Raw genomic sequence first — 143,633 nt, 5'->3', positions numbered from 1 at the left:
GCCAGTGTTGCAGTCTTGTTGTCTGAGGTATTACCCAAGCTCTTTGTCTCACAACCAAGAACATTAAGGAGTGTGGACACCAAGGGTGAGGTTGGAGCAAAAGTTTAATAAGCAAAAGAGGAAAGCTCTCCACAGCAGGGGGCCCAGAAGCATTGCCATTTTTTTCAGTTGAATACAAAGGGTTTTATAAGAAACTTTCCCTATCTGTGTAGCTGTCTGTGTAACTGCCCTTATCTGTGCAGCTGCAGCATGTCTCAGGTAAGCCTCCCCCAACATGCAAGTTTCCACGGAGCCCACCATTTGCATGTTCATAGAAAGGGAGGAAACCTTTTCTTGGGAGCCTGTTGATCATACAAAGAACAAAGGCATTTCTTTATTGGGGCTTGCTCCCGTATCTGTGCAGCTGCAGCTTGATTTTTTTTTTTTTGAGACGGAGTCTCACTCTGCTGCCCAGGCTGGAGTGCAGTGGTGCAATCTCAGCTCACTGCAAGCTCTGCCTCCCAGGTTCACGCCATTCTCCTGCCTCAGCCTCCTGAGTAGCTGGGACTACAGGCGCCCGCCACCACACCTGGCTAATTTTTTTGTATTTTCAGTAGAGACAGGGTTTCACCATGCTAGCCAGGATGGTCTTGATCTCCTGACCTTGTGATCCGCCTGCCTTGGCCTCCCAAAGTGCTGGGATTCGCGCCTGGCCTGGAGCTTTATTTTTCAGGCTGTTTCTCTGTTTGAAAAAATTCTACTTAGTACCTGCCTTAACTATCAGCTCAACTGGGTTTTTTTCCTTTCTCCTCTCTCAGAGGGAGGCAAGGAAGTACCACAGTGTTGGACTGACATTGTAAGTAGTGGTGTAAATACACGAACACACACACACACACACACACACACACACACACACACACACACACACACAGAATTTCATAACTGCCTTCTGAAAGGGACCAGAAACAATCATTTAGTTGCATTGAGCATTGAGCACTCTTAATGCCCATAATTTAGAATTAAATTCCCTTAAGAGGAATCAGGAGACCAGGCGTGGTGGCTCACACCTGTAATCCCAGCACTTTGGGAGGCCAAGGCAGGTGGACCACGAGGTCAGGAGATCAAGACCATCCTGGCTAACATGGTGAAAACCTGTCTCTACTAAAAAAAATAAAAATAAAAAAAAATTAGCCGGGCGTGGTGGCGGGCACCTGTAGTCCCAGCTACTCGGGAGGCAGAGGCGTGAACCCGGGAGGTGGAGCTTGCAGTGAGCCAAGATCACGCCACTGCACTTCAGCCTGGGTGACAGAGCGAGACTCTGAAAAAAAAAAAAAAGAAAGAAAAAGCAGAGAGAGAGAGAAAGAAAAGAAAGGAAGGAAGGAGAAAGAAAAGAAAAAGAGAAAGAAAAGAGAAAGAAAAAGAAAGAAAGAGAAAGAGAAAGAAAGAAAGGGAAGTCAGGAACTCCTGAAGAAATGTCTGATTCCAGGGCTGGACAGGAAACCTAAAAGGTAAACAATGGAACATCTTGTGCCAGAAGAAAGTGCTTAAAAACTGATGGAGTTATGTCAAGAGAACACAGGAGCCAGCCTGAAGAGACTCACTCCTAGCTAAATTTAGGGCAATTTAAGCATTGCAACAAATAAAGATAGGAATATTTTATAGCTCATTAAAGAGTCTGTGAATCCATATTAGTAAATTTATTTTTTTATTTAACGTAAAGAGAGAAAGAAAATCTCTTCCTTACCAAAAAAAATTAACTAACAAATATAGATGGAATGATGGAAATATAAAACATCATTTTATAAACATCATTGTAGTAATTGATTTGGGTAACAATCATTATCAGATGCTAAATTTGTTGAAAATTGTTGGAGAACAGAATTTTTAAAAATATGTCAAACACCATTTAAGTTAAATAATCAAATTCAACTCCACCAGTCATGGGACAAACTGACTTCCTTGCCTCCTGATGTGATGCACTGAGAAGAGCACAACCCCACCTCTGTAGTAATTTTACCAAAATATTGAACTTTATTTAAATAATGAGAAAACAGTTAGACAAATCCTCTCCAAAGAAACCAATATACTAATTTTAGCATATTTTGGGCCTATTTTTGACTTTACATGCTTTTATGTTTGTGAGATCCAGTCATGCTGCTGTATAGATATTGAATACAGGGACATTCTGCAAAACAGCTGGCTCAGACTCCTCAAAAATGTCAACATTGTGAAAGAAAACAGAAGTCTAGAGAACTAGTCTAGATTACAGTGATCTTAAAATGCATGGCAACCATATACAAACAAAAGCCTTGATTGGGTTCTGCATTAGAAATAAAAGACTGTCAATGATTTTATTGGGATAATTAAGAAATATAGAATGTGCATTGCATAACAGCTGATTGTGTAATTCATAAACTTTCTGAGTATATTGTGATTATATAGGAGAATGCCTTTGTTCTTAGAAGATATATGTAGAAATATTTAGGGGTTCCAGGATTTCTCCAACTAACTTTCAAATGATTCAGAAAAAACATATGTATATCTATATGTACACACACACATACACAAACACACACGTGTGTATATAGAAAGAGAAATAGCAAATGTAGCAAAATGTTAACAATTGGTGATCCTGGTAAAAAGTATAAGGATTTTCATTATACCATTTTTATAACTTTTCTACAGGTTTAAGATTTTCAAAATAAAAATAAAAAATTGTATTTTTATTTGTATTTATTTATGTTTTCGAGACAGGGTCTTGTTGTGTTGCCTAGGCTAGAATGCAGTGGCGTGGTCACATCTCACTGCAGCCTTTACCTCCTAGCTCAAACAATCCTCCTGTCTCAGCCTTGTGAGTAGCTGAGACTATAGGTACACATCACCATGCCTGGCTAGATTTTTAAAAATTTTAGAGATGAGGGCTCAACCATCTTGCACAGGCTGGTCTCAAATTCCTGAGCTTTAGCTATCCTCCCATCTCAGCATCCCAAAGTGTAGGGATTACAAGTATAAGCCATTGCACCTGGTCTAAAAATTATTTTTAAAACTAAAAACAGAAAAACCATTACCAGCACCCCAGAAACCACTCTTGTGCCTCCTCCCATTTATAATCTCTCTCTCCTAAAGTAACCACTGTTCTAACTTCTAACACTATTTTTGAATTTTATGTATCTTTTTCCTCATATTATTTTTGTGATATCCAGCCATACTAATGTATGTAAGAATGGGTGACTCATTTTGTTTGCTGTATAGTATTCTACTATGCAAATGCATCATGACTTACTCACCTAACATCCTGTTGAAGAGTGTTTGGGTTGTTGCCAACTTGTGGCTATTAGGAATATTAAGGCTATTCATAGCAGCTATTAATGTGTTCATATGTGTCTTTGAGAAACACATGTACACATTTCTATTAAATATATGCCTAGTAGTAGAATTGCTGGATCATAGATATGCAATTGTTCTGTTTTGGTAGTTAATAAAATACAATTTTCCAAAGTGGTTGTGTGTACCAATTTATGGGCCATTTGGATATGATTTTTCTATTACAGTCTCATTTTTCTATTGGGTTTTCTGTCGTTTTTCTTAATGGCTTGTAGGTATTACCTTCATATTTGAATGTAAGTTTTCTCTTAATTATGTGCACTTCAAATATCTTTATTTATTTATTTACTGAGATGGAGTCTCACTCTGTCACCCAGGCTGGAGTACAGTGGCACAATCTCGGCTCACTGCAACCTCCACCTCCCGGGTTCAAGCGATTCTTCTGCATCAGCCTACTGAGTAGCTGGGACTACAGGCGTGTGCCACCATGCCTGGCTAATTTTTTGTATTTTTAGTAGAGACAAGGTTTCACCATGTTGGCCAGGCTGGTCTCGAACTCCTGACCTCGTGATCCGCCTGCCTCGGCCTCCCAAAGTGCTGGGATTACAGGCATGAGCCACCGCACCCAGCCCAAATATCTTCTCTTTGACCTTTAGCTTTCTGAGTGGTGTCCTTTAATGACCAGAATTCTTAATTATAATGGTCTCATGAATCAATCTTTTCATTTATGTTTAGTGTTTTTTGTGTTCTCTTTAGTAAATCTTTACCTTTACACCAGGACACAAGGATATTATTTTATGCTTTCTTCCAGGAGCACATTGTTTTATTTTTTATATTCAAGCTATAATCTATTAGGAATCAATTTTATTGTACAGAGTGAAAGTCTAAACCTTTTTTCTATACAGTTATCTAGCTAACTCTGCATCAGTGACTGGAAGAACCATTCCTTCTCTCCAAACTGCAGCACAAAGCTTGTTATAAATCAGGTGCCCACATAGGTGTGGGTCTGTGTCTGGACCTTTTCTTCTGTTCCACTGACCTATGTATTTACACAAGCACCAATGCCACACCAATTATTGTAGTCTTAATTACTATATAGAGTGTATCTAATAAACTCTTCCAACTTTGTTCTCCTCCTTCATGAGTGTGTTACTGTCCTTGGCCTTTGAAATGTCCATTAAAATTTTAGAATTAGCATGTCAATATCCACAAAAAGAATGTGATTTTGGTTGAAATCACTCTGAGTCTATAAAGATGAGGGAGCAACTGATATTGTTACCACACTTAGTCCATCATTCCACTAATTTAGTATATCCTATCATTTTTTTAAATAAAATATCATGTTCAATGACATTTTATAGTTTTCTGTGTAGAAATCTTGCACAACTTCACTTACATTCCTCTGTAGTGGACTTTTATGTTGTAAATAGAATTGTTTGAAATTTTTCTAACTTTCATATTTCTGTCATACAGAAATAGGACTAATTTTTGTGGCTTCATCTTGTATCTAATGACCTGCTATGTTCACTTATTAATTCTGATAGTTGATCTGTATATTATTTTGGATTTTCTGCATGCACAATATCATCTATGAATAATGACAATCATATTTCTTCTATTCTTATCATTCTTGCTTTACATTCCCTTTTGAATATAAATCGTAACCCCAGGTATCAGTTCCTTTTTCCCATTCTCAAAGAAAACCTTTCCAATATTTCCTCCTTGAATGTGGTACTTGCTATCGAAGTTTTATAACACCCTTTATCAGACTAATAATGTTGCCTTCAATGGTAGGCTGAGTAATGGCCCCAAAAAATATCAGGTCCTAATCTCTGGAACCTCTAACTGTCACCTTAACACAGATAACGGGTCTTTGCAAATGTGATTAAGTTAAAGATCTTGAGATGGGGAGATTATTCTAGGTTATTTGGATAGACCCTAAATGCAGTAAATCAAGAGTATCTGTATAAAAGACAGGCAAAGAGAGATTTACAGAGAAGGCGGCAATATGACCACAGAGGCTAAGATTGAAGGGATGTGAGCACAAGCCAAGAAATGCCAACAGCCACCAGAAGCTAAAAGAAGCAAAGAGTGGGCTTTCCCCTAGGGACTATGGTGGGAGTGCAGCCTGCTGACTTGATTTAGGCCTGGTGAAACTCGTTTTGGACTTCTGGCCTACAGAACCTGTAAAATAATAAATGTATACTTTTAAGCCACCTAGTCTGGTTATTTGTCACAGCAGCCATAGGAAACTACAACTTCTATCCACATTATGCTAATAGTTTTTACTCATAAACAGATGTTGAGTTTTTTAAATGCTGTTTGTGCATTGATTAAGATGATTTTGTGATTCTTCTCCTTTATTCTGTTAATGTAATGAATTATATTGATTTTCAAATGTTAACCTTTAATTCCTGGAATAAATCTGATCAGTCATAATGCTTTATCCTTTTAAATATTGTTAGATTCATCCATTAATATTTTGTTTAGGATATTTTCATCTAGTTCACAAGACAGATTTGCCTACAATTTTCTTCTCTTGTCTTTATCAGGTTTTAATATCAATGTATTTTGGCCTTATATAATATGTTAAGAAGTATGTCGTATGTTTCTAATTCCCTGAAAGGTTGTACATAAGATTAATATTAGTTCTTCCTTACATATTTAGAAGAATTCACCAGTGAAGCCATCTGAGAATCAAGTTTTCTTTCTGGGAAGGCTTTTAGTTAGAGAACTTATTTAACAGATATAAGTGAATTCAATTTTTTATTTCTTCTTGGTCAGTTTTAATAAATTATGTTGTTAGGAATTTGAAAATTCCTTGAAAATTACATCTATTTTTTCAGATGTATTGGCATCAACTTGTTCATAAAATCCCTCTTTTATCTCTTTGTTGTCTCCAGGATCTGAAGTGCTCTTCCATTTTATTATTACTGATATTGGCTATATGTGCCTTGTTTTTTTCTCTCTTTATCAGTCTTGCTAATGACTTATCAATTTTGTTAGTCTTTTTCACTGATGAACATTGGCTTTGTTGATTCTATCTATAAATGTTTTGTTTCTGTTCTTATTTTCATTATTTATTTACCTTCTAAATCTTTTTTACAGATATATAATAGTTGTACATATTTTGGGGTACATGTGATATTTTGACACCTATATATAATGTATAATGATCAAACCTGGGTAATTTCACTATCCATCGCCTCAAACACTTATCTTAGGAACATTACAATTCTTCTCTCATAGCTATTTTGAAATCTATAATAATTATTGTTTATTATAGTTTCCCTATTGTACTATCAGACACTAGATCTTATTCTTTTGATCTAAGTGTATTTTTATACTCCTTAACAAACTTCTCTTCAGCCTTCCCTTCCTTCATCCCTCCCTGGCCTCTGGTCAGCACCACCCTACTCTCTACCTCCATGAGATTCACTATTTTAGCTCCCACATATGAGTCAGAAGATGCAATATTTGTCTTTCTGTGCTTGGCTTATTTTACTTAACATAATGACCTCCAGTTCCATCCATCCTGCTGCAAATGATAGGATTTTATTCTTTTTTTATGGCTGAATAATAATTACGTTGTGTATATAGACCACATTTTCTTTATCCATTCATATGTTAATGGCCACTTAGGTTGATTCCATATCTTGGCTATTGTGAATTTTGCTGCAATAAAGATAAGAATGTGGGTATCTCTTCAATATACTGATATCCCTTCTTTTGGATATATATACAGAAGTGGGATTGCTGGATCATATGATAGTTCAATTTGTAAGTTTTAGAGGAATCTCCACACTGTTCTCCATAATGGCTATGCGGCTTCACACTCCCACCAATAGCGGATGAGGATTCCCCCTTCTCCACAGCCTTGCCAGAATTTTTTTGTTTTTTGTTTGTTTGTTTGTTTTTTGAGACGGAGTCTCGCTCTGTCACCAGGCTGGAGTGCAGTGGCATAGTCTCGGCTCACTGCAACCTCCACCTCCCGGGTTCAAGTGATTCTCCTGCCTCAGCCTCCTGAGTAGCTGGGACTACAGGCGCAGGCCACCATGCCCAACTAATTTTTGTATTTTTAGTAGAGACGGGATTTCACCATGTTGGCCAGGATGGTCTCAATCTCTTGACCTCGTGATCCGCCTGCCTCGGCCTCCCAAAGTGTTGGGATTACAGGCATGAGCCACCACGCCCAGCCCTTTTGTCTTTTTTATGATAGCCATTTTAACTGGGGTGAGATAATATTTTATTGTGCTTTTGAATTGCATTTTCCTAATTATTAGTGATGTTGAGCAGTTTTTCATATACCTTTGGCCATTTGTACCATTTTTATGTCTTCTTGTAAGAAATGTCTATTCAGGTCTTTTGCGTGATTTTTAGTTAGGTCATTTGGTTTTTTTGCTATTTTGTTTAAGGTTCTTATATATTCTGAGATTATATCTATATCTATATCTATATCTATATCTATATCTATAGTCAGATTGGTAGTTTGCAAATATTTTTTCCCATTCTGTATGTTGTTTCTTCACTTTGTTGATTGTTTCCTTTGCTGCGCAGAAGCTTTTTAGCTTGATGTAATCCCATTTATCTATTTTTCCTTTTGTTGCCCATGTTTTTGAGGTCTAACCCAAAAACATCTTTGCCCATACCAATGTCTTTGTAATGTTTCCCCAATGTTTGCTTTCAGTAGTTTCATAGTTTTTGGTCTTACGTTTAAGAATTTAATCCATTTTGATTTGACTTTTGCACATGGTGAAAGATGGGAATATATTTTCATTCTTCTGCATACGTATATACAGTTTTCCCAGCACCATGTATTAAAGAGACTATCCTTTCCTCAATGTATGTTTTGGTGCGTTTGTCTAAAATGAGTTGGCTGTAAATGCATGGATTTATTTCTGGGTTCTCTATTCTTTTCATTGGTTTATATGTCTGTTTTTATGCCAGTATCATGTTCAGGATCTTTTTTTGGTTCCACACAAATTATAGGATATTTTTGTTATTTATGTGAAAATGGCATTGGTATTTTGATGGGGATTGCATTGAATCTGTATATTGCTTTGGGTAGCATAGACATTTTAACAATATTGATTCTTCTAATTCATGAGTATGGGATTTCTTTTCATTTTTTGATGTCCTCTTCAATTGATTTCATCAGTGTTTTACAGTTTTCTTTGTTGAGGTCTTTTACTTCTTTGGTTAAATTGAGTTCCAAGTATTTTATTATTTTTGTAAGCTGTTGTAAATTGGACTGTTTTCTTGATTTATTTTTCAAATTGATTACTGTCAGTGCATAAAAATATTCCTGACTTTTGTATGTTGATTTTGTATTTTGCAACTGTACTGAATTTGTTCATCATTTCTAAGAGTTTTTAGTGGAGACTGTAGGTGTTTCTAAATGTAAGATTATATCATCTTCAAGAAAGGATAATTTGACTTCTTCCTTTCCAATTTTGATGCCCTTTCTTTCTTTATCTTCCTAACTTGCTATGCCTAGGACTTACAGTACTATGTTGAATAGAAGTAGAGAAAGTGGGCATCCTTGTCTTGTCCCAGATCTTAGTGGAAAGGCTCTCAACTTTTCACTATTAAGTATGACATTAGCTGTGTGTTTGTTACATATGGCCTCTATCATGTTGAGGTACGTTTCTCTATATCCAATAGATTTTATCATGAAGAGATGTTGAATTTTATTGAATGCTTTTCAACATCTATTGAAATTATCATATGGTTTTATCCCTAGTTTTGTTAATGCAATGTGTTACATTTATTCATTTACATATGTTGAACCATCCTTGCATCCCTGGTGAATGATTTTTTTAATGTGTTGTTGAATTCCATTTGCAAGTATTTTGTTGAGTGTTCTTGCATCTATGTTTATCAGTGATATTGGCCTATTGTTTTCTTTTGTTGTTGTTGTGACCTTGTCTGGTTTTGGTATCAGGGTAATGCTGGCCTCCTAGAATGAGTCTGGAAGCATTCTCACCTCTTAAATTTTGTTGAAATAGTTTGAGAATAATTGGTATTAGTTCTTCATTAAATTGTTGGTAGAGTTCAGCAGTGAATTCATCATGTCCTGGGATTTTCTTCAATTAAAGAGTTTTTACTACTGTTTTGATCTCATTACCTATTATTGGTATGGTCAGGTTCTTTTGTATCTTCATGGTTCAACTTTGGTAGTTGTATGTGCCCAGGAATTTATCCTTTTCTTCTAAGTTTTCCAATTTATTGGCATATATTTGTCCATAGTAGTCTCTAATGATCTTTTCTATTTCTGTGGTATCCCTTGTAATATTTTAATTTATTTATCTGGGTTTTCACTCTTCTTTTTGTAGTCTAGCTAAAGGTTTGTCAGTTTTATCTTTGCAAAAAAAAAAATAACTTTTTGTTTCATTGATTTTTTTAAATATTTCTTTTTAGTCTTAATATCATTTTTTTTGCTCTGATCTTTATTATTTCTTTCCTTCTACTACTTTGGGGTTTCCTCTTTTCTAGTTTCTTGAGGTGCACTGTTAGGTTGTTTATTTGAAGTCTTTCCATTTTTTAATGTAAGTGCTTATGGCTATAAACTTCACCCTCAATACTGCTTTTGCTGTATCCCATAGATTTTGGTATGTTGTATTTCCATTTTCATTTATTTCAAATTATTTAACAATTTCCTTCTTAGTTTCTTCATTGGCCCACTGGTCATTCAGGAGTATGTTGTGTAATTTCCATGTATCTGTACAGTTTACAAGGTGCCTCTTGTTATTGATTTCTAGTTTTATTCCATTGTGGTCAGAAGAAATACTTGATATGATCTTCACTGTTTTGAATTTGTTGAGATTTGTTGTGTGGCCTAACACATGGTCTATTCTGGAGAATGTCCTATGGACTGATGAGATAAATGTATTCTGCAGCAGTTGGTTTCAATGTTTTATAAATGTCTGTTAGGTCCACTTGGTCTACAGCAAAATTTAACTCCAATGTTTCTTTGTTGATTTTCTGCCTTGATTATATACCCATTGCCAAAAGAGGGGTGTTGAAGTCCCTTACTATTGTTGTATCACAGTCTGTCTCTCCCTTTAGATATTTTAATACTTGTTTTATATATCTGGGTGATCCGGTGTTGAGTGCATATGTATTTATTATGGGTATATCCTCCTGCTGAATTGATACCTTTATCATTATGTAATGACCATCCTTGTTTCTTCTTACAGTTTTTGATTTAAAGTCTATTATATCTGATACAAATATATGATATACACTTTAGTTACTCCTGCTCTTTTTTGTTTGTTTGTTTCCATGGAATATCTTTTTCCAACCCTTCACTTTCATTCTATCTGGGCTTTTATAGGTGAAGTAAATTTCTTGTAGGCAATATATACTTAAGTCTTGTTGTTAAATCTATTCAGCCACTCTCTGTCTTTTAATTGGAGAATTTAGTGCTTTTACTTTCAGTGTTATTATTAAGGACTTACTGCTGCTATTTTGTTACTTGTTTTCTAGTTGTTTTGTAACTCCTGTCTTCCTTTGTGGTTAAGTGATTTTCTCTAGTATTATGTTTTAATTTGTTGCTTTTTATTTATTTTATTTATTTATTTATTTATTTATTTATTTATTTATTGAGATGGAGTCTCGCTGTATTGCCCAGGCTGGAGTGCAGTGGCAGGATCTCGGCTCACTGCAAGCTCCACCTCCCGGGTTCATGCCATTCTCCTGCCTCAGCCTCCTGAGTAACTGGGACTACGGGCGCCTGCCACCATGCCTGGCTAATTTTTTTGTATTTTTAGTAGAGACGGGGTTTCACCATGTTAGCCAGGATGGCCTCAATCTCCTGACCTCGTGGTCCGCCCGCCTCAGCCTCCCAAAGTGCTGGGATTACAGGTGTGAGCCACCGCGCCTGGCCTGCTTTTTATTTTTAATGTGTCTAGTATACATTTTTGTTTTGTGATTACAATGAAGCTTACAAAAAATTCTATAGTTATAACAAGTTATTTAAAACTAATACCAGAATGGGGGTTGAAGTTGGCAGATAGGAGGTGAGACTAGCTTGCAGCTCCCACTAGGATGGACAGAGCAGCATGTGGAGAATCACCTTGTGAACTTTTGCTCCAAGAGCTACCACATAAACATACCAAGAAAGCCAAGATAATCCACAAGCCCACTGAAGGAACTGAATCAGTGCCGCAGACTCCCTGAGATGCCAAAAAACTGTGAGCACGCTTGCTTTCTCAACAGGGAGGCTTGTGTTCTGGGGAAAGTTCTCAGCCCTGGTCACTGGCTGCCTTGAAATAGGCTTGGTGCTATTGGGGGGCACGATGGGAGTGAGACTGACCTTTAGGACTGCAGGCTGCATGGGAGCAGGCGCAGGGTGAGGCCTGTGACTGCTGAGAGAATGCTGAGAGAATTTGCCATTACCAAGCCAGCACTAGAAGAACTGCTAAATGTAGCTCTAAATCTTAAAACAAAACCTCAAAATACACCAAAATATAACCTCTTAAAGCATAAATTTCCCAGGACTTATAAAACAATAGCACAATTTAAAAAAACCTAACAAGGTATTAAGGTAACTAATAGCACAATGAATAGAATAGTACCTCACATGTCAATACTAACATTGAATGTGAATGGCCAACATGCTCCACTTAAAAGATACAGAATGGCAGAATTGATCAAAATCCACCACTCAAGTTTCTGCTGTCTTTAGGAGACTCACCTGACACATAAAAACTCACATAAGGTAAAGGGGTGGAAAAAGATATTCCATGCAAATGGACACCAAATGCAATCAAGAGCAACTATTCTTAGACAAAACAAACTTTAAAGCAACAGCAGTTAAAAGAGACAAAGAGGGACATTATATAATGATAAAAGGACTAGTTCAACAGGAAAATATCACAACTCTAAATATATATGCACATAATGCTGGCACTCCTAAATTTATAAAAGAATTACTACTGGACTTAAGAAGTGAGATAGACAGCAACACAATAATAGTGCAGGACTTTGATACTCCAGTGACAGCACTAGATACGTCATCAAGACAGAAAATCAACAAACAATGGAGTTAATCTATACCCTACAACAAGTGGACTTAACAGATATTTACAAACCATTCTACTCAACAATTAAAGAATATACATTCTTTTCATCACCACATGGAACATTCTCCAAGATAGACCATATTATAGGCCACAAAACAAGTCTCATTAAATTTAAGAAAATTAAAATTATATCAAGTACTCTCTGAGACTACAGTGGAATAAAATTGGAAATCAACTCCACAAGAAACCTTCAAAACCATGCAAAAACATGGAAATTAAATAACCTGCACCTGAATTTGGGTCAACAATGAAATCAAGATGGAAATTTAAAAATTCTTTGAACTGAACAATAATAGTAACACAACCTATCAAAACCTCTGGGATACAGCAAAAGTGATGCTAAGAGGAAAGTTCATAGCATTAAATGCCTACATCAAAAAGTCTGAAGGAGCACACATAGACATCTAAGGTCACACCTCATGGAAATGGAGAAACAAGAACAATTCAAACCCAAACCCGGGAGAAGAAAAGAGATAACAAAGATCAGAGCAGAACTAAATGAAATTGAAACAACAGCAACAACAAAAATATAAAAGATAAATGAAACAAGAAGCTGGTTCTTTGGAAAGATAAATAAAATTGACAGTCCATTAGCAAGATTAACTAAGAAAAGAAGAAAGAAGATCTAAATAAGCTCAGTAGAAACAAAATGGGATATATTATAACTGATAGCACAGAAATACAAAGGATTATTCAAGGCTACTATGAACACCTTTACGTGCATAAACTAGAAAACCTTGAGGAGACAGATAAATTCCTGGAAATGTACAACCCTCCTAGATTAAACCAGGAAAATATAGAATCTCTGAGCAGACCAACAACAAGCAGCAAGATTGAAATGGTAATTTTAAAACTTGCCAACACAAAAAAAAGTCCAGAACCAGATGGATTCACATCAGAATTCTATCAGACATTCAGAGAATTGGTACTAATCCTATTGACACTATTCCAAAAGACAGAGAAAGAGGGACCCCCCCTCCCTAAATCATTCTATGAAGTCAGTATCACCCTAATACTAAAAAAAGGAAAGGACATAACAAGGAAAGGAAACAACCAATATCCTTGATGAACATAGATGCAAAAATCCTCAACAAAATACTAGCGAACCAAATCCAACAGCATACCAAAAAGATAATCCACCATGACCAAGTGGGTTTCATACCAGGGATGCAGGGATGGTTTAACATACATAAGTCAATAAATGTGATACACCACATAAGCAGAATAAAAAACAAAAATCACATGATCATCTCAATAGATGCAAAAACAAAGCATCTGATAAAATCCAGCATCCCTGTAGGATTAAAATGCTCAGCAAAATTGGCATAGATGGGACATAACTTAATGTAATTAAAGCCATCTATGACAAACCCACAGTCAACATTATACTAACAGGGAAAATCTGAAAGCATTCCCCCTGATAATTGGAACAAGACAAGGATGGCACTTTCACCAATTTTCTTCAACATAATACTGGAAGTCCTAGCCAGAGCAATCAGACAAGAGGAAGAAATAAAGGTCATCCAGATTGGTAAAGAATAAGTCAAACTGTTGCTGTTTGCTGATGATATATTTGTATACCTAGAAAACACTAAAGACTCATTCAAAAAGCTCCTAGAACTGGTAAGTGAATTCAGCAAAGTTTCAGGATACAAAATTAATGTACACAAATCAGTAGCTCTGCTATACACCAACAGCGACCAAGCTGAGAAACAAATCAAGAACTCAACTCCTTTCACCATAGCTGCAAAAAAATAAAATAAAATAAAGTACTTAGAAATACACCTAACCAAGGACGTGAAAGACCTCTGCAAGGAAAATTGCAAAACACTTCTGAAAGAAATAATAGACGACACAAACAAATGGAAACACATCTCATGCTCATAGATGGGTAGAATTAATATTGTGAAAATGACCACACTGACAAAAGCAACATAAAAATTCAACACAATTCCCAGCAAAATACTGCCACCATACTTCACAGAGCTAGAAAAAACCATCCTAAAATTCATATGGACCCCAAAAAGTGCCCGCATAGCCAAAGTAAGACTAAGCAAAAGGAACAAACCTGGAGGCATCACATTACCTGACTCCAAACTATACTATAAGGCCACATTCACCAAAACAGCATGGTACTGGTATAAAGGCATATAGACCAATGGAACAGAATAGAGAACCCAGAAATAAAGCCAAATACTTACAGCCAACTGATCTTCGACAAAGCAAACAAAACCGTAAAGTGGAACAAGGACACCCTTTTCAACAAATGGTGCTGGGATAATTGGCAAGCCACAGGTAGAAGAATGAAACTGGATCCTCATCTCTCACCTTATAAAAAAATCAACTCAAGATGGATCAAAGACTTAAATCTAAGACCTGAAACCATAAAGATTCTAGAAGATGACATTGGAAAAACCCTTTTACACATTGGCTTAGGCAAAGACTTTATGACCAACAACCCAAAAGCAAATGCAACAAAAACAAAAATAAATAGATGGGACTTAATTAAACTGAAAAGCTTCTGCACAGCAAAAGAAATAATCAGCAGAGTTAACAGACACCCCACAGAATGGGAAAAAACTCTTCACAATCTACACATCTGACAAAGGGCTATATCCAGAATCTACAAAGAACTCAAACAAATCAGCAAGAAAAAAAAAATACTCCCATCAGAAAATGGGCTAAGGCATGAATACACAATTCTCAAAAGAAGATATGCAAGTGGCCAACAAGCATATGGAAAAATGTTCAACATCACTAATTATCAGGGAAATGCAAATCAAAACCACAATGCAATACCACCTCACTCCTGTAAGAATGGCCACAATCAAAAAAAATAAAAGATGTTGGCATGAATGCAGTGAAAAGGGAACACTTTTACACTGTTGGTGGGAATGTAAACTAGTGCAACCACTCTGGAAAACATTGTGGAGATTCCTTAAAGAACTAAAAGTAGATCTACTGTTTGATCCAGCAATCCCACTACTAGGTATCTACTCAGAGGAAAAGAAGTCATTACACAAGAAAAAAAATACTTGCACACAGATATTTATAGCAGCACAATTTGCAATTGCAAAAATATGGAATCAGCCCAAATGTCCATCAATCAACAAGTAGATAAAGAAAATGTGGCATATGTATACCATAGAATACTACTCAGCCATAAAAAGGAAAAAATAATGGCATTTGCAGCAACCTGGATGGAATTGGAGACTATTATTCTAAGTGAAGCAATTCAGGAATGGAAAACCAAACATTGTATGTTCTCACTCATATGTGGGAGCTAAGCTATTAGGACACAAAAACATAAGAAGGAAACATTGGACTTTGGGGACTTGGGGGAAAGGGTGACAGGTGGTGATAGATAAAAAACTACACATTGGGTACAGTGTACACTGTTCAGGTGATGGGTACACTAAAAACTCAGAAATCACCACTAAAGATCTTATTCATGTAACCAAACACCACTATTCCCCCCAAAACCTATTGAAATATAAAAATTTAAAAATTTAAAAAATAAATTTAAAAAATAAAAATAAAATAAGTAAATAAATAAAACGTCTGAGATAAACTATTATCATCCTAGCATGTAGACATCTGGTTGTCTAACTTGATCCAGGACAGAATTTGGAAATCTGAAAAAACGAATGACATGAACCTTGAAAATTATGCTAAGTAAAAGAAGCCATTCACAAAGTAACACATATTACACAATTTCATTCACAGAAAATGTTCCAAATAGGCAAATCTATAGAGATAGAAAGTAGATTAGTGATTGTGTAGGACTGGGGGATTTGGGTAACATACGGTGATGGCTACAAGGTATGGGTTACTTTTGGGAGTAATGAAAATGTTCTAAAGTTGATTGTGGTGACCGATGCACAAGTCTGTGAATATACTAAAACCATTGTATACTTTAAGTGAGTGAATTGTAGGGTATGTGAATTTAATCTCAATAAAGACTTTTTTTTTAAAGTGAAAAAAAAATTAATACTCTATTAGTTCATTCTACCCAAGACTGGGTAATTTATTATAAAGAAAAGAGGTTTAATTGACTCACAGTTCTGCAGCTCTGGGGAGGCCTCAGGAAACACAATCATGGAGAAAGACACCTCTTCACAGGGTGGCAGGAGAGAGAATGAGTGCTAGCAGGGGAAATGCCAGACACTTATAAAACCATCAAATCTTGTGAGACTCAGCCATTATCATGAGAACAGCATGGGAGAAACTGCCCCCATGACTCAGTTACCTCCAACGGGGTCCCACCCTTGACATGTGAGTATTATGGGGATTACAATTCAAGGTGAGATTTCGGTAGGGAGAAAGAAGCAAAGTACATGAAATACCAACTTACCTTTTATAAAGAAAAAAAACTATACACATTAACTTTCTTCCTTCTTGCCCCACATTTTGAATTTGTGATGTCACAATTTGCCCTTTCATATTGCCTATTTCTCAACAACATGTAGTAGATACCTTTTTTTTTTTGAGACAGAGTCTCACTCTGTTGCCCAGGTTGGAGTGCAGTGGTGTGATCTCGGCTCACTGCAACCTCCACCTCCTGGGTTCAAGTGATTCTCCTGCTTCACCCTCCTGAGTAGCTGAGATTAGAGCCACCTGCTACCATGCCTGGCTAATTTTTGTATTTTTAGTAGAGACAAGTTTCACCATGTTGGCCAGGCTAGTCTTGAACTCCTGACCTCAGGGGATCTACCCACCTTGGCCTCCCAAAGTGCTGGGATTACAGGCATGAGCCACCATACCCAGCCTAGTAATTATTGTTTTTAATAGTTTTGTCTTTTAGTCTACTTAGTAAAGATATAAATGGTTTATACACCACAATTACAATATTAGTATAACAGTTACATTAGCATCCTTTCCTTTCAGTTTGAAGAACTTCCTTTAGCATTTCTTACAGGACAGTTCTGGTAATGATACATTTCCTCAGCTTTTGTTTGGGAAAGTATTTCTCTCTTCTTCATTTCTAAAGGACAGCATTCCTGGGTATAATATTCTTAGTTTGCAGCCTTTCTTCTTCAGCATTCTGAATATATCATTCCACCCCTTTCTGTCCTGTAAGTTTTCTGCTGAGAAGTGTGCTTCCATGCATACTGGATCTCCCTTACCTGTTATTGCTTCTTTTCTCTCACTACTTTCAGGATCTTCTCTTTGTCTTTGACCTTTGAGTGTTTGATTATAACAAGTCTTAGGATATTCTTATTTGGGTTGAATCTCACTGATGACCTTTGACCTTACTGTACCTGAGTATTTATATCATTCTCCAGGTTTGGAAAGTTTTCTGCTATTTCTTTGAATAACCTTTCTACACCTTTGTCTTTCTCAGTTTCCTCCTTAGCTTCAACAACCTGAATGCTTGCTCTTTTGATGTTGTCCCATGGGACCTGTCAGCTTTCTTCATTTTTTCAAACTTTTTGCTCCTCTGATGTGTACTTTCAAATAGTTGATCTTTGAGCTTGATTCTTTCTTCAGTTTCATCAGTTGTGTTATTGATGATCTCTATTGCATTTTTCATTTTATTCACTGTGTTTTTCAGCTCCAGGATTTCTGTTTGTTTTTTAAAATTATTTCAATCTCTGATAATTTTCTGAATTGGCTCTATGTGCTTTCTTAAAGTTCACTGAGCTTGTTTTAAATAGCTGGGGTTTTTTGTTGTTGTTGTTGTTTGTTTGTTTTTTAGATGAAGTCTCACTCTGTCGCCCAAGCTGGAGTGCAGTGGTGCAATCTCGGCTCACTGCAACCTCTGCCTCCCGGGTTCAAGCAATTCTCCTGCCTCAGCCTCCCAAGCAGCTGGGACTACAGGCACACACCACCATGCCCAGCTAATTTTTGTATTGTTAGTAGAGACAGGGTTTCACTATGTTGACCAGGCTGGTCTCAAATTCCTGACCTCGTGATCCGCCCGCCTCGGCCTCCCAAAGTGCTGGGATTACTGACGTGAGCCACTGCACCTGGCCTAAATAGCTGTTTTAAATTCTTTGGCTGAGAGATTACACATCTCCATCACTTTAGGGTCAGTCTCTGGCACCTTATTTTGTATGTTAGTAAGGTCATATTTCCCTGAATGTTCTTGATGCTTGTGCATGTGTGACAATGTCTTTGGATTGAGGGGTTAGGTATTTATTTTAGTCTTCACAGCCTGGCTTTGTTTGTGCCTGTCCTTCAGAAGTTCTTCCAGGGATTCTAAGAACGAACTATTGAATTTCCTTAGACTATGACCACTGCAGCCATCTCAGCAACAGAGGATACTCTAAACTCAGGCTTACCACAAGTCTCACAAGGACTTCTAGGTTGATGTGGCTTTCCAGGTCCGATAAACCTGGGTAAGATCCAGCATTCCTGGAATGCTGCTGGGAAGCAGCAGTGAGATGGGCTGAAGTTGAGACTGCCCCCCCGCTCAGGATCTGCTGTGGGACACAGGCTGGTCGGCCTGTCTCATTGGCTCAGGTAGGCATGCATCACCCAGCAGGTCCCTGCACAACCAGGGTTATTCCTTGACTACAACAGGAGGGACCAGAGCTGAGACTTGCTCCCCTCAGGATCTACAGTGGAACAGAGGCTATCACATTGGCTCATAGAGGCAGGCATCTCCCAGATGGTTTCTGTTACAAGCTCAAAGCCAAACGGAGCTGTAGCCAGGATCTCGGAGGACTGTCATTTCGGAGCTTGAACCCAAGAGCAAGTTTGATGAATCAGTCACCTGGGTATTAATCTGTACTCTCAAAATGACCCTCCAAGGTCTTGGACTCCACTGAAGTTTCACAAACACCTACCTGAATCCTGAGGCTCCCACAGACAGATTTCTGACTGTTGATGCATTTAGAATTGTTGTTGTTTTTGTTGTGGGGGTATATGAGCAGATTACCTTCTGTTCTGCCATCTTGGTAATGTCGCTCTGTTTTTGTCTTTATTATTTCATTTCTTCTGCATTGTTCAGGTTTAATTTGTTTCTTTTTCTAATTTTGTGGTATGGCTACATATACGGTTTTTTAGCCTTTTTTCCTAATATGTGAATTTAAGGATTTAAATTTCCCTCTAAGCATGGCTTGAGCTGTAACATGCAAACTTTACATATGTTCGATTTTCATTTTATCATTCTCTTCAAAGTATTTTCCAATTTCTATGAGTTATTTAGAAGCGTATTGTTTGATTTCCAAACATTTGAGGATTATCTCATCATGTTTTTGTTATGGATTTCAAGCTTATTCTACTGTGGCCAAGAATATAGTTTATTAGTTCAGTCTTCCAAAATTTGTTGAAGCTTGCTTGATGACCTAACATATGGTGAATTTTGGTAAATTTTCCATGTGCACTTAAATGAAAGTTTATTCTTCAATCATTGCATACTGTTTTATACTTGTAAAGTAGATCAAAATTTTTTATTTGAGACAGAGTCTTGCTATGTTGCCCGGGCTGTTCTCAGGCTCCTAAGCTCAAGTGATCCTCCCACCTCAGCCTCTGAAGTAGCTGGACTACAGGCATGTATCACTGTGCCCAGCTTAGAAAAAAATTATTAATTGAGATTTTTCAGGCCCCCCATCTTTTCTAATTTTCCCCACTTTTTCTATCAGTTACGGAAAGAGGTTATTGAAGTCACCCACTCTTCAGAACAATTGGCTTTGAATGTTTAATTTTAAAACAAATAAAATAAAATCACCCACTATGATTATATATTTAAACACTTTTTCTGTTAGTTCTCTTAATTATTGCTTTATCTATTTTGAGACTGTGATATTCTGTGCACTAAAATTTAAATTTGTTTTAATGTTTCTCATGAGTTGACCTTGGTATCATTATGAAATATCTCTATCTGTAGGAATGCTTCTTGTTTAAAATATAATTTGTGGACTATAACTTTACGTAGTTTCTTTTTGTTAGGTTTGCATGGTACATATTTTCCCTGTCATTTTATGTTACATATCTTCAGCTTCAAAGTATGGCTCTTATAATTTCATTGTTTGGAGATTATATTAATTCTAATTTTAGAAATTTTTTGTTTTTAATTACTTCATTTCACTTAATTACTGATATATTTGCTTTTATACGTTATTATTATTATTATTTGTTTTTTCATGGTCTCAACTCTTCTATATTCCTTTTTTCTCTACTTTTTAAAATCTTCTTTGCTAGCTATTGTAGTGAGCTAAATAGTGTTCCCCCAAAATTCATGTCCATCCAGAACCTCAGAATGTTACCTTATTTGGAAATACAGTTTTTATAGATGTAATTAAAGTAGAGCTTAGAGTGGGCTATAAGTCAAATGATGATAATGCCCTTATAAGAGACAGAAAAGGACACACAGACCGCACAGACACATAGGTAAGGCCATGTGAAGGCAAAGGCAGGGATTGGAGTGATGCAGCCACAAGCCAAGGAATGCCAGAAGCCACCAGAAGCTGGAAAAGGCAAGGAAGCACCCTCTCCAGAACCTTTGATGGGAGCGTGGCCCTGCTCCCAAAATGCCCTGATTTTGGTCTTCTGGCCTCCTGAGCCATAAGAGAGTAAATTTCTGTTGTTTTAAGCCAGCCAGTTTGTGGTAATCTGTTATAGTGTCCCTACAAAACTAACTAAGTTATATATTCTTTTACTATTCCTTCAGTGTTTTAGATGTTACAATACACAACCATGACTTATTAAAATCTTATTTAAGTTACTACTCTTAACGCTTCTTGGATGTTACAACATTTTAAGTCCATTTACTCTCTATCTTGCCTTTTCTATTATTATTATCATATTTTGAAAACCCAACATATAATTTAAAGATGAGACACATTATTATTATTATTATTAATTATTATTATTGCTTTACATAGTCAAAATTAATGCAGACTTACATGGATATTTACTTTTTTTGTTGCTCTTTATTCCTTTCTGCATTTACACCTTCTTTCATCTGACTCATCTTTCTTTTGCCTTAAAAAACACCCCCTCTTTATTTTCTTTAGTAAGGATATGCTGCTAACAAATTATCTGTTTTTGCTTTTTGGAAGTGTCTTTATTTTATGTTTGTGTTTGAAGGATACTTTTGTTGGGTATAGAATTGCAGATTGTCAGCTATTTTCTTTCAGTCGTTTCAAAGTGTCATTCTGTTGTCCTTTGGCTTCCATTTTTCTGTTGAAAGTTAGTGATAGGTCTTATTTATGTTATTTTGAAATGAATATGTCCTTTTTATCTGGCTACATATAATATTTCCTTTTGTCCTTCGGTTTTCAGTTGTTTGTCTGTGAGTCTAGGCCTAGTTTCCTTTTTCGTAAGTGAGGGATCTTTTTTTTTAATACACTACTTTTAAGAACAGTTTTAGGTTAACAGCAAAATTAAACAGAAGGTACAGAGAGTTCCCATGATAAACCATAGTATGTTTATCAGTTCATATCATTCCCTTTTTATTTATTCTAATTGGAATTTGTAACTCATGCAAGTTGCGCTTGTCTCATTTCATTTGTTTTCAAAAATTATTGGTCAATATCTCTTTATGTATTACTCCTACCTCTTTTCTCTTTCTCCTGTCTTTCTGGGTTTCCGATTATGCATATGTTAGGCCATTTCTCCATGTCCCATATTCTCTTTTAGATTTTATACATTTTTCACTATTTGTCTTGCTGTGCATCAGTCTGGATATTTTCTTCTGACCTGCATTCTGGTTTACTAATTCTTGCTTCAGCTGTGCCCACTGTGCTGTTAAACTCATCTACTAAGTTACTTATTTACATTATAGAATGACTGTTTGATTCTTTTTATCATATCTAATTCTCCATTGAAATTATCCATCAGGTCATTTATTAATCACATTTAAACTTATAAATAACAGTTAACCTAAAGTCTATGTCTGGTAACTTTACTATGTGGCTTTTTCATGAATTTGTATCTATCATCTGTGTTTCTCTTGATTCTCACTCAATTTTATCTTTTTGCATGTTTGGTTGTCTTTGATTGAGTGACAGATACTATATTTGAAAATGTAATATTTTGAGGTTGTACAAGATGTTCTCTTCTTTCAGAGAAATTTGCTTTTCCTCCTGTCAGGCCGTTAGAGTAGAAGCAGATTATCATAGATCAGTCTGGGAATGATATGATTCCAAATTGGATGTGAGTGTTTATGAAGCTGATCTAGCCCTGCAAGGGTCAAAGCTGAAAGGGTGGTGTGTTTATCAAGGCCTCTTTTCTCAACAATGAGAGCTCCAATTTGTCCTCTTGCTATCTCACCTGAACTTTTGTGCTCATCTCTTGGTATCAGCCACACTCCTTTTACAGCAACAAGTCATAAAACCTCAAGAGTAATCTTTCAAAATACCTAATTCTCCCTCCTCAGAATTTATCAGCTACTCTCCAATTCCTAAATCAGTGGTTTCCAAAGTGTTTTCTGTGGAAATTCTTCTAGAACTTCCAGTAGGGATGTGGAAGTGGTCAAGCTGCCAGGGGGCTTGTGAACTCCCCCTTCACACACACATACACACACACACACACACACACACACAGAGAGAGAGAGAGAGAGAGACAGAAAGAGAGAGAGACTCCCACAGGGCAGTTTCTCATTGATCCGATTTCTATATTGCACTTCTCAGATTTTTATTTGAAGAACGGGGCTTGGAGCTAAAATGATTTGATAGCACTTGACTTAGATAATAGCATCTAAATTATGTACATGAGGCTGGGTACAGTGGTTCACACCTGTAATCCTAACACTTTGGAAGGCCAAGACAGGTAGATTGCTTGAGCTCAGGAGTTCAAGACCAGCCTGAGCAACATGGCAAAAACCCATCTCCACCAACAAACAAAATTAGCCAGGTGTGGTGGCGTATACCTGTAGTCCCAGCTATTCAGGAAGCTGAGGCAAGAGGATTGCTTGAGCCCAGAAGGTTGAGGCTACAGTGAGCCGAGATCATGCCACTGCATTCCAGCCCAGGAGACAAAGTGAGACCCTGTCTCAAAAAAAAACATAAAAATTACAATAAATTATGAACATGATATACAGAACTACTTATAATCTCACCTCAGTCTTATTTCTCGCCTCTCATCCCTCACCCCATCCTATGGCCACCCACCATTCTAACCATACTGAATTTTCTTGTCATTCTCTATGCATGGTCCAATTCCCCCATATTTCAGACATTCTATTTCCTGTCTGGAATATTTCTTGACCCAAGTTTGCTTAGCAAACGTCTACTGATCCTTCTCTGTTCAGTTCAAGTTACCTGCTTTGAGAAGCGATCCCTGACTCCCAGACAAGACTTAGCACTCCTTATTCACTCTCCTGAATTTTGTTTTCACATCTATCCCCTGATTGTTGTTGATTTGCACATCCATCTCTGACTAGACAGTGAGCTCTTTGAGGCAAGGACTGCAGCCTTCATCTTTGTGCTGAACCCTGGACAGTTTTTGTTGAACAAAGGACTATGCATACTTGGACAATCATAATTTCACATATTCTCTTTTATTCAAATGAATGCATAAATTGGCCCATATTTTTCTATATTTGAGGTCCAAATTGCATCTCCCAGACTATCTCTTAGCACCAATAAATGACATAAAGATCTTTTGTTATACTAAAAACCGTGAGTTTTCTGTTTAGAAAATACTGTCACCTTGATTATATACGTTTCACATATATAATCTGGCTGAGGACCCAGTAAGTACTCAGTATAGACTTGTTGACTAATTTCTGCTGAGTGGGTTTTGTCCCTAGCCAAGCTCAAAAGGACTCAGTGTCCCTATAAAATATTCTTCATTTCATCTGGCTAGGCTTTGATGTGACAGGCTTCCCCCACTCTGAAAGCCATGAGGGACTATTGTGAGGTCCTCAAAAATTGACAACTCAAAGGTCAGACCTATAAAACTTCAAAATCTCTTGTAAATATGAGTCAGCATCTGAGTAATAAGCTTGTTTCTATTATAATTAATAATATTGCTGGGGTGGGCCATGTTCTGCACAGTAAGTACTCCTTGAGAAATCTACTTTTTGTACCTAGAACACTATTTTCAAAAGCTGTGGAGATTTTAGTTATGGGAGAATTCAATAACTTTAGTTATTAAAAATTTTTAATGAATCTAAAAACAAAACTCTGATGCTTGTTTCATATGTCTGGATTTTTCCATATTTCCATATTTGGAGTTTGCTCCAAATATGGAAGGGCCTCCTATATTCTTTTACCATCCACCTCACCTCCACTGGCGCAAGGTGACCTCACTCCTGCCCTGGAGAGCTCAGGTGCAGAGACTTGCACTCTGCTGAGGGCGTCTGGAATGCCCTGTTGTTCATTCCTGTCGCTCAAAGCTCTGACCCCAGAGAAGATGCCAGGGCCCTGGGATGGGTCACTCTCTAAGCTGTTGTCAGTCATAAACACCCTAGGTGTAGGCAGGTTTTAACATCACCATATCAGAATAACTGAGGCTATGGAAACTTCTAGAAAACTTGAAAGGCAATCATGGATGCCAGGGCACTGAAACTTCCTCCACACATCTGCCACTTGCCCACCTTGCCCCTGGCTTTCTAATGCCACATCAGGATCTTACCTCCAGGTTGGCAGAGGGTGATGCCATCATGGTGGAAACTCAGCAACACCTGAGATGCCTGGAGCTATGCTTCTCAGACGGAGGCACGGACCCCCTGAAAGGGAGGTCCAGGGTGAGGAGGGATGTGGGAGTGATACAGGAGGGAGGCAGGAAAGTGCTGGGTAGAGAAAGGCAGGGTCCCTGGCAAAGGCTCTACCCTCAGGCCTGTGCCCACTGACCTAGGTGAGGACAGGTATTTCTGTTTCTGTGGCCAAATGTTGCATTTCCAAGACCACCCTGGCCTGCCACACTCCCCATCCTGTGCCTTTAAACATCCTGAGACCCTAGTGGGCACGGACACAAGCAGCTGGACATCGAGAGGAACTCAACAGCAGAAGAACACACTGGCAGACACCAGCAGACGCCGGCAGGCCATCTATGACGGGACGACACGGAGTTCAGCAGAGGCCAGTCGGAGGAGGGCCCCGCCACTGGGTGGCCTGACTCCAGGGAAAGGCCACCTTCCCACTCCATCCTCCTTCTGGCCTCTCCATCCACCTCACTGAGAGCTGCCACCACTTAATAAAAAGCCTTGCACCCATCCCCCAAGCCCATGCGTGATCTAATTTTTCTGGCACACTTAGGCAAGAACCCCAGGATACAGAAAGCCCTCTGTCCTTGTGATAAGCCCCACAGCCTGCCTGCCTACATGCTCCCGCTAGAGGTTTGAGCAGCGGGGCACTGACAAAGTGAGCTGCAGCCCCCATCTCACACCCTGAGAGGCGGATGAGGGAATTGTTCCCATTTCAGGAGCAAGAGAGGGGTTTTGAAACATCAAATACATTTTTTACTCTGGTCAATAAATCAAAATAATCTTTTAAAATTAAAACAAGCACAGAAGTTTTATAAAGGAGACAAGATTTAATGGATTGTTAAAGTATGACAATTTATCACAACTTCTGGCTCACCAAGGGCCATTTCAGGCAGCGTCCAGACCCACAGGACATACATTCACTTTTCTCTGTACTCAAGGTCTCTGGTATAGAATATTTTTGAGGCACTGGCCTCCAGCCAGCCAACCCCAGAGGACTGTGAGTCTCCCAGCTCCCAGCAGAAGGAAAGGAGGTAGCTTCTCAGAGCCATGGCCCTGACCATCCGCATCTACAAATTTCACTGAGGGATTTGAGGCAGGAACTTGGCACTGGCTCCATGGGAGAGACTCCAGGGCCAGCTGCAAGTTCTCCAGCACTTCACCACATCTAACTGCTGCAGGATAACGCTCAATGTGAGAGCACTCAGACAATGTAAGGGAAGTTAAGCTCGAGCAGACACCACCTGGAGCCCAAGGATGCCTGCTGCAATGCCTGGCCAACTTTCACCATGCCTTTGTATCTGTCAGGATAGGCTAGGTTAAACTGTGGAACAAGCAACCCCCAAACCATGTTACAACAAAAAGTTTCATGTTCATGCTGTAAGTAGCTCATCATGGGATGGCTGGGGAGTCTACTCAATGTCCCCTGCCTCCAGGATGCAGGCAAATACAGCACCCACCTCCTCAAATATTGCTGGGTTACCATAGTAGAGGGAAAGAAAAAACATCAGCCAGAACTTGTCACATGGTCCAACCCAGCCAGAAGAAACCAGGAAGTGCCATCCAGCCATGTTCTTCAAGAGAAACCAGCTGGAAATATTTAGTGGGCAGCAATGATTACCACAGTCTTTTTGAAAACCCCAAGCCTGAACTTTTAGGCTGTGTGCCTGGTCCCAGGGGAAAAGCTCAGGCCTAAGGGAGCAGCTGGAAAAATAGAGGTCCACCTGTTCTGCTGTACCTGCTGGAGTATAGGAAGCACTCATAGGGGTGCATGGGTCCATAGCCCCTACATCTACACAGTCTACATGCAGTCTGAACCACACACTTCCTGCCTCCCTGACACCTTGAGTTGACATGTGGTCTCATGTTCTCTAGCCCTTCCAGGCTCCTTCTGGGTGTGTTGAAAATGCTTTATGATTTTTCTTCTAGGAATACTCAGCAGGAAGGTGGAGACTGTAGGGGCTGCAGAAGTATTAGAGCAGAGGAGGGGGATGATTCTTTGGACCACAGTTGATCACACCACACAGAGCAATCAATTAAGACTTGTACTAAATCATTATTTTATGTTGCCTAAACCTGCCCAGTATTAGGCACTGCAGGAGAGACAAGAGAAATAAGACATAGTCCCTGCTCTCAGGGAACTTATAATCCAAGAGGTGAGTTAGGAACTACTACCTTGTATTGTAATTTTTTTCTCAGTGCCAAATGAATGGCACCGAGAATAAAAATTATTAGAGTTGGGACAATGCAGAGCTTGCTGCAGGTGTGATTGGCATGGAGAGACTTAATTGGAAGAATTAGGGCATATGCTGGTCTGGAAAAGGTGTGAGAACTTCAGGTGGGCAAGAGGAGAGGGGAAAAGCATGAGGAAAGGCACAGGAGTGGAAACTCTCATGCCTGCTTTTGACACCTGTGCCCAAAATGGAGGGAAAGGCTTTGGAAGCCTCATATATCAATCCAAGGAGGTTTATCTTCGTTCTTTTTACAAATAGAGGCTGGAAAACCAGCACCAGAGATGCTCTGCAATAGATGCCTGTCTTCAGTGGAGGACAGAGCAAGTCATCATTACCCTAACTTGGCTGTCTGCAGAGCCCCAGCTTCATCCTTACCTCGACCCCTACAAGGAACTTGTTAAAAAGAGACCTTCTTTTAAAATAAGTTTTCTCCACATTACTCAGGACCCATCCCAAAGACATTTTGATTCAGTAGATATGAGATGGGATCCAGAAATCCATATCCTTCACAAGCTTCCCCAGAGACTGATGCAGCTGCTCTGAGAGCCAGGCTTGGAAATTACTACCTAGAGATGACCCTGGCATATCCGACTCAGCCTGTCAAAAGGGAACTTTTTAAATTGCACACTAAAAATGTCTCTTATTTCTAATGCACTGTATTTCTGTCACCCAGGCTGGAGTGCAGTGGTGTGATCTCCACTCACTGCAACCTCTGCCTCCCGGGTTCAAGCGATTCTCGTACCTCAGCCTCCCCAGTAGTTGGGATTACAGGTGTGTGCCACCACGCCTCGCTAATTTTTTCTATTTTTAGTAGAGACGGGGTTTTGTCATGTTGCTCAGGCTGGTATCAAACTCCTGAGCTCAGGCAATCCACCCATCTTGGCCTCCCAAAGTGTTAGAATTACGGGCGTGAGCCACTGCGCCCGGCCCTAAAATGCTTTATATCTTCCTACATCAATTTTTTTTTTGGGCTGTCATCCAGCTCACACCTCTACTACCACCCTCTGGTCTGAAATGCTCTCTGCCTATCAATATTTTGCCAGTTCTTCAAGATCCAGCTCAAATTTTATCTATTCTGTAAGGTCTGCCTTCTTTGAAAAAGATTACAGATCTCTCACATATTTTCTTATCAGTGTGTTCTAGGCAGTTGGCTAGTTAGTCTTGGGGAATACACAGATGAGCAAGTCGTGTTCCTGAAAGGCAATGAGCCTCTGAAACTACGTGGGGGCCCGTCCAAGGCGCCCTCCTTCCCCTGCTCTGGTTGGCCTGAGAACATTTAAATTTTTATTTTTCTCTCCTTGTTTGAAAATACTATCCTTGTCATGGAAAAATAAAAACATGAATTGGAAAAAATTAGAAAAGGCATAAAAACGGCCCGTGGTCTATTAAAGGAATAGACCTTTAATAGAACTACTGAGGCCACGTTGATATACATGCTTCCAAACTTTTCAAAACTGTAATTATACATGTACACAGTATATAACGCTACATATGTCCTTTATTGTTTTAAAATGTTATTTTTAAAACAAAGACAGGATCGTCCTGGACAGGCTTTTTCTCTTAAAACATCATGAACATCTGTCCCTACCAAGACCTTCACCGAAATAATTTTAAATGATGGCATTGCGTCCCATTGCTCATGCCATTAAAAAAATGTACTGTAATAAACCCATTACAGAAAATGCTAAGTGGTTGCCTACCGGGGTTTACCGAACTATATTCCTGTTGTTGGAAGTATTTATTCCATTTCAAACACAGGTGGGCATGAGTTACATCTGTCCTCCCCAAAATAGCCTAAACCTCCAGACCCAGGACCTCGGGCAGCAGAAGTGCCCGTGGGGCGGGGGAAGGGGAGCCGGGCATCCCAGGGCGAGGGGGCCGCCCTGGCCGCGGTCACCCGGGGGACGCCCTGCCCGGAAGCCCGTGCTCGCCCGCGGGCGCGGCCAGGCGGGTCCCATGAGGGGGACCCTTTCAATTACCGAGTCCTCGGGCTGGGCCGCGGGGCCAGCGCAGTGACTCCCCCCGCGCTCGGCAGTCCGGCCGGGGTCGCGGGGTCGGCCCGGGGTCGCTAGGTCCTCCCGTCGGGCCCCGCGGGCGGGGCTGGGCGGGGCCGCGGGCAGGCGGGCGCAGCGCCTGCCGTTCGCCTCTCAGGCTGCAGGTGGGGCTGTGCGGCCGCGCTGCCTCCAGGAAGCCTCACGGGCCTTCGTCTGCCGGGCCGCGGCGCCGGCTCCCAGGATGCAGTGTGGACCGGCCGGGCGCTGACGGAGGCGGCGCGACTGCGGGCGGCGCGGCGCAGGGGCAGCCAGCGAGGAGCGGCGGCAGAGGAAAGGCCAGGCAGGCGCCGCCTGCGGAGAGCACCGGGCGGCCGGGCCTGCGTGGTGCCGCGCGCGGCGGCGGCGGCGACGACTTCCTCCGGGCCGGGCGGGACAGCGCAGGGCCATGGCCGAGGCGGTCGCGGCTCCGGTAAGGGCGACCCGCGCGCGCAGGGACTCGCGGCCTGGGGGCCCCAGGCGGCCCGGCCCCGGCACACGGCGCCGCAGGCCCTGGGGAGGGGTTCCGGGGTCCGGGCCGGACCACCGGGCCTGGGGCTCCCGCGAATGGGGCGCGGGGTCCGCCGGGGCCTACTGCGCCCGTCGGCCGGGCCCCCACTCCGAGCCGAAGCCGAGCGCTGGCGGAACGGTTGTCCCCGCGCCGGGGCCGCCCCACGCCAAGTTCTTTGGGCCCTCCGGGGCTTCCTGCCCCCGCCCCAGCCGCTGTCCCCTCCTTCTGGGTGCCCCCCAACCCGCGGCTCCTTTCTCTGCCTGGCGCTCGGCCTGTAGGTCCCTCTCCATCTCCCCCGCAGCGGCCTGGTGGCACCTGGGAGGTGTCCGGCTTCGAATCCGCATACACCGACACCCACTACGTGCCCAGCTTCCCGGGGTCGGCGCGGAAGGGAATATAGAGCCACGCACTTCAACAAGCCCTGTTGAGGCGTTAGTCTGTCTTCACAGCAAGCCTGTGGGATGGGTACTGGTGTTAATCTCTGTCATACAAAAGAAAAACCCGGGGCCTAGAGAACTTAACTTGCCCAGGCTTACCCAGCTGGAAAGTGTGAAAAGACACACAGTGGCTGTGTGTTCAAGGACCAGGCAGACAGGTACGCGGGCAATAATCGTGCAAAACAGAAAGGGGTGAGTGCTGGCGCCCAGGTGGAAGTTTGCGGTGGGCTCCGGGGGAAGGAGTGTCAGGGGGCCTCTTGGTACCGCTGTCCACCCCTCCTGGCCTGATGCTCTGCGCCTCTGTGATTTGAGCCGGGCTTTTAGGGAAGGCTAGGATTTCAGGCCCAGCTAGACCGGTGGTGCTTTCAGGGAGGGAGGAGTGCCTGGGCAAAGGCGCAGAGAGACGGGACAGTGCAGGGCGTGTGCAGGCACAGAAAGGAGTCCATGAGCCTGGAGAAGATGGTTTTGGTTTGGAGGCAGTGGGGAAGGAGTCTGCAGAGAGAGACTAAGAAGGGGTTTGCATGCCAGGACTTCATCCTGCGGGTGGGCAGTGGGTGAGGGATCCGGCTCCTCTTACCATCAGCTCCTCTCAAGCAAAGAGTTTCAGCTCCCCTGGCAGGAGTCCAAGGACAGCCCCACATATTCCAGCCGCTTGTCAGTAAGAAGCTGGGCTGGAGTGAGCAGCGCACAGTCGACACCTCCCACCACATAGTGTGAAGACCTTACACAGGGTTTCCTGGCCCCATCAGAACTGTAAGAAAACCATGCACCTTGTTGTCCATGAGTAAAAGACTAATATTTTCTTAATAAAGTAGTTTAGCAGAGGTCCCTTTCATGCCACACAAAGCCCATAATAATGCACGTGGAGGATGGGTAGGATTTCAGTGGATGGGGAGCTGGTGACCAGTTGAAAGGAAGCTTCTGGAGTAAACTCTTGGCGTCTGGGATCACGTGGCAGGGATTGATCTGAGAAAGGAGAGGTGAGGGAACAGTGGCCTTAGGTGGAGGGTGGACTCAAACCCAGAACCACGCTGGCCCACCCAGGTGCTGTAGGACCACCTACTTCTTGAGAGCAAGACTCCCACCCGCATTGGGGTTTTCGCTAGAAACAGTTCAGCTTGTCCAGAACCTCCCAGCCTTGAAGACCCCTTAGAGTCCTACCTTCTTTGGGTCCTGCTTCCTTCCAAATAGACAGTATCTTAAGCACTGTCCTAGACAAGTTTGTTTCTCCCTCTGCTCAAACTCTCCTTTTGTCTCTATTTTTTGAGCTGTCCATCCGCATTCTAGTTCTCAGTGACTTTCTCTAAGTGAATCCACACTGGTTTCTAGTAGCTACTTCTTCATTTTGGAAATAATCACCAACCTTTTGTTGAGGAATTATTTTGCAGAATGTTGTAAGGAGGCGTTGATCCTCAGGTCCCGATACCAGGAGCTCCTCTGTGCCCTGTAGGTCCCACATTCAGATGTGGGTGGCTCAAACAGTCCAGCTCCCTGCCCACCGCAAAATGTGCCCATTCTTCCTTGTCCCAGCTGCCGGTCACTGATACGCCATGTGAACATTTACAATGACAGGGAAGGCCCCCGTCTCTAATTAAGATGGTTGCTGCCCATATACAAGTCTAACTGTGGCATATATGTACTTTCCTCACCAGACTGCAGGGTATGTCACTGCTCCTGGTACAGCTACAAAAATGTCGGAGGCCGTCATTTTTACCTTGAGGGGGTGGGAATTGGGAAAGAGAAAGAATCTTGTAGGGCTCAGGCAGTGTCAAAAAGCCTAACTCTGGACTGATGGAGATTTGCAGTCATGGGGATTTTAGCTTGTGGGGGAGGGGCAGATGGGAAGGTGACAAAATGAGACTGTCCTGGGGGAAGAGGAACTGGCCATTAGATTTTTATGTTTGTTAAAAGGGGACATGAGATGCTTTAAAAAAAAAAAAAAGAAAAAAGAAATTGAGCAATACTCTTGTTTGTGCCGTTTCAGTGAACCAGCTGTTTTTTTTGCTGGGTCATCATCAGTAGACAGTTCCTGTGTAATCATGAGGGGAGGTGCAGGCTGGGCTCTAGTAAATCTGCAGTTTACCATTTCTCCACTAAAATGCCCAGCAATGCTAAGTCACTGTTTACGTAGCAAAATTGCACTGGGTACCTGCCATGTGTCAAGGACAGTGGTATGAAAAGATGCAATACCATGTTCAGGGAGCCCACAGTGTAGGTGTGGGTAGGAAATTATTGTGTAGGGTGATAAGCACCGTGATAAGGGTCTGCATTGTGCTGCAGAGGCCTGGAGTAAAGGCACCCACCCAGACATAGACCTAACATACCCAAGCAGGTGATTGCCAACCTGAGATCTGGCATGTGGTGCAGGATAGCCCCACTTGTCCACACATATGGACTCCCAGCCCAACTCCCCCGTGCCTAGGGAGAGAGGGGCTCAATGAAGACAGTGGATGGAATGAGTGATGCCAGTTTCTCTTTTGTTTCTGAAAGATTTCTCCGTGGACAATGGCAGCCACGATTCAGGCCATGGAGAGGAAGATTGAATCGCAGGCTGCTCGCCTGCTTTCCCTAGAAGGTCGAACCGGGATGGCCGAGAAGAAGCTGGCTGATTGCGAGAAGACAGCCGTGGAGTTCGGGAACCAGCTGGAGGGCAAGTGGGCCGTGCTGGGGACCCTGCTGCAAGAGTACGGGCTGCTGCAGAGGCGGCTGGAGAACGTGGAGAACCTGCTGCGCAACAGGAACTTCTGGATCCTGCGGCTGCCCCCGGGCAGCAAGGGGGAGTCCCCTAAGGTAGCCCTGGGACGCCTTGGGGTGTGGGAGCCCAAGCGGCCAAACCCGTGAGCGTGTGGGTGAGCGAGTGTGACACTTGTGGTTCCAGGTGCCCGTGACCTTTGATGATGTGGCCGTGTATTTCTCCGAGCAGGAGTGGGGCAAGCTGGAGGACTGGCAGAAGGAGCTCTACAAGCACGTGATGAGGGGCAACTACGAGACGCTGGTCTCCCTGGGTAAGGCCTGACACTCATTTCTCTGTTAAATGGGATTTTGCAAGTCCTCAGAGTTCTCCCTCCACATAGTTGTTTTCATGTCAGTGTTATATAAATCACCAGAAACATTGTTGACCTTGCAAGTTGTGAAGGATGAGCCCTGGGTGATGGAGTTAAAAGCTCCCTTCTCCCTGTGTTGAGTTTCCCAGAATGCCAGTCTGGGAACGGTGGTGGCTTCTCTCCTACGCAGGCCCGGGATGTGGACCTTTCTGTTCTTGCTGACTTGGAGCGGGGAAGGCCCCATCTGCTCTCAGATCCAGTATGTAATTGACTCACATTTGAGAAAGACTCTTTCCTTCAGCCTTCTCCTACAAACATGCGTGGCCCTTACGGCAACGTGCCTCGAGGTCAGTGGAGAACATGGGCAGACGGTGCTGCTTGCAGCAGACATTTTCTTCATGCCTCAAAACTTTGCTTCCCTCAGCCCCTGGGGCTACTGCTCTTCTCCTTGTTTAATCCTGCCCAGGAAGGGCCTGGACTCTGTTTCTTCCTGGGCTGGTTTCCTCTTCCTAATGGTCTCTGTGTGACCCCGGAGCCGAGGGCAGTGAGACCTGTTAGAGAGGGCAGGAGCAGGTGCAGACGTGAGGTTGTTTCATCAGCACAAGTGCACTGCTGTTTAACGTGCACGTTCTGTGGCAGTTTGTTCACCCCGGCACTGTGGACATTTGGGACCAGGTGATTCTGTGTGTCGGGGGCATCCTCTGCATCGTAGTATGTTGAGCAGCAGCCCTGGCCTCTCAGGGCATCTCCAGATGCCAGTCACCTCTCCCCCAGCCCTGGGCATGACAACCAGAATTGTCTCCAGACTTTGCCAAATGTCCCCGGGGAGCAAAATTGCCTGTGGTTGAGAGCTACTGCTTTGTGACAATCAAGAGATTTCGTTTCTAGACCATTGTTGGTTTTCCGGGATGACTGTCCCCAGCTTTGACTGGAACATGGCAAAAACTAACCTTCTGTCTTTCCTCAGACTACGCCATCTCCAAGCCCGAGGTCCTCTCCCAGATTGAACAAGGGAAGGAGCCCTGCAACTGGCGCCGCCCTGGCCCCAAGATTCCAGATGTTCCTGTGGACCCCAGTCCAGGTAAGGGCTGGGAGAAGGCCAGGGAGGCATCGGGTATTGTGCGGGAAACAGAGACGGAAAGGCCAGGAAGGATGTGATCTTTCCAGAGAGAGTCGAGGAGAAACATGAAACTTACAGGTTTTATGTCTTGAGTTTTTTATAGTTGAGTTTTAATCTCTAACTTAGTCAGCTAATGCTCCAGAAATGAACACTTTCTATCGGGGAAACAGGTGGCAAACCTAATCTTTTAGGAAGAGACAAAGGCAGGGCACAGGTTGAGGGGAGGGAGAGGAGGACACTGAGAGGGAAGGCAGGAGCATAGTTGACCCTTAACGCAGGGGCCAGGGGCACCAGCCCCCAGTCCCACGCAGCCAAAAATCTATGTATAACTTTTGACTCTCTAAAAAGTTAACTGCTAGTAGTCTCCTATTAACCAGAAGCCTTATTGATACTATGAACAGTCAATAACACATATTTTGTATGTTCTGTGTGTTACATAGTGATACTTACAATAAGTTAGGGAAAAGAAAATGTTACTAGGAAAATCATAAGGAAGAGAAAATATATTTATTACTCATTAAGTGGAAGTGGAGCATCATAAAGGTCATCCTCCTCATTTTCTTCTTCAGATTGAGCAGGCTGAGGAGAAAGAGGAGGGGTTGGTCTACCTGTCTCAGGGGTGACAGAAGCAGAAGAAAATCCATTTATAAGTGGGCCTGCATAGTTCAAACCCATGTTGTTCAAGGTCAGCTGTAGATTGACAACAAAATTAATCCAAAGCTTTGCAAAGAGTCAGCCTTGCCTCCAAGAACCAATCTTAATTTAAACCAGTAGCAGTTGTAGAGCTACTTTGGTCTACATTGGTCAGCCTTATGGTTTGGTATTATTAGAAGCACACATTTATTTAAGGTGAATCTTGTTACCAGATAACAGCATCTCAGATTTCCCTGGAGCCAGTCAGCACCTTTGAAAGTTAAGGGAAGGACAGGTGGACACAGGAGAAAAACCAAATTCCTAAAGTGAAGACCTGCTGGGTCATTTGACTAGGGAGACCACATCTCTGCAAGGCTCGACCCCTGATTCCTCCAGAAGACCCGCCCTTGACCGTCCCACCTGCCTTGGTTTTCCCTTTCGTCTGACACTGAGAAAGGTGGTGTTCCGCAGAGGCCCTCCTGTGCGCCACTTGTGTGAAATTAAATGCATCCCCCATGTTCGTCATCTCATCTCAGTCAGGTTTGCACTTCCCTAAGGGCAGAAGCATGTTCCGGGCTGGCCGCTTTGCCAGTCGTCATCGGGACATTGACAGTTTAGCTCTACAGATGCATTTTTAAGAATCTAGGTGTCAAGGACAGTGCTGAACACTAGAGGACAGAAAGATGGCTGAGAACAGATACTATTGGGCTGGAAAAGAGGGTTACAACCCGTGCGCGTCCCCAGCTTCCTAGCCTGGGTGGGAGGTTCTGGGTGGGTGGGTTTCGTTGTATTTACACCATGTGTGGAGGCTTCCCTCACTTCCACAGCATCATTCAATGAGTAAAGAGGGGCTGGAAATACGCTGGTTGCTGGTAAGACCCTGTAACACTCTCTAGCTGCACCGTATGATGTTCAGCAGCATCCGTGGCCTCTACCCACCAGTAGACAAGATGAGTAGACACAAACTCCACTGTCCATCCTGAGCCTGTTGGCAGGGATCTGTGTGGCGTTTATCCCTGTCCCCTTTGTCTGAGAAGGCAGGACTCCCAGCTCATCCCTTGCCGCATTTGGCCTGACCCATCCCCTTGTGAGACCTCACCTTCCCTTCTCCTCACCTCCTGCACATCCCTCCACTGAGCCTTGTGGGACTCGGCTCAGCAGACCCGCCAGGTCCTGAGTGTTCCCTGCTCGGACTGAGCTCCATGGGCCTGCAGCCCTCTTGAGTGCTTGTCATCCTCTTCCCTGCCTCCGTCTTGAGCCCAGGCCCACTGGGGACAGGGTCCTCACCCCTCAGATTGTGCCTCTGCCAGCCTCAATCCCTCTCTAGAGACCCTGCCTTTGGGTCTCAGGCCTTGTCTTTTTGCTACTTCTGCAGACCTTCCCTCTCTTCTCATCACTCTTCCTGCCCTCAGTCGTGGCCATGGCAGCCTCCTTGTTGATTGTCCTATGCCCCCCCACCCATCCCACAGCCATCCGTGACTGTGACGACAGTGACTTTACCATACCCACCATCTCCATCTCCAGCACACCACTCCCTGGCCGCCTCCTACCGTCCCTTCAATTCCGTCTGGTGTCCTGATTCCAGCAGTTTTCCAGTCCTTCAAGACCTGCAAGCCATCGACCCTGCTGCCTTTTCACTGCCCTGACTCATCCTCATTTCCCTCCATGCCCACCATTGTGGTCCCCCCTTACACACACCCTCAGCACTCTTGCCCCTGTTTTGCTCATTGTATCCACTTAGTGAAATCCATCGGTGTTCTGCACCTGCAGCCAAGCAGCTGCACCATCCCTGGTGCTGTTCCCTCCGCCCTGTGCCAGGGCCTTCGCAGTGCCCTCTACTGGGAGTCCTCCTCAGGCAGGTCCCACCTGCAGGCCTTTCGTGTCATCAGCACTGCAGGCCCTCCCCACCCAGGACTCCAGGCCTACTTTCCTGCTTTGGGTCTTCCGTGTTAGACAGTGTCACATAATATATATGTTTCCTATTTATAGATTCATCGTATGTCAGGTCTCCTCCATTAGAATGTCAATTTCAAAAGTATAAAAATTTTTACCTGTTTAATCATTTTAGGAACCTAGAGTATTGCCTAGTACAGAGTAGGAATTCAATAACTATTTGCTGAATGTATGCTGTTTCAAAATTTAAAACGTGTGTGTGTGTGTGTGTGTGAAATAATGTATTTCTGATAGCATTTAAATCCCTTTTTAGGTCTCCCAGGCCTCCCTAGGAATTTTCTGTTTATTCTTTCTATCCACATTTTAAAATGTCTGCTGTGTACTTTGGTAGCTGTAAACAATATATAATACGGTTTTTTGTGTTCTGAAAAATTACATAGATGTCATTATATTTATCACTCATTATTCTGTATTTCAGACCTATCCGTGTTGATACATGTAGATCAAGTTCATTTCTTTTAACAGATGCTTAATATTCCAGAAGCAACTATATTGTAATTTATTTTCCATTCTTCCACTGATTGGCACTTAAGCTTTTTCTGATTGTTCACTCTCACAAGCAATACTGTAGTGAGCGTTCTTGCGCCTGTTTTTTTGTGGCCCTGTGGGGATGCTGCTCCAGGGAGTAGACCCAGCGGTGGCCTCACCACGTCGTAGGCTTGATTTCATCTCTTCCGTTACTGTATGGCCCTCCCCAGGGGTACCCAGTGCCAGCGGGTGCTCCTAGAACTTGCTTCCTAACGTCTGCCCAGTTTCCATAATTACATTTTTGCCGACCTGATGGGGGTGAGATGGCCTCTCGTTTCAATTTGTATTTTCCCTACTGTTAGTGAAGTTGCATGCCCTTTTCATACGATTATTTGGCTGCTTCTCCAGTGAGTTGTCTTCTGTTTTTCTATTGAGATATTCTTCATTTTCTTCTTGATTCAGGGCTTCTTTGTATGTGTTCTAGATACAAATCCTTTGTCTATTATTTGCATTACAAACATTTTCTCCGTGTCGGTGGCAGGTCTTTAACATTGTAGTTCTTGTATGGAAGTTTTCACTGTTGAAAGAGTCAAACATGTCAGTCTTTTCCTTTATGATCTATGCTTTTTCTGTAGTGAGATATCCTTGCTTACCTCACTCAAGGTCAGAAAGATACTCTTCTCTATTTTTTTTATAAATTTTTTAAAGTTTTGCTTTTCAAATTTAAGTCTTTAATTTATCTCGAATTAAAATTTGTGTAGCTTGCAAGGGAGGGTTTCGGTTTTTTCTCCCACAACGATGGTCTGATTTTCCAACAAAGTTTGCTGAATGTGTTAGCTTTTCTCCACTGATTTGTGATGCGATTCTGTCCTGAGCTGGTTTCTGCATGTGCACAAGTCTGTTTCTGGGTGCTTGCTTCTGTGTCACTGGTCTCTTTGTCAGTCTCTGCACCAACAGCTTGCTCTTTTAGCTTCATAATAAGCCTTGATATCTAGTAGACTAATCCTTCTCTGCTTGTTCTTCAAAAAATTGTCTTGGCTATTCTTGGATCTTTGTTCTTTTATATGAATTTTGGGATCTGTATGTCAAGTTCCTAAGAAAATCCTGTTGGAAATTTGATTGGAATTGCATTGACTTTACAGTCTAATTTCTGGAGAATTGCTCTCATGACAACATTAGCCTTTCTACTCATTGGAACACTCATTTATTGAAGGCTTCTATGTGCTTGAATAAGATTTTACAGTTTTCTTCTGATAGTTGTTTTTCATTATAAATGGGATTTTTACAGTTTATTAGATGTATTAGTTATTTCAGGTGTATAGGTATGCTGTTGACTTTTGTTTATTAAAAAAAATCTTGCTCTCATGTCTAATGGTTTGTTTCTTTATATTCTCTTGGATTTTTTATGTAGATAATTATATCCTCTACAAATCACACAAAGATTGTGTCTGTTTTTTAACTTTTTATGACTTTATTTTTCTTATTTAGCAGTTTGACTAGGACATCGTTGAATAGCAGCAGTGATAGTGGCATCCTGCCTGTGGACAAGATATATTTCTAGAGTTTCAGCCTTAAGTATGATTTTTGCCTTTGGCTTTTGAAAATACTGTTAAAGACATTTCCTTCTAACCATGCTACCCAAAAGTTTTTATTGTGAACAAGTGTTATATTGTATCAAATGCTGTTTTTCTCCTTTTTAAAAATATTGTGTTTTGTTTCTTTTAAAATAGCAGTCCGGAACCTTTTTGGCACCAGGGACCAGTTTCATGGAAGACAATTTTTCCACCAATGGGGGACCGGGAGGATGGTTTGGGGATGAAACTGTTCTATCTCATAAGAAGGGAGTGTGACCCAGACCCCTCGCATGCACAGTTCACAATAGGGTTCGCGCTGCTGTGAGACTCTAATGCCACCACTGATCTGGCAGGAGGCGTAGCTCAGTCAATAATGCCAGCGACAGGGAGTGGCTGTAATTACAGATGAAGCTTCACTTGCTTCCACCCACCCCCTGCTGTGCAGTCTAGGTTCCCCAGGGCATGGGGACCCCTGTTTTACAACATTGTTACTGTGTATTATACATAACAAAATACATACAGAACAAAATTCGTGTGACATTTAGAGATTAGTAGTAAACCCCATATTCCCAACACCCAGCATGAGAGAGACCACAGCTTGAACCTCCTGGACCCCCGTCCTCCCCTGATCACACCCCTTCCTTCCTCTTATAGTATACATAAACTGAAAATTCAGAAATAGAGTCCCTTGCCTTTCTTTACATTTTTATTCCCTCAGTATGTATCCTAAGTAACACATTTAGTTTTATCTGCTTTGGAACTTTTTGTAAATGGAATCATACCACATATGTTCTTCCTTAACCTGCTTTTCTCATTTGCCGTTATGTTTTTGAGAGCCATCCATGTTAATGTAGTATAGCTGTAGCTCATTCATTTTCATGATTTTCACCACTTTACAGTTTTGTATTTTGTGACCATAATACAATGTATTTATTCCTTCTACTGTTGGTGGGTGCTTGTGTTGTCTCTCTTCTTTTCTTTTTTTTTGCTGGTGTGAACATTCTTATGCATATGTAAAAGCTTCTCTAGGTGTAGATCCAGGAGCGGAACTGCTGGGTCATAGGAAAGAAGAGACATGTATTCCAATTTTTCCAGGTGATGTCAAGTGGGGATACCAACTGGTATTCCCAGGAGGGCCTGGGGGTTCCAATCACACCTCATCCTCACCACCCTGGGAAATGCTGTTTTTATTTCTGCCTGTTTGGTGGGAGTGAAATGGTTTAAAATTTATGGTTTAAAACTTGGATTTTCCTAATTAATAAGATTGAGCATTACATCCTCTACTGGTGAGCCGTTTGTCCTTCCTCGTCTGTGAAATGCGTGTTTATGTCGTCTTTGCATTTTTTTAAGTTGTTTTTTGTTGACAGAGTCCTGCTCTGTTGCTCAGGGTAGAGTGCAGTGGTGCAATCTTGGCTCACTGCAACCTCTGCCTCCTGGGTTCAAGTAATTCTCCTAACTCAGCCTCCCAAGTAGCTGGGACTACAGGTGTGCACCACCACGCCCAGCTAATTTTTGTATTTTTAGTAGAGACAGTGTTTCACCATGTTGGCCAGACTGGTCTCAAACTCCTGACCTCAAGTGATCTGCTGCCTTGGCCTCCCAAAGTGCTGGGATTACAGGCATGAACCACTGTGCCTGGCCTGTTAGTGTTCTTTACGTATTCTAAATATTAACCTTTTTGTCAACTATGTGTGTTGCAGTTATCTTCTCCATTTGTGGTATATTTTAAAGAACAGATGGTTTTCATTTTAATGTACTTGGATTTACTAGTCTTTCCTTTATGGTTTGTCCTTTTTGTGTCTTAAGCAATTAAGAAATGTTTACGTTCTTCAATGTTGTAGTACACCAGTGCACCTTCTCATATTTCCTACTAAAGGTTTTCAGAGTTCGTCTTTCATGTTCAAGTTCTTCATCCTTCAGAAATGGACTTTTGTGGTGCTATGAGGTGGAGACCCTGCTTCTTTTTCACTGCACTTTGGTTCTTCTTTTCCTTTGCTCTTTCAGATAGCCCCTCAAACTGCCTTATCAAGTTCCATGAAAAATTCCAGTTGGGGTTATGGTTGCAATTGCATTCCATCTATTAACATTTTGGAGAGAATTGACACTTTTACTATATTCAGTCATGTTATCTGTGAATGTCCTAAGTCACTCCATTTGGTTTGTCTATAATGTCGCAATGAAGTTTTATATTAAGGTCTTGGACATATTTTGTTAGATCTATTCCTAGGTTCTTTTTTTTTTTTTTCTTAAACCACTTTTGTCAGTGGTGTCTTTTTTTAACTTGCATTTTCTGTTTGTTGCTGTTGGGGACTTGAGGGCAGAGAATACCCCTCTTCAAATGCTTTATCTCCTATCACAAGAGCGCATTCCAATGTCCCTGCCCTTTATGCAGAATTATGCCCTGAATTATCAGTAATAAAAATAGATTAGCCTCACCTGTCTTCCTGTTTTGTTTTCTGTGTTTGTTAAGACCCTTGATAAGGAAGAAAAATTGTAACTGATAGGCTTTCTCAAAAACCTCACAGTATTAATATATAAAAATGTAGTTGTCTTTCATTTATTGATAACGATCTAGGAACCCTAAAATTTTCATTAATGCTAATAACCTTTCTATTAATTGTCTAATCATTCTCAGTTTTTCTGAAAAGTTAATCATATCTATGAGTAATAATTTTTTTCTTTTTAAATATATATGGGTTTTTTTCTTGTTTTATTGTGTTGACTGAGAACTCCCAGAAAATCCTTAAATAGAAATGATGATAACAGGTGTCCTATTGGTTCATGATTTTAAAGAGAACACTTTTTAACTTTTCACATTGAGTATAATACTTGCTAAAGATTTTGTTTACAAATATCCTTTATCTGGCTAAAGAAGTTTCCTATGTCTGTGTTTGGCTAGGTGTTTCTAACAGTAATGACTTGAATTTTATATAATTTCTTTTGGTATCCATTGAGATGATTATACATTTTTTTCTCCTTAACCTGCTAGTAAGGTAAATTATGTTACTTTCTAATGTTGAACCAACCTTGCAGTCTTGGAATAAACCTAACTTTGTCATGATCCTTTATGAACATTGCTGTATGCTAATTATTTTGTTTAGGATTTTTGAATCTTTGTTCATGGATGAGATGGGCTTGTAATTTTCTTTTCTCAGACTGTTTTTGTCTGGTTTTGGTATTAAAAATATGAGCTATGATGTATTCATGCTGTTTTTAATTTTCAGAGAGTTTTCGTAATGTTGGAATTATCTATTCCTTCAACATTTAGTAGAAAACACCAGTGGGGCCACCTGAGCCTTAAGTTTTCTTTGTGGGGAAGATTTTTTACTACCGATGTAATTTATTTTAGTTACAGGACTATTCAGGTTTTCTATTTCTTCTTTAGTTTTGGCAGGTTGAAATTTTCCTAGGAATTTGTCCATTTCCCCAGAGTTTTCAAATTACTTGGAATAACATTCATAATATCCTCTATATCTTTTAAATCTCTGCTGCATTTATCATTATGTTCCCTTTTTCATTCTTCCAATTGGTTATTGGTGCTGTCTCTCCCATTCTCTTGATAACCGTGCTAGAGGTGAATTGGTTTAATAGTCTCTTCAAATAACCAACTTTGACTAACTATATTCTATCTTTGTCTTCTCTTTTATTAATTTATGATACTGTTATATGTATTATTTCCTTCTACTTTTGAAAAGGTTCTTAAATGTTATTTATTTTCTAATGTCTTGCATTGACGCTTAACCCATTAATTTTTGACCTGTGTTTTTGGTTTTTTTTTTATTTTTTTACACGGAGTCTCGCTCTGTCGCCAGGCTGGAGTACAGTGGCGCGATCTTGGCTTACTGCAATCTCCACTTCCCGGGTTCAAGCCATTCTCCTGCCTCAGCCTCCCGAGTAGCTGGGACTACAGGCACATGCCACCACACCCAGCTAATTTTGTGTTTTTAGTAGGGATGGGGTTTCACCATGTTGGCCAGGATGGTCTCAATCTCCTGACCTCGTGATCCGCCTCAGCTTCCCAAAGTGCTAGGATTACAGGTGTGAGCCACTGCGCCCAGCCCTTGTGTTATCTTTTTAAATATAAACATACAAGGCTATAACATTTCCTCTAAGTACCATTGTAGCTGTAGCCCATACATTTTGATAGATAATATTTTCATTAATATTGGGTTCCAGATACCTTCTAATTTTCATTGTGATTTTTTTCTTAGACTCAGATTATTTAGAAAGCGGTATATTTTAAAATTTTAGTATGTTATTGATACTAAAATTGATAGGGAGTTATTGATTTCAAACTTAATTGGGTTGTAGCTAGAAAATGCAGTGTGTAAAATACTAGTCGTTTAAATTTTGCTGAAGTCTGTTTTATGACCTAGAAAGTGTTCATTTTTCCTTTAACGCTCTGTAGCTTAAAAAGCTTGTGTTTTCTCTGTGTTTGGAATCTGCTTAGGTCCCTTTAATCAGGTTTGTTAGTAGAGTTGCTCAAATGTTATATAACCTTTAGTTGGCTAGATTTATCAATTACAGAGAGATATATCAAAATCCCTTACTGTAAAGATGGATTTGTTCATTTCTCCCTAGAGTTTTATCAGTTTTGCTTTATTATTTTGAAGCTATATGATAAGCTTAAAAAATAAGAGTTATTGGCTGGGTGTGGTGGCTCACGCCTGTAATCCTAACACTTTGGGAGGCTGAGACGGGTGGATCACCTGAGGTCAGGAGTTTGAGGCCAGCCTGGCCAACATGGTAAAACTCTGTCTCTACTAAAGATATAAAAAATAGCCAGGCGTGGTGGCACACATCTGTAATCCCAGCTACTCGGGAGGCTGAGGCAGGAGAACTGCTTTAACCTGGCAAGTGGAGGTTGTAGTGAGCCGAGATTGCACCATTGCACTCCAGCCAGTGCAGCATAGCAAGGCTCCATCTCAAAAAAAAAAACCTTAGAATTACTTTATCTTCCTGGTTAGTTTACTATTATGCAGTAATTCTTTTTATTTCTATGAATATTTTTACTTTCAAAGTTTATTTCATGTGATATGGTATAGCTACATAATTTCTTTACATTGTTCTGGCTTAGTACATCTTTCATTCTTTTACATTGCTTTCTGCGTCCTTCTGTTTAGGTATGTCTCTTGTAAACAGCAGATAGCTGGGGGATTTGTTTGGTTTTAATCTGAAAATCTTTACCTTTACCTTTTAAATATCCAAACAGTAGCCACTATCCACCTGTAGCTACTGAGCACTTGAAATGTGCTGTAAGGATAAAATACATACCGCATTTCAAAAACCATGTACAAAAACAAGCCGTGAGTACAAAATATGCATGTATAAAATAATATAAATCATTTTATATTGATTATATGTTGAAGTAACATTTTTTATATCTTGGGCTAAATAAAATATACTGTTAACATTTATTTCACCTGTTCTTACTTTTTTAACATGACTACCAGAGTACTTAAAATTAGATATGTGGTTCACATTCTTTTTTCTTCTTAGCTCTGGTCTAGACCATTTACATTGATTATGGTTATTAGTTTATTTGGATTCTTTTTACCATCGTAAATTGTGCTGTTAATCTTTAGTTCTGCCTTTTCTGTATTTTTCCTGCCCCTCCTTTGGGAATTATTCATTTAGGTTTTTTCCTTTTCAAACTATTGTTATTTTAAATTAATTTGACAGTTATGTATTCTATTTCTGTTGTTATAGAGGAATCTTTAGAAATTTTTTCTTCCTTTAGAAGTTATTTTTTGTGGATCTGATGGTAATGAGCCCTCAGTTTGTGTGTGTATATGAGTTTATATGTGTTTATATGTGTGAAAATATCTTTATTTCATCCCTGTACAGTGAGTCCTCTGTATTTATGTGTTCCACATTTGTGGATTCAGGTAACTGCACATTTGAAATATTCAGGAAAAAAGGTGTCTACTAAACATATACAGACTTTTTTCTTGTCATTATTCTCTGAACAATACAGTGTAGCAACTATCTACATAGCATTTACATCATATTAGGTATTATAAGTAATCTAGAGGTGATTTAAAGTATACAGGAGGATGTGTGTGGGTTATATGCAAATACTACACCAATTTATATAAGGGACTTGAGTATTGTGGATTTTGGTATCCATGGGGTGCCCTAGAACCAATCCCCCACTGACACCAAGGGACAACTGTAGTGGAAAGACATAATTTTAGCTTGAGTGTTATTTTCTCTTAGCTTTTGAAGATAATTTGCCCCTTTTTTCTGGCTTTTGTTGTTGCTATTGAGAATCTGCCATCAGTCTAATCAGGATTCCTTTGCGGATGATCTGCATTTTTTCTTTCCCTGCTTTTAGGTCTCTGTCTTGGGTGATCTGCAGTTTTAATACAATGTGTCTAGATGTGGATTTATTTTCTTTTATCCTGCTTTAATCACTGAAATGTTTCACCAATTTGGGAAAATGTGTTATCTTCCCTCTTTGAATTTTGCCTTGCCCCCTTTCTCTCTAACCTTTTATTCTGGAACTTTTTCATATTATCCTTTATAACTTCGAACCCCTCTTTATATTTTTAGCTCAGTCTCTATGTTAAGGTTGGAATAATTTCTTCTATCTTCTAGTTAGTTTGCTATTCACCATTCAATCATTTCCATTCTGTTGTTTAACCTACACATTGGATTTTAAAATTTCAGTTATTAGCCAGGCGCGGTAGCTCACGCCTGTAATCCTAGCACTTGGGGAGGCCGAGGCTGGCAGATTGCCTGAGCTCAGGAGTTCAAGACCAGCCTGGGCAACACAGTGAAACTCCATCTCTACTAAAATACATAACAATTAGCTGGGCCTGGAGGTGTGCACCTGCAGTCCCAGTGCTACTGGGGAGGCTGAGGCAGGAGAATTGCTTGAACCCGGGAGGCAGAGGTTGCAGTGAGCCAAGATCGTGCCACTGCACTCCAGCCTGGGCAACAGAGCGAGACTCCATCTCAACAAACAAACAAACAAAAAACAACAGTTATTTTTTCTCACCATTCTAAAGAATATTACATTTGATTCTTTTTCAAAATTTGGTCAGTTTTGATAGTCTTATTTCCCCATACTTTCATTCCCTCTTTTTATTTCTGTAAATAATTGAACTTTATATTCCTTATATGATAATTTTAATATCCAAAGTCATTGGTCATATTCTCCAGTTCATGATTTCTGCTGAGTTTGTGGTGCTGATTTTCTTGAGATGGTGATTGTGAGCTCATTGATTATTTGAAAGCTATGTTTAAAATGCTTTCCTCCTGAGAATGTGTGTGTGTTCCTCAGCTGGTCATCTGATGCCAATGCAGACTTAGGACCACTTCAAGCTACAGTCTTGACCTGGAAGTTTTTGGGCCACAATGGGCCTCCTGAGTAGCTGGGACCACAGGGGATGCCACCATGCCTGGCTAACTTTTTTTAAAAACTTTTTTTTTTCCCCTCTGTGGAGACAGGGTCTTCTGTGTTGCCTAGGCTGGCTTTTTTTGTTTGTTTATTTGAGACAGGGTCTCACCTTGTCACCCAGCCTGAAGTGTAGTGGCACAAACATGGCTCACTGCAGCCTCAAACTCCTGGGCTCAAGAGCTCCTCCCACCTCAGCCTCCCAGACTGCTGAGATTACAGACATGAGCCACTGTACCCAGCCTACTCAGCAATTTTAGATATTCCACATTGGGAGGAATTTCTGTTTCTCTGCACATCTAGCCAGCCATATGTCAGAAATAGAAGAGCTAAATGCTGTTTTTACATCTGTTGAGATGATTATATTGTTTTTGCTATTAATCTTAACTTTGTTCATTATAATATTATATTTTCTAGTGTTATCCTTGAGCTCTCAGAATAAACCCAGTGTGTTCATAATATGTCTTTTTTTTTTTGAAAATATATTGCTGAGTTTGATTTGTAATTCTTTCATTTAGAATCTTTGCATATCTGTTCATATATGAGATTATTTTTTAAATTTGTTCATATACTACCCCTCTAGTTTGTGCAATAAAAATTGTCTTAGCCTCATAAAATGAGTTGACAGATGTTTTCTCTCAACATTTGAAGATATTCCATTATCTTCTGATATCCTAGTTGCTGAAGAAAATCTCCTGTAGTCTAAATGTCATTATTTTCTCTAGGGTACCTTTTAAGATTTTTCTCTTTGTCTTTGCTGTGGTTCCATTTCACATGAATGTTGTCTAGGTTTGTTTGTTTGTTTTATTACCTACTTGGGAACTGGTCTGTTCCTTCAAACTGTGGACTTACAATGCGTTCAGTTTTGGAAAATTCTCAACCATTATTTCTTTACCTATTGCCATTACTCATTTCTCCATTCTCTTCTTCTGGGATTTCTACCAGCATGTGTTGGAATTTCTCATTCTGTCCTCCATGTCTCTTAACTTTTTCATATTTTTCATTCTTTATCTCTCAGTATTGTACTCTGGGTTATTTCCCTGGATCTCTCTCCCAAGTCACTAATATTCTCTCTAGCTGTGTTCAGTCTGTTGTTGTTGAACCAGAGCCATCCATTTGAGTTTTTCATTTCCACAGCTGCCTCTGTCATTTCTAGAATGTTGAGTTCTTTTTCAAATCTACCTTTTTCAAAATAATTTGCTGTTCTTGCCTTAAAGATTCTGTTCTTTATCTCTTTGATGATCTTAGACATACTTAGGTTACTGTATCATTCAGCCTCTCCTTTTTTTCTGTAGTTCTTGGGAGTGAACTCTGCCATGACTCTCATGGCCATTTGGCACCTCTTCTGTTTTGTAAGTTTTAGTTTTTCTTCTGGTTTTAGTTTTCCCTTAGGAGCCCCCTGTGGACTGCATTGTGTGGGTGCCCCTCTGAGGCAGATCTGCATTTGCCCATGCTGGGGCCTCCTGAGTTGCCATGGCTCTCAGCCAATTTTTCTGTGAATTTCTCAGTTTATGGTGTCTGCCCGTGTGGGTAGTGTGAATTCTGTGTGGACATGGGATTCCAAGTTTTTATGGGTTTCTTTCCCACACATAGCCCTGGACAAGTAGGCTGCTTCCTGGTGGCTCCCGCAGGCAGACAGAGTTTTCCTAGTCCCCATCTCACAGACAGGCCAGAGCCTATGACTCCTGGCTTCAGGCAGGCGGCTTGGCCACACTCCCAACCTCACATGGACATGAAAGCCCAGCCCCTAAGGCCTGTATCCTACTCCAACAACTCTCTAGGTCACTTGCCTTCCACTGTAACTCTTGATTGACTCTGTGTGTTCTCTCTCATTCTTGCCTCTGGGATCTTTTCTTTTGTACTCACTTAAATATATGAGGGAGGGAAGGTTTTGGGGGGACTTGGGGTTCACTTTTGTTCAGCATTTCTTGTGTTTCAAGTGAGGGCAGGCCATCCCCAGGGCAACTCAGTCTCCCCCTGGACCAGCAGCCTAGCCCTGAGAATGTGCTTGTGTAGTCTTCCCCTCCCCCGCCTCAGCCTTTCCTACCCTACCCACATTCCCAATACCATGTGACCTCAGGCTCTGCCCTAGGCTCCCATCCTGTTTGCTGCTGCCTCCCTTCCCACCAGGCTCTTTTGCTGTTGGACCCTTGTAAGGCCCCTGTGTCTATCTCTCCGGCTGGATGCGTGTATGCCCCAGGGCTGAGGGGCCGTGATGCTGTATCCTCACACTCACTCCCTTTCCTAGGCTCGGGGCCCCCAGTTCCCGCCCCAGACCTCTTGATGCAGATCAAGCAGGAGGGTGAGCTCCAGCTCCAGGAGCAGCAGGCCCTGGGCGTGGAGGCGTGGGCAGCCGGGCAGCCAGATATCGGGGAGGAGCCCTGGGGCCTCAGCCAGCTGGATTCCGGAGCAGGAGACATCTCCACAGATGCCACCTCTGGTAAGTGGCTGAGACGGGGACATAAGGAACAAGTTGCAGGGATCACGGGAGGGATAGGGGAGGGCTCGTGGCAGCATGGGGGAGCTGTGGGCCCTCAACACTTCCGGCCTGACAACTTTAGAAATTTTCCCGTCTCGAGGTAGGACTGTACTAAAGGACTTGTCTCGAGCCTCTCTCGGGTGGCTGATGCTGTCCCTGAGTGTCTCTCTGGCCCTGCTCCAGTGGCCCCTATATCACTGTGAGGCCACTCCTCTTGCCCCAGCATTGGGCATTGAAGTCACTGGCTGCCTCTATTCGAGAGGGGCCCGTGGGAAACATACCGATGATGTCTGAGCTTCCCAGTGCCTCAGAAGGGGGGACAAAAGACACTGGGTTCAGAGAGGTTGGGTCCTCATGCTCACTCAGAAAAGCCCCCAGTGGGGGGACCTCAGCGTTTAGCCTGCTCTCCTCCCCAACAGTCTTCTGTCCTCCCCATCCGTCCCCTAACCCACCGGCTCTGCTCTCCCGTTACCGCAGGTGTCCATTCCAACTTTTCCACCACCATCCCGCCCACCTCCTGGCAAGCGGATCTCCCTCCCCACCATCCCTCTTCAGCATGCTCGGATGGGACCCTGAAGCTCAACACAGCAGCCTCCACGGAAGGTACGGGTGGCAAGAGGAGGAAGGGAAGGGCCATGCTTGCTTGTGGGGAGTACCTCGGTCCAGGCGTCCCATTTTCACTGGTGAACTGCTCTGACCTTCCAGCCAACAGACATTAGGGTGTCTGCACTCTTACGACCCTTTGCACATTCTGTTATTTATCTCCTTGCCAAATCATAGGTGTCAGCAGCCCTTCTTGAGGACATCCATGTTTCAGTCTGTTGCTTTTTCATATGGTGTTAAGTGGTCTATTCTAATAAGCCGATCTCTTGAAGGATATACCTCCTCCCCAGCTTAGGAAACTGTGGCTTCTCTCTGGCATGGAAGAAAACAAAATTGAACTGAAACCACTTCTTAGATATTGGTACTACCAAAGACAGGTGTCTGAAGGCCGATTTCAGAAGAACCACCACCAAATTTATCTGTTCGCTTTCTGTTTACTTCTGTGTTGAAGACCCGTCACCTGTTACTATAATAACGTCATATTTTAGCACCCAAAAAACGTGCTGATAGCCAGGATCCCTGATGTGAAACCTCAGAATGTGAAGTTGAAGTACGCTTATATAAAATCAAACACATTCTTTTTTTTTTTTTTTTTTGAGGCGGAGTCTCACTCTGTCCCCCAGGCTTGGAGTGCAGTGGGGCGATCTCTGCTCACTGCAAGCTCTGCCTTCTGGGTTCACGCCATTCTCCTGCTCAGCCTCCTGAGTAGCTGGGACTACAGGTGCCCGCCACCACGCCCAGCTAATTTTTCGTATTTTTAGTAGAGACGGCGTTTCACCATGTTAGCCAGGATGGTCTCAATCTCCTGACCTCATGATCCCCCCGCCTTGGCCTCCCAAAGTGCTGGGATTATAGGCGTGAGCCACTGCGCCTGGCCAAACACATTCTTATTCACTAATATTTTTATCATTAGCTAGTGGGTCCATTTATTGAATGCTGCTGCATGTCAAATAGCTCACTAAGGTGCTTTCAGACATGTTGTCTGGTTCAATCCTCACACCTGTGAAGTGGGCATTCACAGATGAGCTGTGGGTTAGAAACTGCCTGCAGCCCACAGCTGGTGTGTGGCCGAGCTGTCTGAACCCCCATTCCCTGCACTGCGGTGGGGCACAGTGCCTGCAGCAGTTCCAGTTCCTTTCTGAGGATCAGTTCATGCTTAGCCTTAACAGCCAAACTGAAAAATGGAGCCTGGGGAGCAGATATGGTGGCTTGTCCTGTGGTGAAGGTGCCAGAACACTGGTGTCCTCGAGGGGGAGGCAGCCTCACAGCCACCAGGCTGCTCTGCTGAGCTGCCCTCTGGGCTCAGCCACGAGGGCCTGGGTGGAGTTTGTCTGGCCACACAGCTGCTGAGCAGGTGATGGTGGCAGATTGTGGCTCGCTCAGCAGTTAAGGGACAGGTCAGTATCTGTCTTTCTGTCTTTCTCAGCAGATGTAAAAATTGTAATAAAAACAGAAGTCCAGGAAGAGGAGGTGGTGGCCACACCCGTACATCCTACTGACCTAGAGGCTCACGGGACCCTGTTTGGACCAGGCCAAGCCACACGGTTTTTCCCTAGTCCTGCCCAGGAAGGAGCCTGGGAAAGCCAGGGCAGCTCCTTCCCCAGCCAGGACCCTGTGCTGGGGCTGCGAGAGCCCGCCCGGCCTGAGAGGGACATGGGTGAGCTCAGTCCTGCTGTGGCCCAGGAGGAGACCCCTCCTGGGGACTGGCTCTTCGGAGGGGTCCGGTGGGGCTGGAATTTCCGGTGTAAACCGCCAGTGGGCCTGAACCCGAGGACGGGGCCCGAGGGGCTTCCTTACTCCTCCCCGGACAACGGAGAGGCCATCTTGGACCCCAGCCAGGCCCCAAGGCCCTTCAACGAACCCTGTAAATACCCTGGCCGGACCAAAGGCTTTGGCCACAAGCCAGGGCTGAAGAAGCACCCCGCGGCGCCCCCCGGGGGCCGGCCTTTCACCTGCGCCACGTGTGGGAAGAGCTTCCAGCTGCAAGTCAGCCTGAGCGCGCACCAGCGCAGCTGTGGGGCGCCCGACGGGTCGGGCCCGGGCACAGGCGGTGGCGGCAGCGGCAGCGGCAGCGGCGGCGGCGGTGGCGGCAGCGGTGGGGGCAGCGCACGGGATGGCAGCGCCCTTCGGTGTGGGGAGTGCGGCCGTTGCTTCACGCGCCCCGCGCACCTCATCCGCCATCGCATGCTGCACACGGGCGAGCGGCCCTTCCCCTGCACCGAGTGTGAGAAGCGCTTCACCGAACGCTCCAAGCTCATCGACCACTACCGAACGCACACGGGCGTGCGGCCCTTCACCTGCACCGTCTGCGGCAAAAGCTTCATCCGCAAGGACCACCTCCGCAAGCACCAGCGCAACCATGCAGCGGGCGCCAAGACCCCGGCCCGAGGCCAGCCACTCCCGACGCCGCCCGCACCTCCTGATCCCTTCAAGAGCCCCGCCTCCAAAGGACCTTTGGCCTCCACAGACCTTGTGACCGACTGGACTTGTGGCCTCAGCGTCCTGGGACCCACCGATGGCGGGGACATGTGAGCGCCTCCAGCCCCATAGACCCTGCCGGCCGCACGTGTAAAAAGCCCCGTGTGCAGGCAGCAGGGCGGCGTGGAAGCTTCAGGCAGACGCGGGACGGGGAGAACCAAATGTCCAAGTTGCTGAACTGATGATCACTGGAGAAGGAGAAACTATCCACCAGGACAGCTGCCACCTCTAAACCAAGTAGAATTCTCTGTGAAATGGGAGCGCCGTAGAATTTTAAGTAATTTAATTGCAAACCTGTTTTGTTTTTTGTTTTTTGTTTTTTTTTAATTCTTGAGGAAAAAGCTGGAAAATAGTAATAGGGCCATTTAAATTTTGTAGATACTTTTGGTTTTCAGGGCGTGCATTTCTGTCACTATCTCACTGAGTCTGATAGTGTGTTGGAAGGTTGACCAGTTGGGGACCCCTGGCCCACTGACTCCTGGGGATGGGGTCCTGTGTGTGCCCCTGCTCTGCCCAGTTGGGCTGAGTGGGCCTAGCGCGCCAAGCCCCTGGGCAGTGAGGGCCATTGGGTCCCTTGGAGCACACCTCAGCGCAGCAGGAAGGATCCCTCCGGGAGTAGCGGTTGCATTTCCCAGCTTGCCTCTCCTGAAAAGGCCCCCCAAAAGTGCTGGCCCCAACTTTTCTCTATTTTGGGCCATCTGTGGTACCCGTCCCAAGGGCACTTGGTGGTGTCCCCTAGTGTGTGACTCCCTGGCCTCATAAGGACAAGTTGTCTGAAATCCCAGCGTTAGGTCTGGAGAGATGGAGAAGCTGAAACTGGGGAGCTGCACCACAAACGTCTAGCTCTCAGCAGAGCTGGGAGCAAAGCCTGGCCGCCCACCCCAACCTGGGGCTGCCTCCCACTCCGTGAGATGCTTCTGTCTCCTGTTCACTTTGTGTGGTAGTTTCTTATTTTCAAAATGCATCTCATTTGATCATTACTGTGACCTTGGGAAGCAGCAGGACAGGGATTTCTTTTTAGAGGTGCAAACTGCTCAGAGGGGACACACCTCAGCCTCTCACTGTGGGTACACGTGGCGTGCCATGAGTGGGGAAGAGCAACAGGTGAGATGCCTCAGTCTACTGGAACATCATTGTGGGGGAGCAGAGATTTCCAGGTTTTCCCTCTTAAAATATTTGTCCCACACCGACAAGAGTCCAGTCACCAGGCCTCAAAGGAACTTCTGCTTGTAGCAGCCGCCTCCCCTGTGCCCCAGCCTCCTTAATGTGTGCACTCTCAGAGGGCACAGCTTGCGAGGCTGGGTTTGGGGGCCAAGTGGCTTGTTCATTCCAGCATCTAACATCATAAAGGTGGGCCCAGATTTCTTGATTCGACCACAGTGCTGTTCCTACCACACAAATATCCATTCCTGTTTTGTTGAAGCAGCCACTGGTCCTCTTGTTTCCCCTGCAGACGGAGGGACCTGGCAGTGCCCATTCATTCAGCCCCCTCATGCATACTTTTATTAGGCGATAGACTAGTTAAGAAAATTGTTTCTATGTACTGTATATTTTGTACCTGTTTACACTTCTAATATTGATATAACTGATATTTTGAAAAATCAGAGAAAACATCCTGTTAAAATAAAACCTAACCAGCACCAAGGCAGTTTGTTGGGTTCCATTCCTAGGCATGTGTCTTTGTCACTGATGCCCCCAAACATGCCCTCCAAGGGGCTGTCTGGTCAGCTTTCTTAGTGCCCTCCTCCTGGGCTTGGTCACCTTGGACCCAGACAGGTAACTGACCTTGAGAACTAGGAATGGAAGATTCCAGAGAAATTTGACTCTGTGAAGAAAAACTGACATTTAGAGAGAGAATCAAAACACATCAAATCACTTTCCAACAGGATATAAACATGGTTTACGTCATTACGTTGTATATGATTTGAGATGACATACATGAAGATAGGAAAGTCTGGGAGAAAAATTGCAGAGTATCCAAGATAAATGGATGTTGGATGCTTTCTTCTTGCATCTTTTCGGGGTTTTGTTTTGTTTTGAGACAGAGTCTCGCTCTGTTGCCCAGGCTGGAGTTTAGTGGTGCAATCCTGGCTCACTGCAACCTCCACCTCCTGGGTTCAAGTGATTCTCCTGCCTCAGCCTCCCAAGTAGCTGGGATTACAGGTGCCCGCTACCACACCGGGCTAATTTTTTTTTTTAGTAGAGACAGGGTTTTACTGTGTTGGCCAGGATAGTCTCAAACTCATGATCTCAGGTGATCCACCCACCTTGGCCTCCCAAAGTGCTGGGATCACAGGTGTGAGCCACCACACCCGGCCTCTTCTTGCATCTTTTCTTGGCTGGGCAGGAGGTGAAGAAAGGACCGTGATGCCTGTAGTTGTAATCCAGGTCTTAGAGCAAAGTCTAGCCAACGGCAGTTGAGCCAGGCTAGCACCCATATTCCCATCAGCCAGTTAATAATCATTACCCTTTTATCTCATGTTTTCAGCCTTCTGTTTTGGTGATAGCCTTTTTAAGAAAATGAAAATGTCAAATCCACCTTAATTTTTGTCACAGCGGGCATGGGAGAAGATCTGCCCTGGCTGCTATGAGGATAGCTGGGGATGGGAACGCGCTGCCCTCCTCGCCAGCCCTGACCTCTCTGCTGTGCTTCTGGTCCACCTGCCCCCTGGATGGGTCTCCAGCATGTGGAAGCTGGCTGGGGTAGCCTCTGATGTCTGTCCAGCTTGGGGCACCTCTTCACCCCATACCCTCCCCAGTGATCTTGTGTGCTCTCACACTCCCTCTCATTCACACACCAAATGCAGAAATCTTGAGTATCATGGCCAGAATCCTGGCATGTGGTTTCCTAAATGAAGGACTCCTTGGTCTCTGGTTTGGGTACCACTCACGAAGACAGAACACAGGGAGGAGCAGGTTTGGGCAGGGGAGTTGAGTTCTGCTTCATACACCCAGAGGAGGCACCCGGTCAGTTGTGAGGGAGACCAGATGAGTACCAGTGAATGAGGGGGCCACCACTCCCCACGGGCTTCTTGGGAACCCTTGCACTACTGTTGTCCCAAAGCATCATGCTTGGCCAAGCACAGGGTTCCCTTCCTCTAGTAGTTTCCTGCTGCTGCTGCTGCTGCTGCTGCTGCTGCTGCTGCTGCTGCTGCTGTAACAAATGATAATGAACCTAGTGGCTGAAACCAGCACACGTTTATCTTACAGTTGTGGTGATCAGAGTCCAGAATGAGTTCTGGAGCCAAAATCAAGGTATCATGAGGGCAGAATTGCTTCCCGAGGCAGAGGCTTCAGAGGAAAATTCATTTCCTTCCCTTTTCCAACCTTTAAGGCTCCCTCCATTCCTTGGCTTGTGGCCCCTTCCTCCAACAGGAATCACTCTGACCTCTGTTTTTATTGTCACATCTTTTCTGACTGTCACTGTCCTGCCTTTCTTTCATTAAAGACCCTTGGAATTACATTGGGCTCACTCAGATAATCTCTCCCTCTCAAGATCCAAATTTAACCACGTCTGCAAAGTCCCTTTTGCTATATAAGGTTAACACATTCACCGGTTCTGGGGACTAGGATGTGGACATCCTGGGTGGGGGGGGCGGGGGTGCATTATTCAACTTACCACACCTCCCAAAAGTCAGGGCAACCCTCATTGCTTCTCTGAGGCCAGGCCAAATACTCCCTGGGACATTCATATATGTTCTGGTACCGAAATAACTTGTGCCAAAATGAGAACATTTGAGGTTCATCATTCCAGCCATTCCTTCATCTTGGCCACCCTCTGTTGCCCATCAAAAGGTGCTCATTTGCTGTTACCTCCTCTTGACATCTTTTCCTTCATCTTTTTACAGTTTTGTTCTCTTATTCCCGATGCTTCTGAAGATGGCCCCCTCCCTCCAACTCTTTCCATTGTTAAGTAGCAATGCTGCATCATTGTCATGTTCACAGGCAGATTGAAGACAAGATGAGTTAAGCTGCACTTTAACCATCTCAATAGCATCAAGATCTTTGAAGACTGCGCTGACCACTTGTAACTATTACGCTGACATTCCTCTGACATTCATCGATCATTTTGCCACATTGAAGCCTTGTTAGAGGTCTCTGGGCCTTAGGTCTATAACTCCTACCCCCACCCTGCACCAGTCCATCCTTCATACTGACCCAGGGGGGCCTTTTTAACTGGGAAGTCTGCTTACTGAGCCTCCCTGATCTAAAGTACTCCAGTGGCTCCCCGTCATCTGCTGGCTGAAATCCATACTTCAGCACAGCACATCCAGCTTCTCATGAGGGCACTCCTTCCTTGTTCTCCTCATCCGCTCCTCCACTTGCATCTCACCCTCTAGACAAACCGAACTGCCAGCCTTTCCCTGAGCACCATGCCGTTCCCACTGCGTGTCGTGTCCTCCTTCCCCTCCTCATGGCCCACTTGGTGCACTCCCACTTTCCCCAAGGTCTTGGCCCAAGGCAGCACCCAGCCTTCCCTGATCTCTCCAGGTGGAACTGATTCCTCCCCTGTTTTCCCACAGACCCCTGCTCAGGCTCCATCTGTCACCTCATGAGACCATCTCTCCCTTTGTGTGTAAAAGTTGTCTGTTTAAAAATGAGGCAAGAGGCCAGGCGCGGTGGCTCATGCCTGTAATCCTGGCACTTTGGGAGGCTGAAACGGGCAGAACAGGAGTTCAAGACCAGCCTGGCCAACATGGTGAAACCCTGTCTCTACTAAAAATACGAAAAATTAGCCAGGTGTGGTGGCAGGCGCCTGTGGTCCCACCTACTTGGGAGGCTGGGCAGGAGAATCGCTTGAACCCAGGAGGTGGAGGTTACAATGAGCCAAGATCATGCCATTGCACTCCAGCCTGGGCAACAAGAGTGAAACTCCGTCTCAAAAAATAAAAATTTTAAAAAGAATGAAATTAAAAAATAAGGCAAGAAACTTAGAAGTCACAAGGAGGCCTTCATTCCCTGACAGCTATAAAATGAAGTTTCTAATTTTGTTGTAATTGTCAAGTTTCTTTTAGCCCAGAGTTGTACAATTATACCTGATTATTTAAAAACATTAAAAATACAGTTTAGACATGAAATACATACACTTAAATAATTATGTTTTATAAAAAATTTGGTCAAAGAGTCATAAATGCAAATATTATGGATTGTATGACCCAATTACATCTGGAAGTTCCAGATAGGACCTAATAAACATAACTTTAAATATAGAGCTAAGATAGAATGAAATAAAAGGAAACTCCAGTGTGCCCCAAATAAAGGCAAAACTGTACCCCCAAGTTCTCGGCACATGGGTCGCTGCTGGGCCTACCTGGAGTGGGGTGAGGAGAAGGATATGTAGGCCTTGGGCCGACAGGTAAAAACTGGCACCTCCTCATGAAGCCCCTTGAAGGCCTCATTTTCGAGGGCCTCATCTTCATTAAATACATGGTTCAGAAAAAAATGCATCCCAACACCAAAGGATGATGTGTTAGTTGCATCTCTGGGAAGCAGACACTGAGACATGGCTTGGAGTTCAGGAGGTCTACTGGGGAATACTGCCTGTAGAAGATAAACAGAGGAGGAAGCAGGATCTTTCAGGCAAGTCTTAGGCCACAAGGCAGGGCCAATACCTGTGAAAGGAAAGAGGCAAGGAAGCAGGAACAGAGCAGGATGTGGATCTGAGTTTCAGCCAACCCGATGAGGGGCTCTAGAGCAAATATTGTCTCTCAGAGAAGTCCCGTGTTGGGCAGAAATAATCAGGCCCTAGGACCCCACCTGCTCAGCCATGGGCTGGGGCTGCCCAAGAAAAGCATGAAAACCAAGGCATTTCCTGAAGGGGTTCACTACTTGAGCTGTCCGTTAGCAGGGCTCCTTGCAGCTGAATGGTAAGTTCCTGAATGGAGATGTGAGTGGCATAGCTCCACGGCTGCCACAGATGACAGAGTTTATCTGTTTCAGGCCGGACTCTGGGTGATGGCACCAGAGGGGGCAGTATCTTCCTTGAGAATTCAAAACCACAGCTAGTACCTCATACAGGTTTGTGATTCAAATGTACATTATCCACTGGGCTAATAAATTGACGTAAAAATTGGCCTTAGCCCAATGATTGCACTTGAGGTTTCTGGCTGAAGCAAATTCAAAAACAGGAGGAACCATCCCATAATCCAGACCACAAGCCCTGCTCAGTGTAAGCTCACAGTCACACGTTGCAAAATCCACAAGGAAACAATCCACCATCAGTGAGAGCACAAGCAGCGGATTAAAATCCAAGAGCTAGAATTCATGTAAAGATAATTCAGAAGATAATATAACATGCGTATTTTTGTAATGTATAAGACTAATAGATGGCACAAAGTAGAAAGAGCAGAGTGGGAAAAGCATAGAAATAGAAATCACCAAACACTAACATAAATCAAGATACTAGGAGTGCAAAAGTCTTTAATTTTTTTAAAAAATCAAGATATTATAAAAAAGAAAGTAACATTTGAAAAAGAAAAAGAAACCAACAGAATTTCTAGAAATAAAATATATACTCATTGAAAAATTTTAATGGACTGGTGAAACTGCAGAACTAGATACAGCTGAAAAGAATCAGTTAAAGATAGACAAGAAAAGTACCCAGAATGAAGGGCACAGAGAGAAAATCATAGACAGAAACATGACATGTTAAGAGCATAGGCTAGGAATATTTACCATGCCTCTATCTAATCAGATGCTCTCATCTAGAAAGCAATGATTAGGAAATCTGGAGAAAAGAAACTTTTTTAAAAAAAAAGAATGGCTAACAATTTTCAAAATTTGATGAAAGATATAAATCCTCAAATTTAAGAGGCACAAGTCCTGAATAAGGTAAATAGAATGTAAACCAAAAATAAAATTCTAAGCTCCACAACTGACTGATGGACCCTTCCCTCGGCCAAGGGCATTCCAAAGCTAACCTGAAAAACTAGTTCAGGCCATGATGGGAAGTGGAGGTTGGACATGCCTCATTATACCCTCCTTCTTTTGGAATCCAGGCACAGCTGACTAGCATTAACATTAAAATGGAGATCCTAAGACTGCCAGGAGAGACTTTTTGTAGCAATAAGACACAAATTCTAGCCTGACTCTAGTATGGCATCACATGAAAAATAGCAGGCCCTGAAAAAATTGTAGTATTTTATCCCAAAACATATTGCTTTGACATATTTTGAAATGGCCCTGCCAAGCTGTCTCTTGAGGGGAAAAATCTACATTCTATAGAAAATCTGTTTCTTTCCAGGTCTTTTCCCTGATCCAGGAGACAATTAACTAAGAGTCTGGCATCTTTTTAGGTCTCATAAAAGCTCTGAAGCCCGCTAGCTGGAGGTTTCATCTGCATGATAAAACCTCGGTCTTCACAACCCCTTGTCTTAACCTAGACATTCCTTCCTATTGATTCCAGGTCTTTAGATAATAATTCTTTCAGCCAATTGCCAATCAGAAAATCTTTGAATCCACCTATGTCCTGGAAGGCCCTGCTTCCAGTTTTTCTGCCTTTCCAGACCAAACTAATGTATATCTTACATGTATTGGTTGATGTCTTGTGTCTCCCTAAAATATAAAAAACCAAGCTGTAGCCCAGCCACTTTGGATCCCCTGGGGCTGTGTCATGGGCCATTGGTCACTCATTTTTTTTTCTTTGTTTACTTCTTGGTCACTCATATTTGGCTCAGAAAAAAATCTCTTCAAATATTTTATAGGTTGACTATTTTCATCAACAAAAGGTAAAGTCACATGTAAAAATATTGTGATAAAACTATCAAACACCAAAAACAAAGAGGACATCCTGAAAACAACCAGAGGAAATAACCAGATTGGCTTCTAAGGAAAACTACTAGATTAACAATAGACTCTTCTATGGTAAACATGGAAGTCAGAAGACAATGGACTAACATCTACAAAGTGGTAAGGGAAAATAACTGTCAATGAAGATTTTATACCCTGATCAACTATTATACAACAGCAAAACCAAACAAAGATGTTTTCAGAAAATAAAAACTGAGATATTCCATTCATAGACCCTCACTGAAAAAAAACTACTAAGGACTATCTTTTGGGAAGAAGAAACTTGAACTCAGTAGGTAAATCCTGTAGGAGAAGGATGTAAGAAGAAACAATGGTGAGAAAAAAGATCAGTAAATGTGGGTAAATCTTAACACACATTGACTTTATAAAACAATACAAATTTTAGGGATACAAAAAAAAATGGAACTAAAATACTAGGAAACAATCACATGTACGGTGGATGGAGTATGATTAAAATGAAAGCATTCTATGGTCCCTGTGACTTCGAGAAAAGGGCAGAGATATCAATTACATATAGACTTTGTGAGTCAAACACACGTTTAAAATGTTCATTACAACTGCTAGATAAATAGAAATAGAATGTTGCCTAGCAGAGGGAGAAAATTTGATTGAAGAAAGTTTCATTAATCTAATAGAAGGTAGAGAAAGGGAGAAAGAAGTGATGAAAAGATCACAAAATAAAATGATGAAAAAAATCTAAATATATCGTATTCACTACAAATATAAACAAAATAAGCTTTCTAGTTTAAAAACAAGTTGTCAGATTATAAAAGAAAACAAAAATCCAGTTCTGTGCTTTTAAGTTTTAGGAGGAGTATTAATTCATAGGAGCATAACCATAAAATAGCTTTCCTTTTTCTTCATGACTACCCTGTAGTTGTGCTATATCAACCCTTCCTTGCTTTCCAGCTATTTGATACCATATGACATCTTGTCAAAATTCTAATACTATATTTCATCACTTTCTAAGAAAAGTCTCATTTCAGTCTTAGTGTGAGGCGCATTTGAACTTTGAGTGAAGCTCAACACAGAACTCAGGTCCCCTCAACTCCGGTTCAGGCTAGATCTACCTAGAGCACTAACAGCTTGGGGTGAAGAGAACATGTGTTCTGCTCTTCAGACTCTGTCATGCTTCCTTCATACAGACACTAGCCTAGGCCTTCACAAAGCTTCACTTTTGGCTTTATAAGGTCAAAAAGGAGGTAGAGGAGAATGTGCTTACATCTGTTGATGGAGAACCTTCATTCAGCTTGGTTCCACCTGTGACTGCAGGCATCTGCTGGTATGGTGGTGTCCAGGTAAGTGGGGTAGTGCTCAGCTTCACCCTCACCCCCTCTGACACTGAGAATCACTCCTAAGAGAGGGATCTGGAAAGTATTGACCCTAACTCTTTCTCAGGGGCAGACATCTCATCCTGTGGCCTGTGGCCCACAGCAGCCGCAGAGTCCCTGCCCCTCCCATTCATCTGTGTGCTCTGTCCCAGGGAGGCAAGGAAGCTGATGAGGTCTCATCGCACCATCGGGTTGAGAGGAACTGGGATGGAGTGGGAATAGCCCCGCCTGCCCCCTATGTTGCTTTAAGCCCTACTCTGATGAGTTACTTCTTCAGAAATCGACATGAAATACTGTCTGTTTCCATGATTCAGTGCATCCACACACTTCAGAAGACACATATCAAAGGCCTCCTCTTCTTCCCTACAGTGGAACATGGAGACTGAAAAGGCTCATGAGCCATGTCCTGGGCTCCCACAAAAGGAGACCAAGACTCTCATGTGGTAGAAAGGGAAGGAATAGCCAACAATCTCCCTCTCTTGAAGTCTTCTTTTTCTGTGTATAGGGGGGAGGGGTGTCAGTGGTGGGCCAGTCCTGAGGTGGTACCTCCTGGTCAGCTCTGTGAGTGACTGTCTCAACTCCTTTTGGCCACATGAAGTTAAAATGCAGGGTTCCTCACATCTTTTGTCCTTAGTATTGAGCCTTAGCCTCAATTCCCAGACACGGGCAAAATGATGCTTGACATCCTGTCACATGATGTTTGCAAGCGATAGACCTAAAACTTGAGGGCACAAAATAGTTCAAAGTAACTCACTGGACAGAAAAAGACATACCAGCAAACATTAACCAAAAGAAAGCTGGAGCATTAATATTACTGGACAAAACAGGCTTTAATGCAAAAAGCATTACCAGGATAAATAGGATCACAATGTTATGAAAAAAATGAGGTTCAATGTTTCTAACAACGTGGACTCAAAATACATAATGCAAAAAACGGCAGAGTTACAAAGAAAAAATGGAAAAATCGCAATGGGAGATTTCTACATACTTCTCTCTGTAATTGATAAACAAAAATTAGTAAGGATATAGAAAATTTCAAAAGCATATTCAACTAGTCTTACCCAAATAGAGATTTTGTTCTTTTCAAGTATACATGGAATATTTACAAAAATAGATTGCAAAGCAAATCACAACAAATTCCAAATAACCTACTTTACTCAGGCTACTCTTTAAAACCACAATGCAGTAATCAGAAAGAAATAATAAAATAATATACAAAATGTTTTTAAAAAGAAGAACCATTTACTGAAGAAAATACAAAACACTTTTTGCTAACAATTTAATACTGTTTTTGAAACAATTCCTATTGTGATAAATTCATAACAAAAATCTGCAGCTGATTACACAATATTCAGTATTAATGTGCAAATATACAGTTGGTAATCTTGTGAGGGGAAAATAAACCAAGGGTATACACAATTATAGGAGTAAATTCATATTAAGCATGTCATTTTATGAAATGAAGTATGTACTACTGAGAAACACGACTGAACTACTGAAAATGCAACAGCATGACTGAATCTCAAAAACAGTATGCTGACTAAAGGAACCTACATACAGAAGAGTGTATATGTATGATTCCATTTCTATGAAAAGGCAAAAGTAATCTACCATGGCAGAACACAGATGCATGGATTCATCAGAACTCAAAGATTGAAAAAAAAATAAGGAACTTTCTTCAGTAATGAAATGCTTTATATCTTTTTTTTTTTTTTTTTTTTGAGACACTTTTTGCTCTCTTGCCCAGTCTGGAGAGCAGTGGCATGATCTCGGCTCACTGCAACCTCCACCTCCCAGGTTCAAGCAATTCTCCTGCCTCAGCCTCCAGAGTAGCTGGGACTACAGGCGCCCGCCACCATGCCCAGCTAGTTTTTGTATTTTTAGTAGAGATGGGGTTTCACCATGTTGGCCAGGCTGGTCTCGAACTCCTGACCTCAGGTGATCCACCCGCCTCGGCCTCCCAAAGTGCTAGGATTACAGGCATGAGCCACCATGCCCGACTGAAATGTTTTATATCTTGATGGCAGGTATGGAGTACTTAAGTCTTTGCATTTGTCAAAGCTAGACAAGCCATAAACTTGAAATCTGTGCATTACACTGCATATAAATAATACTTTAATTTAAATAATTTTAATGTTTGTGCAACACTTACCATGAAACATGTTAAAAGACAGGCTGGGAGAAGATATTTGCCATCTGCCCATCTAACAAGGTATTGTGGAGATTATATACATAAACATAAAATGTATGCTAACAACAGTATAAAAGATGGTAGGGATAACCTGTTGTAAGGTTATCGCACCATATGTGAAGTGGCATAATTTATGTAGACTGTTAAAAAATTAAAGATGTATATCGTAAAACTGAGGACAACCATTTAAAATTATATGTAACTAGTAAGAGAATGGTGAAAAATAGAAATTACTAAAAAATAGAATACTAATATAAAAATAGAATTAAAAAAAAAACCCTCAACCCCAAAGCAGGCTGGGGGGGAGAGAGAGAGAGAGAGAGAGAGGTATCACTGAACACCTGGAACACACAGAAAATAACTAGTAAGATAGTAGATTTAAATGCAATCGTATTAGTAATCACATTAAATGTTTGGTGATATGATTAAGATCCAGAATAGATTTTTAATGAAATACCTATAAGCCAATAAGAAAAAGATCTTGGCAAATGATATGAAGAGGAAATTCACAGAGGAAGAAACCAAATGTCAGTAAACATGAAAAGATGTCCAACTTCATTAATCAGGGAAATAGAAATACAAATTAAAATAATGAGCTACCATTTCACAGTCATCATGTCGGCAAACGTTCTGAGTCCATTATCAGTAAGTATGAGCCAGGATGGGGAAAGAGAAAATTACACGATAGTGGGTGTGTAAGTAGGCACCATCCCTTCAGTGAGCAGTTCGGGAAGCCGGGGAAAGATGAAGGTGCTCTTGCCATCCAGAGTCCCATGTCTAGGCGTCTCTAGAGACGCACTTTAGCAGTGCACAATGAGACATGCGTGCAGATGTCGCTGGCAGCAGGTTTGTTCTCATTCCTCTAGGGGGAATGGAACGTAAACTGTAGTTTATGTATTCAATGAAATACTATATTATGGGTAAAATGAATGAACCAGATATTCTTGTTTAAACATGTCTGTATCTCAAAAACAAAATGACCCATGGAAAAAAGCAAGTTGCAACAGGATAGGGACTGGATAATATCATTCACATAAAATGTAAAAATACCAAAACCAGTAGTGTGCATTGTTTACGAATGCACACATGTTAGGAAATGCATAAAGACCTGGGTGAGAACTCTAGCCTCCGGGAAGGGAGGGGACAGGATGCATAGCTCTGGCCTTACCTCTATCTGTAACTTTCCTTTTTTTTTTTTTTTTTTTGAGACGGAGTCTTGATCTGTCCCCTAGGCTGGAGTGCAGTGGGGCGATCTCGGCTCACTGCAACCTCTGCCTCCCGGGTTCAAGAGATTCTCCTGCCTCAGCCTCCCGAGTAGCTGGGACTACAGGGCCGCGCCACCACGTCCAGCTAATTTTGGTATTTTTAGTAGAGACAGGGTTTCATCACGTTAGCCAGGTTGGTCTCGATCACTTGACCTCGTGATCTGCCCACCTCAGCCTCCCAAAGTGCTGGGATTACAGGCATGAGCCACCACGCCTGGCCATAACTTTCCATTATCTGAGCTGCCAGCATACTGAGTCCTGTTGCCTTCCAAGACCAGCTCCACTCCTGGGGTTCCATTAGGTAAACACAATGTCCTCTGCTCCCCCCCGCCGTCTTCCCCCACTTAAGTTAGTTCCAGTTGGGCTTCATCGCTAGTAACCAGGACGCCTGCCTATAGTTTCTTCTTTTTTTTTCCTTTTCAATTCATCCCCAGTTCTCGCCACCTCGTAGGTATTCAATGAACACATGTTTAAGTGGACCTGTCCAGGAAGGGGAGTCCTCAACTCTAAGCTCCTGCATTTCTTTTGGGACTTCTCATGGTTACAAAGAGCATTCATTCATACTGTGACTGAGGGTAAACAAGTCGCTGCCCACTCGGCCTCAGTTTCCTCCTAAATGACCCGTCTGGCCACTTCCAGCCCCAGCAGGGTCTGATTCTAGGAATTCGGTCCTTTCATGTCGAAAACAACACTCGGGCATTTCACAAAAGCACCCAACCCCCTGGCTCCCCTTGGAAGCACAGCCCGCGTCCCTGGAACCCGGGCTGCACTGAGCTGGTCACATGAACTCCGGGCTTTCTCTGGTGTGACGGGTTTCTTAGATCCCTTTGTGAGCGCAGGTTTTGAAAGGGAACGACCCCGGGTTCTGGGTGTGAGAGGCGCAGGGGATCGGCGGGAGGAAGGCTGTCGGAGCCAATCAAGCCGCCTCCAGACCCCGGCACGTCGCCTGGGCTGCGCGCTCCGACTGCGCCTCCGCCCGCGCGCCTCCCGGCCTCGCCCGAGGGTGCCTGGGCAGGCGAGGACCCCAGGTGAGAGGCCGGAGGGTCCTGGAGGGTGGGAGGCCCCGGCGGTTCGGCCCGGGCTCCACGACGGGCTGGCCCGGGCTCAGGGCGTGTCCGTCGCCGCCGGGCGGCTCGCTCGACACTGTTCGCTCCTACCGGCTGTAGATGGAGCTGTCTGGGTTCCGGCAGCCTCCGACGAGCCTCGGAGTGTTTCTCTTTAAACGGCCTGAGAGGGACATGCCTCCCAGGATGCAGTTTGTAGCAACATGGCAGCTGCTGTGCAGCTCCCCTGCTGAAGAGGCGCCGGGACGGCAGCGCAGCTCGCAGCCGGGGCCGGGGCCGGAGCTGGGGTCCCAGCCGCGGCCGCAGAGGGGCGGCGCGCGGGCCGGGGGCCGCCGTTGAGGGCCGGGGCCCAGCTCGCCGCCGGGACGCAGCCGGCCGGGACGCCCGCACAGCCGCGCGCCCCGCTCCGACGCCGCCGCTCGGGCTCCGCGACCCCGCGCCCGCTCGCCCCGCGCGCCCCGAGCAGGCCGGGGCCCGACGGCCGCGCGCGAGCCCCGGCGGGGAAGACAGGGCTGGGCCGGCGCCGCCTGCGGAGAGCGCCGGGCGGCCGGGCCTGCGTGGGGCCGCGCGCAGCAGCGGCGGCGGCAGTAGCGGCGGCGACTCCGGGGGCCCGGGCCGGACAGCGCAGGGCCATGGCCGAGGCGGCCCCGGCTCCTGTGAGGGCGGCCCGCGCGCGCACGGACGCGCGGCCTCGGGGCCCCGGGGACGGCCTGCGTGTCCCGGGCTCGGCGGCCCGGCCTGGGATCTCGGTAAGGGGCAGAAACGCGGCGACGTTGGCGCGGGGGGTGGGGGCGCCCTGGAGGGGCCCGCGCGTCTTGACCCGGCCGGTGGGGGAGGGCTACGGGCCTCGCCGCCGTCCGTGCGAGGGAGGCTGCGCTCACGCCCGGCCCGGCACACACGCGGCCCCGAGGTGGGGCGCCCGGAGGCGCGCTCGCTCCCTGCGGGGCCCGCGCTGCGTCCGTCGGGGTAGCCGCCGGCACGTTTTCCGCAGAGCTCGGCCCCGCGGAGCCTTCCCCGGCCCGGGCGCGGCGCTGACGCGGCTCTCCCATTTCGCAGAACGGAGACACTGAGGCACAGACACCTGGCGGCGACCCGCCCTGCCGGCCCCAAGGTCACGTAGCAAGGCATCCGTGGCACGGTGCGGCAGCCCCAGAAAGGCCTGCCCAGAGGGCTGCGGGCCTGGACGGGGAGGGGCTGGCTCTGGCGGCGGCCGCCCCTGGGTGAGGGGCTGGGCCGCCCTGGCAGCGGACGCGGCCCGTCGGGGGCGGCGGGGGAGGCCGGGCAGCTCCCAGCTGGGCATCTCCGCGGTGGGAGCAGGTGACCCTCTGAGCTCCAGCCTCTGCCTTCGGCCTCTGCGTCTGGAAGGTCGTAGGCTAAACTTTGAGTGCCCTGACAGATGGTGTCTGGGGAGTAAGCTTCTCAGGGGTTGGGGGCTGATGTTCCTCTTCAGGGAGACACTCTTAAAAAATCATCCCTCAGATCCTCCCGCAGACCTGCTCTTTGAGACGCCCTGGCCGTGCTAGTGAGAGGATTACTGCATGGGAGTCAGTGCCTTTGAGCCTCAGTTTCCTATTGTGTACACAGGAAGGAGGCAGGATATATAGCTTTCTAAAAAGCCTCCCAATTCTTTAATTAAAAAAAAAAACTCTTGAGAAAATAAAATCAAACGAAGATGTTTATATGCCTTACTCTGGGCTCAGGCCTTCGGGGCCCTTGAATGGTACATAATGCTGGGTGAACCATACTGGGTCATTCAAAAAAATGCCATGACTTTCTTAATAAGTCAGATACTGTGGTTATGGATGCTTCTGCTAATGTGGCATGAATCCTGGAGACTCCGTCCACTCCTGATCCGTCGGGGAAGGAGGGACCGTTAAATCCTACAAATATGGTTCAGAAGAATTCTCCCTCCAACCCCCTACCAGCAATTTGAGAATTTGAGCTTATTCGTTTTAGATATATTTACAGCTCCCTCCCTCTCTTTGGTCATTTCTTTCTGCTTAGGGTAAGATAAGCGGCAGGTTTACCGGGATGGATGAAATTATAGCAAAGAGCTTTTATTTGGGAGGCGAGGGAGGGAACACCCTCCTGTGGCCCCTCTACAGTCCTCCAAATCCGGAAATGGAGAGAGACAGTCTAATAATAGCAAAGAAATAGCATTTTCCTTTGAGCTCTGATTTGTCTAGCTGGTAAAGATGCCTTGGTCTGCTGGCTCTGTTTACTATACTGGAGGGTTTTGTTTTGTTTTGTTTCATTGTTTCAGTTAAACCTCTGCATTACTCAGAGAGACTAACTTGCTCCCCAGGGATTTTTTCCCCTTCTTTCTAGTGCTAGGCAGATATCCTAATCTCCCTCTAAGGCAAGGGCTGTAATGTGCCTATTGTGTTGCGCTAGGCAGTCACTTTCCCTGAGAGCCAGGCGCCTAGCCTCGAGGGCCCCCAGCGCTTCCTTCACAGGGAGTGAAGAGTTGAGAGGTGGCTTAGCTGTTGATGAGCCTGCAGGCTTAGGGGTCTGTGAGTTCCTTGAAGATGTTTGCAAAATTCTGTGTATGTGCCCTTGTGCCTTTTTTGAGGACAAGAACCCAAAACTTTTGTTAGGTTTTCAAAGAGGTCCCTGACCCCAACTTAAATGATAATATCTCTAAAGGCAAGGCTTTCCTCACCACCTCTCCCAACCCTATCAAACTTGCCACAGGTCTTTGTGTATAAATAATATCCAGGCCTCGGGATTTTAGAGGTAAAAAGGATTCAGAGCACACACCTGCCTGGCCAGCTGCCTCAGTTGACAGTTAAGGCCTCAAGGTAGCCTGCAGGCTGTGGAACCAGACCACTGGGTGACCTGGGGCAAGTTGCTTAGCCTCTCCTGTCCCCAGTGTCTTCCTGTACTAAGTATGGATAGTAACTCTAGTAGTACCTGTTTCATAGATTTTGTGAGGATTAAATGAGATAATCCTTTAAAATGCTTAACACAGCTCATGGCACATAATAAATGCTGGATAATTGTTAGCCATTCTCAGCTGATTAGCGCTCATGTCTGGTTCGCAGCAGAGGCTATTAGACGATACTATCTCAAAAACCTTTTGTGAATAGGATCTTGAATATTCCATCCGTGGCTTAAAAGTGTGATGCTGTCACAGTTAAGTCACCTATAAATGAACCAATAAAAGAAAAAAAGCTGTAGAAGATATGGAATTGCTTTAGATAAGTCTCTGATAGGTGACTAAAGGAACGTCATTATTTATCCTAATAATTTTTTTGTAACTCAACAATTTACTCTTCAGCCGGCATTTATCGAACACATACTATATGTCAGACTGAACACTGGGGCTATGCCAATTTTCAATGGAAGAAAATTGAAATTTTAATTGAAGACCACTTGGATATAGAGCATAGTGACTGAGCAGATTGACTGAAGGAAGATGATGAGGGAGTGGACAGAAATTGTTACAGGAGAAATTGTGTTAGGTTCCAATAAAGATACTGATGATCTAGGTAAATACATAACTAGTTACTCACAGAAGATCGTGGCTTCGCCTCCCCAGTGATTCAAGAATTCTCTCAATGTGAGTATGGCAGGGTGAGGAACAAGGAGAGCGTGGGTCATTGAGATCCCAGAAGGACTCCAAGTCTTTATGTTGGTCTAGTCCCCCCAAATCTGGATACAAGTCACCAGTCCAGCTGACTTCTGCTCTACTTCCCCATCCTTCCAGGCCTCACTGCTTCCTCATTCCCCATGTCGGAAACCCCAGGGTGGAACCCAGACCACCTGAGCACACCTGCTGCAATGGACCGCTGCCCACTCCTAGGAGTGGTTGAATTGCCTGCCTTCACCTGCCTCGATGTCTCGCTCTGCTTATAGCAGAAGCCAGGCCAGAATACCCAGAAGCCCGTTCAGCCTCTACAGCAGGGGCCGGGCACATAGAAGATGTTTCCAAGTCAAACATACATATACCATACTGACTCATTGAGATGAGTCTGCAATGCAACTGTTATCAAAGAATAAGAGTCTGGGAAACTTCAAATAATGTCATGTCCTCACTTTTGGACCCAGCGAAGGAAGGAACCCAGGGCACCACAAAGGCCTAATGCTGGTAGAAGTGGTGGTGGCTGGATGCCAAGTCCACCTTCCAGTTAAGAACATTAACAGTTCTGGCCCCTGCTGGTGAGCCCCCCACCCCTGCTGGGAGATGTGGGATAGTAAGTGCTTGGCTTTTACAAAATTCTGCTCTTTTGTTTCTCAAAGTTTTATGTTCAGTGCTTCAACAACTCAGGGAGGTAGTGTGTGTGTCAGATATTATTATCCTCGTTTTATGGATGAGGACGCAGGACACTAAGAACAGAGAGGTCAAATGACCGATCCAGAGTGACACAGGTGGCAATAGGTGTAGACAGGGCCAAAAGCTCTAACAGGAGTCCAGCACCCTTCCGCTCTCCCACACTGCTGTTCGTAAGGTACCCGTGCAATGTCTGTTGTGAAAAAGGAGATGGCTCTGTAAGAAACAAAAGGTAGCATAATCATCTTTCATTTGCGGTTCATAATAGTGTTATAATTGATGTCTAAATTGGTGCTGTGGTCTCTAGAAGAGATTCACATATGAGGGGCACATATTATTGCTACCAAACGGAAGCACTTTTTATGTGTATACTTGTCTTTGGGATTTATTTTGCTAGCTGGAGACTGTGGCCTTCAATCCTCTTTTCCTTTCTTCCATGAACACAGGTTCAGCAGCTGGACATGGAGAACCAACGCTCATCACCTCTGTCGTTCCCCAGTGTTCCACAAGAAGAAACCTTACGTCAGGCCCCTGCTGGACTCCCCCGAGAAACTCTGTTCCAATCCCGCGTTCTTCCTCCCAAAGAAATTCCTTCTTTGTCTCCCACCATTCCCCGTCAAGGCTCCCTGCCCCAAACTTCCAGTGCTCCCAAGCAAGAGACTTCTGGCCGGATGCCACATGTGCTCCAGAAGGGACCCTCACTCCTGTGTTCTGCTGCTTCTGAGCAAGAGACTTCTCTCCAGGGCCCCCTGGCTTCCCAGGAAGGGACCCAGTATCCACCCCCAGCTGCTGCTGAACAAGAAGTCTCCCTTCTCTCCCACTCCCCCCACCACCAGGAAGCCCCCGTTCACTCCCCTGAAGCTCCTGAGAAAGACCCCCTGACCCTTTCCCCAACAGTTCCCGAGACTGACATGGACCCGCTGCTCCAGAGCCCGGTTTCCCAAAGGGACACCCCTTTCCAGATCTCTTCTGCAGTCCAGAAGGAACAGCCGCTCCCCACGGCAGAGATCACCCGCTTGGCTGTGTGGGCTGCCGTCCAAGCAGTGGAGAGGAAGCTGGAGGCCCAGGCCATGAGGCTACTGACCCTGGAAGGCAGGACGGGGACAAATGAAAAGAAGATAGCCGACTGCGAGAAGACAGCCGTGGAGTTCGCGAACCATCTGGAGAGCAAGTGGGTCGTGTTGGGGACCCTGCTGCAGGAGTATGGGCTGCTGCAGAGGCGGCTGGAGAACATGGAGAACCTGCTGAAAAACAGAAATTTCTGGATCCTGCGGCTGCCCCCTGGCAGCAATGGAGAAGTTCCCAAGGTAAGCACATCCCAACTGGGGCTTCCCAAGGAAGTGATCTGAACTGGAGTGTGGTTTAGGAATGCAGTGTAATGTGAAAGAAAGGGGTGGTTGATAAAGGAAAAAAATACAGTGATCCCAGTTGCTAGGACATGCCAAAATCAAATTATTTCTCCTGTTGATGAGAGTATAGGCTAGTACAGAAATGCCCCTGGGATCGGGGATTGTCAGTTTGGAAGGGTGTTCAGCAGAGCTGTCCATGGTGTGAGAGACTACGAAGGCAAAGCGAAGGCCGATGAGAGCCATGGAGAGGCTTTACCATCAGTCACTGAGGGTGCATTAGCTTCACAATTGCGGCAGAGGAAGGAGCTTGGGTTAAACATCACAAGGATCTGTCCCGCTCCACATTTTTATGAGTTCACTTATAAGCCATGTTAGTGCCAGGAAAACTGATTTCAAGATGTTTCCTTTCAAAAGCTAGAGAAGTTAGGTTTCCATATTATTTTCCAGAAGGTTCTGAAAGAGCTTGAGTGTGGACTGGCTTGCTTTCTCTTCTTCAGTGCTGCTGCCCCCTTTCACAGCCATATGTAGGGAGAAAACAGACTCTGTTCTCTAGCCCGGTATGTCTCAAATGTTACTGTGCACATGGATCTCCCCAGGATCTTATTGAATGCAGAAGCTATTTAGTAGGTCTAAGGTGGGGTCTGAGAGTCCGAATTTCTAGCAAGTTACCTGGTAGCACCATTGCGGCTGGTCCACAGACCATGCTTTAGAGCTGCAAGAATTATATCCTGAAGGGGAGGAAAAGGATCCGACAAGACAGGCCCCTCACTCTTTGGGGCCAGGACAGTGGCCAGACTTCTAGAAAAGTCCTAGGTGAAGGCCCAGAGCCAGGAGTTTGGGCCTTGGGATTGGCCAGCCGTGGGCCTGTCACTGCCTTCCAGCGGGTCTGAGCCGAGTTGTTGTGTGGTTTCAGGTCCCTGTCACATTTGATGATGTTGCTGTGCACTTCTCGGAGCAGGAGTGGGGAAACCTGTCTGAGTGGCAGAAGGAGCTCTACAAGAACGTGATGAGGGGCAACTACGAGTCCCTGGTTTCCATGGGTAAGGAGAAGCCTTCGCTCGCTGGGGGCTGCCTGGACGCCAGCTCAAGGTGCATTCATAAACTTAGGGAGTTCTGAACCCCAGCAGAGCCAATAGTTGCAAGCAAGGAGAACAGAGTTGTAGAGATCACAACAAATTAAAGCAAACACCCTCATATACCCACACACATCAGTGCGGGCCAGGCCAGAATGGCTTGTAAATTGAGACCCCACTCTCGGAGAAGCTGCTGGGGCAAGGAGGAGGAGAAAGACCTAGACATCAGTGATCTCTCCGTCATCATATTTTTCCTCATGGGGACCCCTTTTTAAATAAATTAGTTTGTCCAGCAAACTATTATTAAGGAAGGAAAAAAGAATGAAAGGAAAGTGTGCTGAGTGTCTCCTGTGTACCAGCCACATTTGAGGTGCTGTACAAGTATCATCTCCTTGGACCTGCACAGCCAAGATGTTGGGGAGGCTAAGACACGTGTTCACACTCCTGTTTGATGATTCAGGTGCCTGAACACTGAGGCTGTGATCAGGGAGGTTAAATGCTTATTTCATGGAGATCTGCCTTACCCCGAAGTCTGTAGATTCTTGTGATTTTAATTAAGAATATTTAAGGATGAAAACCTGGAAAAATATACTTTACTTACATATATATATATATGTGTGTGTATATATATCTGTTTCTCTGATATGGAGAACTTTTTGGGTATATACAAAAAAACGTTATCTTAAACATTTAAATGTGTTGTCACATAGAAACTTTGATTCCAGCTAGAATTGATAATTTTGTACATACCTTTCCATAGGATACATTCCCTTCCTTTTAAAATTCTTTTTTTAATTGTGTTTTAATTGTGAAAATTCAACAATTTAAATGATTTATATAAGTAAGAGCAACCACCACCCATTCACCAGTACCACTCCCCAGAGGTAACCACCATGAACACTTTGGCCTGTGTTCTCTCTCATCTTTTTTTGCATGTGCAGATATAAGCATGATACATGCACTGAGGCACATGCAGTTTGGGGTTTGCACAGAGGGGCCCGTTTACTTATTTTACCTAATGTAGGGGGATAGAGAGTGTTCCATGTCAGCACACGTAGGACTCCTTGGAAAGACAGTGCAGTGTTCCACGTGAACCATTAGGGCTTTTGACCTGTCTGCTGTTGCTGAAGAGTAGGTTGACTGTTACAAAGTGTTATGATAAACATTTCTGTGTATTTGTGCACTTCTGTGTGTTACAGTAGGACAGATACTAAGAAGTGGGATTGCCAAGTAAACAGGATGCACATTTATAGTTTTATGGCTACTGCCTGGTGCCCTCCAGAAGGCTGAGCCAGTTGATATTTCTGCAAGGGTGTGTGAAAATGCCACTTCATACCCTGGCCTTCAGCTGATGTTCTTCTATTTTAAATATTAGCCTTTTTTATAGGTGAAAAATGATACCTTATTTATTTATTTATTTACTTTTTTTTTTTTTTTGAGACAGAGTCTCGCTCTGTTGCCCAGGCTGGAGTGCAGTGGTGCAATCTCGGCTCACTGCAAGCTCCGCCTCCCAGGTTCATGCCATTCTCCTACCTCAGCCTCCTGAGTAGCTGGGACTACAGGCACTTTCCACTGCTCCTGGCTAATTTTTTTTTGTATTTTTAGTAGAGACAGGGTTTCACCGTGTCAGCCAGGATGGTCTTGATTTCCTGACCTTGTGATCCAGCTGCCTCAGCCTCCCAAAGTGCTGGGATTACAGGCGTGAGCCACACGCCCAGCCTACTTCATTTATTTAAATATGTATTCTTTGATGATTAGTGAACTTGTGCATCTTTTTTTGTTTGTTTGTTTGTTTGTTTTTGAGACGGAGTCTCGCTCTGTCGCCCAGGCTAGAGTGCAGTGGCGCGATCTCGGCTCACTGCAAGCTCCGCCTCCCGGGTTCACACTATTCTCCTGCCTCAGCCTCCCGAGTAGCTGGACTACAGGTGCCCACCACCGTGCCCAGCTAATTTTTTGTATTTTTAGTAGAGACGGGGTTTCACCATGTTAGCCAGGATGGTCTCGATCTCCTGACCTTGTGATCCGCCCGCCTCGGCCTCCCAAAGTGCTGGGATTACAGGCTTGAGCCACTGCGCCCGGCGAACTTGTGCATCTTTTTATATATTTATTGGCCATTCATATTTCTTCTATGAATTACCTATTTATAGCTTTGCAATTGTACTAGTTATAGAAGTTCTTTATGTATAACTATGGATATTAACCCTTTGCCATATGTCAAACATGTATATATATGTATAATATTTCCTCCAAGTTTCTTCATCTTTTAACTTTATTTCCAAAGAACTGCAAACTCATTTTATGTAAGAAAATCTATTGATATTTTATGGCTTTTAGATTTTTATCAGGATTAGTTTTTTGTTTTTTTCTTTTTTGGAGACGGAGTTTCACTCTTGTTGCCCAGGCTGGAGTGCAGTGTGCGATCTTGGCTCACTGCAACCTCTGCCTCCCAGGTTCAAGTGATTCTCCTGCCTCAGCCTCCCGAGTAGCTGGGATTACAGGCATCCGCCACCACGCCTGGCTAATTTTTTGCATTTTTAGTAGAGATGGGGTTTCACCATGTTGACCAGGCTGGTCCCGAACTCCTGACCTCAGGTGATGCATCTGCCTCAGCCTCCCAATGTGCTGGGATTACAGGTGTGAGCCACTGCACCCGGCCAGGATTAGTTTTTTACCTTACAAAATTTCAAATATCTTCTGCCTTTATCATGAAAACCTGGGCAGGTTCTGACTACCTCTGAGCAGCATGATCCCTCTACCCCCCGCCACACACACTCACCCACACCCCCACACCCACAGTGGGCTCTTGGGAAAAGGGGGGGAGACTTGGCGGTTTTCCGTTGCGGTCTCCAGTCGAGGAGCTGCTCCTGGAATCACGTGCCCACAGATGATACCTTAACAACATCCAGTGCAACCTCATCCCAGAGCATATTTTTTTCCCTTTCTTCTGCCTAGACTATGCAATTTCCAAACCAGACCTCATGTCACAGATGGAGCGCGGGGAGCGGCCCACCATGCAGGAGCAGGAAGACTCTGAGGAGGGTGAAACGCCAACAGATCCCAGTGCGGGTGAGTGGCTAAGGGTGATCTGCAGCTCTGCATTCTAGATCTTTCAGTACTCAGGAAGCCCCAGCATGAGGCAGCACAATCCAAGGTAGGCCCTGCCAGGATATGTTAGCAGGAAGGAGGCCTGCAGGTGCCAGGACCTGCTTTGGAGTGCCATGATCACCAGTGGCCCAACTTGTTGATTAATGGGAATGCCATTGGGTTCACTGTCTCAGGAATTTTTTGACATGACCAAGTGTCACCTCACTCTCTGTAGGAAATAAAGCAAGAAACTCAAAGAAAGGCAGTCCCTTGTCAAGCAGTCATTAGTGCTTAAAATTCCTGGAACTTCCAAGAAAAGGGCCACATCCCTGAGTCCTGCAGGTGGTCAGTGGAGGGATAAGGGGCAGGCATGGAGTTTACCAGGAACATCCTACATGCACAGCTTCAGCAGGACAGCATGTAGGTGGAGTCAGCAGATATGCACCCAGCGAGACTGACCAGAGGCCCTGTGGCTCATGTGCACACTCTGGTGTGAGGCTCACTGTATCTGAGTACAGTTTTTCTGCTTACTGGGGATGGGATTTCAGTTGCTTGATCTTTTTAGAGTCTCAGTTTCCTCATCTATAAAATAGAACTGGCACTAATATCTAACCGTAGGGCCTGGCACAGTGATTGGCACATAGCAGTGGCTCAGTAAACACCAGCCGCTGTTGGTGTGCCTGGAGGTCGCCCCATTCACAGCAGCTGGGTCAGTGGCTCACACACTCACACTGCAGGCGCTCTTGTGGTGCGTGGTTGCTCTCTGAAGCCCCTGCTTTGGAACTGCCCTTGGACTTGCATCACTTATCTTGATGGTCATCAGCAGAAGCTGATCCTTGTCCTTCGTGGGCAGGTGTGGCGTGTGAACATAGCTGAGAGTTACTGGCGATCATGTCTGCTGAAAGAGGATGATCCACCTGGAGAACTCTGTTTGGGGCCAACAGCCAGGTCTTGTTAGGAACTAATGTCGTTGATTTGGGGACCTATCAACTGGCTCCAAGCAGATGTTCTAGGAACATGGGAGTAATGTTGGCCCCATGTACTGAGTGGGAAGGTGACTTCTGGGAGAGACAGAACCCTGTAAAAATACAAGTGCTGGCATGTCCCAGAGAAATCCAGTGGTGTCACTTTCTATGGATTTGCCTAAAATTTAACTCGAGGAGAGGGGCTAATCCTGAGTTCATTCTGGCAGACAGAAAAGAGGAATTTAAAGATTGATGAGGATGAGGGATTGGTGACAGTGTGGCACATGGCAGGGTGAACTTTTGGTTGAGGAAAATCAGTCTGAACCTTAAAGGTTTGAGTGGCCACATCCAAAAGCAAAGGTCGAGTAGAAATAGAGAGATTCTAGGTGGAAGAAATGAGAAAGAAGTGTTGCGAGGCAGAGAATGAGAAGTCAGGAGAGATGATTTGTGGTTAAAATCCTAAAATACAGTCTGCTGTCCCAACGGGGCCTTGCGGTTCAGGTGCTGCTCTCATAGAATTTTCTTGGAAGGGCTGGATGCAAGAGCATGGATCCCCTTTCCCTGTCTGCTTTTCCCTGCCTCATCACAGATGGCCTCCCACAGAATGGGGCCAGAATTGAAAAGCAAATAACCCAAATCCATTCGGTCCTGGGCTGGGTTTGTTCTGACACATGCACATCCACAGGAGCTTCTGCTGGAAGAAGCGGCCTCACAGAGGCCTCCTTGTGTGGCTGAAATGTGTCATTTGTTCCAGTCACCATCTCCAGGCCCTGGGAGTCTGCAGTGGGAGGACAGGGGAGGACACAGGTACCGCTGCCCCTCAGAGTGGCCCGCACACTCGCACCTCTGTGCTAAACCAAAGGCCCCAGCCTCGCCGTTGCAGGCTGGTTCTGCAAAACTGCAGGTATCAGAGCCATAGCACTCCAGTGGTAACCTGTCCATCCAAGCGCCTTCTTCTTTTGCAGAATGGCAGCAAATCCAGCCATGGGCCAAACCAAAAGTATGAGACAAAGGGGTAAAAGTCCAGAAAATTGAGACTTCTCATAATTCCAAATACACCAAACATGACAATTTTATGAATTGGCTAAGTAAATTCATTCAATAAACTATCATTTAATGGTTGGCTTCCCAAGGGCAAAGAGATGCAAAGATGATTCAGATGTCAACCCTCCAAATACTCAGAACAGGGGCTCCCATTCATTCACAGCCCTGGAAGGGTGGCTATGGAGGCCAGAGAAGCCAGGCACCATCTTCACCTAGCAAATTGGCAAAGAGTAAAGCGAACCAGAAGGCATGGCTGAAATCTGTGTGCTCAGACATTGTCACTCAGAGGGTTCATCATTTCAGTCTCTTGAGAAAGCAGTTTGATGCTTTCTAGTCTTAAAATATATATGTATTATTTACTATATATATATAGTTATATAACTATATATATAACTATATAACTATATGTATATGTATATGTATATATATAACTATATAACTATATGTATAACTATATATAGTTATATATATATATATATATATATATAGTTTTGTTTTGTTTTTGAGATGGAGCCTCACTTTGTTGCCCAGGCTGGAGTGCAGTGGCGTGATCTCTGCTCACTGCAACCTCCCACCTCCTGGTTCAAGCAGTTCTCTTGCCTCAGCCTCCTGAGTAGCTGGGATTACAGGTGTGTGCCACCACGCCCAGCTAATTTTTGTACTTTTCTTTAGTAGAGACGAGGTTTCACCATGTTGGTCAGGCTGCTCATGAACTCCTAATCTCAAGTGATCCACCTGCCTCAGCCTTCCAAAGTGTTGGGATTAAAGGCATGAACCACTGCACCTGGCTTATTTTTAAGTACATTTTAAATATTTTAAATGTTCTTACATTTGACCTAATAATTTACTTCCTGAGAGTCTAGCAGGAAAAAGAATCCAAAATATAGATTAAGATGTACAAATACAAATCACAGTATGATAGACTATTACACACTAAAATCACATTTATGAAGAGTTTTGAAACCATAAGTTTCACTCATATGTTTATTTAGTTCATCAGATCTCTTTGGTAGCAGGTACTGTGTCAAGAACTATATTAACCCTGAGGCCCTTGCCCTCAGACTTAACTCCTGTGGAGCGACTGACATTAACAACCAAAACACCCCCCACAGATGAAAGCACGGGCACCAGCTGTGACAAAGCTGAGATGCAGAGCATCCAGGGCTGCGAGACACACGACAGGGAAGGTGCCCTTGAGTTTGGGAAGTCAGAAAGGCCTCTTGGAGGACGTGGAATTTCTAGTGGAAACCTGAAGACTAAGTAGGGCTCTGGTTGCTCCGTAGAGAGCTCACTGCAGGGGGGATGGTCTGGAAGCTAGGAGACTACTTGGAGGTTCTTTCTGTCTTCCAGGTAGGAAACCTTGGCATCGCCCTGAGAGAGAAGTGGCTGTTGTCAAGATATATTCTGGCAGTGGACTAGGAAGGACTTAGGGATTGGTGGGTGTTGAATAGGAGAGCTGGGGAGGTGCTAAGCATGGCCCCCAGGCCTCTGGCTTAAGTAAGAGTAGAGGGAGGGTAATGTAAGGTTCAGATTTGGAGAAACACTGAGAATTCCGTTTTGAACACATTAGGTTTGAGATCCCTGTGAGACATCAAAGAGCAGGTGTTGAGAAAGCAGCTGAATAAAGGAGTCTGGAGTTCAGAACCGAGGTCTGAGCTAGAGACATCTGGCCTTGGCACATTTGGACATTTGGGTGTCGGCAGCAGAGTTAGATTAGGTTGCTCTGTCTGTAGAGGGGGACGAGAGGAGAACACAAGCCATGCCCTGCAGAACCCTGGCTTTTGGGGCAGATTTGGGGATTTGGAATATGTTGTTCATGATGGGGCCCAGATGTTAGTATTTTTTAGCTTCCAAGGTGATTTTCATCTGCAGCCAGGGTGGAAAACCACTGTTGTAGGATTTGGAAAAAGAAGGGGCCAGAGGAAGCAAAGGAAACAGAAAGAGTGGCCAGAAAGGTAGCAGGAAAATTAGGATACTGCCTTGTTGGGTGTTTCTAGAGAAGAATGTTTCTAGAAGGAGAGAGTATGCCCAACCGTGTTGTATTCTGCTGTGTGGTTTAGGAACAGGAAGACTAAAAAGTGTCCATTGGATTGCAAGCTAAAAATCATCAGTGACCTTAGGAAGACAAACGTTGGTACCTTAGTGGAGGTGGCAGCCTGATAGTCAGTGGGTGAGGAGCAGGTGGGAGGCGAGGAAGTAGAGATGGCAGGTGCTGACAGTCATTTCAAGAAGTGTAGCTGTGGGGGAGTGGAAATATGGGACAGTTGGGGGGATTCTTGTTTGCCTAAGATGGGGATCGCTAAAGCTTGTTTGAAATGTTGATGGGAATGATCCAGTTGATAGGAGGATTAAGGATGTAGAAGTGGGAAATGTAACTATAGTGAGGTCAATGATGTAAGCAAAAGTAGATTAAAAAAAACTGGATGGAAACATACCAAAGCCATATTTCTCTATGTTTTTTAAAATGTTCTGATGTGAGCATATATTACTTCTTATTCAGTAAAAATATATTTTTTAAAACAGTACACAATGAAAGATTGAGTTGAGCAGGGCAGATTGAACATGTATTTATTCCCACCTTCCCAAATCCTTCCTTTTTTTTTTTGAGATGGAGTTTCGCTCTTGTTGCCAGGCCGGAGTGCAGTGGTGCGATCTTGGCTCACTGCAACCTCCACCTCCAGAATACAAGTGATTTTCCCGCCTCAGCCTCCCCAGTAGCTGGGATTTCAGGCATGTGCCACCACACCTGGCTAATTTTGTATTTTAGTAGAGATGGGGTTTATCCATGTTGGTCAGGCTGGTCTCGAACTCCCAACCTCAGGTAATCTGCCCGCCTCGGACTCCCAAAATGCTTGGATTACAGGCCACCACACCCGGCCTCCCAAATCCTTCTAAAACAAGAGTGAAGAAACTTTTAAAAAGAAAGGAGAAACAGCAACGAAGTTTTTCAGCCCTGAAGCAGGTGGATAGATGTGGTGAGCTGAATCTGAAATTGGTACTGGGGAAAACTGAGAAGAAACCCAATTTGCACCCCCACACCTGCTTGGGGCTCAAGAGTTAATAGTACCAGAGACTCTAGGGATCCCTGGAAATAGGAATGAAGTGAGGCTAAACACAGACAGCTGGCTGAACATCTTTTAAAGAGACCGCTTAACGCTCCCCTCAGCTCTCATTGCCTCCCTCAGTCCCTACTGCAGGCATCTGCCTCTCCCTAGCCCTGATATGTGACAGGCTTATTCTCTGGAGGGGGTGCAAAGGAGGCTCTCTGGGCGTGGGCACCAGGCACAGTTGAGGGTGGGGCACCATATTGAAAACGGGAAGAAGGAGACCTGACGTGCAGATACTGAGATCTCCAGCCTTCTTCCTTAACTCGACTCCCAAAATGTTGCCAACACCCAGAATTAAACCCACTGGGCAGGATATTGGAAGAGGCTTATCTGGAGACTTTTGGGACCAGCCCAAGAGGTTTCTGAGTAAAATGACTTGGCCAAAGCACCCTATGGGCCAAACAGAGTCCCATAGTTAGCAAGCCCCACCCAAATGCACTCAGCTCCCTGTTCTCTTGAGTGCCCCCTTTTAAGTCTCCGTGGACAACCAAGAATGAGAATACATTTGGGAAAAGTCTGTGGTTTACAGAGACAAAGAAATCAGAAAAAATATATTTAGAGGAACAGAGACCATGCAGAGAGGGAAAAATGTATATATGAATACTTACATGTAAAATCCTTAAATCAAATAAGTGAATGCATTCATGACACAAAAGTATAATGCTTGTTTTTTAAAAAAGGAATAGAAAGGAACTCTTGGAAATAAAAAATGTAATAGTACAAATTAGAGACTCAGGAGCAGTGTTGGAGGATAAGCACACATCCCAGAAAATAAAGCTAAAAGAAAAGAAAATAGGGAAAAAAATAAAAAGGATGGAAGGGAATAGGGAAAGAATAAGAAAACTGAAGGATGGAAGTCCAACATCCAGATAATAGGAATATCCAGAAAAAGAGTAGCAGAAACAGGTGGGAATTATCAACAAAATAATTCAAGAAAAAGTCCCGCCAATTAAAGCCGTAATTTTCTAGATTGAAAGAGCCAGCTGCCCAGAGCACTGGAAGAAAATAGACCCACACTTTCAGCACGGAATTTCAGAGCAACTGAGAACAAAGGAAATCCTATGAGCTTCCAGGGAAGAGAAACAGAGTCATGCGAAGAAACGAGAATTAGAATGGCCTCAGACATTTGTTGTAACCACATTGGGAGCTAGAAGACAGTAGAGTAGTGCCTTTCAAATTCCAAAGGAAAATATTTTCCAACTTATAATTCAATGTCTAGCCAGACTATTTCGATTAAATATGAGTGAAACTGAGACATTTTGAGATATTCAAGTCTCCACAAATCCTTTATCAAACTGGGGCAGGCGCTTTGCCAAAATGAGGAAGTAAACCAAGAAGGAGGCATTACAAACCCCAACTTGAGAGAGAGGTGGAGGCACTCCAGGCGCACGGCCCAGGGGCATTCCGAGAGGTCAGCTGTGCACCTAGAGGCAGCCAGTCGAGTGGGGCACCTCCACAGGTCCCAGAAATTTGTCTTCAAGTAGATGAAATGGATAAATACCCAATATATTTGAATGTTTGGAAAGGAGAGTTACACAGCAAGGTAAGGTTGGGGGAGTTTGGGGCTAAGTTCATGATAATTAGTCGTAAGCTGGGCAAAAGAAATAAGTGTCAGATCTAGGGAAAGCAAGAAGGTTTACAGGCATAGGAGGCACTCACTGAATACTACAGAGTTTAGTTATAAATTACATTGATATAATCTAGCGAGGTAAACACCCAGTATTGATCCAACTAAAATTACAACAAAACTATTGGCAGGATCAGTTCGGAGGAGATGGTTCTGACCGTCATCCCTTGGAAGTCAATGGATGATGCTTAAAATTGAAAACTCAAGGAGTAGCAATATAAGTGTGTTACTTAGAGTTATGGAGGTAAATGACCAAAGAGTCAGCTGGAATCATTGAAGTGATTGCTTCGGGGAGCAGGAAATGGGGGCAGAGGAGTGGAAAAGAACTTTTTAAAAAATAAGTTTTGGGCCGGGTGTGGTGGCTAACGCCTCTAATTCCAACAGTTTGGGAGGCCGAGGCAGGTGGATCACTTGAGGTCAGGAGTTTGAGACTAGCCTGGCCAACATGGTAAAACCCCATCTCTACTAAAAGTACACAAAATATGTATATATAGCTGGGTGTGGTGGCCCATGCCTGTAATCCCGGCTACTCAGGAGGCTAAGGCAGGAGAATCACTTGAATCCAAGGGGTGGAAGATGCAGCCCCGTCTCAAAAAAAAAGAAGTTTTGAAGAACTGTTCAACTATGTTCCACTAGCCTATGTGCATGTATAACTTAAAAAAAATTTTTTTTAATTAAAAAACCTAACAGAAAGTATAGCCATGCGAAGATTGGAAAGTCATTGTCAACCAATATTTATTTACTTTGAGCTGGTAGAGAGAGTTAATGTGGCAATACTGGTTTTTAATTTCACAAAGAAAAAGTACAGAGAGAGTGAAAGTCCCCCATAGTTTTCTCTCAATAGTCAGCAGTTTATTCATTCCAATTTTATGTGCATGTGATTACATACACATGGCCTTAATTATATAAGTAATACATATACACATTATCATTGTAAAAAATTCAGACAATATAGAAGTATTGGCAAGTTTCTTTTTTCAATACTATATCATTGACATTTTTACATGTCAGAATATATAAATTTGTCGTGTTCTTTTTCATAGCTGACAGTAGTATTCTGTGTATTGATTTCATAATTTATTTAAATACTCTGCCATTGATGTGCATTTAGGGTGTTCACAAGTTTCAGCGCTTCAGTAAAGATTATTATAAATAGATCTTCATGCACTTGTCTGGAATTTATTTAGAAATGGATTTTCTGGGTCAAAGGATACACCCACTTAAAAATTTAATAGATCCTGGCAAATCCCTTCAAATCACTTGTGCCAATTTACATGCCTTCACCCTTCTAAGCATGAGAATGTTTGTTTCTACACATTCTTACCAGTAATAGGTATTATTTATCTTTTTCTCATTTGCCAAAGTAATAAGTAGAAAAAACACAATATTTGGATGTTTTTATTTGACTTTCCATAAGGGTGATGTTGAGCATATTTTCATACCTTTATTGATTACTAGTATGTCTTACTACTCTGTGAATAATCATCTTTGTTGTTATTCTTTTGGATTACTCGTCTTTTTATTGATTTGTAAAAAGCTTTTAAAATATTAAGGATATTAGCTCTTGTCTAACAGTATGTGTGTGAATACTTTTCCCAGTTTGTGGTTTACTTTTTTTTTTTTTTTTAGACAGAGTCTCACTCCGTTGCCCAGGCTGGAGTGCAGTGGCGCTATCTCAGCTCACTGCAACCTCCACCTCCTGGGTTCAGGCTATTCTCCTGCCTCAGCCTCCTGAGTAGCTGGGGTTACAGGTGCCCACCACCATGCATGGCTAATTTTTTTGTATTTTTAGTAGAGACGGAGTTTCACCATTTTGGCCAGGCTGGTTTCAAACTCCTGACCTCCGGTGATCCACCTACCTTGGCCTCCCAAAGTGCTAGGATTACAGGCGTGAGCCACCACGCCTGGCCTGTGGTTTACTTTTATATTTTGTGTGTGTGTGTGTGTGTGTGTAATAGCAGTTTTTAACTTTTATGTATTCAAATTTATCAGTCTTTTTTTTTTTTTTTTTTGAGACAGAGTCTCACTCTGTCGCCCAAGCTGGAGTGCAGTGGCGCAATCGCGGCTCACTGCAACCTCCGCCTCCCGGGTTCAAGCGATTCTCCTGCCTTAGCCTCCCGAGTAGCTGGGATCACAGGCCCCTGCCACCAGGCCCAGCTAATTTTTGTATTTTTTAGTAGAGACGAAGTTTCATCACGATGGCCAGGCTGGTCTCGAACTCCTGACGTCAGGAGTTTGTCCTGATGTTGCCCGCCTCAGCCTCCCAATCTGGGTTTCGTATCAAGTGTAGAAATATTTACTCAAGCTATTTTATTTAGTAAACACTATGATCACAGATCTTAGGTCTGTGAGCATCTCAAAAAAAACCTATAAAAATATTTGAAACACAAAATAAAATATTTTTTGCCCTAGAAAACAAAAAGAAAATTGCTAAGTCTAAGTAATGAAGTGCTTATTTTAACTAAATGTCTAAAAATATAGCATTATATCACTTTCAGTAACTAATAAATTCAGTCTTCACAAAGGGTTAATACATTTGAAAACAATTTATAGGATTTTCCCCACCTCACAGGAGTTCTTATGAACACGAATTATTACAAAGATTAAAAACCAATCACAGATTAAATAAGTTTCTTATAGCCAAATGATGGCAACAGCAAGCTACAAGAATCCTTTCAAAACAATTTATAGCAAAATTTATAGTTGATAAGAGTTGGGCACGTTTAATATGTTTGGCACGAATAACCAAACATCTTCCAGAAGGAATATCTGAAGTCCCATAGGGTTACAAATAGCCTGTTCCTCAGCTTAAAGTTGTAAAACTTAGGTATGAATTTCTTATTTATACATAAATTTTTTTGTTCATCAGGAGTTTGATGTGAAATATGTGAAGTAGCTTTTTTCCCTTTCTAATCAGGAAGCCAGTTGTCTCCATTCCTTTTAAACTTTTCCCCACTGGATTGAAATGTTACCTTTTTCATAAACTATATTCCCACAATGTATGTGTCTTCGATTAATTTTTTAAATGGGAGAACAAATTCCTGCTTATAAATAAATGCAGCTTGGTTGTCAATACTCTTTGAAAAGTTGTTCGGGGTGGGGAGACATTTTTGGTGGGAAACGCTGACGTTCCCTGCTATTTAGCAAGTGGAGGGGAGGTGAAAGTGTGTACATACTGCCTGTTTTGAGGGAGGAAGAGTATGTGCCACAAAGAGGAGCAGGTGAATGCCTAGAGCTCAGGGAGGAGCACAGCTACGTCCAGCTGAGAGCACTGAAGAGGCTTGATGGAGTGGTGGACACCCGAGTTGGGTCTTGAAGTAGGGCCAGGTATTGAAGGCACTAGTCTTCAAGCTGAGGTACCCATGCTCTTGAGGGGACATGGGTACTCCCCAAGAGGGACATAATACAGGTGGCTTTGAGGGCACAATTTCCAGTCCTTAGTCCATCTCTTCTTGTCCAACTGATCAGCCAAAAGCACACAATGCACGTGGTCCCTGAAATGTGGCTTCTCATCTACATCTCCCATTATTTAAAAAAAAAAACAAAACAGGCTGCTGGGCATGGTGGCTCATGCCTGTAATCGTAGCTCTGTGGGAGGCCGAGATGGGAAGATCACTTGAGTCCAGGTGTTTGAGACCAACCTGGGCAACATAGGGAGACCTCGTCTCTACAAAAACTTTAAAAATTAGCTGGGCATGGTAGCACTTGCCTGTAGTCCCAGCTACTCTAGAGGCTGAGGTGGCAGGTGGTTTGAGCCAGGAGGTTGAGGCTGCAGTGAGCCATGATCTCACCACTGCACTCCAGCCTACGCAACGGAGCAAGGCCTCATCTCTTAAAAAACAAAGCAAAACAGTCACTTCCTGCCCATCTCCATCTTACTATAAAGCATTTCTCAGAGGCATAAAACCCCCAGGTCACCAAACAGAAAACATTCAGAATTTTAAGATACATGTCCTGCAGCGTGTCACTCTGGGGCCTGGATGGCAAGTTCTCTTGCAGCTTAGGTTGTTTGCAATATTTTACCTTTAACAAAATTGAAAGAACCTAATCATGTTCTGAGCTAATAGGTCATTAGAAACAGTTTTTGATGATAATGTTGACCATGTGATCTTCGTGGCATATAATTCAGAAGTTCAGAATTGAGTGACAGTTCCATAACAAAGCTTCTTCCAGCCCATCTACATATTTATGTAAATGAGGTTTCCCAATGTAAATGAGGTTTCATATATAAAAATGAAAAAGACTAAAATTGATTCTGAACTGTACATTCTACAATAAGAATATTGATTTCTAGATAAGTAAACTAATTGGAAAAAATTTCTATTCATCCTTATAAGAGATACATTTCCCAAAGTTTCTTTATTTTCTATCTTGGATAATTATTTATCATTCTATAGTGATAATCACTAAGGATAACTTAAGCCAGAAAAAAAATGAACACTTAGAGACCTGTGGTTATTAGAAATGAAAGCAAAATTAAACTTTCAACTTACATACACATTTTTGTGGCAGAGTGGCAGATGAAGTGATCAGTAAAAGGCTTCTAAACATACAAATATGTTCTATTAGGATAAAATTCTGTGGGCAAAGTGGGAATAGAAATAGAAGTTCAAGGTGAAAAGGAATGATATAAAAATTCCAGCTATCAAAGAAGAATTTGTTCATGTATTTTTAAGTGAATAATGGTGGGTTTAAAATTGCTGGGGTTCTTAGATTCCACTGGTGACATTAAAGGGTGATGGAAGAGTTTATTTCAAAGTATCAATATTTACAATACTCCAGAAATTACATCTTTTGCAGTTACTGATGCATTTTATATATTTATTCAAAAAGGTGCAAAGGAGTACATAGTTTTAAAAATCATTTTAAGGTGTAAGCAAGCAAAATATTTTAAGTAGTTTGTGAAGTCAGGGAAGAAGTTTTCCTGATGCTAGAGTCGTGGTCATGTTTGTGGAGGGATCCTAACAATTTAGCGCAGAGACAAGGATTGAAGACAGACGGGAAAAGGCACACAACTAATGGAGCAAAACTCCAGGGAGAAAGAAATGGGAAGGGCTAAGGAAACAAGCAGAGGAGTTCACAGACAGGAGGAGGGAAGAGAGACATTACTTTACCTGAGATTGTAGAGAAAAGGGAGGTAAAGATGGTGACTTTGAGCCAGTGTAGGAAGTAGGGGATGGAGATATGGATGACTTTTTCTTTTCCTTTTAATAGAGAATAGGACACAGACATCTTTGGAGAGAGTGGGAGAGTTCCACAGTTCTGAGGGAATCAAAGGTCTTCATTTAAGGCTGTGGCGGGGGGGTAAATGAGAACATTAGAGCTGCTTTATATTCCATCCACTTCCAAACCAGTTGAGTTGGTGAATCAGAGAGGCATTAAAGGAGTGCCGCGCATCCGCATCCAAAGGAATCCAGCTTAGGTCATCTAGCACCCATTTTCAGCCTGATGAGTTTGTCTGATTTCTTAGTAAGGGAATGAATGGATTTGGCAGAGGAGCATGAAGAGCCTCAAGAGGGCAGGACTGAGGCTGCTTGGTTCATTTATCTCCTGGTTTCTTTTCTCTTTTTCTCACAGCACTTGTCACCTTCTAACATACAAAGTAATTTATTTATTGTGTCTACCACCTTATGTAAGTCTATGTTTTTTTCACTGGATATATCAAAAGCCGTTAGACCACATGACATGTAGTTGGTGCTCAGTAAGTGTCTGCTAGTAAACATTCGATGAATGAATGAATATGTGTGTACATGACATATTCTATTGTCATTGCAGTAAACATTTGTTCACCATAGCAAAACTCTGGGAACAAAAAGCGAATGTTCTTCTGTTAGGGAAAGAATGAATAAGCCACGGTATTATCCTGACCATGGAATATATACAGCATTTTTAACAATGTATTAGCACTGTAGAAATTGATTTGAAGCCACGTGTGGTGGCTCATGCCTGTAATTCCAGCACTTTGGGAGGCTGAGGTGGGCAGATCACTTGAGGCCAGGAGTTCGAGACCAGCCTGGCCAACATAGTGAAACCCCATTGCTACTAAAAATACAAAAAATTCACGCCTGTAATCCCAGCACTTTGGGAGGCTGAGGCGGGCGGATCATGAGGTCAGGAGATCAAGACCAGCCTGGCTAACACGGTGAAAACCTGTCTCTACTAAAAATACAAAAAATTAGCCAGGTATGGTGGCGGGTGCCTGTAATCCCAGCTACTCGGGAGGCTGAGGCAGGAGAATCGCTTGAAGTCGGGAGGCGGAGCTTGCAGTGAACCGAGACCGCACCATTGCACTCCAGCCTGGGCAACAGAGCGAGACTCCGTCTAAAAAAAAAGAAATTGGTTTGAAGGGATTTCTACAAGATATTTGAGTAGAGGAACACAGAAGAGGCCAATAGTGACAAAAAAAAAAAAACATATAAATGTGTATGTGTTGTTTAGAATAACAACATAAGCACAGAGAAAAGTCCTGGTAAATTATAGGAGTTACCTGGGAGGTCATAGCGGTGAAATGGGAAGTAAGGGAAGGGGAAGGCAGATTAGATGGAAAAAAATACTGCACTAAAAACCAAAAATGTGTTATAATCCCATTTATGTAAAATGACACCTATGTATGTAATGATACATTTGAAATTAATCTACAGACCTATAGGCAAGTTTAGAAACAAATTTCAGGGCAGTGCGTAATAGGATGCTATTTAACTAAAAACAAACCCAAATGCCCATGGTGTACATGCATACGTGCTTGGGAATGTGAGTCTGTTTTTTGGACACCTCAGGGTATGGGGCCGAAGGGTGGGAGTGGTCAGGAGGTAGCCTTTTCTTCATCGACCTGATTGTGAGTGAGCAGATGAGAGAGAAACTGTGTTAACTGTACCAGTTGGCTGGTCTGACTGAGAAAGGGAATGAGCATCTCTTTAAAATAAACCCTGGCTGGGCGCAGTGACTCATTCATGCCTGTCATCCCAGCACTTTGGGAGGCTGAGATGGGAGGATCATGTAAGCCCAGGAGTTCAAGGCTGCAGTGAGCTATGATCACACCACAGCACTCGAGCCTGGGTGACAGAGTGAGACCTTTCTCCATTGAAAAAATAAGAGTAAAAATAAACCCTGACAATGCTGAATATTTTTTTTTAATTATGGAGCTCATGGGAAACAAACTTTGCATCTATTTTAACTTGACTACAGTTTGTATTGGTATTCAAAGCTACAAGGTGTCCAGAAAATTCTGTGTCTACTCATTTCCAACTCAATATTACATTTCTTCAGGGTCTCTAAGATAAGACTTACTGAGATGGAAATTGTAGGGCTGCAGAAACCTGGGCAGTTGGCATGAACATTCTGGGTTCTTTTCTCCTCCTCACCCCTGCCCGCCCTCTCTCAGCACACGATGGGATCGTGATTAAGATCGAGGTACAGACCAACGACGAGGGCTCAGAAAGTTTGGAGACACCTGAGCCCCTGATGGGACAGGTGGAAGAGCACGGCTTTCAGGACTCAGAGCTGGGTGACCCCTGTGGGGAACAGCCAGACCTGGACATGCAGGAGCCAGAGAACACGCTGGAGGAGTCCACGGAAGGCTCCAGCGAGTTCAGCGAACTGAAGCAGATGCTGGTGCAGCAGAGGAACTGCACGGGTGAGTGCTGGGCGGGGACGGCCAGGGAAGGGTTGCCAATGAGGCCTCCCGGAGGGCCCCTGCCCCCTGGGAAAGCTGTGGTTCCTTCAGAGAGGTAGCTGGACACTGATGGGGCAACAGGTGGGAAAGAATTACCAAGCACGGCCTCGAGTATAGGCTCCGTGACGCGGGACTTGTAAGACTCCGTCTCCAACCTAGGAAAGAAGTGGTTACAGCTAAAGACTGGTTCAGGCAAAGGGATCTCAGAGCTCACCTATCCCACCCCTCATTTTACAGGCAGAGGTTAAATAGATGGGGCAAGGCCACACAGAGAGTGGCAAAGCTAGAACTCTCCCAACGTGTCCTTGATCATCTCATATCACCCTAGAAGCCTCAACTACCTTGAAGATTTCAGCCCTGGAGAGCATGGTTTTCAAATAACAATAGTACTGGCATTCTGTGGTCGAACCTAGTCTTCATTTTTGTTTAATTATAAAACTTTATCACCATGCTGCTCACTCTTGCTCCTTCTGAGTTCAAGAACAGTAAGGCACTGGGGCTCACGGTGGCCTGATCCCAGGACATCTTTCATGATGGATTTTCTGATGCTGAGCCATCCTGGCAGGCCCAGGAAAAGCCCTACTTGATCATCATGATGTATTTTTTGAATTCACTATTGGACTTAGGTAATAAATATTTTACTCAAGTTAGACAACTGTATTCATAAATGAAATGAACCTTTTCTTGAATTATTCTCATCTAATTTTGGAAACAGTATTATACTGGATGTATCAGATGAACTGGGCAGCTTTTGCTGTTGTTCTGTATTCTGAAAAAAAAAATAGGAATTGATTATGTTCCTTGAAAAACTGGTAGAACCCACATGGACTTTTGTTTTTGTCTGGATGTTTCGTTTATGTGTGAGTCATTCACCATTACATGTTTGTATTGTATTTTCATATTTAGAAATAGATCCACATCCATTTCTGTTTTAAAAAGTATTATATTGATGTAAAGTGTTTAAAAATTATCTGTAGATAATTCCTCTATAATTTGCCTTTTTGCACTTAATAAAATACCTCATGGTATTTTATTAATGACCATCTCATTGGTCAAAAGATATGGATCTAGGCCCAGAGCAGTGACTCACACCTGTAATCCCAGCACTTTGGGAAGCAAAGGCAGGAGGATTGCTTGAGCCCAGGAGTTCATGGCCAGCCCAGGCAAAATAGGAAGACCCCATCTCTACAAAAAATTTAAAAATTAGCCGGGAATGGTGGCGCATGCCTGTAGTCTCAGCTCCTCGGGAGGCTGAGGTGGGAGGATTGGTTGAAGCTGAGAGGCTGAGGCTGTAGTGAGCCATGATTGTATCACTGCACTCCAGCCTGGGTGACAGAGCAAGACACTGTCTCAAAAATATGTACATATATGGATCTGCCACCTTATTTTTAAGTAACTCCATGGTATTTCAGAAGTGTTTTTGACATAACATGCTGTCTTTCATAATACAATAGTGAAAAGACATAAGGTAAATTCTGAGTATATGCTAAATTGGGACCATCATCGTATAAACTCTGTTGCCTTTTGAGCAGTCCCCATTAATTGTAGTAGAACTTTAGAAAACTACTAAACAGTAGTTTGTGGAGGGAGTTTTGAGTCTTGAGTTTTAGGGCCAAATGTTTGGTGTTTATCATTCCATTAAGAAAAAAGCACCTTCGGCCAGGAGCGGTGGCTCATGCCTATAATCCCAGCACTTTGGGAAGCTGCAGCAGGCGGATCACTTGAGGTTAGGAGTTCGAGAGCAGCCTGTCCAATGTGGTGAAACCCCATCTCTACTAAAAGTATAAAAATTAGCTGGGCATGGTAGCAGGCACCTGTAATCCCAGCTACTCGGGAGGCTGAGGCACGAGAATCGCTTGAACCCAGGAGGCAGAGGTCGCAGTGAACCGAGATCGTGCCACTGCACTCCAGCCTGAGCGATAGAGCCAGACTCAGTCTCAAAAAATAAATTAAAAGAAAAAAAATAAGCACCTTTGATGCTCAAGGAGAGTTTAGTGCTTCTCAGGATCTATTTTCCCCTTTGCCTTTCAGACATACTCAGTATTTTCGGGATAAACACCAGGGCAACTAGTTACCACACTCTGCAGCTGCCTGCTCCTTGATCTTTTAGGCATCATGCTCCAGGGATGTTCTGGGTCGCTTCTTGCTGAGAATCCTAACACTACTGAGGCAGCCTTGACTCAGCACACCTGTGTCCTAATTTTACCACTGTAGTTCACTGGCTGTAGAGGAGGCCAAGGAAGTGCTAAGGACAGGGAGTCACTAGCAACCTTACAAGACGTTGGCTGGGTCACAAACATTGCTAGCTTCAGTCCATGTTACTTGAGGAGGTAGACCAGGTGGGTCCCAACCTGCAAACTCTAGAAAGGCCTAGGACTTCATTTTCTATTTGGAAACATCACTTGATATCTCTGGGCTTGGATGACCCATCTGTAAAATGGGGAGAATTCTTGCTTGACTCGTCCTATAATAAGATACTGTGCTCATGAAAAAAAAGGACAGGTATGAGTACTCTGAAAAGGTCTTGTTGGTTTTTAATTATTCTGCAAACACAGAATTTTTGTGTCTTCTGTCACAGATGGGTCCAGAGAAGTGAGTGACTTTCTTATGTCACACAAAGCTGGTGACTAAAAATAGAACTCACCAGTTAGTGCCAAATAAGTACAAGGCACTTGAGAAAACTCAAACAGGAGTCGGGAGCCACTTCTTTTCTCTAAAACTTACATTATCATAAAGGACCAGGCTAGAGAGTTGAGGGGGCATCCCCGGGTGGGGCATGCACTGCCTGCGCCTGATCCAGATTCAAGGGTGGTCGAGTCTGACTGTGCCGGTCCATATTCCACCCATGAGAGGCTGCAAAAGGCTGGGTTCCTGATCCCTGGGGTGGGCACCAGTGAGTACTGTGGGCTCCAAGGAGGGGTGGAGTGCTGTAGGTTTTGATCATCAAGGCAGACATGGAGAGGAGAGGGAAATTTCTGGAGGAAGGTGAGGAAGGGCACCAAGAGGAGAAATCTCCAAGTGGATTAAGAAAGAAGTGGGCCGGTCTGAGCAGAGTTCAGGCAGAGATGTCCTCAGAGGGGCAAAGACTGAGAACCTTAGGAGCGGAGACCCTTTGGTACAGCTGGTAGAAACCCAACCTTTAAGTAGCCTAATGGAAAAAGGGGTGTGTATCGCTCATATAATTAGAGAATCGTGAGTATTCCAGCATCAGGCATGGCTGGATCCAGGTGTTCCCACATCGGCTCTGTGTACTGGTTTCCTTCTTTCCTGCTGGGTCCGGCTGTACCAGCAGTTTCGCCTCATAACCAACAGGAAGCGATTTCCCCTGCCGTCCTCCGTATAAAATCCAAAGAGGACTCTTTTTAGCCCCTTTTAAGTCTGGACTCATTCCTGAAGCAAACAGCAAGGCCAGTCTGGGTTACGCGTCTACCCCGTTGGGGGACGGGAGCGGACCAGGGGACGCAATGAGGGGACTTTTCCCAAAAGAAGGAATTTGGGCCAATAATGCAATGTTTTGGTGAGGATGAAGCAATGCTGTACCTCCATCCAGGTAGGTTAGGGGCGCCAGGCAGCAGTTAACGACTTTCTCTCTCTGTCCCTGGAGCAGAGGGGATCGTGATCAAGACAGAGGAACAAGATGAGGAGGAAGAAGAGGAGGAGGAGGATGAGCTGCCGCAGCACTTGCAATCCCTTGGGCAGCTGTCCGGGAGATATGAGGCCAGTATGTACCAGACTCCGCTGCCCGGGGAGATGTCCCCCGAGGGCGAGGAGAGCCCCCCGCCCCTGCAGCTAGGAAACCCCACAGTGAAAAGGCTGGCGCCCTCCGTGCACGGTGAGCGGCACCTGAGCGAGAACCGCGGGGCCTCGAGCCAGCAGCAGCGGAACCGGCGCGGCGAGCGGCCCTTCACATGCATGGAGTGCGGCAAGAGCTTCCGCCTGAAGATCAACCTCATCATCCACCAGCGCAACCACATCAAGGAGGGGCCCTACGAGTGCGCCGAATGCGAGATCAGCTTCCGGCACAAGCAACAGCTCACGCTGCACCAGCGCATCCACCGCGTGCGCGGAGGCTGCGTCTCACCCGAACGCGGGCCCACGTTCAACCCCAAGCACGCGCTCAAGCCGCGTCCCAAGTCACCCAGCTCTGGTAGCGGCGGCGGTGGCCCTAAGCCCTACAAGTGCCCCGAGTGCGACAGCAGCTTCAGCCACAAGTCCAGCCTGACCAAACACCAGATCACTCACACGGGCGAGCGGCCCTACACGTGCCCCGAGTGCAAGAAGAGCTTCCGCCTGCACATCAGCTTGGTGATCCATCAGCGCGTGCACGCGGGCAAGCATGAGGTCTCCTTCATCTGCAGCCTGTGCGGCAAGAGCTTCAGCCGCCCCTCGCACCTGCTGCGCCACCAGCGGACTCACACAGGCGAGCGGCCCTTCAAGTGCCCCGAGTGCGAGAAGAGCTTCAGCGAGAAGTCCAAGCTCACCAACCACTGCCGCGTGCACTCGCGCGAGCGGCCGCACGCCTGCCCCGAGTGCGGCAAGAGCTTCATCCGCAAGCACCACCTCCTGGAGCACCGGCGCATCCACACAGGCGAGCGGCCCTACCACTGCGCCGAGTGCGGCAAGCGCTTCACGCAGAAGCATCACCTGCTGGAGCACCAGCGTGCGCACACGGGCGAGCGGCCCTACCCCTGCACGCACTGCGCCAAGTGCTTCCGCTACAAGCAGTCGCTCAAGTACCACCTGCGGACCCACACGGGCGAGTGAGCGCGCGCCCCGCCGCCGCCGCCCGGCCAGGTGCGCGGGCCGAGCCCCCCTCGGACGCCGCCAGGCCCGAGCCCAGCGGGCGGGGGCGGGGCGCCCCCCAGCCCCTTTGCCGTGAGCTCCCCCTCTCCTCTCGTCCCTCCTCCCAAGGACATGGGGGCAGTGAGACCAGGTCCCTTGCTGCCGCGTTTCCCCGGGGGCCCCAGGGGGGAGGGCGCGGACCTGGGGAACCCTTTCGGGCTGTTAATTTCCTTGACAATAAAATGGATGAAACCAATCAGCACGGGGGGCGTGATTTGGCCGCCGGCCACTCAGAGGGGCGGTGTAGGGCCCATCTAGTTGGGGATAGAACTTTATAATTACCTTTTGGATACTGTGGTTCTATTTGATAATAATAGAGTAATTTTTAAAAGACGAGCGTTTCCTGTTTGCCGTTTTTGTTTGGTTTGAAGGGGAGGGATTGAGAAGGCCGGAGGGACATACACTAGTGTCAGTTGACAGGTTCTGTTGGGACCCTTTTTTGTGTTCCTTCTCCATTTGGGTGGTGAGGGAGACGCTGATCCCGCCGGTTCTGAAATGGAGAAGGAGAGGCAGGACTGACGTCTAAGGGACCACGGGAACCCCAGACCATCGCGTCTGCCCTGGAGTCCATGAGGTTGCTGGGAGCTCAGGACGGAATAGGTGTCCCAGTTGACTAGCGTGGTCAAGGAGAGTGACGGTCAGGTTTGGAATGAGCTGGAAAGAAGGTCCTGTAGCAAAAGCTGGGCGCTGCCTTCAGTGCCCAGGCGTTCCTGCGTAGCTTGAAATGCAGCTGGCTGAGGAGTAGGGTGGCGGGAGGGAAGCCTAGGGAAGAGGTGCAGAGGCCCCTGGTGCCAGTCTTTGCGGAAGCCAGAAAAGGCACCAGTGAGAACATTTTTTATTTGAATGTTGCACCAAAGCTACTCTGGACTTGCTGAACTCACTGACGAACCCTGGTTTCTCTAGGTATTCATTCATTTCCCATCTCCCTCCAGCTCTCCCTTATAGAAAGAGAAACTGCAGGAATATTACATTGCCCACAGAGCGATTTACTCTGCTGATGGATTTGGCAGTGGCCCAGAGAGAATTCAGGCCATTCGAAGGGATAATTCATGGAGGCTAGCAGAGTGCACAGCTCAACCTCGCACACTGGGGAAGCTGGGCTGAAAGCGGAGGGACTGGCCTGAGAGGAGAACACTGCTGAAGCCAGGCCTGTCAAGCTGTGACAAGATACTTGAAGGGGGTTCAAAAAAGGGGATTTGGAGGAAGAAGGTGATACACTCTTGACTTTCAGGGGACCATAGAGATCATCAACTCCCTCTGCTTTGTATAAAGAGTTTGTAAGCTAAGCACGGAAAGGGGAAGTGATTGATAGCACAAGATCTCACATGTGAAGCTTCTCCATTTAGACTGAATTTCTAAGTCGATGGTAGGACATAGGGATGGTGGCCAGAGGAGGGAGCAGAGGTCTGGGCTGGTGTGAAGGACTGAGAAGCATCAGCTGCGAGGCTGGTGCAGATACGTGGGCAGGTAGTTCCGGTAGTGTGCAGCCAGCTTCACCAGTTGCCAGGCAGAGGGGGCCTGCAGGAGGACAGCTTCCCCCAGGAGATGGAATCTGAGCTGGGCCTGAGGGATGGAGAGGATTTCCATACATGAGAAGAATGAGGAAAGCTTTCTTGGTGGGGTGGTCATAAAAGGAAAAGTGTGGAGAGTAGGCTGCATGTAAGATCAGGAGCAGTGATGGATTAAACCTCAGCTGGATGAAAGGGCCTGTCTAGGAAAAACAGGGCCAAATGTTGGTTTGGAGTAGACTAGGGGTGCAGAAAGGATCTAAGACTTCAAGGCTGCAGACTTTGAATTGGATCTTGTAGGAAAAACCATTGAAGATTGCTGAGTAGGAGAGAGAGATGATACAAATAGCTATCCAGGGACTGAATCTGGTAGAAGGCAAAGAAATCTAACAGTCAGGTGTGGGAGAACCAGCTCAGTTCCACGGACGGGTTGCAGATAACAGAACCCGTGGGTGGAGGTTGAAGGGATGGCAGGGGAAATGGTTCTTTTGAACGTGAGGATATTTGAAGTCTCAAAGAGTTGTTAGTGGAGGAATTCGGGGAGGTATTTGGTAGAGGGCTGTTGCTGCCCTAAATTTTTACTAGCTCTGGAATTGGAGGACCAAAGAGTGCTGGAAATATCCAGCCTGAGTGGAGACGGAGGTACTGTGGGGTAGAATCCATGTGGGAGACTCAGAGAGGAACTTCATTTGTTACATGAAGTTAGCAGGACATTATGGGGTCAAATGAGAATGGTGCTTGAGAGGCTTTCTTTTTCTAGGAAATCTGGGTGGTTTTTGTTTCGTTTTGCTTGTTTTCTGAGACAGGGTCTTGCACTGTCACCTAGGCTGGCATGTGGTGGCAACATCATGGCTCACTCTGACCTCAACCTCTTGGGCTCAAGCAGTCCTCCTGCCTCAGCCTCTCGAGTAGCTGGGGGACTACAGGTGTGCACCACCACACCCAGCTAATTTTTTTTTAACTTTTTTGGAGATGGGGGAGTCTTTCTGTGTTGCCCAGGCTGGTCTCAAACTCCTGGCCTTAAGCCATCTTCCCACCTCAGCCTCCCAAAGTGCTGGGATTACAGGTATGAGCCATTGCTCCCATCTGAAATTTGTTTTTTAAAAGGATTAAACCAAATATAGTCAAAGATTGGTATTTCTTTTTCTTTTAACTGACAATTTATTGCACCAACGAGAACAGCCTGGTTCGTGCATCCTTACATCTCTATTGGGATACCATTTAAAGTCTTTCAGAACACGTCATAGTATGTCAAGATTGGTTCATCTTACACGTAGCTGGGCTGCCATGACTTCCCTGACTTCTACCTCCCCTTCCTTGGCTCTGACTCCCTCCTCATGCCTCTTCCTGAGTGCCCAGCACCCTGTGCCCCAAATCGTCTCTCCCCTTGTTCTGACTTCTTGCCACCATCTTGAATCTCACTTTCCATTTGCCCTAATCTCTGCTATTGGTTCCGAAAGTGTAGATAGCCTTTGGTGTCAAAAAGACGTGGCTTTAAACTTCATAGTTGTATGGCCTTGAACAAGTTAATTAACAGAACATCAATTTCCTCATCTGTCAAATAGGGATAATAAAGTTCCCATTGTTCTGAGGCTTAAATCACAATAGATACATAGCAAAGACACTGGCAGATACTAAGGTCTCAATAAGAGTTTACTAATTTCAAACAGAAGTTCAAGTTGGTAGTGGGCTAGTGTTATATCCTAAAAGAATGAATCTTTGAGAAAGAAATTTCAGTAGGCAAATGTAGATTATTTTGGTGTGAGAAAGTACAAGTTAAACCACAACTATATCATGGTCCTTACCTAGGAGTGGACAGGGTTTCAGTTCACCCCTTGGCCACACTCCAGAGTTTGCAGGAGGTAGTACCCCACCTCGCTGAGTTTTCTGGTCCTCTTTCACAGTGCTTTTCTTGGGTGCCCTTAATTTAATTAGGAAGTCAGACTTGTGAACTCCTAAGTTGCCTGTTGCTGTTGGCCCCATAAAGCTGTGTAGCAGAAGGAATAACTACCATTTATTGAGGGCTTCTTACTTTGGAAGACTTTACATACATCCCTTCATAACTCTGATGTATGTTTCATCACACCCATTTTGTAGGTGGAGAGCTCCAGGCTCAGGGAGGTTAAGTAGGCCCAAAGTCACACAGCAACCAAATAGTAGAGCCAGGATTTGAACTCAGTTCTTTGACTCCAAAGCCCATGTGCTTGGCCAAAAAGTTGTTTTCCTGGGGCTAGTATGGTTGTTGAAAAAAGAAAAGCCAGCACCTCTTTTAAATTATTCCATTTTGCCTCCACATTTTTTGACTGAAGATAAAATTGGGGGAAACAAAATATATTAAACAGAACATGCTCTGTGCATTTGCCAAAATGATGAACACAGTAAGAGGATAAAAAAGAATGTTTGAGGCAGGAAAAAACCCTTAGCGCTGAGCCCTAGCATTTTATAGCTGAGAAATGAAGAGGAGAGGAGTTGGGTCCTCCGAGGTCACAGGTGGGACAGGCAGGGCTGGTGCCGAGGGGATGGATGCTCACTGTCTTACAGCCCCCCCCCGCCCCCCAGTATTTATTAATCACCACTTGTGTGCAAAGAATTGTGCTCGGCTCTATGGAGAAACACAAGAGGATTAGGAATCCCTGGCTGCCTAGACAGCACTTAGCATCTGGTGGAGACTGGCAGCCTGGTAAGCCTCTGGGGATCTGGAAAGCTGGGACCATCAGAGAGGCCTTTAGGCGGCTGTCTCTGATAAAGGACCGCATCCCCAGCTTTTCTTCATTCCTCTTCAGTGGATGTAGCCTGAACCAGCCAGGTGTCTGTGGGAGACCTTTCCTGAAGCACTGTGGTGGCAGCTCCTCAGATTAAGGGATCAGGGACAGAGGCCCTCCAGGCCCTACTGTTGCCAGGGCAACGTTGAGTCAGGCCAGGGCCTCTCCTCCAGCGCTCTGGAAAGCATTACTGCTGCTGAAGCCTCTTGTTGCTTCCCAGTCATACTGGCAACTTCTAGATGACAATTTGTAAAAAAAAAAAAAAATCAACTTTGCATCTACCATTTCTAGTTGGTTTCCTTGAAATGAGGAATTTTAGTTAAAATATAGACTTTAGCCCTTTTATTTCTGTTTTCTACAAAGGACAGCTCCAGGTTAAATGATTTCTCTAAAAAAAAGAAAGAAAAGGAAGGTGAAAGGAAGGAAAAAAGGGGAAAAGACCAGGATAGAAAGAAAGAAAAGAAAACATTAAACATAGTACTGTTGATCGCAACCTTACGTGAAAAGTTCTGTTCAGAAGTCAGAACTGGCCGTAAGTTGATTAAGGATAATAACTAAAATCACTACAATTCATTGAGTTTTATCATGTTGCAGTCACTGTGCCAAATCATAAACGCTTTCCTTTCATTTTATCTTGCAACAACCTGTGAAATTGGTATTTGTGTCCCCTTGAACAGATGAAGTTCAGAGAGGTTCAGCCATCAGCAGCCAAGGTCACACGGCCAGAATTTAAGCCTAAGTGGGTGGGAACCCCAGTTGTGTGCTATTAACCACTGTTACATACTGCCTCCCAATTTCAACATGGATCCTTAATAAAAAGGGCAAAACATGACTATTTCTCTTTGATTTGCAGCTCTCACTGTCTATGGGCACAGCATGTGAGTCTGGACCTGCCTGAAAGCACAGTTCCCTGGCTGCCTGGCCAGCCAAGCCCAGGCGACATTGGGAGACGCGCTGAGGTTCACCTCACCAGGGTAGAATAGGTGTTCCTAGGCACACTGGTGGTTACAACACCAATCCAGCCCCCGTTTTAGACTGAGTCCTCTATACCTTAGGGACTTTGGGGAGAGCACTGTTATGGCAAGAGGCCACCTTTCTCTGTTTATTTCTGACGTTGGGACCTAAGAAGCCATTTGTTTATCAGTCAGAGGAGTAGTTGCATGAAGGAGATTATTATAAGGAAGACATACCTGCTCCCTAATAACACAAAATACACCCTTGACTCTAATCCTGCCGGCTCAGTGCTACCTCTGAGTTCTTACCATTCCCTCCCCGCCACTACCGCATGAATGAAACTCACTGCTTCTCTTTGTAAAATAATATCTCAAAATAACTCAAGTATTATAAGACAGGAGCATCACTGCTGTCTATTAATTCAGGTAATGGAAAGTTGAATTTTAATGACAAAATGTATCAATGAAAATTTCTATCCCTGCTGGTAATTTTATTTAAAGAATGATTATCAGGACAACAGACTATTTCTTCTTAAAATCAGTATAGTCTAATAAGTATAAAATCTTTTTAAAAATTAAATGCAATCAGCTCTTCATTTACATGATACACAAATAATCACATTATGCCCTCAAAGGATTGAAATAGCTTGGATTTAAGCTAAACTCAATTAAGAAAAGTAAACAAGTATGAAAGGTGAAATTTGCCATTTTTCCACAGAAGGTACCAGCCAAGAACTACATGGTCCCATGATCAAATTTGCTGCAGGTAAATTATGCAAATTCTAAAATTTAAGATTAAAAAAATGTATTTATTTATTTTTGAGACAGGGTCTTGCTCTGTCTCAGGCTGGAGTACGATGGTGACATCATGGCTCACTACAGCCTGGACCTCCCACATTCAGGTGATCCTCCCGCCTCAGCCTCCTGAGTAGCTGGGACCACAGGCATGAGCCACCAAGCCTAATTTTCTTATTTTTAGTAGAGACAGGGTCTCGTCTCACTACGTTGTCTAGGCTGGTCCCAAACTCCTGGACTCAAGCAATCCTCCATAAGCCTCCCAAAGTGCTGGGATTATAGGTGTGAACCACCACGTCTGGCCTATACAAAAAAATTTCTGCTAGGTGTGGTGGTTCACACCTGTAATCCCAGCACTTTGGGAGGTCTAAGGAGGAGGATCGCTTGAGCCCAGGAGTTTGAGACCAGCCTGAGCAACATAGTGAGAATCTGTCTCTTAAAAAAAATTCTGTATATATTTTTCTATTTGGATGATAGTCATCACTATAAAGCACATTAATTTGGTAAAAAGTAAAGACACTAAGTTGGTTCCCATAGTTACCCCCTGAACAATTTAATAATAATGACTGTCCAACTAAAATGTGTATTATTTCTTTCCCACTTTAACCCAGTGGTTCCTTACTGTGTCTTGAATTAATCAATGCCTTACCAAGCCAATTTATCCAGTGATGCATTCTGAAATAAGTTTGGGAGAAAAAAAAAACCTCAAATGTTTCAGAGTGCTGCTAAAAAAGCAAGTCAATATTCAGACCAATTTAAGCCAATCTCTGGTGTGTTTAATTCATACAGTAGACAAATTGAGAGAAATAGACACATTTTCCTTGCCCAAATTGTTGCCAGCTCTTCAGAGTCTTGAAACAAACGTTAATTGCATACAAACATGCTTGGGTGTTCATTTTACCAAAAAGATGAACTCTTATTAGTATGTAATAATCACATAACAGAATTCCAGAATTTTATTTAAAATTCTTTGCCCCCAAATGAAAATAGCGTTTTTTTCTGGTTGTAGAAGGAATTTCTATGTTCTAAACAATAAAAACTTACAATTGAATGAGTCCCTTATTTCTCCAAGAGAAGGTATCAAATCTTTTCCATAACTATGGAAGAAATCAATTTTAACCACCCAGTATGAGGACTTCTAACCATCTCCACCTGTGAAATTACTTGGAAGAGTTCCTCCCTTCTCTGTAGAACTAAATCTGTAATATATTTTAGAATCTCTTTCAGATTCAGGACATGAAATCTTTATCAAATTTATAATGGTCAGCCAAATTTTTTGCACTTCATCTGTCAGTGTTTTCAAGCTTTCGTTTGTAGCCTCCGGAATCCCTTGTTTAAATAAAACAATTTTCAGAAGCTAAACATGTAAAATAACTCGTGCCTTAAGAGGCTGGAGAGGGAGCCAAGCCTACCTGCTCTGGCGCTCCCGTCTTCCCAAACTCCCCCTGCACTGAGGGGTCTCCAAGGAGGAAACTCACTTCAAAAACCTCTGCCCTGGGCAAGTCACCAGGGCTCCTTTTCTCTTGCTTCAACTTTTCCTAGCCTCAATCCAAACTCTGTATGTTTAATTTATCCAGTGACACACTCCATGCTTACTTAATTCTTTGATAGAACAGTTTCTTAGGTTTATTTTTTTCCTTGTGGGATATGCATGCTTTCCTATTCTCTATGCGTTACTTGGCAGATGTTCATATCAGAAAATGGTAAGTCTCTATAACCTTGCCAGTGAAATCCAGAGAGCTAACATCCACTGAGAATCCCTGGAAGGCCGGGGAAAATAGCAGCACAGATGTCTTAAGCCCTGTGAGAAAGCTACAAAGACGTCTCCCCCACCCCAACCCCCATGTTATTTTTACAGCAAACGCTTCCACGGTGAAGGCAACGGGAGATTCAGGTGCAAGGTGCAGCCTAGCAAGACCCCTGGCCACACACGCATCACTGCGGGAGGTTGGAGGGTCCCCTCTACCGGGCTTTCCAGGGCTTGGCGCGTGCTCGGAGCGTGCACTCAGCGGCCATTGTGTGTTTGATCTTTCCCAAGGGCAGGGCCGGCTTTTGTTCATTTCGCGCTTGCTCCAGAGTCTGGCGCAAGGTCCTCAGAGGTCCTCAGTGCACGCGAAATGAACGGATGAACAAGCCACAGGTGACAATGTGCGGGAAGAAACACGGGTACAATCCCAAATCTCTGCCCAGCTGGGATGGAGATGATTTTCTTCATTAAAACTGATCCAACACCTTTAAACGCTATCACTTAAAAATGGATTTTATCATTCCTTCTGATATTTCAGCCCCAATATTAGGTAGAGTACCCGGATCACTGCCAAATCCTCTTACCACCGTTGCAGGTGGCTGGTGTGCGGCAGAAATCCTGCTCCACGGCCCTGCCCTTTGCAGCAAGGTCACCCAGCTGCCTGATAAGGAGTCCACGGACGGGCAGCAAGCGGGACTGCGGGGAAAGCGCCGGGCACGCCGCGTGGCACCCGAGGCCCGCCCACCCTTCCTGGCTGGGTATGAACACCAGCCGCGCCCGCGGGCGGCGACCCCGGGCTTCCTCTCGTTCAGGTCGCCTGGCGCGGCCGTGCCTTCCTGCTTCCCTACTACGGCAGCGGCACACCGGGGCCTTGGGGACCCGGGAAGGGGCCCTCCCCCAAGCCAGGCCTCTGGCCCATCCAGGTCCCCTCGAGTCCCCCCAGCTCACCCAGAGCTCAGCGGGTCCCGTCCTCGGTCTCCCCGCCGGCCTCGCGGCTCCATTGCTGCCGCCCGAGAGGCCCTACGCGAGCTCCTAAAACCCTGCGCCCCCCATTTGGCGCCTGTGGGATGGGGCACAACCGTGTCGGTCTCACTGGTGCTGTGAGTGCAGCTGCGAGCCAATGGAGCAAGGACTTAACACAAACGATTATATTTTTATTTTAAAGATGTATTTATGCGTCTCTATCCATATTTTAACTATGCACATTTTCTCGATTAAATTAATTTTGATGACTTGACTTTTAGACGTTCCTCTGCCTGGGCGTTTTTTCTCCCGTCTGATGTGAACGGGAGCGCGCTGCTAGGTGCCCGGCAGGGCGCGCCGGCGGTCCGCGGGCTGCCTCCCGGACCAGCGCCACGTCGGGCCGCGCGGGGCCGCGCGGGGCCGCGCGCTGCCCCCTGCCGGCCAGAGCCGGGGAGGCCCCGGAGGCCGCGGCGCCCTCACCTGGCCGCTGGCGGCCGCTCTAGGAATGCGCGCGGCCTTCTCGGTGGTGGCGGCCGCCTCGCGCCAGGGACCCGCTAGTCCCGACATCCGAGCCCCAGCCCCGCCTGCCAGCCAGCTGGCCCTTAGTCGCAGTGCGGGAGCCGCCCGGCCGCAGCCCCGAACCAGCCCTGGTTAGCAGGAGCCGCTCTCAGGTTGCTTTTCTTGCACACACTGGCCTGCCGGCCCAAGGCCCCAGCAAATCCCCGTGCAAACACAGTTGGTGCAAACACAGTTGGTGCAAACAAAGGTGCGGCCGCAGGAATCTGAGAGCACAGGAAATATGAGACCTACCCCACCTCGAAGGCTCAACCCACGGCACAAAACAGCACAGAAGACCCGGAGGGCCTTGGGTCCCAGAAGGAGAGGGGACTCCGTGAATTGACCCCGAGCTTTAGGGTTGCTCAAGCTCCTTCTCGGGCAGCCTGCATTCTACCCACTTTTCTCATTGTGCAGATGAGGAAACCAAGGCTGAGGCCCAGCTCCTGGCCGCTCGCTGTGTTTGTCCCATGCGGAGGTGCACCTGGACCTGGAGGCGCTCTCTCATGATAGGCTGCACTTTTTTTTTTTTTTTTTTTTTTTTTTTTTGAGACAGCGTCTCGCTCTGTCACCCAAGCTGGAGTGCAGTGGCAGGATCTCGGCTCACTGCAAACTCCGCCTCCCGGGTTCACGCCGTTCTCCTGCCTCAGGCTCTCGAGTAGCTGGGACTACAGGCGCCCGCCACCACGCCTGGCTAATTTTTTATATTTTTAGTAGAGACGGGGTTTCACCGTGTTAGCCAGGCTGGTCTCGATCTCCTGACCTCGTGATCCGCCCGCCTCGGCCTCCCAAAGTGCTGGGATTACAGGCGTGAGCCACAGCGCCCGGCCTGCACTTTTTTTCCTTGACATATTTTCAAATGTCTGCCTAGTTTTTTCCGAAGACTAAATTCTTTAGCCCAGGCTGCGGTGGTCCCCTAATAAAACAAATGCCATGCAAAGACTAACCTCCTGGAGTGGAACTGCCTGGTCCAGGGTACGAGCGTTTTCTAAGGCGTTTGAGGCATAGGGCCAGACGATCCTCCCGCAGGTAGGCCGTCTCCCCTAGTTCTGTGTGGGGAGCAGGCAAGGAAGCCCCGCTCCGTGGGCCGGTGGGAAGGCTGGCAAGCATCCGGTGTATTTGAGTGACGTGTGCCTCCGTGTGAGTGATGTGCAGGCGGCAGGGCCTCTGTCCTATTGTGGGGCCTCACTCTTAACGGATTTGAATGCTGTGGGAGCACTGGGCAGCCAGGGGATCTTTTGAAAAGGCAAATTTGATCATAGTCCTCTCTTGCTTGGGCGGTTCCCCATTGCTCTTAGGGTAAGGTCCAAAATCTTTCAGGGCCCACTAGGCCCTGCCTGCCTTCTCGGCCCTGTCCGGGGTTGCTGTAACAAAGTGCCACAAACTGGTTGGCTTTAAACAACAGAAATGGATTCTTGCAGTTCTGAAGGCCAGAGGTCCAAGATCAATGTGTGGTCCGGCTTGGTTCTTACTGGAGGCTCTGAGGGACACTGTCCCATGCCTCTCTCCTGGCTTCAGCATTGGATGCAGTGCGCCAGCGTGCACTTGGCCTGCTCCCCTTGTCTCCTCTCTTCTGATGAGGATAACAGTCATATTGCACTGAGGGCCCACCCTGCGCCAGGATGACCTGGTCTTAATTAACTATTACATTGGCAATGACCCTATTTCCAAAGAAGGTCACCTCCTGAGGTTCTTGGAAGGACATGAACTTTGGGAAGACCCTACTCAGTCCACACAGGCTGCCTCCCAGACTCCAGCACCCTGACCTTCTCTCTGCTCTTGGCACCCCACTGCCTCAGGCTTCACCCATGCCGCCCAACTTCCTGGGCTGCTCATCTTCCAACTAACGTTCCTTCCTCCTGCATGGTGTTGTGGAAATGTCACTCCCTCAGAAAAGGCCTCTGGAACACCCCAGCTTAGGGTAACTGTGGTGCCCACTCTCCCCCTTCCCCTTTCTAGGTGCACAGAACTTAAGACAGTTATCACTGAAGTGACACCGAGTGACAGCGGATGTTCACGTGTGCCTCCTCCACCTAAATCTGCTCCTCAGGGGCAGAAACCAGGTCGGCTGGATGAACAATAACCTTAATTGCATGGCAGAGGAGGCTTACAGACTGACCTGGGAAGCCTGTCTCCACAGGACAGGCCCGAGGTGATGAAGACCTGTGCCAAGCCCAGCACAGAGTCTCTGAGGAAGGGCTCAGAGATGTGGCCCCTGCACATGGGAGAGAGATCCAAATCCAGGCTCCACTCTCCCTAGGATGACACAGTAAATAAATGCCACCTCCTGACCCGGCTCACAGGGCCCTCTATGGCCTGACCCCACCTCACCTCCACCTCAAATCACTGTCCTGCTCTGCCCCCTCTGCTGCCCCACACTGGCCTCATTCTTGCTTCATCCTGCCAAGCCACTTCCAAGTGGGTCACTCTACCCAAGGCCTGGGATCCACTGCATCCAGAATTTGTTATTTTTATCTACTTATTTTTTGAGACAGGGTCTCATTCTGTCACCTAGACTGGAGTGCAGTGGCACTGCAGCCTCGACTCTCCAGGCTCAACTGATCCTCTGGCCTCAGCTTCCCAAGTAGCTGAGACTACAGGTGCATGCCACCACGCCTGGCTAATTTTTTTAAAAATCTTTTGTACAAATGAGTTTTCATTATGTGGCCCAGGAATGGTCTTGAACTCCTGTGCTCAAGCAATCTGCCCACCTCAGCCTCCCACAGTGCTGGGATTGCAGGTGTGAGCCCGGACATGCATCCAGATTTTTCCTCACTGGCTTCTTATCATTCGGATTTCAGCTCCAATCATCGTTTCCTGACCATCCCTGTTGTCTTCCATCAGAATACCATGCTTTATTTTCCTGTAGTGTTTTCAATATCTGTGATGTTTTCATTCATGCATTAGTTTGCTTGTCTGTCACACTGCACGTCTGGGAATATAGCTCCATGGGGCCAGGGCTGTGTTTCTTGGCCTCGTTCACTGCTGAGTCCTCAGTGCCTAGACTAGACCCTGGAACGTAGTGTATTTGTTAAATGACTGAATGAGTCACTTAGTCCCCCTGAATCTGTTTCTTCAGCTATAAAATGGGGGCAGTCTTAACTATTTCCTAGGATATAACAATTGTACCTGCCTCAGACAGCTATGAGGATTCTGTAGGATAGTGTATATGAGCCTCCAACATAAACACTCAGCACACATGAGCCATTATTTCTATCTCAGATTCACCCGTCCTCACATGGAGAGGGCAGGACTGGGAATGAGGTGGTAACTCTTTCAGATCCCAGTGATCAGCTCTCTGTTCTACCAGTTATCCAACCTTTACTAGAAAAGATGGAAAAAATATAGTATTGTGGAAACAGCCCTGGACTTGGACAGAGAGGTCTTGAAATTGAGTTCCTTGGAAATTTTCTGAGGCTGTGTCCTCATGTGCAAAATGGAATTAATTATTCCTATAGAAGCATAAATGAGGCCAGGCATGGTGGCTCACACCTGTAATCCTGGCACTTTGGGAGACTGAGGCAGGAGGACTGCTTGAACCCAGGAGTTCAAGACCAGCATGGTCAACAGAGCGAGACCCTGTCTCCAACAACAACAACAACAAATCCAGATGATGTGGTGGTGCAGCAGGCCTGTAGTCCCAGCTACTTGAGAGGCTGAGATGGGAGGGTCGCTTGAGCCTAGGAGTTTGAGGTTACAGTGAGCCATGATCACGCCACTGCATTCCTGAGCAACGGGGCAAGACCTTGGTTCTTTAAAAAAAAAAAAAAAAAAAAAAAAAAAAGCACTTGAATGAGTACGTTATGTGTAAATTATAATGCACTTATTTCCCAAATTAGCATTCCTTGGAGTCTTTTTTGTCTTATTTAGGCAATTACGTACTAATTATGTTAAAAGGAAATGATATTGCTTGTAATTACTAGAAGAGATATGCTTAAATTTGTAATATTTATGGGTTTTTCTGATTTTCAAAGTGATACATTTTATTGCAGAAAACGTGAAGAATATAGAGGAATATAAAGAAAAACGTTCTGAAATCACCCATAACCCCCATATTCATGCTTTAGTCTTCACATGTGTGCCCTGGAGCAAACAGTGCACGTGAAGGGCATCCTCACCGAACTGAGATGCCCTTAGGTGGGTGATCCAGGAAGCTGACAGGTAGGTGGCTTCCTAGAAGCCACGGAGAGGACCTGCGCCAGTTCCACGCACTGATGCTTGTTTGACTGAGTCCTGGGAGTGGCTGGATGGGAGGGAGGGCACAAGAAGGGGCTATGGCCCTAAATAGGGCATTTAACTATAGATTAAGAGCTTCCAATTTGAATTGAGGTGCTTCTGGGGGCCCTTAAACTTAAAAAATAATTTCTTAGTGGTTTAGGAAAATAAAACAATTACTGAAAATACCAAAAAGTATAAAGAAGAAATAGTCACTAACAATCTCACCATGGAGCTAGGAGATATTAGGATCTCAAAATATTTCTTTTTACCTTTTTGTTTGGTTGATTCTACTTATTTTTACCTTTGAGATAATACCCACTCTCATTTAACATCGTGATTCCCAACCATGGCTGCACACTGGAATCTCCTGACAGCACAAACTATCAGTGTCTGGGTATCACTCTAGATATTCTGATTCAACTGATCTGCCCCCTCCTACCTGCATTAGTACTTTTAAAACCTCCCTAGGTGATTCTAAGGTAGTCAGAATCGAGAACCACTGACTTAAGATGTAATTCACATTTTCTTGTGAATTATATCAAACATTTTAAATAGCTAGTTTTCTATCATGTAGATATGCCATAGTTTCTTAACCACCTCTCTAATATTAGGCATTTCTGTTTCTATTTGTTTAATTATTATTATTATTATTATTTTGAGACGGGGTCTTCCTCTGTGGCCCAGGCTAGAGTGCAATGGTGCAATCTTGGCTCACTGCAACCTCTGCCTCCTGGGTTCAAGCTATTCTCCCACCTCAGCCTCCTGAGTAGCTGGGATCACAGGCACGCACCACCACAGGCCGGCTAATGTTTGTATTTTTAGTAGAGACGGGGGGTTCACCATATTGGTCAGGCTGGTGTCCAACTCCCGACCTCAGGTGATCTAGCTGCCTCGGCCTGCCAAAGTGCTGGGATTACAGGCATGAGCCACTGCGCCCTGCCATCTATTTGCTTAAATATTTTAAATAACACTTAAGAGCACTTAAATATCTTTGAGCCAACGTTTGTTCATATTTCACGCTTTTTCTGGGCTGGGTTCATAGAAACAGAATTACTACTAGGTCAAAGGGAATTGTTTTAACTTATCTCTTATTTTATACTGCCTTTTCTCTCAAGAGAGATTATACCAAGTCCAGGCATGGTGGCTCAGGCCTGTAATCCCAGGACTTTGGGAGGCCAAAACAGGTGGATTGCTTGAGGTCAGGAGTTGGAGACCAGTCTGGCCAACATGGTGAAACCCTTTCTCCACTAAAATACAAAAATTCGCCGGGCATGGTGGCGGGCACCTGTAATCCCAGCTACTTTGGGAGGCTGAGGCTGAGGATCTCAGCTCACTGCAACCCAGGTGGTGGAGGTTGCAATAAGCCAAGACCGCGACACTGCGCTCTAGCCTGGGCGATAGAGCAAGACTCCATCTCAAAAAATAAAAATAAAAATAAAAAATTGTACCAGTTTACAGGCCTAAAATAGTATGGACTTACCATGCCCTTGCCAGTATAAGGATTGCTACTTTAATTTTTGTCCATTTCAATACAGGAAAAATGTTAAATGGTGTTGTTTTCATTTGCATGTCTTTGGTTTTACTAAGATTTATTTTGACTTACTGAGATAACACTTTTACTTTTCTATCAACTACTATTATACTATTTCCTTTTGTGAATTGTCTTTTGATGGCCTTTGCTATTACATGTGGGCTCTTTACTTATTAAGGATATTAATTTGTAATATTTTGACTGTCATACATGACGGAAATATTTTCCCAACTTGGTATTAACCTTTTGATTTTGTTTACATACCTGAACCTTTAATGCTTATGTAGCCGAATCTATTGGTATTTTCTGTTGGGATTTGTTCCATTGTGTATTAGAAAGTCCTTCAGAAATCAGTTAGATGCAATTTATACTGTCTTATGCTTTTATTTGTTTGATATTTTATTTGTAATAATTTAATCCACTTGGACTTTATTTTGGTATATAATATGAAGTTCAGTTGCCACTTTATTTTTCCCAAATGGCCAACTAAGTCTCCCAGTAGAATATATGGAAATGACACTTCCTTTCCCCTATGAATTTGTGATGTGTAAAACACGGTGGCTGAGTGTATGGACTCTGTTGCCAGACCACTTGAGTCTGCATTTCCACTTACCAACCATTTGACGTTGGACAGCTTTTTCAACGTTTCTGTGCCTCAGCTTTCTCATCTGTAAAATTGGGACACCAGTCATAGCGCCTGCCTTACGGAGTCGCTGTGAACACAACTGCTCTGTAAAAGTGAGTGACGCTCTTTCATTCAGTTCGTGCGTGGACTATGGTGTGCTCCCAGGTCTGCGTTCCAGGTGTTCTGTCGCTGCACCGAGTCCATTCTTGCGTCCTGGCAGATGCTGATGTGTAGTGGGGCAGGCTCTCTCCTGCTGCTGTCACTTTTTGGTTTTCTTGGCCTCCATCTCCTATTTTGCTTTAGGAAATAAATGGCCTACCTTTTCTTCACTGCTCCAGGCCCTCCATTTTCATCGCAGATAAGCAGTTAGTTGAAAAAGACAATGCTTGCATCAGATAAAGGCCTAAGAGGGTCTTCGTGGTTTGCGGGGAGGAGAATTGGTGTGGGGAAGGGCCATGAGTGATCTCAGAGGATCTTGGGAAGAGGACAGAGGTGGAGAATAAAGATGAGGAGAGCAAAAAGGGAAAGAGCCCAAAAGGGACTGATAAAGAAAAGGTTCGAGGTGACGGCGGCCGAAGGAGTAAACGCCGTGAGCCGGGGCTGTCACCCCGGGGTTTCTTCCCAAACTCGGGGAAGAAAGTGCTTTGGAGTGTGACGGTAAGAGCGCAAAGGTCCGAACTGGCCGCCGGAGAAAAGCGCCGCCCAAAGCGCGGACCCTGCAGTGCCGTACGCGGCTTGCGTGCGGCTGACTACGAAGACGTGAGTGACGCTTTTCTCCTGCGTGATGGGGGTATAGCTCAGCGGTAGAGCATTTGACTGCAGATCAAGAGGTCCCTGGTTCAAATCCGGGTGCCCCCTGAACAGTGGTTTTTAGAGGTTTCTTGGCTCTAGCAAGACCTGCATACAGAGCCCACTGATTTCCAAAGACCTTGCCGTGTAAATCCGCGTTCCCCTTGCGAAATGACTTTTAGAGGTTCCCAGGCTCTAGCAAGACCTGCATACATAGCACACCGAGAGCAAAAGACCCTGCAGCCCCACTGGAACTGAAATATAGGACCGTCTTTACCCTCACACTCCCAGAGAGGGCTGGTTTCCCATCACACATTTCTTCTGACCAAAGTGGGGGTGTTAGCCAGGTTCTCTTGGAGAGGCAGGATCTCCAGCGGCTGCTCCTGGAAAGGTGTAGCAAAGCCCCGCGGGTTTCCGGGCTTCAGCAGTACCTCGCATCTCACACACCTGCGCCCCTGGAGCCACAGTCAGGTTCCCAGCCACATATATTGTTCAAGTAAGGATGATTTGGAGAGGAGTATAATTCTGAGTATGATTTGTTTTAGTAGGTAGACCAAATATTGAATAGCGATTCTATTCAATAGCTATTTTCAAAAACACTCGCAGAAAGTGCTCAACAGCTATTTTCAAAAACACTTGCAGAAAGCGCATACATACTACCATAACTAAATATTTTATTATACTAAATCAGCTGTTACAAAAAAAATTTAGTTTATTTGCATATATATCACCTAAAAAAACACCTCACACTTTATCTGAATTGGTAGACTATCCCAGCCTTCTTGGATGGACTTGTGAGTTGTGTGTACACCACATCCGGTTCCAACGACATCCTGCTGAATCTTCTTAGGATTTACTAAAGACTTCCTTGCCAAGAACATTGTTTTTATCACAGTGCTGTGCTCCCCAAATCGCACCCTTGTATTGTTGCTGCACAAAGAGTTCTACCTTCAATTTTGCACTTTTAAACGGAGTACACCAGCATTCACAATAATGGCAACTGTTTCATCTTTTATAAAGTGAACTTCCAAAAGCTTTGGTTCCATTAATTAGATGCCAGGACTACAGACCTGAAAGGGGATTGTCTCAGTAACAGACTGATGTTCACCTTTTTAATAATGGCTTTGTAGTTTCTCAACTTCATTAATCACCAGCTTACCAACTCATTATTCCCCAGGATAATGTTTTCCTCAGAAAGGTTTATCTCCATTGGCTGGTGGGGAGGGTGCACTGGAAAGAGGAGAAAGTCAAAGTAGGGTAGTCCATGCTCCTCCTGAGGTGTGAGATTGAGATTCTGGAGCAGAAATCAAAACCCTGGAGTCATAGTCTTTTTTTTTTTTTCTTTTGAGACAGGGTCTTGCTCTGTTGCCCAGGCAGGAGTGCAACAGCACAATCATGGCTCGCTGCAGCCTCAACCACCTGGGTTCAAGCAGTCCTCCCACCTCAGTCTCCAGAGTACCTGAAACTACAGGCGATTTCTTTTTCTTTTTCAAGGATTGTTTTAAATTTTTTTTAATTTTAGGGTTGGGGGTACATGTGAAGGTTTGTTACATACATAAACACATTGCACAGGGGTTTGTTGTACATATTATCACATTACCCAGGTATTAAGCTCAGTATTCAATAGCGATCTTTTCTGCTCCTCCCCCTCCTCCCACTCTCCCCCCCAGGTAGACCGCAGTGTCTGTTGTTTCCTTCTTTGTCTTCATAAGTTCTTATCATTTAGCTCCTACCTATAAGTGAGAACATGCAGATTTGGTTTTCCATTCCTGCATTACCTTGCTAAGGATGATGGCCTCCAGCTCCATCCATGTTCCTGCAAAAGACATGATCTCATTCTTTTTTATGACTGCATAATATTCCATGGTGCATATGTACCACATTTTCTTTATCCACTCTATCATTGATGGGCATTTAGGTTGTTTCCATGTGTTTGCTATTGTGAGCAGTGCTGCAATAAACATTTGTGTGCATGTGTCTTTATGGTAGAATGCTACACATTGCTCTAGCTATATTCTCGGTAATGGGATCAAATGGTAGTTCTGCTTTTAGCTCTTTGAGGAATCGCCATACTGCTTTCCACAATGGTTGAACTAATTTACACTCCCACCAACAGTATATAAGGGTTCCTTTTCTCCACAACCTCACCAGCATGTGTTATTTTTTGACTTTTTAGTAATAGCCATTCTGACTGGTGTGAGATGGTATCTCATTGTGGTTTTGATTTGCATTCCTCTAATGATCAGTGATGGATATTCAGCTTTTTTGCCCATACTTGTTGGCCGCATGTATGTCTTCTTTTGAGACCTGTCTATGTGTTCATGTCTGTTCATGTCCTTTGCCCACTTTTTTTTTTTTTTTTTTTTTTTTGAGACGGAGTCTTGCTCTGTCACCCAGGCTGGAGTGCAGTGGCGCCATCTCGACTCACTGCAAGCTCCGCCTCCTGGGTTCACGCCATTCTGTTGCCTCAGCCTCCCCAGCAGCTGGGACTACAGGCACACGCCGCCACCCCTGGCTAATTTTTTTTGTATTTTTAGTAGAGACGGGGTTTCACGTGTTAGCCAGGATGGTCTTGATCTCCTGACCTCGTGATCTGCCCGCCTCGGCCTCCCAAAGTGCTGGGATTACAGGCTTGAGCCACCATGCCCGACTGACCTTTGCCCGCTTTTTAATGGGGTTGTTTTTCTCTTGTAAATTTGTTTAAGTTCCTTATAGACCTTTGGTGGATGCATAGTTTGCAAATATTTTATCCCGTTCTGTAGGTTGTCTGTTTACCCTGTTGATGGTTTGCTGTGCAGAAACTCTTAAGTTTAATTAGATCCCATTTGCCAATTTTTGCTTTTGTTGTGATGGCTTTTGGTGTCTTTCTCATGAAATCTTTGCCCATTCCCATGTCCAAGATGGTATTTCCTAGGTTGTCTTTCAGGGTTTTTATAATTTTCAGTTTTACATTTAAGTCTTTTTTTTTTTTTTTTTTTTTTTACATTTAAGTCCTTAATCCATTTTGAGTTGATTTTTGTATATGGTGTAAGGAAGGGATCCAGCTTCAATCTTCTGCATATGGCTAGCCAATTATCCCAGCACCATTTATTTAATAGAGAGTCCTTTCCCCCTTGTTTGTTTTTGTCAACTTTGTCAAAGATCACATGGTCATAGATGTGCAGCCTTATTTCTGGGCTCTCTATTCTGTTCCACTGATCTATGTGCCTGTTTTAGTAACGGTACCATGCTGTTTTTGTCACTGTAGCCTTATAGTATAGTTTGAAGTTGGATAATGTGATTCCTCTAGCTTTGTTCTTTTTGCTTAGGGTTGCCTTGGCAATTCAGTCCCTTTTTTGGTTCCATATAAATTTTAAAGTATTTTTTCTAGTTTTCTGAAGAACGTCATTGGTAGTTTAGTAGGAATAGCATTGAATCTATAAATTGCTTTGGGCAGTATAGCCATATTAATAATATTGATTCTTCCTATCCATGAGCATGAGATGTTTTTCTATTTGTTTCTGTGTTCTCTGATCTCTTTTGATCAGTGTTTTGTAATTCTCATTGTAGAGATGTTTCACCTCCCTGGTTAGCTATAAGAGATAGAAAAATTCCCGGACATTTACACTCTCCTAAGACTGAGCCAGGAAGAAATTAATTCCCTGAACAGAACAATAAGGAGCTCCAAAATTGAATCAGTAATAATAGCCTACCAACCCAAAAAAGCCCAGGACCTGATGGATTTGCAGCTGAATTCTACCAGATGTACAAATAAGAGTTGGTATCATTCCTACAGAAACTATTCCAGAAAATTGAGGCAGAGGGGCTTCTCCCCAGCTCATTCTATGAGGCCAGCATCATCTTGATACCAAAACCTGGCAGAGACACAACAAAAAAAGAAAACTTCAGGCCAGTATTCTTGATGAACATCAATGCAAAAATCCTCAACAAAATACTTGCAAACAGAATCCAGCAGCACATCAAAAAGCTAATCCACTGTGATTAAGTAGGCTTCATCCCTGGGATACAAGGATGGTTCAACATACAAAAATCAATGAATGTGATTCATCACGTAAACAGAACTAAAGACAAAAACACATGATTATCTCAATAGACGCAGGAATGGCTTTTGAGAAAATTCAATATCCCTTCATGTTAAAAACTCTCAATAAACTAGGTACTGAAGGAATTTACCTCAAAATAATAAGAGCCATTAATGACAAACCCACAGCCAATATCATTCTGAATGGGTAAAAGCTGGAAACATTCCCCTTGAAAACCAGCACAAGACAAGGATGTCCTCTCTCACCACTTATATTCAACATAGTATGGGAAGTCCTAGTCAGAGCAATCAGGCAAGAGAAAGAAATAAAGGACATCCAAATAGGAGGAGAGGAACTCAAACTATCTCTGTTTGCAGACGACATGATTCTATATGTAGAAAACCCCATATTCTTGGCCCAAAAGGTTCGTCAGCTGATAACTTCAGCAAACTTGCGGGCTACAAAATCAATATACAAAAATTGCTAGCATTCCTATATACCAACAATAACCAAACTGAGAACCAAATCAGAACAGCAATCCCATTCACAATTGCCACAAAACAAAACAAAAAAATACCCAGGTGATTTGTATGTTTTGTAGATACAGGGTCTTGCTTTGTTGCCTGGGCTGGTCTCAAACTCCTGGGTTCAAGCAGTCCTCCTGCCACCACCTCCCAAAGTGCTGGGATTACAGGCCCGAGCAACTGCGCCCAGCTTGGAGTCATAGTCCTGACCATTGTCAACAGCCCAATCAGACACAGGCAGGCCTCTGAGTCTCTTTCCAGATGGGTGGCATGGAGGAGGCAGCTAGATCTGTGTTTTCCAGCAGTCCCTGAACTCTCCAAAGAATTTTTCTATTCAAATTTTAATCACAATCTTAGCATTTTTAATATAGGCATTCTAGGACTTGTTTGGGTGGACACTTTATAACAAAAAGCTGTTTCTAGGCACTGTGTGCTTGGGTGTGCCTGTACGCGTGTGTTTGTGATTCACTTGTCACCATGTGGTGCTTTAATACCTGTGATAGCAAAAGAACAGAAGCTCAACTAAGTCCACAAGAGAGGGAAGTGAGAGTTGTGCTCACAGAGGCGGTTTCCCAGACGTGCTGGGGACCAGCGGGTCTTCACAGGCTTGTGAGGGACAGCCTCACAAACACATTACACAGAGCCTGTTAGTTCTAGCAAGTTAGTTTCCTCTGAATGAAACTAATTATTTGAGTGTTATTTATGATTTCATTTGTAATGATTTCTAAAAAAAAATTTGTTTTTTTTGAGAGACAAGAGTCTTGCTCTGTTGCCCTGGCTGGAGTGCAGTGGTGTGATCTTGGCTCACTGCAACCTCCGCCTCCTGGGTTCAAGTGATTCTCCTGCCTCAGCCTCCAGAGTAGCTGGGACTACAGGCACACGTGAGCATGCCCAGCTAATTTTTGTAATTTTAGTAGGGACGGGGTTTCACCATGTTAGCCAGGCTGGTCTTAAACTCCTGACCTCAGGTGATCCACCCGCCTCGGCCTCCCGAAGTGCTGGGATTACAGGCCTGAGCCACCACCCGTGGCAGGATTTCTAAAATTATTTTGTTTTTATAGCCATATAAAACTGTAAGTACAGGGCATTTATATGTAGTTTTGTGTACATATGTGTATACAGATCTAAGAACTAAACTAAATACACTAAGAAATAAACTAAAATAAAATTAACTCTGGGGCTCTAAGAGAAATGTTTCTCTTTTGAAAGTGTACAAGAAACCAGCAAAGAGGTTACATGCTGGCCAGGTGACAAGGATGGAATGGAGTCTTAATTTTTCTCTGTATGCCATCTTGTACATTTTAAACTCTGAGCCACGTGAAATCGTTACTCATACAAAAGCTAACTAATTCACACATTTAGAAAACCTCAGTTTAAATGTTCTGACTTTCCCAAAAGCAAATGCGATAAAAACAAAGATAAATAGCCGGGACTTAATTAAACTAAAGAGCTTTTGCATGGCAAAACAAACAGTCAGCAGAGTAAACAGACAACCCATAGAGTGGGAGAAAATCTTTGTAATCTATACAAAGATTACTAATATCCAGAATCTATGAGGAACTCAAACAAATTAGCAAGAAAAAAATAAATAATCCCATCAGAAATTGGGCTAAGGTCATGAATAGACAATTCTCAAAAGAAGATATACAAATGGGCACCAAACATATGAAAAAATGCTCGACATCACTAATGATCAGGGAAATGCATATCAAAACCACAATGTGATACCACCTTACTCCTGCAAGAATGGGCAGAATCAAAAAAATCAAAAATAATAGATGTTGGTATTGATGCAGTGAAAAGGGAACACTTCTACACTGCTGGAGGGAATGTAAACTAGTACAACCACTATGGAAAACAGTGTGGAGACTCCTTAAATAACAAAAAATAGAACTATCATTTGACCCAGCAATCCCACCGCTGGGTATCTGCCCAGAGGAAAAGAAGTCATTATACGAAAAAGATACTTGCAGATGCATGTTTATAGCAGCAAAATTGGAAATTCCAAACATGTGGAAACGAACTAAATGCCCATGAATCAATGAGTGGATAAAGAAACTGTGGTATACATATACAATGGAATACTACTCAGCCATAAAAAATAATGAATTAATGGCATTCACAGCAACCTGGATAAGACTGGAGACTATTATTCTAAGGGAAGTAACTCAGGAATGGAAAACCAAACATCGTATGTTCTCATTCATAAGTGGGAGCTAAGCTATGAGGATGCAAAGGCGTAAGAATGACACACTGGACTTTGGGGACTCGGGGGAAAGGGTGGGAAGGGGCTGAGGGATAAAAGTTCACTAATTGGGTACAGTGTATACTGCTCGGGTGATGGGTGCACCAAAATCTCACAAATCACCACTAAAGAACCTACTTATGTAGCCAAACACCACCTGTTCCCCAATAATCTATAGAGATAAAAAAATTCTAAAGAAAATAGTTACCAGATTTGGAGGCAGGGCAAGATTTTTCTTTTATTACCCTAGACAATTTGTAGCTTACATTTGTATTTACAGACTCATTCTGTTTCTCTGACTGAGACTCTTCAGATCTCTTTTTGAGCGGAAAAAAAAGCTAGGGTCTGCTTTTGAACGTGCATTATACTTCTTGGTGAGACATCTAGGTGCCACTGTCTTTTTCCAATAAAATCCATGACAACAAAGTAACAGCCAAAGGCCTGTTGACTTCCTTAAAGTGGCTCAACTTACTTTTGTATACAGTAAGATTCAGGGGGCACAACAGAAAACCTAATGCTGTCTGTAGGGATTTAAGAAAAAAAAAAAAGGAAACCTAATGCTCACATTAAAAGTAAAGCAACCAAATAGTAGAAAAATTATCAAATAATGTGGTGAATCTGAGAGTAATTTCTGATGTATTAATATCTAACACTATTAAGGTTTGATCCCAAATTGAAAATATAGCTGTAAAATAAGTTAAGCAAGCTCTTCTGAATATAGAAACCATTTTACCTAGGATAATATAGATATCATTTGGCTGCTTCCCTTATATTAATTTTTAGAGTACACAGTAGCTTCCATAGAAGATTGTAGATCTCCCTTCAGAGGCTCTTAAGGGTAGGAAATGAACTAGATGATTTCTTGAGGCTTCCCCCACCCCTGTGATTTTGCAGATAGCCAGCTCTACTCGAAGGCTAACGTGTCTCATTGCCAGGGGCTGGGGGAGGTGGGATTGGAGTGATGTCTGCTGATGGGTTTGGGGTATCTTTCCGGGGTGATGAAAATGTTTTGAAATTTGATAGTGGTGATAGTTACACAATCTGTGAATATACCCAAAACCACTGAATTATATACTTTAAAAGTGTGAAGTATATGATGTATAAATTATAGCTCATTTTTAAAAAGGTTATTATGTCTCCATTTAGCTATTAAAATATAAACTTTTATTAAAAATATTCTGTTACATAAGAGGTCTGTAAGTAGTTTATCATAATAAATAATTCTGACAAATGTCACTGTTTCTGTGGTGTATAGCCTCCTAAGCGATTCCTTTCTGAAAGTATTTTGACCAGAAATAATTCTAATTTATTAATTTGGTTTTCTTTAATGAAATTGAGAACATTTATTGGCAATTTGTAAGAATAACAAGAATTTTAGCAAATTGCAAATGTATATAACTTGCAATAAAATTAATTACCACTGGCAAAAATAAATAAATAAATGTTCTGACTTCCAGAAGCCAATGTTGGGCCCTCTCAGGGCACTTGGGTTAAATGGCCTTCTCTGGGCAACCCCATTATATAAAAGCAGGGAGGGCTGGCAGGGAGGAGGCGGGGAATGAGGTTGTAACAGAGCAGGGAGAGCGGTCCACTGGGAGGCAGCAGAGCCCTGCAGACCCAACCCAAAGTAAAGAGCAGCCTAGTGGAGGCTGGATAATGTAGTGGCTGTTTAGCTTTATTTATTTATTTATTTATTTATTTATTTATTTAATTAATTAATTTATTTATTTATTTTAAGGTCTTGCACTGTCACCCAGGCTGGCTCACTGCAGCCTTGACTTTCTGGGCTCAAGCAGTCCTCCTGCCTCAGCCTCCTGAGTAGCTGGGACTACAGGTGTGCACCACCATGCCCAGCTATTTTATATATATATAATATACATACATATATATATATTTATTTATTTTTTTGTAGAGATGGGTTTTCACCATGTTGCCCAGGCTGGTTTCAAATTCCTGGGCTCAAGCAAGCCATCCTCCTCAGCCTCCCAAAGTGCTGGGATTACAGGCATGATTCTCCACGCCCTGCCTTTAGTTCTTGATTCTGTCACTTAACTCTGATTTGGGGCAATTTGCTTCAATTCCATATGTCATTGTCATCAATGATGATGGTGGTAGTAGTGATAGTACTACCACAAATAATTTTTTTAATTATATATATGAAGCTCTTACAATTTATTTAGAACAAAATAATTGCACAAAAACATTAGGTATTATAGTAAATGTAGTGTCTTGGGTGTGGCTACACAAGTGAAATGTGCTAAGAAGGAATGTCCCTCAGGCAAGGGGGTATAGCGGAGGGGTTAACCATTTGGCTACAGATCAAGTGGTCCCTGGTTCAAATCTGGGTGCCCTCTATTCCCAAGTTTCCTTCCCTTTCCGCTATCGGGTTTTGTGGTAATGTTCCCCCTCCCATTAATGTTACTACAAATTTCAGCTGGAAAACTTACCCCTATGACACCACTAAAGGCACCTGGAGATTATAAAATTAAATGAGGTAGAAAAAAACCAAGATGCATATACTGTGCTGTCATTTGTGTTTATAGAAAAGGTAGGAGAAAATATGCACTAATAACTCCTCACACGTACAAATTATCTATGGAAGAATATGTAAGAAACACAAGACATGGGCTTCCCCCAGTGAGTGGAGTCTTGGTAGATAAACAAGAGGGAGAATTTTCACTGCCTACTTTTTCGTTCCTTTAGAATATTGTATTGCATGAGTTCTATGAATTCGGTATTTATTTTTAAAATATACATTTTTTATTTGTTTTTATTTTATTTATTATTTTTTTTAAGAGATGAGGCCTCCACTCTGTTGCCCAGGCTGGAATGCAATGGTGTTAATGGTGGCAGGAGGCAGACAGGTTTCTGGGTAGGAAGGGACGGGTCCCAGATGAAACCCCATCTTCAAGCCAAGGATGGACTGAAGCCTGGGGGGCGGCCAGGCTGCCAGGTCCCAGTGAAGTCCGCTACCCGGAGTGAAAAAACTTCCTTGATGCCTTTCAGCCAATCAAGTGGTGCTTCTTCCAGGCCCACCATGGACCAATTAGCATGAACTTCCTCCATTCTGAGCCCATAAAAATCCCTGGACTCAGCCAGACTCATACACTCTGGGATTACCTGCCTGTGGATAGGAGCTACCCACTTTGGGTCTCCTCTCTGCTAAGAGCTGTTCAGTCACCCAATAAAGCTCTTCTCTGCCTTGCTCACCCTCCAGTTGTCTGAGTAGCCTCATTCTTCCTGGACACAGGACAAGAACTTGGGACCCACCACACAGTGGAAGCAAAAGGAGCTGTAACACTTTGCTGGCTGGCTCACCAGGCTGTGGGCAGTGATACGCTTCTGGACTGTGGGAGTTAAGAGTGGCAACCTTTCTGAGGCCCAGACCTTGGGATTCCCCAAGCCAGAGCTGTAACACTATAGCCCTCCCGCCCTCTGTCAGCAGTGATAGGAGGCAGGGCCAGACCAGCCCAGGAGCTTCAGGCCAGAGCGGGGCGGTGGGACTGAAAGAACTGTGACACAAACTGGCTGAAATACTACCCCAAAACACCCCCAACCCCACTTGCCACACTGCAAGTGATGAGAAGGAGAGAAGAGCTGTGGGCCTCCCCAAGCCAAGACCGTGACATGCTGTAACACCCTTTGGGGCTCTGCGGTTCCTGGCATCTCCAAGCTTTTGGGCACCAATGCGTTCCCCTCGTCCAGTTGCTGGTGCCTGTGGTGGAAGGTCCAGCTGCAGCTTCACACAGAGCTGGCACCTGTGCCCGTGCCCGGAGCTGCCCACCCCACCATAGCAGCTAGTGTCCCTGGCTACGTGCAGTGGCCAGACCCCACACCCGCACACTCACACACCCCTCTCTGCTCCGCGCTTGGCTTGCCCATGGCAGGTGGGGGATCTGGGCCGGTAGCGTGAACTAAGCACAGCCTGCCAGACCAAGTAGGTGGAAGGAGCTCAGCGGCCACGAGCAAAACTCAAGCAGAGGTGCCACTGGCCACAGAAGTTTCCCACTGGCGAAGCGATACCAAAGTCAACACTGAAGGATCCTGTGACAGTGTGATGAGGGCTCACTACAAAGGATCCAGTGACAGCGCGGTCAGGGCTCACTGCGAAGCATCCTGTGACAGTGTGATCAGGGCTCACTGCCACCTCAAAGTCCTGGGCTCAAGGGACCCTCTGCCTCAGCTCGTCCAGTATCTGGGACCACAGCTACTGCCACCACACCCAGCTAATTTTTTTAAAAAAATTTTTTGTAGAGACTGGGGTCTTGTTTTGTTGCCCGGGCTGGTCTGAAACTCCTGGCTTCAAGTAATCCTCCCACCTCAGCCTCCCAAAGTTCTTAGATTACAGGCATGAGCCACTGTGCCCAGCCTAAAATATACATTTTAAATTTTAAAATAAATCTAATTAAATCAGGTCTCGCCCACCAGGACTGCTGGATCTAGATGGAAGAGACTACTGTTTTTGTGTATATTTGAAATTTTCCATAATGAGGGTCTGATTTTGAGGTTCTGATTTTGAGTTTCTGAGTTAGTTTTCTATCTCATGTTAATGGAGTTCATATTGGTGTGTCTGGAGAAAACTTTCTTTCCTTACTTTTCTTAGCACCATGGAGACAGGCTGACATTTCCAATAGGAACTTTGCTGAAAAACAAGGAGAAACAAAAAAAGAAGGCCCACTCAGAACCAGTCACCATGGTTTCCGGTTCACTAGCGTCACTAGCAACACAGGGCTAGGTGACAAATGTCCTTAGAAACCTTAGCTGCTCTGCAGGTAGGTTCCTGCCTCAGGGATGGGCTTCCTGGTTCATCTTGCCCAGAGATTTTTAAAGCAGAAAAGTGCTTACCTCCAGTTTCTCCAAGGACCCTCCCACTTTTGTTCTGGGATGGTGATACTCCTGGAACCTGAAGATAAAGTCACTTGAATATAACATCAGCCCATGAGCGTGAAGCTCGAATCGCTTCTAGCTGAAAACCGTTTTACATTTTAAAAGGTGACTAGGCGTACTTGGAAGTTCAAAGCAGTAGGATGCACCGTGCAGGGAAAGAAAGAGGAAAGCCCTTTTCCATGTTGTTTCCAGTCGCACGGGGTGGGACTGAGGTCAGCAGAAGTGACCCAGAGAGAAGTGTTCATGTGAAGGAACAACCAAAGTGACTTCTTCAAACTGACGAAGAAATTCTTCTTCAAACAAGAATTTCCCCCATAACATCCTTTATGACTTAAGTTCAATGACAGTTTGTGTTTGGTGGTAAAGGATTTTCTCCATGGCCTAAATTAAGACCGTTGGAAAGCACCAGGCAGTGGGTGCAGTAACTATCTGAGGACTGTGCTGGTGCGTCCCATGTCCAGGGACATGTGGCTGCGTGCCTCGTCTGTGTTAGAGAGGGGAATGGATGGGATCTGGTGCTCCTCTTCTCCTGGATTCGCATCCCCACCCAACGCCCAGTTTTACTGAGTATTCTGCCCTAGCCTGGTTTAAAGAACTCATCCAACTGACTTTATTAAGTGGAAGTAGGGTATATTTGATATATATTTGCCTAACAACATGGAAAAGGGCTTTCCTCTTTCTTTCCCTGCACGGTGCATCCTATTGCTTTGAACTTCCAAGTATGCCTAGTCACCTTTTAAAATGTAAAACAGTTTTCAGAAAAATGAGGAGGATTGCTTTCCTTGCATGCACTTATTATCTTGACTACCTGTATTACAAGGGATTTTTATATATTCATACGTTCCAAAGTCAGCAGTTCTCCTGTTGGTTCATTATTGAATGTGATGTAAAGGAAGTCTTTTGCAATTAAAATGAGATTTGCCTACATCCAAGAAAAAAATACACAAAATAAAATAAATGAAACGGCAGTCTAATTAACTGTTTCATAACCTCACAGCCTAAAGTCACGGGTGGTGAGCTGTTATTTCCCAAATATCCAAGAAGGGAAATCAGACAATAAGGAAGTGGCAGATGTTTTATCTCCCAATGCCATGTAGGCAAAGACCCTTTGTAACCTTGTTTTAGAAAGAATTCTTGTAATATGATCATGAACTTTGGTTCTGATGTTAGACTGTCTAGGTTACTGAATGTCTCTAAGCTTTGGTTTCTTTGTTTGTAAATTGGGGATAATAACAATACCTATCTCATTGTGAAGACAAAAGGAGGCAATTAATGGAAAGCATGTAGCGGCCGGTCATATGAAAGCCCCTATAAGACCTGTTCTGGGAAGGATGGAGAGTCATAGGGAGGTGGCGGGAAGACAGAGAACATTTGAAAAGCTGGGTCTTCATAATGGGAGATAAGAAGTGAGGTTTCACGGCCAGGCGCGGTGGCTCACGCCTGTAATCCCAGCACTTTGGGAGGCCGAGGTGGGTGGATCACCTGAGGTCAGGAGTTCAAGACCAGCCTGGCCAATATGGTGAAAACCCATCTCTACTGAAAATACAAAAATTAGCTGGGTGTGGTGGCAGGCGCCTGTTATCCCAGCTACTTGGGAGGCTGAGGCAGGACAATCATTTGAACCCAGGAGGCGGAGGTTGCAGTGAACTGAGACCACACGCCATTGCACTCTAGCCTAGGTGACAAGAGCAAAACTTCATCTCAAAAAAAAAAAAAAAAAAAAAAAAGCAAGGTTTCTGCCCCCTGTGGCTGCTGTCGCCCCCTGTGGCTGCTGTCGCCACCTGCTCTCTCATCCAGACAGGTAGGCCTTGTGCCTTTCACACCACAGGGAAGGAATGACGCCATAGAATGCAAATTGTCGGTGCTCATCTTTTAATTTCAGCAGTCTGGGTGCTGGGGGACTCAGGCAATAAAGATTGGCATGGAAGTAGCACTGTCCCCGCATGGCAGAGCCATATGGGCAAGGCTGGCAGGAGAAGGCACAGTGGGGACCAGCAAGGACCCTGAGGCAGCAGGAAACCAGAATATCCCACACTCACATGTGGTCAAGATGATGTGAAGAAGCAAACCCCTAACCCCACCTCCAGTGCTGTGGCACCCCTAAAGCCACTGCCGAATTTAGGGGCAACACGGGGGAAATATTGGGGGGATTTATAGGTGAGTCATTAAATTTCTGTCGCCCAGCAGGACAGGACACAAAATAGAAATCAAGTTGTTCTGTAAAAGAATAAAGTCACAGTCCTCTACTCCTCAATTTGTGGACTGAGATTTGGACACACATAGTAGATCACAGAGCCAAGACACTAGCAGTGACGACGGGTGTCCAGGTCCAGGGGACTGAATGACAGGACTCAGTGACCTGCCAAGGATGAGCAAGGAGTCACTGAGGGTCTCAGTTCCGTGGATGTGAGATTTTGGCCTCTAGAGAGGGGACAATACTTCGGAACAAGAATCACTCATGATAATTTTCTAAGACCTGAGAAAATCCCCTCAAGAGCTTTCAATTCCATTTGCTCTGATTGCAGCCTCACTAAGCAACCTTCTGATGGCTGTTAGTTTCCCAGGTAACCTGAAGAACATTCTGGCTTATTATGTATCAGTCTTTGAGAGTCTAATTAGGGCCACCTTGAGAACCTGGTCAAATTAGGTTGCACCTACAAATTCAGGGGTCTGGTGCTGCAAATCTGAGGCCCAGGCTCCATACCTTCAACCGCATTGAGGTTCTGCCAGTCCAGGGTTTCTGGATGCCTTTCTGAAGCCAATTATTAGCACTCCAGTAAGGAGGAGATTGACTGCTGTAACCCAGCATGTACCTCGGTGGGGAATGAGAGGGAGAGAGCCTATCGGAAGCACTGGAGATGGAGTTACTGTTGAGAATCACTGTTGTGAGCCACTCTGCTGAGCTCCATTTTCACTTTTAGGAGTCAATCCTGGGGACGTCCCTCTCTGGAGCCATTTCACAGGTTTTGATGATAATATTTATTATTGTTTGCTTCCAGGTATTTCCATTTTTCATTGCAATTTTTTCTTTGACCCATGAGTAATTCAGAAGTCTTTCAATTGTTGTCAAAGCATACAGGATTATTTAGAAGTTATTTGTTACAAATTTCTGCCTTTACTACATTTTGTCAGAGAATGAGGTTTGTATTATACTAATTCTTTATAATGTGCTAAAATTAGACTTGTAATATGGTCAATTTCTATAAATGTTCTATTTGTGCTTGAAAAATGTGCATTCATTATTGTTTTTGTTTTTGTTTTTTGAGACGAAGTTTTGCTTTTTTTGTCTAGGGTGGAGTGCAATGGCACAATCTTGGTTCACTGCAACCTCTGCCTCCCAGGTTCAAGTGATTCTCATGCCTCAGCCTTCTAAGTAGCTGAGATAACAGGCGCCCGCCACCACGCCCATCTAATTTTGCATTTTTAATAGAGACAGGGTTTCGCCATAGTGGCCAGGCTGGTCTCAAACTCCTGACCTCAAGTGATCCACCCGTCTTGGCCTCCCAAAGTGCTGGGATTACAGGCGTGAGCCACTGCACCTGGTCAATTTATTGTTAAAGCAAGTATTTGGCTTCACCTTGTTTTGTTAATGCCCACATACCTGCATGATTATCAATTTAAAAATAAATTAATAATTATTGTATTATTAGTCTTCTGCTCAATTAATGTTTGTTACATTAGCCAGATTCTTAAATTTCTTTTTGAATTCTCTTATTTCCTATCATTCATTCCTTCTGTATACAGTTGTCTTCTTCCTGAAAAAATATCCTTTAAAACTTACTTTAGATCGGGCACAGTGGCTCATGCATATAATCCTAGCACTTTGGTTGACTGAGGCAGGAGGATCACTTGAGCCCAGGAGTTTGAGACCAGTCTGGACAACATGGTGAAACTGTCTCTACAAAAAATACCAAAAAAAAAAAAAAAAAAAAAAAAAAAAAAAAAAAAAAAGAAAGAAAAAATTAGCTGGGCATGATGACACACCCTTATAGTCCCAGCTACTTGAGAGGCTGAGGTGGGAGGATCTCTTAAGGACCTCCCCACTGGGAGGTCAAGGCTGCAGTGAGCCACGATCATGCCACTGCACTCTAGCCTGAGCAACAGAGTGAGATCCTGTCTCAAAAGACAATAAAATTTACTTTAGTGAGAGTTTGCTGATGGCAAATTCTCTCAGTTTTTATCAATGAAAGGTTCTCATCTTTTCATTGTTATTGAACAGGGGTTTAGCTGGTATCGTAGTCAGGGTTCTTCAGAGAAACAGGACCAATAGGATGTGGGTGGATATATGGATAGATAGATAGATATAGATTGATTGATACAGATAGATAGATCTGTATCGGTAGACAGAGAAAGATAGCTCTATCATCTATCTGTCTATCTATCATCTATCTATATGGAGATTAATTTTAAGGAGTTGATTCATGAAATTATGGAGGCTGGCAAGTCCCACGATTTTCGGTATGGGAATCAGGGAATAAGAATCCGAGTAGAGGAGGGGCAGGGAGTGCTAACAGCAGGACAACAGCAACTGCAGAGAGAAGACGGTCAGGCCAATGAGGGAAGGGAGGAGAACAGGTGTCCCGGACAGGTTCTTCTTGCAGTCCTACTCGATCCCAGAGGAGGCAGGACGAGGCCTTGAGCTCCCTGGCCAGTGTGCCGGGCCTGAGGCAAGGTGAGAGCTATGGTTACGGGGAGCTCTGCAGGCCTCGCTCTCACAGCCCTCGCCCCAGGGACAGCAAAGCAGCAGCTGGAGGGAGGTGGACCCGGAGAGACACTCCATAAAAGGGAGCGGCACCTGGGCAGGAGGGTGATGCTGGTGACGTGTAGGAGTGAATCCGTGAGTGAGTCGTGGCAGTGGGGCAAGGAACTGTGTTGCCAGCACCAGTTCCCCGAAGGTGAGAGCCCGGGAACAGCCAGAGATCAGAAGAGGCGTGGGACTGCAGCCTTGAAAGGCGCTAATGAGAGGAGCCTGCCACTGTAGAGGGTATAGCTTGGTGGAAGGGCCTCTGCCTACACGTCAAGAGGTTCCTGCTTCAAGTCCAGGTGTCTCCTACGGTTTACGTTTTTATCCAGCAAGAGTGTTTTGTTTTCTTCCTCTCCCACCCCTCAAAAGCCAGCCTGTAAGGCTGTAATGTCTTACTTGTCTGTGACAAAGAAATAGAATGCAGCAGACAAGCTTTGCTAGCCTCACAATGACTTTTCTAGCAGGTTCTCTCTGTTTCTGCAGAAACCCTGTGGTACGTTTGAGTAGGTTTGAATCCTGATTCTGTCTCCTGCCATCTGTGTCATTGTTAGCAAGTCACTGAGTCTCAGAATCCTCACAACCAGGACAACTGCGGTCCTGGCAAGGAGACCACGTGTGGACAAACCTGTATGTTATGCCCAGGAGCTCAACTCCCGCTGGTTTGTGCTGCGACATCGCCGAGGACTCCACCCACCTTATAAGTGGGACTTGCTCCATCTGCTCCCTCTGGCCTCTCACTTGCCGCTCTGGTTGCTGCCTGGGCCCCACCCGCCTGCCTTGGCTACTTCCATTTCTGCTTGTGGACAGAGGGCAATGCATCCAGGAAACGTCCCAATGTGGAAATGCGGCTCTCACCGCCCCTGATACAAACTAAACACATTCTTTCCAGAAAGCCTCCCTTCCCCCTGGACACAACGACCTAAGGGGAACAAATAGCCAACCCAGACTCCTGGCTCCTGCGGTGACTGGCCAGAGACTCCCACATCCTTTCCCACACTCTGTGCAGCCCACCCCCACCACCCCTCATCCAGCATCCTCCAGAGGGAGGGGAAGAGAGAGGAGGGGGGGCCTGGAACTTTGTATTCCATGTGTACAAGGGTGGAGGCAAATCGGTGCATCGTGGAGAGATAGTCCCACTCCACTAGCAAAAGCCTTCCTCCAGTATCAGTGCAAACTCCTCAGGGCAATCACTGGTACAAAATCATCTCTAGTGCAAAGTCATATTTCTTTTCTTCCCATTCCCCTTATTTTCTGATCCCAATTTCATCTGCAGCTGGGATCTATTTAAATTTCTAACTTCCAGGCATATCTAACTTTTTGTCTTTGGTGGGGAGAAGACTGACTACATAGAATAATAATCATGAAATAATTTATTTCTTAAAATAAATTTTAAAAATAAAAATAAAAATTATTAATAGTAAGAACATTGCAAGCCCTCAAGGCTTCCAAGCTGGGGTCCTCTGTGTATTTCACCTCCCTGCTTCCAACTCACCTCACCTTTCAGTCCAAAAAATTACCAAATCCACTCTGTTGCCCAGACTGGAGTGCACAGGCCTGATTATAGCTCATTGCAGCCTCAAACTCTTAGGCTCAAGTAATACTTCCAACTCAGCCTCCTGAGCAGCTGAGACTACAGGTGTGTACCACTACGCCAGGCTGATTTTTAAATTTTCTGCGGAGATGGGGTCTCACTACGATGCCCCAGCCTGGTCTTGAACTCCTGGGCTAAAGTGAGCCTTCCACTTCGGCCTTCCAAAGTGCTGGGATTGCAGGCAAGAGCCACTGCACCCAGCCCAAATCTTATAGATTTTTATTCCAAATTTTCGTCCACTGTCTCTACCCCAACTGCCACAGCTTCATGTACTCTTGCCTGAATCACTGTGACTCTAAAGTCACATCCCTGTAACTCCTTCCACTGGATTCTCCTGTCCGATGTGATCACACCGTGAGATTCCTGAACAATCTGAGCAGATTATTTTCATCTCCTGAATAAAACCATTTGTGGATCCTCAGTATTCACAGGACAAAATATAAACTTCATCCCATGGAATTCATGGCCCATGGCAATTTAGACTTTGCTGCCTTCTCCAGCCATTGTGCCCTCAATGCCTCCCATGGCCCACACTACCCTTCTCACTGCTCCCCTGACACACGTGATTCCTTGCCCAGCCTTTGTTTATAACTGCATCCTCTACGTCAAATGCCCTTCCCTACTCGTCTTCTTCACCTGGTATTTTGATTAGTTAATGCTGCAAAACAAATCACAGCAAATGTTAGAGCTTCAAACAACACTAAACATGTCTTACTTCCGTAGTTTCTATTGGCCAGAAATTCAAGATGGATGCTGCTGAGCAGTTCTCATTTAGAGGTCTCTCCTGCAGTTATAGTTGTATGTCAGCTGGAGCTGTGTCATCTGAAGGCTTGACTGGGGCTGGAGGACCTACTTTCAAGGTGGCTGTCTCCCATGGCTGGCAAGCTGATGCAGATTATGAGCTGAGGGCCTCAGTCCCTCTCCACATCAGCCTCCACAGGGTTGCTTGAGCATCCTCACAGCATGGAGGTTGGCTTCCCCTAAGAGTGATAAATCTAAAAGACCAAGGTGGAAGCTGCCATGCTTTTATTGTCTAGCTTCAAAAGTCACACACTGTCACTTCCATGGTCTTTTGTTCCTCTCTTTGTACCAAGTACTTTCTGACCTTCAGTCAAATGCTCTACCTCCGGGCCATCCTTTTGACCTGCTGTGACTTCACAACTGCCACCTTTCACTTGTAAGGACACGCCTAGGACTTCAAGCTTGCTTTCAGGAGCTGGCAACACCAATTCTAAATAGTGGTCTTCCTTACTGCCATGAACCATCCCTTTCTTGTCTTCACAGCGTTTCTGCCTACGCTTCCTCAGTCCCAAGGCAAAACATGCATAAATAGCCTTGTTGAAATTTAAGAATGGAAAGGCCAATCAACCCTCCTTGGTTAAACTCAACTGACATTTTTTTTGAGCATCTATTGAGTGCCAAGGCTCCAGACATATGCAGATGAGGAATATTTGAACATTCCTCCTGCCTAAGACATGCTCAGAGCCAGATGGAAATAATGACAACATAGTAATATGTGCTAGAATTGCAAACAAAATCTTAAATTAAGGAAAAAAAAAAAAAAACAGAAAGGAGAAAAAGCAACTCAATCCGGGGCCAGTGAAAGGGAGAAAAGTCTTCAAAAAACATACCCAGTTTGGCAGCTCATGCCTGTAATCCCAGCATTTTGGGAAGCCGAGGTGGGAGGATCACTTGAGGCCAGGAGTTCAAGACCAGCCTGGCCAATATAGTGAAATCCCAGGTCTACTAAAAATACACAAATTAGCTGGGCATGGTGGTGTGTACCTGTAATCCCAGCTACTCAGGGGGCTGAGGTACGAGAATCGCTTAAACCCAGGAGATGGAAGTTGCAGTGAGCTGAGATCGTGCCACTGCACTCCAGCCTGGGTGACAGAGCAAGACTTCGTCTCAAACAAACAAAAAACAAACAAAAAAACCCAGCTGATAGGTCACCTCTACTGCGAGAGATGAATGTTTGTCCAGACAGTGGGGTTGGGAAGTGCATTGGATGGCACATTAGAAGACGTGCTAGACCATAGAGAGCACACGGTGGCCGGAGGGCGCATGTGTGCCTGTGAGGGTCTGTGGGGTGGTGGTATGGAGGATGAGGACAGGGAGTGAGGAACAGGGAGGGGTGGGAGAGAGAGGTGATCACGATGGAAAAGTAGATCGATACAGGTTGTGGGGAGCCTTGTATATCGACTGTGCTTGGAAGCTTTGACGTTTTCGACATCTTGGAGTTCACTGAGGATATGAAACAAAGGAACCACAGGTTTGTATTTGTTTTGCAAGCAGATGGTGTCAGCAGGCAGAGGCCATGTGGGAAGAGGGGGGAGACGAGGGCGACTTATTAATGTTTGTTGTATTGCTGACGCTGCTGTTGCTGCTGTTTGTGAGGTTGGGGGTGGGGTTTTAACTTTTTTCCTTATAAACTGTTTTATTTATTTTAACTGAAAGTATAAGATGTGGCCCTGGGAATACTGCCTTCCAGAGAGGTGGGGTCCTAGCAGCAGCTTCAGGGATGCTTTGGCCCCCAAGATCATGTGCTGTTGTTGCAGTGCCTGAGCAGGACCTGGAAGTGCCTGGACAGGATCTGTCAGCACCTGGGCAGGACCTGGGCAGCATCTGGGCAAGATCTGGCAGCACCTGGGCAGGACCTGGCAGCACCTGGGCAGGATCTGGTGGCACCTGGGCAATACCTGGGCAGAACCTGGGCAACACCTGGGTAGCAACTGACAGGATCTGGCAGTACCCGGACAGGACCTGGTGGCACCTGGGTAGCACCTGGGCAGTACCTGCCACCACCACAGGCCCAGAGCAGGACAATTCAGCTGATGAGGTCACAGTCATTGCTACAGTCTCTGACCCTGATGGTTTCTTTTCATGGCTAGTTTTTTCCTTTTACTTTGGAAAATTAAAGCATAACACAGAGAAGAGTGCACAAAGCCTCATGTACAGCTCAATGAATTAAAACAAAACGAACATGCCTGGTAACCACTGCACTGGCTGAGAAAATAACACAGCAGAAACTCAGAAACCACCTGCAGGACGCTCCTAGGCACTGGCCTCTCCTCCCCCAAAGAACCAAACTATTCTGACTTCTCTTGCCATGCATTAATTTTGCCTGTTCATGTACTTTGTTTAAATGGAACCATAAAATACATGTTCCTCTTTGTCTAGCTTTTTTCTCTCAATATTCTATTTGTGAGTGCTATGGTGTAAATGTCTGTGTTCCCCCAAATTCTAATCCCCACAGTGATGGTATTAGAAGGTGAGGCCTTTGGAAAGTGATTAGGTCATGAGGGTGAAACCCTTATGAATGGAATTAGTGTCCCTATAAAAGTGGCTGGAGACAGACCCCTCACCCCTTCCACTCTGTGAGCATACAGCAAGAATGCACCATGTATGAGCCAGATATAGAGCTCTAACCAGTTACTGCATCTGCCTTGATGCTGGACTTCCCAGCCTCCAGAGCTGTGAGAAATAAATTTCTATTGTTTATAAGCTCTCCAGTTTATGGTATTTTGTTATAGGGGCTGGAATGGACTAAGAGAGTGAGATTCATTCATGTTATTGCATGAAGCTATAGCACATTCATTTTAATGCTGCATAAGATTATCTGGGCTAATAGTACAATGTATTTATCCATTCTATTCTTTATAAACATTTGGGTTATTTTCCATTTGAATCTATTATGAATGAAGCTGCTATGAATATTCATGTATGTGTCTTTCAGTGCACATTTCTTTTGAGCATATACCTAGGGGAGGATTTTCTCATTCATATGGTGTCTGTATCTTCAACTCTAGTGGATAATGTCAACTTTAGTGGATAAAGTTGTTGTGCAAGTTTACACTCACATCAGCAGTGTATGTTTTTCCATTACACCATCTGGTTACCAACACAATTATTGTTGGTATTTTTCTATTTTAATTTAGGCATCCCAGTGGGTGTGTAGTGTATCTTGTGATTTTATTTTGCATTTCGCTAATTATGACTAGATTGGACCATTTGTCATGTGTTTGTTAATGACCTTTCTTTGCATAATCTTGTTGAGGTCTATTGCCCATTTTTGTACTGGGTTCATAGGATTTCTTTATACATTCTGAATAAAATCTCTTGTCAGTTGTATGTGTGCAAATATCTTCTCCTTCTCTATAACTTGCCTTTCAACTTTTTGTTTGTTTGTTTGTTTGTTTTTAAGAGAGCATCTCACTCTGTTGCCCAGGCTGGAATGCAGTGGTGTTATCATGGCTCACTGCAGCCTCCACCTCCTGGGCTCCAGTGAACCTTCCACCTCAGCATCTCAAGTAACACAGGCACATGCCACCATGCCCAGCTAATTTTTTAAATTTTGTATACAGATGAGGTCTTGCCGTGTTGCACAAGCTGGTCTGCAATGCCTGGATTTAAGCAATCCTCATGCTTCAGCCTCTTAAAGTGCTGGGATTATAGGCATGAGCCACCACACCTGGCCCCTTTCAACTTTTTAATGGCAACTTTTCATAAACAAGCATTTCTAATTTTAGTATAGTCTTATTAGTCTTTTTCTTTTGTGGTTCTTCTTAAGGTCTGCTTAAGAAATCTTGGCCAGGCGCGGTGGCTCAAGCCTGTAATCCCAGCACTTTGGGAGGCCGAGGCGGGGGGATCATGGGGTCAGGAGATCAAGACCATCCTGGCTAACATGGTGAAACCCCGTCTCTACTAAAAATACAAAAAATTAGCCGAGCTTGGTGGCAGGTGCCTGTAGTCCCAGCTACTTGGGAGGCTGAGGCAGGAGAATGGCATGAACCTGGGAGGCGGAGCTTGCAGTGAGCCGAGATCACACCACTGCACTCCAGCCTGGGCGACAGAGCAAGACTCCATCTCAAAAAAAAAAAAGAAATCTTTACTTCGAGAGCAGAAGAGAGTCTCTTCTGTTGCCCACTAGAAAGTTAATTATTTCACCTTTTCTCTTTGGATCTGTAATTCACCCAGAATTGATTTTGTGTTTGGTGCAAAATAGGGGTCTAAGTTTCATTTTTTCTATAGTGATGTCTAATGGACTCAGAAGCTTTATTGACAAAGCCATCCTTTCTGAGCTGCTCAGGAACACCACTGCCACTTTTGTCATAAATCAAGAATCTATAAGTGTGTGAGTCGATTTCTGGATTCCTTTGGATTTCAGTTCCCTTAGTTTGCTTGTTCTTCCTTGTGCAAATATATCATCTTAATCATGATAACTTGCTAACAATGTTTTTTAACAATATCTTTATATGTAAGAGCAATTCATCTTATTTTGTTCTTGAACATTAGCTTGGCTATTCCTGGCCTTTTGCATTTTCAGTGTAAATTTTAGAATCGGCTTGTTAATCTCTTCCCTCCATCCACCATGAAAAACTGCAGTAATTTTGATTTAGATTGAGTTGAATCTATATACACATTAGTATCTTTATGCTGTTGTGTATTCTAGTCCATGAAGATGATATATTCCTTCATTTATTTATTTCTCTCAGAAATTTCTTTATCTCTGTAATATTTTCTCACTTTCTGTGTAGAGAGAGTATTACTTTCTCTATAAATATATTCATTAGATTTATCCCTAGGTATTTGGTATTTTTGATGCTGTTATTTTTTAAGACTTCATTTTCCCACTACTTATAAGTCACAAACTTGCTAAACTCATATATCAATTCTAATGATTTCTCTGTATATCCTTTTGGATTGTCTAGGAACTCTGGCACACCTGCTGTGCATAAGAACAGATTAATTTCTTACTTTATAATACATATACTTTTATTTTACTTGTCTTATTTCAGTTACTATGAATTTCATAAAAATGTGAATAGAAGTGTTGATAGGAATCATGCTTGTCTATTCTCAAACTCAGAGAGAAAGATTTTTTTTTTTTTTTTTTTTTTGAGACAGGGTCTTGCTACCACCCAGGCTGGAGTACAGCGGCACCATCATACTTACTGCAGCTCAAACTCCTGGGCTCAAGTGATCCTCCCACCTCAGCCTCCTAAGTAGCTGAAACCACAGTTGTGCACCACTTCACCTGGCTAATTTTTTGTTGTTGTTAAAAATTAAAATCTCACTGTGTTGCCCAGGCTATTCTCCCACCTCAGCCTCCAAAGTGCTGGGTTTGCAGGTTCATTGAGCCACCATGTCCAGTTGAGAGATATTTTTAGATGGTGTCTCACTCTGTCACCCAGGCTGGGATGCAGTGGCACGATCTCGGCTCACTGCAACCTCTGCCTCCTGGGTTCCAGCGATTCTCCTGCCTCGGCCTCCCAAGTAGCTGGGATTACAGGTGTGCACCAACATGCCTGGCTAATTTTTTTGTATTTTTAGTAGAGACGGGGTTTCACCATGTTGGCCAGGCTGGTCTTGAACTCCTGACCTCAGGTGATCTGCCTGTCTTGGCCTCCCAAAGTGCTGGGATTACAGGTGTGAGCCACCGTGCCTGGCCCCTTTCTATTTTTAAATTGAGATTTTTATTGTTATTTTATTACAATGTTTGATTTTAAAAATCATAAATAGACGTTGAATATTATCAAGGCTTTCTTCTGTATCTACTGAGATTATCATATGATTTTTTTTCTTTACTCTGTTAATGTGGTGGTGTGAACATTACCTTGATAGATTTACAAATGTTAAGTCAACATTTCTGGAGTAAACTCAATTGATCAGAATGTATTGTCTTGTTTATGATTTGCTGAATTGCTAGTACTTTTTGAGAATTTTTTCATCTACATTCATAAGTGATATTGGCCTGTAATTATCCTTTTTTACAATGTTCTGGTCAGATTTAGGTTATTAAGGTTATGTTAGCCTCATAAACTAAGCTGAGAAATTCTCCCTTTATTCGTATTCTTTGAAAGGCTATGTATAACAGAGGCATTGTTTCTTCTAAAATGTTTGGTTAGATTCATGGGTGAAGCCATCTGAGTCTAGAGTTTTCTTTGGGAAAGGTTTTAAATTATGGATTTAATTCCTTTAATAGTCATAGGAGAATTCCAGCTTTCTATTTCTGCATATGTAAGTTTTGTAAATTTGTGTTTTCTATAATTTACCATTTTATCTACATTTTCAATTTTTTAGTGTAAAGTTGTTTATCACATTTTAACTTTGAATTTCCATCTGATCTGTGTTACCTCTAGTAATGTTCCCTTTTAAATTCCTAGTAGTAGGTATTTTTGCATTCTATTTTCTTCGTCTTAAAAGTCTTGCCAGAGATTTCTGTCCTTCATGGATCTTTTCAGGGAACCAACTTTTGGCTTCATTGATCTCCTCTATTGTACTTTGCTTCCTAGTTCATTTTTGTTACTCCTCTTTTTTAATAGCTATCCTAGAGGGCATAGCATGCATGCTGAGCATGTCAAAATGTAATACTGATGGTACATTGACCCTCTCTCCATGAAACTGCAAGAACCTTAAAACACTTTAAGTCCATTTCTTCTCACCTTATGTAATGTTGCTGTTTGTTGTAATTATCTATATATTTTAAACTATGTTAGACATTATCATTGTGTTATACTATTAATATTTATTTACATTACACACCTATTTATTCTTTTAGAAGGAGTCTCGCTGTATCACCCAAGCTGGAGTGCAGTGGTGTGATCTCGGCTCACTGCAACCTCTGTCTCCCGAGTTCAAGTGATTCTCGTGCCTCAGTCTTCCAAGTAGTTAGGATTACAGGTGCCCGCCACCATGCCTGGCTAATTTTTCTATTTTTAGTAGAGACAGAGTTTCACCATGTTGGCCAGGCTGGTCTCGAACTCCTGACCTCAAGTGATCCACCCACCTTGGCCTCCCAATGTGCTGGGATTACAGGCGTGAGCTACTGCACCTGGCCAACACACCTGTTTATTCTTGTTATTCTTTTTCTTCCCTTGCATATCCAACATTCCATTCATCTTTTCTGCCTGAATAATACTCTAATATTTCCTTTAGGGAGGTTAGCTGATAAATATTGTGTTTTTCTTTGCTCAAAAAAAATCTTTATGTCATTTTCAGAGCAGAGATACAGGCTATTCCGAGAGGTATATATCTTCAAGAAAAACAAAATCAGAAGATTAACTGATGTGTTAATCTGTGTTAGAGGAGATTTTTACTGAAAGGACAAAGAATCGGAATTCAATTAACAGAAAATGTCATCCCAGTTCGGGAGGGATGACTGATTTCACAGACCTGAGGATGCTGAAAGCTAAATATCTTCAGTGACAGAACCCAGAGAAGCAATCTGCCTCCCAAGGTGACCCTAACCCCAGAAGGGCTCAGGAATTGGAGGCACTAGAGCCCAGCAGGTGGACCTTTGTCATGGAGCTGGAAACAGAAGCCCCAGTTGAAATTCTGTTTCCAAAGCAGAAAGACTCCAAATCCTTTCTGCCATGGAGTAATCCAGATGAGAGAGAGGCTTACCCCTTGAGAGGCTGATCCAGAGGAAGTCCAGACTTAGGAGTATCTGTGATGGTTGCTCAACGAGAAATAGTGGAATTCACTCATCCATTCAGAAAGCATCTGTTGAATGGATACAGTGTACATGGCACAGTAACACAGCTACAGTGCCAGACAAGACAAAGTCCCTGCTCATTCTAGAGAGGACTAAGGAGAAGCCTACATGCTAAACTGTGAGGCTTTCTCCATCCCTTTCCCCTATTCTGTGACCCCAGCTCACTCGTAGCCAATTACACTTTCTGGCTGGAGATGAGCGATACCATTTGGAGTCCTTACCCTTTGCATGTGATCTGCAAAATCAAATTTTTCTGGATCTCCCTACTATGAAGCCATCAGCCAACAAGCGCCACCCATACTCAGAGAGAACCCAATCAGCATCAGTCACCTCACTCTTGATTTACAAATGAGTAATTAAAGATCCACAGACTTTGGAGGCAACATCTCTAACATAAAAAACATAGATGAAAGCAAACAGAAAAAGAAAAAGAGACAATACTAGGAGCAGAAGAAAACTTAAAACTTTGGGAGGCCTAGGCGGGCGGATCATGAGGTCAGGAGTTTGAGACCAGCCTGACAAACGTGGTGAAACCTCCTCTCTATTAAAAATACAAAAATTAGCCAGGTGTGGTGGTGCGTGCCTGTAATCCCAGCTACTTAGGAGGCTGAGGCAGCAGAATCACTTGAACCCGGGAGGCAGAGATTGCAGTGAGCCAAGATTACGCCACTGCACTCCAGCCTGGGCGACAGAGCAAGATTCTGTCTCAAAAATAAAAACGAAAACTATATGTGTGTGTCATTGCTATCCTCAGGGAGCTAAGGACAGTTTTGCATGCACGAAAAGGGAACACAGTATAAAACCAAAAAGAACTTCAAAGAATAAGAAAAAGGGCCTGAACATTCAAAATATGATCCAAGAAATTAAAAATTCAGTAGAAGGATTGAAAGAAAACTCATCCAGACAGTAGAATAAAAAAGATAGTGATAAAGACAATAGGAGAAAACAGATTTAAAAATCTGTTGGAGGATTGATTTAGGAAGTCCAACTTTCAATGTCCAAGAAGGAAGAATTCGGAAGACAGAGAGGAGAAAATTTCCCAGAGCAAAAGCAGTGAGTTTATAGACAGAGAGGGCCCATCAAGCACCCAACACCAAGACTCTCACCAAGGGACTACATTGTGAAATTGCAGGCTTTTCATGGCTTCCTGTGGAGGTGAGGCGTGTGGGGGGAAGGACAGAGTCGAAGCATAGGGAATTAAAATCGCATTGGAATTCTCAACAGTAACATTGAAAGTTAGGGGCTGGGCGTGGTGGCTCACGCCTGTAATCCCAGCACTTTGGGAGGCTGAGGCGGGCGGATCACGAGGTCAGGAGATCGAGAGCATCCTGGCTAACGCGGTGAAACCCCGTCTCTACTAAAAATACAAAAACTGGCTGGGCGTGGTGGCGGGGGTTCCTGTAGTCCCAGCTACTTAGAAGGCTGAGGCAGGAGAATGGCATGAACCTGGGAGGCAGAGCTTGCAGTGAGCCTAGATAGCACCACTGCTCTCCAGCCTGGGTAACAGAGCGAAACTCCGTCTCAAAAGAAAAAAAAAAATACAAAAAATTAGCTGGGTTACTGTGCCATGTACACTGTATCCATTCAACAAATGCTTTCTGAGTGGATGAGTGAATTCCACTATTTCTCGTTGAGCAACCATCACAGATACTCCTAAGTCTGGACTTCCTCTGGATCAGCCTCTCAAGGGGTAAGCCTCTCTCTCATCTGGATTACTCCATGGCAGAAAGGATTTGGAGTCTTTCTGCTTTGGAAACAGAATTTCAACTGGGGCTTCTGTTTCCAGCTCCATGACAAAGGTCCACCTGCTGGGCTCTAGTGCCTCCAATTCCTGAGCCCTTCTGGGGTTAGGGTCACCTTGGGAGGCAGATTGCTTCTCTGGGTTCTGTCACTGAAGATATTTAGCTTTCAGCATCCTCAGGTCTGTGAAATCAGTCATCCCTCCCGAACTGGGATGACATTTTCTGTTAATTGAATTCCGATTCTTTGTCCTTTCAGTAAAAATCTCCTCTAACACAGTAAAACACATCAGTTAATCTTCTGATTTTGTTTTTTTCTTGAAGATATACCTCTTGGAATAGCCTGTATCCCTGCTCTGAAAATGACATAAAGATTTTTTTGAGCAAAGAAAAACACAATATTTATCAGCTAACCTCCCTAAAGGAAATACTAGAGTATTATTCAGGCAGAAAAGATGAATGGAATGTTGGATATGCAAGGGAAGAAAAAGAATAACAAGAATAAACAGGTGTGTTGGCCAGGTGCAGTAGCTCACGCCTGTAATCCCAGCACGTTGGGAAGCCAAGGTGGGTAGATCACTTGAGGTCAGGAGTTCGAGACCAGCCTGGCCAACATGGTGAAACTCTGTCTCTACTAAAAATAGAAAAATTAGCCAGGATGGTGGCGGGCACCTGTAATCCTAACTACTTGGAAGACTGAGGCACGAGAATCACTTGAATCCGGGAGACAGAGGTTGCAGTGAGCCGAGATCGCCCTGCTGCACTCCAGCTTGGGCGACAGAGTGAGACTCCGTCTAAAAAAAAAAAAAAAAAAGTTAAGAAACAAGGGGGCAAAGCTTTTGAATATTGTGCAGAAAAATTATTACCAACTGTGGGAATGAAATTCCCAGACTAACGACCAACTGAGTATGATGTTAGAAGAAGGTGCTCTCAGAAACCTAAAGTCCGGGGAAGCTGCTGGAGGATGCACTTCATCAAAAGAATGCAACAGACCATCAAAGGCAGGGAGGACTGGTGACTTCCCAGGCTGGTGGGGAAGAGAGGTCCCCAAGTAGTAGCTGGCAGCAGGCCCAGAGTGCATGGAACAATTCAGAGCGATTAGGGAGGCATGTCTCCGAGAAAAAAAAAAAAAAACACTCCACCAGTAAATAGGGATTCATTCCTCTTTCAGAAATATCGGGATGATTGATGAAGTTTGTAGAAAACTTAGCAAAAAGGTCACCATAAATTCCCAGGAAAACAAAGAGCTGTATGAGAGAAAATCTAATCAGAGGACACTATAAAGCCCAGCTGTTAAAAAAAAAAATTTGTACAATCATAATAATATAAATACTGAATATTGAGTTGAGAGACTAGAGGGAGAGAAAATGTGTGCGTGTGTGCATGCATGTGTGTTTGTATATGTGTGAGTGTGTGCACACGTGTGTGTTTGTGTATGTGGGTGTGTGTGTAGATTGTGGGAAAGAAAGAGACTTATACAAGAGTTAAATTATTGTCTTCCATCAGAGGAAGTTAGATAAGATTTCAAACTGAAAAAATGAAGAAATAACAGTATAAGCCTGTTCTTCAGACCAATGGAAGTACCCACGGGGGAACGCTAAGAGTTTAAACTGGTTGCCTTGCCTTCGGGGAGCAGGGATTGTATGCAGACAGGTGACATGGGGCCGCCACCTGGTTTTTGTTGTAAGTTTTTTTTTTTTGTTTTTTTTTTTTGAGACGGAGTCTCGCTGTCACCCAGGCCGGAGTGCAGTGGCGCGATCTCGGCTCACTGCCGGCTCCGCTCCCTGGGTTCACGCCATTCTCCTGCCTCAGCCTCCCAAGTAGCTGGGACTACAGGCGCCCGCCACCTCGCCCGGCTAATTTTTTGTATTTTTAGTAGAGACGGGGTTTCACCAAGTTAGCCAGGATGGTCTGGATCTCCTGACCTCGTGATCTGCCTGCCTTGGCCTCCCAAAGTGCTGGGATTACAGGCATGAGCCACCGCACCTGGCCTGTTATAATAAGCTTTATAAGCTTTTTTCTCTTGTTATTGTGGTGAAATATACATAACATAAAATTGATTATTTTAACTGCTTTTAAGTGTATGGTTCAGTTGTGTTAAGCACATTCACATCGTCATGCAACCAATACCACCATCCATCTCTAGACATTTTTCATTTTCCCAAACAGAAACTGTCTGTATTAAACACTAACTCCCCATTTTAAACTCCCTCCACAGCCCTGGCAACCTACATTCTACATTTGGTCTCTGTGAATTTGACTGGGCATCTCATATGAGTGGAATCATACAGTATTTGGCTTATTCCACTTAGCATAATGCCCTCAAAGTTCATCCATGTTGTAGCATGTGTCAGACTGTCCTTCCTTTTCAAAGCTGAGTAATATTCCACAAACTTTTTAAGCCAAATTGTTTTGATACAGAACAATTTTTTAAAAAATTTTTGTGTATACATCATTTAAGAATTGGAAGAAAGAGAAGAAGCCATGTATGTCTGGCTAGATTTGGGAGAATTAAAAGAAAGGTCCAAGACATTGTACATTTATCTGTCAGTCATTACAGAAGGGGTGCTTCAGCATATTTTCACCGTTGACTGGACACACTCCAAGAAGAGGATCATTGATACAATTGGGCCATGGAAAGCTCAGGGTTTGGATAGGTGAGGACAGAGTGACCCTGGGAAGAGTGGGAAGTTGGGAAAGTCAAAGACAGAGCTTCTAGAGTCTCTGTGAACTATGAGGCAGGGAGCAGGGTCCGTGTTGAGAGAATCTGGGAGTGGCTTAGCAAAGCCAAATTCAGGATTGGACCAAAGGAGCTGGATGGACTTGGGGGTCATTTATGGGACTATGGGGTGGCCTGGAGAGCTCCAAGCCTCACTGTGGAGTCTGCCTCTCTGGATGCCACAGCACAAGGGGCCCCAGATGTGCACACGTGCCCTGGTCAGTGCAGGGAAGTGTAGTTAGGGGTTATTACCTCATCCCACCCTGTCTTCATCACTCCTTCACACAGAAGTTTACTACCAAGCCCCTACCCTCATCTTCAACCCCCACACATGAGCTTACACCTGGCCCCACTTTCACCCCTCCCCACGAGCACAGACAATTTTCGCAAGTAGGACAGACTCCCTGAAACACATGGAAGAGAACTCATACAGGGGATAAGAAGGTCTTTCCTTCTCTCATTTTCCAGATGAGAAAGCCAAGACTTGGGAATATCCTGCAGCTTTGTTGAGGCACAAACCACTGAGGGGCGGAGCAGGCCCATTCCTTGCAGTGGGGGTCTTTCAACCACATTCAACTCTCCTCTCAGCAGCACACAGGCAAACGTTCTCCCAGGATGAACACCTTTACAAAAGCATGTGCTAGACAGATGATGGTGAATCTTCACTGCTCCCTCTCTGGGAGGGTGGTCACCATTTCCTCAAGACTCTGGGGCCACCCCTCCTGTGTCCTTATTTGTACCAAGCGAAGAGGGGAAAATGTCCTCTGTATTCAGTGCAGTATTACTTGGTGGTTAAGATCACTGGCCTTGACTTTGCAGGGCCCCAGGCTCCAAGGCAGACTCTCCATTTATTAGCTGGCAGCCTTAAACAAGTTATCTAACCTCTCCAAGCCCCAGCATCTTCATCTGTAAGCACTGAAAAGAGAAATTACCACTTACGATGGCTGGGTGGGTTGTGTAAGGGATGCGTGGACAGTGTCCAGCTCAGAGCCTGGCCTGTCATCAGCACCTGCTACACACTGGGCGTGACTGGCCGTGACTTAGGACAAGACATGCAGCCTCTAGACCCCACATGCTGCTGCCTGACTGTGTTATTGATCAGCTGTCTCCAACTCAGAAGGGCACAGAAAAGGTTATCCTGAAGTCCTTTCTGGTTGTAGGAGTCAACATTTTTAGCCACAGACTTGGAAAGGGCAGCCAGATGGCTGTGGGGCATCCGGGGGCCAGACGGTGAGGAGGGGATCTTGGCAGGAAGGGAAGCAGTTTTCAAGGGAGGAAGTTTGCCAGCTCCTGGGATGTGCAGAATGTCAGACATCATTGGCGGCTGTGCGTCCTCAAGGCTCTAGTGGCATTTGTCTCTTCATGGCCATCCAACATCCTTTCCCACTTCCTATCAGAACCTAAGCTTCTCTTGGGGGAATCTCCTCTTTCCCTTTGGGTGTCTTTTTGTGGGATAGTAGAGCAAGGTACACCCCCTTACCCTGGCCCAGGTCAGACAGTTGTCCCATGATAGGCCAAACACTTTCCTTGGGGACCCGCAGTCTTGAGCAGGGCAATCCAAGGATGGATG

General features: G+C 44.2%; 2 protein-coding genes, 1 long non-coding RNA gene and 1 other non-coding gene across 11 annotated transcripts; 3 read left to right on the top strand and 1 right to left on the bottom strand.

Moving 5' to 3' along the window:
- Positions 1-29,370: 29,370 nt before the first annotated feature.
- ZNF746 (zinc finger protein 746) lies at positions 29,371-53,597 on the top strand. 5 transcript variants are annotated; one of them, XM_031012820.3, is made up of 7 exons: positions 29,371-29,684; positions 32,690-32,989; positions 33,123-33,204; positions 34,211-34,324; positions 48,642-48,833; positions 49,350-49,475; positions 50,902-53,597. In XM_031012820.3, exons 1-7 carry the CDS (start codon positions 29,661-29,663, stop codon positions 52,005-52,007), a joined length of 1,944 nt encoding a protein of 647 aa, XP_030868680.2. In that variant the 5' UTR covers positions 29,371-29,660; the 3' UTR covers positions 52,008-53,597. The 5 variants fall into 5 exon arrangements, with proteins under 5 accessions (XP_030868680.2, XP_030868681.2, XP_030868679.2 ...); XM_031012821.3 differs by having other exon boundaries at positions 29,372-29,684; positions 50,905-53,597; XM_031012819.3 differs by having other exon boundaries at positions 29,372-29,684; positions 33,078-33,204; positions 50,905-53,597.
- Positions 37,010-51,581, bottom strand: LOC129534649 (uncharacterized). Of its 2 annotated transcripts, none has more exons than XR_008681300.2 (3): positions 51,428-51,581; positions 49,529-49,787; positions 37,010-40,043 (listed from the first exon to the last, which is right to left on the bottom strand). It is a non-coding gene; the product is annotated as an uncharacterized lncRNA (long non-coding RNA). The 2 variants fall into 2 exon arrangements; XR_008681301.2 differs by having other exon boundaries at positions 37,010-40,040.
- Positions 53,598-65,416: 11,819 nt separating the features above from the next.
- On the top strand, positions 65,417-94,707 carry ZNF777 (zinc finger protein 777). 3 transcript variants are annotated; one of them, XM_004046442.5, is made up of 6 exons: positions 65,417-65,577; positions 70,333-71,193; positions 72,149-72,275; positions 75,261-75,374; positions 89,517-89,768; positions 93,415-94,707. In XM_004046442.5, the coding sequence occupies exons 2-6, from the start codon at positions 70,348-70,350 to the stop codon at positions 94,569-94,571; spliced, it is 2,496 nt and encodes an 831-aa protein (XP_004046490.1). In that variant the 5' UTR covers positions 65,417-65,577; positions 70,333-70,347; the 3' UTR covers positions 94,572-94,707. The 3 variants fall into 3 exon arrangements, with proteins under 3 accessions (XP_004046490.1, XP_030869290.1, XP_055248303.1); XM_031013430.3 differs by lacking the exon at positions 65,417-65,577 and adding an exon at positions 66,116-66,362; XM_055392328.2 differs by lacking the exon at positions 65,417-65,577 and adding an exon at positions 66,613-66,724.
- A 16,385-nt stretch (positions 94,708-111,092) lies between these two features.
- On the top strand, positions 111,093-111,164 carry TRNAC-GCA (transfer RNA cysteine (anticodon GCA)). Its single transcript has one exon. It is a non-coding gene; the product is annotated as a tRNA-Cys (tRNA).
- Positions 111,165-143,633: the final 32,469 nt, after the last annotated feature.

This window comes from Gorilla gorilla, chromosome 6, assembly GCF_029281585.2.
Source record: "Gorilla gorilla gorilla isolate KB3781 chromosome 6, NHGRI_mGorGor1-v2.1_pri, whole genome shotgun sequence".
NCBI lineage: Eukaryota > Metazoa > Chordata > Mammalia > Primates > Hominidae > Gorilla > Gorilla gorilla.
The sequence above is the reverse complement of the archived record's forward strand: the minus strand, read 5'-3'. Positions and strand labels throughout refer to the sequence as shown.

Excerpts from the sequence above, each read along its gene's own strand:
- ZNF746 (XM_031012818.3), top strand. The coding sequence starts at position 29,661 with ATGGCCGAGGCGGTCGCGGCTCCG. Across the intron at positions 29,685-32,689 it reads CCGAGGCGGTCGCGGCTCCG|ATTTCTCCGTGGACAATGGC; the intron begins GTAAGGGCGACC and ends TGTTTCTGAAAG. Across the intron at positions 49,476-50,901 it reads CACAGCAGCCTCCACGGAAG|CAGATGTAAAAATTGTAATA; the intron begins GTACGGGTGGCA and ends TGTCTTTCTCAG.
- ZNF777 (XM_031013430.3), top strand. The coding sequence starts at position 66,246 with ATGGCCGAGGCGGCCCCGGCTCCTGTGAGGGCGGCCCGCGCGCGCACG. Across the intron at positions 71,194-72,148 it reads GCAATGGAGAAGTTCCCAAG|GTCCCTGTCACATTTGATGA; the intron begins GTAAGCACATCC and ends GTGTGGTTTCAG. Across the intron at positions 75,375-89,516 it reads GCCAACAGATCCCAGTGCGG|CACACGATGGGATCGTGATT; the intron begins GTGAGTGGCTAA and ends GCCCTCTCTCAG.